General features: G+C 53.3%; 3 protein-coding genes and 1 pseudogene across 11 annotated transcripts; all 4 read left to right on the top strand.

Moving 5' to 3' along the window:
* Positions 1–3,198: 3,198 nt before the first annotated feature.
* Positions 3,199–56,081, top strand: GTF2I (general transcription factor IIi). Of its 9 annotated transcripts, none has more exons than XM_038758904.1 (34): positions 3,199–3,372; positions 20,535–20,638; positions 22,363–22,501; positions 23,051–23,185; positions 23,664–23,847; positions 24,046–24,074; positions 25,436–25,490; positions 25,915–25,955; positions 27,059–27,136; positions 30,312–30,368; positions 32,514–32,576; positions 37,365–37,463; positions 39,184–39,249; positions 42,243–42,426; positions 42,647–42,705; positions 42,991–43,062; positions 44,091–44,274; positions 46,406–46,464; positions 47,390–47,461; positions 47,926–48,109; positions 48,327–48,385; positions 48,820–48,894; positions 49,340–49,441; positions 49,929–49,994; positions 50,089–50,272; positions 50,964–51,016; positions 51,092–51,187; positions 51,286–51,369; positions 53,056–53,239; positions 53,360–53,385; positions 53,661–53,786; positions 54,069–54,110; positions 54,263–54,361; positions 54,964–56,081. In XM_038758904.1, the coding sequence occupies exons 2-33, from the start codon at positions 20,540–20,542 to the stop codon at positions 54,319–54,321; spliced, it is 3,015 nt and encodes a 1,004-aa protein (XP_038614832.1). In that variant the 5' UTR covers positions 3,199–3,372; positions 20,535–20,539; the 3' UTR covers positions 54,322–54,361; positions 54,964–56,081. The 9 variants fall into 9 exon arrangements, with proteins under 9 accessions (XP_038614832.1, XP_038614835.1, XP_038614833.1 ...); XM_038758907.1 differs by having other exon boundaries at positions 53,661–53,702; XM_038758905.1 differs by having other exon boundaries at positions 51,110–51,187.
* An 8,509-nt stretch (positions 56,082–64,590) lies between these two features.
* NCF1 (neutrophil cytosolic factor 1) lies at positions 64,591–84,699 on the top strand. The gene is made up of 11 exons (XM_038759399.1): positions 64,591–64,662; positions 65,103–65,183; positions 68,671–68,746; positions 80,647–80,812; positions 81,138–81,193; positions 81,293–81,415; positions 81,797–81,904; positions 82,085–82,202; positions 82,378–82,479; positions 83,577–83,716; positions 83,810–84,699. Exons 1-11 carry the CDS (start codon positions 64,591–64,593, stop codon positions 83,917–83,919), a joined length of 1,152 nt encoding a protein of 383 aa, XP_038615327.1. The 3' UTR covers positions 83,920–84,699.
* LOC119939853 lies at positions 74,876–75,015 on the top strand (annotated as a pseudogene).
* A 12,112-nt stretch (positions 84,700–96,811) lies between the features above and the next one.
* RCC1L (RCC1 like) lies at positions 96,812–108,286 on the top strand (the record flags this gene model as incomplete). Its single annotated transcript, XM_038759710.1, has 11 exons — positions 96,812–97,066; positions 100,711–100,840; positions 102,976–103,104; positions 103,210–103,276; positions 105,479–105,530; positions 105,675–105,759; positions 105,946–106,127; positions 106,433–106,523; positions 106,872–107,045; positions 107,144–107,229; positions 107,504–108,286. Coding segments are annotated over 11 exons (1,329 nt in total), but the record flags the coding sequence as incomplete, so codon positions are not given.
* Positions 108,287–112,533: the final 4,247 nt, after the last annotated feature.

Raw genomic sequence — 112,533 nt, forward strand, 5'->3', positions numbered from 1 at the left:
TGTTCTCTGTCTCCCCCTTTTAAACTGTGAGCCCACTGTTGGGTAGGGACTGTCTCTATTTGTGGCCAACTTGGACTTCCCAAGCGCTCTGCACACGGTAGGCGCTCAATAAATACGGTTGAATGAATGAATACCGTTAATATGTTTTGTTCTCTGTCTCCCCCTTTTAAACTGTGAGCCCACTGTTGGGTAGGGACCGTCTCTCTATGGGGCCAACCTGGACTTCCCAAGCGCTCTGCACACTGTAGGTGCTCAATAAATACGGTTGAATGAATGAATACCGTTAATATGTTTTGTTCTCTGTCTCCCCCTTCTAGACCGTGAGCCCGCTGTTGGGCAGGGACCGTCCCTATATGTTGCAAACTTGTACTTCCCAAGCGCTTAGTACAGTGCTCTGTACACAGTAAGCGCTCAATAAGTACGATTGATGATGATGATGGTAAGCGCTCAATAAATACGGCTGAATGTATGAATAGCGTTAATATGTTTTGTTCTCTGTCTCCCCCTTTTAAACTGTGGGCCCACAGTTGGGTAGGGACCGTCTCTCTATGGGGCCAACTTGGACTTCCCAAGTGCTCTGCACACGGTAGGTGCTCAATAAATACGGTTGAATGAATGAATACCTTTAGTATGTTTTGTTCTCCATCTCCCCCTTTTAAACCGTGAGCCCACTGTCGGGTAGGGACCGTCTCTATATGTTGCAAACTTGTGCTTCCCAAGCGTTTAATACAGTGCTCTGCACACAGTAAGCGCTCAATAAATACGATTGATAATGATGGTAAGCGCTCAATAAATACGGCTGAATGAATGAATAGCCTTAATACGTTTTGTTCTCTGTCTCCCCCTTCTAGACTGTGGGCCCACTGTTGGGTAGGGACCGTCTCTCCATGGGGCCAACTTGGACTTCCCAAGCGCTCTGCACACGGTAGGCGCTCAATAAATACGGTTGAATGAATGAATACCTTTAGTATGTTTTGTTCTCTGTCTCCCCCTTTTAAACCGTGAGCCCACTGTCGGGTAGGGACCGTCTCTATATGTTGCAAACTTGTGCTTCCCAAGCGTTTAATACAGTGCTCTGCACACAGTAAGCGCTCAATAAATACGATTGATGATGATGGTAAGCGCTCAATAAATACGGCTGAATGTATGAATAGCGTTAATATGTTTTGTTCTCTGTCTCCCCCTTTTAAACTGTGGGCCCACAGTTGGGTAGGGACCGTCTCTCTATGGGGCCAACTTGGACTTCCCAAGCGCTCTGCACACGGTAGGCGCTCAATAAATACGGTTGAATGAATGAATACCTTTAGTATGTTTTGTTCTCCATCTCCCCCTTTTAAACCGTGAGCCCACTGTCGGGTAGGGACCGTCTCTATATGTTGCAAACTTGTGCTTCCCAAGCGTTTAATACAGTGCTCTGCACACAGTAAGCGCTCAATAAATACGATTGATGATGATGGTAAGCGCTCAATAAATACGGCTGAATGAATGAATAGCCTTAATACGTTTTGTTCTCTGTCTCCCCCTTCTAAACTGTGGGCCCACTGTTGGGTAGGGACCGTCTCTCTATGGGGCCAACTTGGACTTCCCAAGCGCTCTGCACATGGTAGGCGCTCAATAAATACGGTTGAATGAATGAATACCGTTAATATGTTTTGTTCTCTGTCTCCCCCTTCTAGACTGTGAGCCCACTGTCGGGTAGGGACCGTCTCTATATGTTGCAAACTTGTGCTTCCCAAGCGCTTAATACAGTGCTCTGCACACAGTAAGCGCTCAATAAATACGATTGATGATGATGATGATGGTAAGCGCTCAATAAATACGGCTGAATGAATGAATAGCCTTAATATGTTTTGTTCTCTGTCTCCCCCTTCTAGACTGTGGGCCCACTGTTGGGTAGGGACCGTCTCTCTATGGGGCCAACTTGGACTTCCCAAGCGCTCTGCACACGGTAGGCGCTCAATAAATACGGTTGAATGAATGAATACCGTTAATATGTTTTGTTCTCTGTCTCCCCCTTTTAAACCGTGAGCCCACTGTCGGGTAGGGACCGTCTCTATATGTTGCAAACTTGTGCTTCCCAAGCGTTTAATACAGTGCTCTGCACACAGTAAGCGCTCAATAAATACGATTGATGATGATGATGATGGTAAGCGCTCAATAAATACGGCTGAATGAATGAATAGCCTTAATACGTTTTGTTCTCTGTCTCCCCCTTCTAGACTGTGGGCCCACTGTTGGGTAGGGACCGTCTCTCTATGGGGCCAACTTGGACTTCCCAAGCGCTCTGCACACGGTAGGCGCTCAATAAATACGGTTGAATGAATGAATACCTTTAGTATGTTTTGTTCTCTGTCTCCCCCTTTTAAACCGTGAGCCCGCTGTCGGGTAGGGACCGTCTCTATATGTTGCAAACTTGTGCTTCCCAAGCGTTTAATACAGTGCTCTGCACACAGTAAGCGCTCAATAAATACGATTGATGATGATGGTAAGCGCTCAATAAATACGGCTGAATGAATGAATAGCGTTAATATGTTTTGTTCTCTGTCTCCCCCTTCTAGACTGTGGGCCCACTGTTGGGTAGGGACCGTCTCTCTATGGGGCCAACTTGGACTTCCCAAGCGCTTAGTACAGTGCTCTGCACTCAGTAAGCGCCCAATAAATATGACTGAGTGAATGAGCAGGACGAAGGAGAATCAGCCTCTCCCTTCCTGGCGCCCTCCCGCCCTCAATCCCGTTTCCCTCATCCCAGCTCCCGTCCCCCATGAGGCCAACTCCGCTTTTCCCATGTGTGGGAAAGTTGAAGGGGCTCCCGTTTTTGGGGGTGGAAAAGGAGGCGGGAAAAAAGAGGAAGGAAAGGGCCCGGTCATGGGGGCCCCCCCCCTTCCTCCCCCGTGGCCCAGCCGGCCTCCAGCCGCGCGGCCGACCAGGCCTCAGGTGCAGCCATGTTCGGCTCCTGCTGCGGCTCCTCCATTGACAGCCCCCGCCGGGGCTCTCGCTTCGTCCTCGGCCGGCGCCTGCGCGCGCGCGCGCGGCACCCTGGGAGTCGTAGTCCGGCGCCCCGCCCCGCCCCGGCCTGCGGCCCGCTCCCGGAACTACGCTTCCCGTCGGGCGGCGCGGCGGGCGCGCGTGCGCAACAGGCGCCTCAGGAACAAAAAAAAAAAAAAAAAGGGGGGGGGGAGAGTGAGGCGGAGGAGGCTGAGAGGCTCGGAGAGCGGAGAAAGGGGCCACCGATCGAGGCGGAGAGAGCCAGGCCCTCGGGCCCGCCATGAGGCGCTGAGCGGGACGGGAAGGAGGCACGAGCTCGGCGTCTTTCTCTGCTGCCGCGACCCGCGCCCCGCCACCCCTCAACGCCCGCTCCCGTCGGACGCACCGGTGAGTCCCGGCCGCCTCATCCCTATCCCCCCCGTCCCCACACACACGGTCTCCCCCAGCCCCATCGCTCTTTTTTGGTCCCCTCAGGGGCGGGGGCGCGCCTCCGTTGGCGGGGGAGAGGAGAGAACTTCGCGCGCGGGGCGCGCGCCCCCCCCACAACGGCCGAACGGCGCGCGTGCGCGCCCGCCGCGTGCACGTGGGGCGGGCGGGGGGGTTGCGCGCGCGCGTGCGTGCGCGCCCTCGGGGCGGTCGGAGCAAGTTGGGTGAGGGGATCGTCGGGTGCGCGCGCCAGGGTGCGCGCGCAGGGGAGCCGGTTGGGGGGGGTGGGGGGGCGCTCGCGCGCGCGGCGAGGCTCAGGCTCGCTTTTCTGATTGGCTGAGGGGAGGGAGAGGGGGCGGGGCCGGAGGGGGGAAGGGGCCGGTGGGGGGGGGGGGCCTCGGTCATTCATTCATTCATTCATCATCATCAGTCGTATTTATTGAGCGCTTACTGTGTGCAGAGCACTGTGCTAAGCGCTTGGGAAGTACAAATTGGCAACATATAGAGACGGTCCCTACCCAACAGTGGGCTCGCAGTCTAGAAGGGGGAGACAAAACCAAACATACTAACAAAATAAAATAAATAGAATAGGTCATCATCATCAATCGTATTTATTGAGCGCTTGCTGTGTGCAGAGCACTGTGCTAAGCGCTTGGGAAGTACAAATTGGCAGCATCTAGAGACGGTCCCTACCCGACAGTGGGCTCACAGTCTAAAAGGGGGAGACAGAGAACAGAACCAAACATACTAACAAAATAAAATAAATAGGATAGATCATCATCATCAATCGTATTTATTGAGCGCTTGCTGTGTGCAGAGCACTGTGCTAAGCGCTTGGGAAGTACAAATTGGCAACATATAGAGACGGTCCCTACCCAGCAGTGGGCTCACAGTCTAAAAGGGGGAGACAGAGAACAGAACCAAACATACTAACAAAATAAAATAAATAGAATAGATATGTACAAGTAAAATAAATAAATAGAGTAAAAAATATGTACAAACGTGTATCCATATATACAGGTGCTGTGGGGAAGGGAAGGAGGTAAGATGGGGGGGATGGAGAGGGGGACGAGGGGGAGAGGAAGGAAGGGGCTCAGTCTGGGAAGGCCTCCTGGAGGAGGTGAGCTCTCAGCAGGGCCTTGAAGGGACCTGAGCGGCCCTCGTCCCACCCAACTCGGCCCTGGGGGGCGACGGCCAGCGAGACCGCGAGATATGTTCAAGTAAAATAAGTAGAGTAATAAATATGTACAAACATATATCCATATATACAGGTGCTGTGGGGAAGGGAAGGAGGTAAGGTGGGGGGGATGGAGAGGGGGACGAGGGGGAGAGGAAGGAAGGGGCTGAGTGTGGGAAGGCCTCCTGGAGGAGGGGAGCTCTCAGCAGGGACTTGAAGGGAGGAAGAGAGCCAGCTTGGCGGATGGGCAGAGGGATTGGGGGCATTCCAGGCCCGGGGGATGAGGTGGTCATTCACTCAGTCGTATTTATTGAGCGCTTACTATGTGCAAAGCACTGTTCTAAGCGCTGGGGGGGGGGCGGATACAGCGCTTAGAACAGTGAGCTCACTGTTGGGTAGGGACCGTCTCTAGATGTTGCCAACTTGTCCTTCCCAAGCGCTTAGTGCAGTGCTCTGCACACAGTAAGCGCTCATTAAATACGATCGATGATGATACAAGGGGATCAGGTTGTCCCACGTGGGGCCCCCAGCCTTAATCCCCATTTGTCCAGATGAGGGAACCGAGGCCCAGAGAAGTGAAGTGGCTTGCCCAAAGTCACACGGCTGACAATTGGCAGAGGCGGGATTCGAACCCATGACCTCTGACTCCAGAGCCCGGGCTCTTCCCACGGAGCCACGCCGCTTCTTTGGTCAGTCAAAGAGACTGCTTAGTTAAGCGCTTAGAGTACAGTGCTCTGCCCACAGTAAGCGCTCAATCAAGCGCTTAGTACAGTGCCTAGCACACTAAGCGCTCAGTCAAGCGCTTAGTACAGTGCTCTCCACACGGTAAGCGCTCAATAAAGACGATTGAATGAAGGGGAGGGGTTACACCCCGTGGAAAGTCAGTTGTGGGGGGTGTACTAAGGTAACGCTTAGTACAGTGCTCTGCGCATAGTAAGCGCTCAATCAAGCGCTTAGTACAGTGCCCTGCCCACGGTCAGCGCTCAATCAAGCGCTTAGTACAGTGCTCTGCCCACGGTAAGCGCTCAATCAAGCGCTTAGTACAGTGCTCTCCACACGGTAAGCGCTCAATAAAGACGATTGAATGAAGGGGAGGGGTTACACCCCGTGGAAAGTCAATTGAGGGGGGGGTGTTAGTGAGTGAGTACTAAGGTATCGCTTAGTACAGTGCTCTGCCCACGGTAAGCGCTCAGTCAAGCGCTTAGTACAGTGCTCTCCACACGGTAAGCGCTCAATAAAGACGATTGAATGAAGGGGAGGGGTTACACCCCGTGGAAAGTCAGTTGTGGGGGGTGTACTAAGGTAACGCTTAGTACAGTGCTCTGCCCACGGTAAGCGCTCAATCAAGCGCTTAGTACAGTGCCCTGCCCACGGTCAGCGCTCAATCAAGCGCTTAGTACAGTGCTCTGCCCACGGTAAGCGCTCAATCAAGCGCTTAGTACAGTGCTCTGCCCACGGTAAGCGCTCAATCAAGCGCTTAGTACAGTGCTTCCCACACGGTAAGCGCTCAATAAAGACGAGTGAATGAAGGGGAGGGGTTACACCCCGTGGAAAGTCAATTGAGGGGGGTGTGTTAGTGAGTGCTAAGGTATCGCTTTGTACAGTGCTCTGCGCATGGTAAGCGCTCAATCAAGCGCTTAGTACAGTGCTCTGCCCACGTAAGCGCTCAATCAAGCGCTTAGTACAGTGCTTCCCACACGGTAAGCGCTCAATAAAGACGATTGAATGAAAGGGAGGGGTTACACCCCGTGGAAAGTCAATTGAGGGGGGGTGTTAGTGAGTACTAAGGTATCGCTTAGTGCAGTGCTCTGCGCACGGTAAGCGCTCAATCAAGCGCTTAGTATAGTGCCTAGCACACAGTAAGCGCTCTGCCCACGGTAAGCGCTCAATCAAGCGCTTAGTACAGTGCTCTCCACACGGTAAGCGCTCAGTAAAGACGATTGAATGAAAGGGGAGGGGTTACACCCCGTGGAAAGTCAATTGAGGGGGGGTGTTAGTGAGTGCTGAGGTATCGCTTTGTACAGTGCTCTGCGCACGGTAAGCGCTCATTCAAGCGCTTAGTACAGTGCCTAGCACACAGTAAGCGCTCAATCAAGCGCTTAGTACAGTGCTCTGCCCACGGTAAGCGCTCATTAAAGACGATTGAATGAAGGGGAGGGGTTACACCCGCTGGAAATTGAGGGGTGTTGTTAGTGAGTGAGTATTAAGGTATCGCTTAGTACAGTGCTCTGCACATAGTAAGTACTCAATCAAGCGCATAGTACAGTGCCTAGCACACAGTAAGCGCTCAATCAAGTGCTCAGTACAATTGACAATTGAATGAAGGGGAGGGGTTACACCCGCTGGAAAGTCAATGGGGGGGAGGGGTCAGTGAGTGAGTGTGCTAAGTTAAGCGCGTAGTAGAGTGCTCTGCGCACAGTAAGCGCTCAAGCGCTTAGTACAGTGCCTAGCACACAGTAAGCGCTCCATAAATACGATTGAGTGAATGAATGTGTGTGTTGGGGGGCCGGAGAGCCTTTGTCAGTCAAGGAGACTGCTTGGTTAAGCGCTTAGTACAGTGCTCTGCCCACTGTAAGCGCCCAATAAAGACGATTGAATGAAAGGGAGGGGTTACACCCCGTGGAAAGTCAATTGAGGGGGGGGTGTTAGTGAGTACTAAGGTATCGCTTAGTACAGTGCTCTGCGCACAGTAAGCGCTCAATCAAGCGCTTAGTACAGTGCCTAGCACACAGTAAGCGCTCCATATATACGAATGAATGTGTGTGTGTGTGTGTGTGTGTGTGTGTTGGAGGGAGGGGAGCCTTTGTCAGTCAAGGAGACTGCTTAGTTAAGCGCTTAGTACAGTGCTCTGCCCACAGTGAGCGCCCAATAAAGGCGATTGAATGAAAGGGAGGGGTTACACCGCGTGGAAAGTCAATTGAGGGGGGGTGTTAGTGAGTGAGTACTAAGGTATCGCTTAGTACAGTGCTCTGCGCACGGTAAGCGCTCCATATATACGATTGAATGAATGTGTGTGTGTGTGTTGGGGGGGCGGGGGGCCTTTGTCCGTCAAGGAGATTGCTTAGTTAAGCGCGTAGTACAGTGCTCTGCACACGGTAAGCGCTCAATAAAGACGATTAATGAAGGGGAGGGGTTACACCCGGTGGAAAGTCAATTGAGGGGGTGTTAATGAGTGAGTGTACTAAGTTAAGCGCTTAGTGCAGTGCTCTGCCCACAGTAAGCGCTCAATCAAGCGCTTAATACAGTGCTCTGCACGCAGAAAGCGCGCAATAAAGACGATTGAATGAAGGGGAGGGGTTACACCCCGTAGAAAGTCAACTGAGGGGGGGTGTTAGTGAGTGAGTACTAAGGTATCGCTTACTACAGTGCCCAGTGCCCAGTCGGTGTTCAATCAAGCGCTCATTACAGTGCCTAGCACACAGTAAGCGCTCCATATATACGATTGAATGAACGAGTGTGTGTGTGTGTGTGTTGGGGGCGGGGAGCCTTTGTCAGTCAAGTAGGCCACTTAGTTAAGCGCGTAGTACAGTGCTCTGCACACGGTAAGCACTCAATAAAGATGATTGAATGAAGGGGAGGGGTTACACCCGGTGGAAAGTCAATTGCGGGGGTGTTAATGAGTGAGTGTACTAAGTTAAGCGCTTAGTGCAGTGCTCTGCCCACAGTAAGCGCTCAATCAAGCGCTTAATACAGTGCTCTGCACGCAGAAAGCGCGCAATAAAGACGATTGAATGAAGGGGAGGGGTTACACCCCGTGGAAAGTCAATTGAGGGGGGGTGTTAGTGAGTGAGTACTAAGGAATCGCTTACTACAGTGCTCTGCGCACAGTAGGCGCTCAATCAAGCGCTTAGTACAGTGCCTAGCACACAGTAAGCGCTCCATAAGTACGATTGAATGAATGAATGTGTGTATTGGGGGGGCGGAGAGCCTTTGTCAGTCAAGGAGACTGCTTGGTTAAGCGCCTAGTACAGTGCTCTGCACACGGTAAGCGCCCAATAAAGACGAGAGGGGTTACACCCGCTGGAAAGTCAATTCGGGGGGGGGGGGTGTTAGTGAGTGTGCTAAGTTAAGCGCGTAGTACAGTGCTCTGCGCACAGTAAGTGCTCAATCAAGCGCTTAGTACAGTGCCTAGCACACAGTAAGCGCTCCATATATACGATTGAATGAATGAGTGTGTGTGTGTGTGTTGGGGGCGGGGAGCCTTTGTCAGTCAAGGAGACTGCTTAGTTACGCGCTTAGTACAGTGCTCTGCCCACAGTAAGCGCCCAATAAAGACGATTGAATGAAAGGGAGGGGTTACACCGCGTGGAAAGTCAGTGAGGGGGGGGTGTTAGTGAGTGAGTACTAAGGTATCGCTTAGTACAGTGCTCTGCGCACAGTAAGTCTTCAATCAAGCGCTTAGTACAGTGCTCTGCACAGTCAGCGCTCCATATATACGATTGAATGAATGAATGTGTGTGTGTTGGGGGGGCGGAGAGCCTTTGTCAGTCAAGGAGACTGCTTAGCTAAGCGCGTAGTACAGTGCTCTGCACACGGTAAGCGCTCAACCAAGCGCTTAGTCCAGTGCTGTGCACACATTAAGCGCTCAGTAAAGACGATTGAATGAAGGAGAGGGGTTACACCCGGTGGAAAGACAATTGGGGGGGGGTGTTAATGAGTGAGTACTAAGTTATCGCTTAGTACAGTGCTCTGAGCACAGTAAGCGCTCAATCAAGCGCCTAGTACAGTGCTCTGCCCACAGCGCTCCATATGTACGATTGAATGAATGAATGTGTGTGTGTTGGGGGGGCGGAGAGCCTTTGTCAGTCAAGGAGACTGCTCCGTTAAGCGCCTAGTACAGTGCTCTGCACACAGTAAGCGCTCAATAAAGACGATTGAATGAAGGAGAGGGGTTACACCCGCTGGAAAGTCAAGTGGGGTGGGTGTTAGTGAGTGGGTACTAAGGTATCGCGTAGTACAGTGGTCTGCACACAGTAAGCGCTCAATCAAGCGCTTAGTACAGTGCTCTGCACACAGTAAGCACTCAATAAAGACGATTGAATGAAGGAGAGGGGTTACACCCGGTGGGAAGTCAATTGGGGGGGGTGTTAGTGAGTGAGTGTACTAAGTTAAGCGCTTAGTACAGTGCTCTGCACACAGTCAGCGCTCCATAAATACAATTGAATGAATGAATAAGTACAACTGATTGAATGAATGAATGTGTGTGTTGGGGGTGCGGGGCGCCTTTGTCAGTCAAGGAGACTGCTTAGTTAAGCGCTTAGTACAGTGCTCTGCACACAGTAAGCGCTCAATAAAGACGATTGAATGAAGGAGAGGGGTTACACCCGCTGGAAAGTGAGTGTACTAAGTTAAGCACTTAGTACAGTGCTCTGCACACAGTAAGCGCTCCATAAATACGATTGAATGAATGAATAAGTACAACTGAATGAATGTGTGTGTGTGTGTGTGTGTTGGGGGGCGGGGAGCCTTGGTCAGTCAAGGAGAGAGGTCAGACCGGGTTGAGGAATTATGGGTGAGTGATAAATTCATTCAATCGTATTTATTGAGTGCTTACTGTGTGCAGAGCACTGTACTAAGCGCTTGGGAAGTCCAAGTTGGCAACGTCTAGAGATGGTCCCTACCCAACAGCGGGCTCACAGTCTAGAAGGGGGAGACAGACAACAAAGCAAGACCTATTGACAAAATAAAATAAATAGAATAAATATGTACAAATAAAAATCAGTAAATCAATAAAAACTGGTAAATCAGTTTCGGGGGGAGATTGTGTGTGTGTGTGTTGTATATATATTTGTACGTATTTATTACTCTATTTTATTTGTACATATTTATTCTATTTTATTTTGTTAGTATGTTTGGTTTTGTTGTCTGTCTCCCCCTTCTAGACTGTGAGCCCGCTGTTGAGTAGGGACCGTCTCTATATGTTGTCAACTTGGACTTCCCAAGCGCTTAGTCCAGTGCTCCGCACACAGTAAGCGCTCAATAAATACGATTGAATGAATGAATGATCGTTTCTATACGTTGCCAACTTGCAGTTCCCAAGCGCTTAGTCCAGTGCTCTGCACACAGTAAGCGCTCAATAAATACGATTGAATGAATGAATGAATGACCGGCTCTATACGTTGTCAACTTGGACTTCCCAAGTGCTTAGTCCAGTGCTCTGCACACAGTAAGTGCCCAATAAATACGATTGAAGGAATGAATGATCGTCTCTATACGTTGCCAACTTGGACTTCCCAAGCGCTTAGTCCAGTGCTCTGCACACAGTAAGCGCTCAATAAATACGATTGAATGAATAATGACCGTCTGTATACGTTTCCAACTTGTACTTCCCAAGCGCTTAGTCCAGTGCTCTGTACACAGTAAGCGCTCAATAAATACGATTGAATGAATGAATGAATGACCGGCTGTATACGTTGCCAACTTGTACTTCCCAAGCGCTTAGTCCAGTGCTCTGCACACAGTAAGCGCTCAATAAATACGATTGAATGAATAAATGACCGTCTCTGTAGGTTGCCAACTTGGACTTCCCAAGCGCTTAGTCCAGTGCTCTGCACACAGTAAGCGCTCCATAAATACAATTGAATGAATGAATGACCGTCTCTATACGTTGCCAACTTGTACTTCCCAAGCGCTTAGTCCAGTGCTCCGCACACAGTAAGCGCTCAAAAAATACGACTGAATGAATGATCGTCTCTATACGTTGCCAACTTGTACTTCCCAAGAGCTTAGTCCAGTGCTCTGCACACAGGAAGCGCTCAATAAATACGACCGAATGAATGAACGAATGAATGGTTGGGGGGGAGGTGGGGGTGGCTTGGCCAGCCAAGGAGACGGGGATCAGATTAGGCCGAGGAATGGGCTGGGGGCGGGGAGGTTAGTAAGTGTGTGTTGGGGTGGGCAGGGCAGGGGAGAGGCTTAGGCAGTCAAGGAGAGGGATCAGACAGGCTGGGTGGAGGAGCCAGTTGCGGGGAATAAGAGAGAGAGAGAAAGAAAGAAAAGGAGGGCCCAGACCAGATAAAGGGGTCAGATTGGCCGGTTGGTCATTCATTCATTCATTCAATCGTATTTATTGAGCGGTTGGTCACGGGGTGGGTTAGAGCCAGGGCCCCCTAGGAGAGGGGGAGAAGGAGAGAGGCTTCGGCCCGGCCCACTCTATTGTTTGGGAGCCATTGCCGCCCCGGCCTGCACACCGAAGCAGCCCACAGCAGAGACCACGGGCTTGGGAGGACCCGGGTTCTAATTCCACCTCCACGAATTGCCCGCCGGGTGACCCCGGGCGAGTCACTTCCCTTCTCCGGGCCTCCGTTTCTTCGGCTGGGAGATGGACACTCAATACCCGTTCTCCCTTCCCCCATCCGCTCCGTCGCTTGGCATGAGGCCTTCCCAGACTGAGCCCCCTCCTTCCTCTCCCCCTCTCTCTTCAAAGCCCTATTGAGAGCTCACCTCCTCCAGGAGGACTTCCCAGAATGAGCCCCCTCCTTCCTCTCCCCCTCTCCCTCTCCCTTCAAAGCCCTACTGAGAGCTCACCTCCTCCAGGAGGACTTCCCAGACTGAGCCCCCTCCTTCCTCTCCCCCCTCCCTCTCCCTTCAAAGCCCTACTGAGAGCTCACCTCCTCCAGGAGGACTTCCCAGACTGAGCCCCCTCCTTCCTCTCCCCCTCTCCCTTCAAAGCCCTACTGAAAGCTCACCTCCTCCAGGAGGACTTCCCAGACTGAGCCCCCTCCTTCCTCTCTCCCTCTCCCTTCAAAGCCCTACTGAGAGCTCACCTCCTCCAGGAGGACTTCCCAGACTGGGCCCCCTCCTTCCTCTCCCCCTCCTCTCCCCCCCCCCCGCCTTACCTCCTTCCCCTCCCCACACCACCTGTATATATGTTTGTACGTATTTATTACTCTATTTTATTGGTACATATTTATTCTATTTATCTTATTTTGTTAATATGTTTTGTTTTGTTGTCTGTCTCCCCCTTCTAGACTGTGAGCCCACTGTTGGGTAGGGACCGTTTCTAGATGTGGCCAACTTGTACTTCCCAAGTGCTTAGTACGGTACTCTGTACACAGTTAGCGCTCAATAAATACGATCAAATGAATGAATTTATTTTATTTGTACATATTTATTCTATTTATTTTATTTTGTTGATATGTTTTGTTTTGTTCTGTCTCCCCCTTCTAGACTGTGAGCCCACTGTTGGGTAGGGACCATCTCTATATGTTGCCAACTTGTACTTCCCAAGTGCTTAGTACAGTGCTCTGCACACAGTAAGCGCTCAATAAATACGATTGAATTAATGAATTTATTTTATTTGTACATATTTATTCTATTTATTTTATTTTGTTAATATGTTTTGTTGTCTGTCTCCCCCTTCTAAACTGTGAGCCCGCTGTTGTGTAGGGACCGTCTCTATATGTTGCCAACTTGTACTTCCCAAGCGCTTCGTCCAGTGCTCTGCACACAGTAAGTGCTCAGTAAATACAATTGAATGAATGAATGTAGTAAGCGCTTAACGAACACCACAGTGATGATGTTGATTACTGGCCGCCCAGAGGACTTTCTCCAGGCCGCTCTCTTTGGGCCTTTTATATCCTCCGCTCTTTCGGTGTCGGATTGACTCTCTGACTGCTTCGGCCGGGGGTGGGGGGTTTGAAATAGATCTACCATCGCCCCCAGCCACGTTCAGAAGACTCTCAGAAGACCCTTTTACCTTGGCTTTTGCCGTGTTCTAAAATCTGGAGAAAGGTAATAATACTTGGAGGTAATTAGGCCGAAGACACTTAGGCCTGTTAAGACATTTGTTTAAGTGAACATCGATCACTTTTTGTAAATCATTTCGGTTAATCGGTGAGTGCCTTCTATGGGCCGAGCACTGTCGTAAGCACGATCCCCTTCCCTCTGCAGAGCATTATACTAAGCACTGGGGAGAGAAAAATCTGGAGAAGGGTAGTAATACTCGGAGATAATTCGGGCCAAGACACCTAGGCCTGTTAAGATGGCTAAATGAATGCCGATCACATTGTAAATCATTTCAATTAATCAGTGTGAGTGCTTTCTGAGCACCGTCCTAAGCATGATCCCCTGCCCTCAAGGTGCTTACGGTCTGCTCTGTGCAGAGCATCGTGTTAAGCCCCTAGGGGAGTACAAAAATGAGTAGACCTGATCCCTGCCCTTACAGATTTTATGGTCTAGCTGGGGAGATACACTTTAAAATAAAGGTAGGGAGAAGAAACACAGTATAAGGACTCATACATACGTGTTTTGCGGGGTGGGAGTGAGTACCTAAGCGCTTAGGAGGTGAGGACTCGAGTGCGAAAGTGACATAATAGGGAGGGAAAACAGGGTGGGGGGATTAGGGGAGGAAGGCTTTCAGGAAGAGATGTGATTGTAGAAGGGCAATATGAGATATATTTCTGTCTGCCCTTCTCCCCCATTAGATGGTAATCTCCTTCAGGGCAGGGAAGGGGGTGTTGGATGTACAAGCGCTTAGTACAGTGCTCTGCACACAGTAAGCGCTCAATAAATATGAACGAATGAATTTATGCTATTGGAACTCTGCCAAGCACTTAGTCTGATCAGTCATTGGATAGTATTGATTGAGTCCCTGCTGTGTTGGAAACACTTTACTCAGCATCTCGGGGAGGAGAGTTGGAAGACACAAGCTTTTTACCCTCAAGGATTTTACAATCCAGCAGGGAAGGCAGACGCAAAATAAATTACAGACAGGAGAGAAAGGCATGGAAGGAAGGATGGGGTGGATAGCGGAGTAAGTGCTTAATGGGACTCAGTTACTCAATAAATTTATCATTGATTGAGTATCAGTTGGCTTACTCCTGGGGATTTGATCCAAGGAGAAAGAGCGGGGAACTAAAAATTAAGGCTCACTTTATGCTTTTGTGCTCTGGGAAATCAATCGATGGAATTTACTGAGCGTTTACTCTCTGCAGAGCACTGTACTAAGCACCCGGGAGAGTACAGTACAACAGAGTTGGTAGATACGTCCCCTGCCCGTAAGGAGCTCACAATCTAGAGGAAAATCTAGAGGAAAATCTCCCCCTTTTAGACTGTGAGCCCACTGTTGGGTAGGGACTGTCTCTATGTGATGCCAATTTGTACTTCCCAAGCGCTTAGTACAGTGCTCTGCACATAGTAAGCGCTCAATAAATACGATTGATTGATTGATTGATTGAAAAAACAAACTTTATTATGAAGGATAAGTGGCAAACAGCATTTGTATATTTTTATTTCAATAATGAATGGATTTTTGGGGGGAGGAAGAGTTAATTAAGTTTGGTGATGGGGTGGGGGGCAGTGTGTTAGAACTGCGTATTATTACTCATCTAGAGCTGTAAATCTGTGTTCTACCAAAACATGAAACCTAGAAGGCGAGGTCCCTGCCCCAGGCTCTTATCCCATAAGGGAAGCCGTAAACAAAACCCTCCATAATGATTAAACACTTTACCTTTCACGTGTTTTTCATAATTGCAGCCACCATGCACTCTGCCACAGCTATTTATGTTAAGTAAGAAACTTCCACGCCTCATTTGCTCCCATTTCAGGAGGCCAAACAGAAATCCAAATGATGAGGCTTTCTGCGTCTATCCCGCTCTATCCCGGATGCCTTTGGGAGGGTGCTTGCCGATGGCATTTTGACCCGGGACCAGGCGTCTGTGGTGGCAACTAGTCAGAAAGAGGACTCAAGAGACTAGGATTTTGGAGGGGACAAGTCTTGTCACAGCAAGACCTGGAGGAAGAGCTGGGGAGGCAGTCCCAGCCAGGAATAACCAAGATAATAATTGTGGTTTTTGTTAAGCGCTTACTAGGTGCCAGTCACTGTACTAAGCGTCGGGGTAAATACAAAATAATCAGGTTGGACACAGTCCCTGACCCACCTAGGGCTCCCAGTGTCAATCCCCATATTACAGATGAGGTGACGAGGCACAGAGAAGTGAAGAGACTTGCCCAAAGTCACACAGCAGACAGATGGTGGAGCCGGAATTAGAACCCAGGTCCTAATGACTCTAGGCCCGGGTTCTGTCCATTAGGTCTGGCGGCTTCAACACTATAAAGATTTGTAGCTGGGTCCCTCGAGGTTCACGTGGAGGTTCTGGGAGTTGGGTTTTTTGGTTTTTTAATGGTATTTGTTTAGTGCTTACTGGGTGCCAGGAGCTCTGCTAAGCGCCGGCACAGTAACAAGGTCATCAGGTTGGGAACACAGTCCCTGTCCCACAGAGGGCTTCCAGTCTTAATCCCCATTTTGTAGATAAGGTAACTGAGGTACAGTGAAGTGACTTGCCCAAAGTCACACTGCAGACAAGCGGCAGAGACAAGAGTAGAACCCAGGTCCTCTGACGTCCAGTCTCTTTCCATTAGGCTGGGCCGCTTCTCCGAGTTCATTCTCAGAGGGGGTGGGCTTCTGATGGCAGTCCAAAATTTGTGAAATGACAGTAGTCTAGTGTAACAGTAATTGGTGACTTATTTCTCTCCAAAAGACAAGCCCTTTGAAGAAGGGAGTCTACCAACTCTGGCGTCTTGTCCTCTTCCAGGCGCTTAGTACAGCGCCCTGCACACCGTCAGTGCTCAATAAATACGACTGATTGATTATCATATCCTGCTCCTGTTGTAAACTAAAAGATATGGGTCCATTTTCCCTTTGCGGAGAAGACACTTCTTTACCGTCTGTCAGGGCTCTCCGGCTTCTCTCTCGTTTTCTTCAAAACGTGTACCTTCATCGACTGAAACTCCTCTGGCAAGGAGAAGCAGCATGGCCCAGTGGATAGAGCATGGGCCCGGGAGGCAGAAGGACCTGGGTTCTGATCCTGCCTAAGCCACTTGTCTGCTGTATGACCTTGGAAAAGTCACTTCACTTCTGTGTGCCTCCATTTCCTCTCCTGTAAAATGGGGACTAAATACCATGTTCTCCCTCCTACTTAGTTTGTGGGCACTGGGAGGGATAGGGGCTGTGTCCAACCTGATGAACCTGTAACTACAAGATCACACAGCTAATATAACAATAATAATTATTATTAAGATGAAGACGACAATGATGACGGTATTTATTAGGCACTTACTGTGTGGCCAACACTATGCGAAAGCCCTGGGGTAGATGCAAGATCATCAGGTCAGGTACCTTCTCTGACTCACCTAGGGATTACAGTCTGAGAGAGAGGGAGAGCAGGTATTTGATCCCCATTTTCCAGGAAGCTGAGGCCCAGAGAAGTCAAGTGACTTGCCCGAGGTCACACAGCAGGCAAGGGGCGGAACCCGGATCAGAAGTCAAGTCCCCTGACGCCCAGGCCCGGGCTCGTCTGTTGAAGTTGCAGTCTCAGACCTGCCTAGTTCATAGCCAGCCCAGTGGGCGAAGACCAATCCGTGGTATTTATGGAGCATTTACTGTGTGCCGAGCACTGTATTGAGCGCCTGGGAGAGACCAGAAGAGGGGAATTAAAAGCAGTATCACCCCATCTGGGATCTGCACTTTTCAGCTACTTACTAGTCTCTCCCGAAAAGTGTGGTGGACCTGAAAAATATCCTCAAGCACTCTCTTCCCTCCAGCTGGCGAGAGGTCAAACGGGTCATCACCGAGGTGGCGCGGCCACAAGTTCACCCAGCTCCAGGGCTGGTTTTTCCTGTGCCCCCAGGTAGCCCGTTGAACCGGGCGTTCTGCAAAGTTACATTTGGTCACAGCTTGGGGCCAGCTGGCAGGAGCCTATAAGATGGTGGCCAGGACTGAGCTAGCTCAGTCGATCGATCGTTGCTGTTTTATCGAGCACTTTCTGTGTGCGGAGCACTGTACTGAAGCGCTTGGGAGAGGGCGACACAACAGAGTCGGTAGACACGTAAGCTCATTGTGGGCAGGAAATGGGTCTGTTTCTTCTTATATTGAACTCTCTGAAGCGCTTAGTACAGCGTTGAGCACACAGTAAGCACGTGGTAGATACGATTGATCGAATGAATGAACGCGTGAACGTTCCCTGCCCGCAACGGGCTTCCAGTCTAGAGGAGGAGCTAGTCAACAGTCCAAGAGGGAGGGTGGCCGCTCTTTGGAGGTGGAGGTTAGGGTGGACGGTGATGGAAGTTGTCTCTCAGGTTTGTGGGGGCCCCTGCCTTGGCTCAGCTGCAGGTCTCCTCCCTCCCTACCCTTTCGCTCAGGGGACAAGGATGCTTTTGACTTTGAGATGGGTCTGCGGGACTGTTGTTCTGCAGACCTGTTTTTCTGGAGGCTTGTTCAAACCAGGGGTATTAAGGTGTCAGGAATAAATCTGTGCCTTGGGCTGTTGCTTCTGCCACCAACCCCTCTCAGGAGGCCCGGTTTAGCTCGGCTGACCCAAGCTATGACGGTACGATCTCTGTATATATCTACCGGAGGCGTTCATTGAGTGCTTACCGTGTGCAGGACATAGTAGTAAGCGCTTGGGAGAGTGTGATACAAAAGACACACGCTCCCTGCCCACGAGGAGTTCAGAATCTAGAGGGGGAGACAGGCATTAATCATTAATAGAAATCAATAAATTGCGGGGATGTGCCTAAGTGCTGGGGAGCTGAGGCCGGAGTGAATATCGAGCGCGCTTAAAGGATACAGATCCAAGCACGTAGACGATGCAGAAGGGAGAGGGAGAGGGATAATGGAGGGCTTTAGTTACGGGAGGCCTCTTCAATCAATCAGCGATATGTATTGAGTGCGTAATATGTGCAGTGCACTGTACTAAGTGATTGGGAGACAACAATACAATAGAATAAGCAGACGCGCTCTCTGCCCTGTGGAGGAGATGTGATTTTAGTAAGGTTTTGGAGGTGGGGAAGGAGTTCCTGGCCAGGCCTGCAGAAGCGTTAATGCTGTTTGGGGTCGAGCGGGGGGAAGTGTTTTGTTTACAAAAACTGTAGAAAAAAATCTGGACTTTTGCCCACGCCGCCCTCCACCTGCGCTCAAGGAAGAGCGTGTTTTCTGGAGGCTTGGTAAATTTGGGCTTCGTCTCCGCCGAGTGAAGAAAAACAGTCAGATCTTTAAGTAGCGCTTGGCATTTTCCTGACAATTGAGAAGACGGGCCGGGGCAGACCCGGGCCAGAATGTCGCGGGCTCAGGGGGCCAACAGGTACTGTGATTTGGAAGCTGAATGCTCCACCGTTCATTCATTCAGTCGTATTTATTGAGCGCTTACTGTGTGCAGAGCACTGTACTAAGTGCTTGGGAAGTACAAATTGGCAACATAGACGGTCCCTACCCAACAACGGGTTCCCAGTCTAGAAGGGGGAGACAGACAACAAAAGAAAACAAGTAGACAGGTGTCAATACCATCAGCTCTTGTCCCCCAACCTGCAGGTGAAGCGGTGGGTGAGGTGCGGGGCTCGGTTGGGATCGGATCGGACGAGGTTCCTGTTCCCTCCACCCCACTGGGCTCCCAGCAGAAGAGGGAGGGGAGAGCAAGGGGGTCTGATCCTCCCCATTTGCGCAGATGCAGAAGCTGAGACTCCAAACTCCTCTGGGTCCCACAGCAGGTCTTATCCCAGGCCCACGCTCTTTCCCCTGGGCCACACTGAAATTCCCCAAAATTTTGTTGGAATACCGGATTTTATTAGGGCCCGTTGGACTGAGCTCACTCCTGGACCGAGAGCCCTTGGGCATACACAAAGAGGGTCGAGAATGGAGACATTTCCTTTTCCCAGGATGGGGAAAGACCAGCCCAGACACTACAAGCAGGGTTTTATGTTGTTGTTGTTGTTGGTTTTTTTTTTTTTTAATAACGGTATTTGTTAAGCACTTACTATGTGCCGGGCACTGTACTAAGCACCGGGGTAGATGAAAGATAATTGGATTGGACACAGTCTCTGTCCCACGTAGATTCCCAATCTTAATCCCCATTTTACAGGTGAGGTAACTGAGGCACAGAGAAGTGAATCGACTTGCCCAAGGTCACACAGCATACAGGTGGCAGAGTCAGGATTAGAACCCATGACCTTCCGACTCCCAGGCCCGTGTTCTGTCCATTATGCCACGCTGCTTCCCAACTAGGCCAGGCCGCTTCCCTGTCGTCAGAGCCCTTCTGAGTCACACCTCCTCCAGGAGGCCTTCCTCAAGGAACCTCTCATCTCTGCACTCGTTTCCGCCAGCAGCCACTTGAGCTGCTTACTTAAGAAGGCGTTGGTTAGAGAGTTGAGAGAAGGCGGCCGAAGGAAATTTCGTAGAGTTTTGGAAAGGGCTGTCTACTACCTCAGTTTGCGGAGGGGTGTGGGGGAACTATGACAACCATCCCCTCTTTCCCCCAACCCCCGGCTACTGGGGTAGGGACGGGAACTGATATTGCCCATTGTCCAGTGGCAGTTAATTGCCTATTAGATGACAAGCCTTGTGCTAAGCCCCAGGGTATATGGACTTTAATCAGATCAGACAGCCCAGGCCTCACAATTGTAAGAGGGAAGGGAGAGCTAGGATCTATCTCATCCCCATTTACAGAGGAGGAATTGTAAATAGTTTAAATGTCAGCTTCTGGTGGGCAGAGACTGCCTATCATGCTTTGGTCATGCTATCTCAGGCGCTTAGCATAATGCAGTGCACTCGATAAATGCCATTACTGTTCCACTCTGTCCCCGAGGCCCGGAGAGGTGCGGTGATTTGCCCAAGGTCACACAGCAGCAGGCCAGGACTAGAGCCCGGCTCTGCCTCCCGAGCTTGGCAGCCATTTGAGGACCCTGGATCCCACTCATCACAATCCCCATTTACCCCAGGGGAGGCCGGGAGGAGGAGCTGGGGGTCTCTGGGGAGCTGGGACTCCCCGGAGAAAAGGCCCTGGGGGCAGGTCTGGGGGCTTTTGCCCGTCGGGACCCCAGACGAAGGCCAAGGCGCGGGAGCGGGACGGACGGCGTCGGTCCGAGCTCTCCCCTGACGGCCGGGACCGGTCCCGGGAGCCAGCGGCCGGACCTTGACCCGGAATCCCGGTCCTTCGTTGCCCTTGTGCTACAGCCAAGATGGCCCAGGTGGCGATGCCCGCCATGCCGGTCGACGACGAGGAGTCCTCGGAGAGCAGGATGGTGGTCACGTTCCTCATGTCCGCGCTGGAGTCGATGGTGAGGGGCCCGGGAGGGGCCGTCGCGCTTCCTGGTGGGGAGAGGCGGGGAGGGGCTGAGGGTGGGTGCCGGGCAGACGGGGGGAAGCCCTGGGGACCAGGGTGAGTCGGCCTTTCCGGGGGCAGAACCCCAGCTGAACTCCTCCCTGGAGGGGCTTGGGGGCCCCTGTGTTTGTCCTCCCGTGGCCCCAAACGAGGGGGCTTTTAATGGCCCTGGCCTCGGACCCCTGACTCCAGGAGGAGGAACAAGCTGGGGCTAATGTACACCCGCCCTCAATAAATAATTACTACTACTACGACGACGACTGAATGGACTTGTGGATCAGCCTCGGCTGGTCTCCCCTCCTCTAGTATCTCCTCCCTCCAGCCTTCGTTCAGTCTGCTGTCCGGGCCCTTTTTTCTAAAACGTCATTCTGGAAACGATTCCCCCCCCCACCTCCCCCCAACAAATCTCCAGCTCTCACTCGGTCTCTCTGCGACAAGCAGAAGCCCCCGGCTTTAAGGCCCTCCATCGGCTGGTTCTCCCCCCCCCCATCCTGGGAGGCAGAAGGACCTGGGTTCTAATCCCGGCTCGGCCGCTCTCTCCTCCCATCACCCTTCTGGCTCGCACCCTCCGTCCCTCCCCAAAATCACCTTCTCCCTGAGTCTCATTCTCCTCGGTCCACTTCCGACCCTAACTCCGGCCTGGAGCTCCCTCCTCCCTGAACCGAAGCACTTGGGAGAGGAGTGAGACAGAGCTGATGGACACGTTCCCTGCCCTCAAGGAACTTGCAGTCTAGCAGGGAGGCAGACAGTAAATTAAATTACTTGACTGGGCGTGAGTGCGAGGGTGGGGTGAATATCAAAGGCTTCAAGTCCCCACCAAAACTTCCAGAGCGGAGCAAGCAGGGTCGCTCTCCGATACATCACTTGGCATCTCTCGGGCCCCCTGTGCCCCCACCCCTCAACCGCCTCACGCCACCCCAGTAAATTCAACAGGTAGTTGCGAAGGTGAGGTCAAAGTCAGGTTCCATTACTAGTCGGCTCCTGCAGCCTCACGATCCCACCGATCAATCAGGGCCGAGGGAGAACAGGCCGGACGAGGAGCACTGTGTACTTAGACAGTGTGTGAGAGGACAACAGAGGTAGTAGGCTTGGTCTCTGCCCTCGAGGAGCTTGCAGTCTGTCGGGTGCAGAACACTGGACGGAGTGCTTGGGAGAGGGCGAGAGCGTTATAGTAAAAAACACAATCCTGGCCCTCCAAGAGTCTCCAGCCTACCCTGTGCAGAGCACTGTATTGGAGGCTGGGGCGGGTGCAGTAGAGTTAGTAATAAGACACGATCCCTGCCCTTGGGGAGCTTCCAGCCTAGTGTAAAATCAAGTCCCGACAGGAGGAAGAAGGGAAAGGGGCTATCGATCAATCATCGGTATTTATTGAGCACTTACTATTCGCAGAGTGCCACACTAAGCCGTGGGGAGAGTACGGTGCAACAGAGTTAGCAGGCATGTTCCTTGCCTAAAATGAGCCGACAGTCTAGAGGGTGTGGATTTAGAGTCAATAATTTAACACTGCATAAGGAAACGGATTGGAAACGGTACCTTGCGTTTTCTCTGGTTCCTGCGTTCCTTCCTCGCCTTCTGTCTGGGGGCCCCTTTGGGGGTCGCCGGCTCTCGGCTGGGGTCCAGATGTCTGCCTTCCCTCTGGAACCGGGCCGGGTCAGTGACCTCTCTCCGCTTCTCCCACAGTGTAAAGAACTGGCCAAGTCCAAGGCAGAAGTGGCCTGCATCGCGGTGTACGAAACAGACGTGTTCGTGGTTGGGACCGAGCGTGGGCGGGCCTTTGTCAACACGAGGAAAGATTTCCAGAAGGATTTTGTGAAATACTGTAAGTGCGAGCACGCTCCTTAGAGGCTCCCTTCACCTCTCCCTCAGGCCGGTGCCGGAGGCCGGAGCCACCCCCTCGTGCCCGTAGGTGCCCAGAGGTGCCCGTATTGCCAACAGCCTCTCTTACCTCTCCCCTCCCGCTCCTCCCTCCGTGTCCTCCTCCACCTTTGAAGTGTTTTGACTGACTTGACTAGCGTAAGTAAATCCCACTGGGGCTGAGATCCGGGCAGATCCATTCCATAGGTAATGACGGCACTCTAGGGTCTCAGCACACACTGTCGAGCTGGCGGGTTTAGCCTAATCCGCCCCATCGGCGGCTCCTTCATTGCCATTGTATGGTTCGGATCCCTCCGACTCAGGCCGGCAGCTCGGCCTGCCAGATGGTGCCCGACGAGTTTCGGCTGTGCCCGCCCTGGGGGTGTAATGAGAATTGGAAGGGGTTCCCGGAGCCCGAGAGTAGAACAAACCAGCTCTCACCCCACCCATGGGCCCCCAGCCGTTCGGGCCGGCCTGCTTGGTGCTGACCTTTCGGCCCCGGCTCTCCGGACAGGCGTCGCCGAAGAGGAGAAGGCGGCCGAGCTGCACAAGGGCAAGTTGCCGTCGCTGCTGACCCGCACGACGGTGGACGCCATGGAGATCGAAACGCTGCGCAAGACGGTGGAGGACTATTTCTGCTTCTGCTACGGTGAGGGGGCTGCGTCTGCCGCCGGAAAAGCCTGGCTCTGCCAGACCAGCTGGCTGCCCAAGGCAGGCTGTGACTTTCCCAGTACGGTGTTGGGCCCGGCCAGTGGGGTCAGCCGCGGGGGCGGAGGGGAGCTGGGGGAGGAAGTCGGCGCCTGGAGACGGGGCCTCTGCCCCGTGCCCTGCGTTACCAGCTGCCTTGCGTTTGAACCCCAGTGGCTACTTTATGGCGGCACCGGACCGGGGGGACCAGGGGTAACCGTGAGGAGGCAGCGGGCGGGGTGTCAGGAGATCTAGGTCCTCATCTCAGCTCCGCCAAACCTCTCTGGGCCTCGGTTTCCTCCTCTATAAGATGCGCAGCGTGTCCATGCCCCTCCCTCCCAGTGTGGCTGGGAGGTTCAGATGAGATGATCGGAGTGAAAGCACTTTGAGGAAATAATCGTACCCTCCTTCACTCGGTTTCTCCGTCTGCCACTCTGCAGGAAAAGCTTTAGGGAAGTCAACAGTCGTGCCAGTTCCATACGAAAAAATCCTTCGGGACCAATCGGCTGTCGTCGTGCAAGGTCTCCCTGAGGGAGTCACCTTCAAGCACCCGGCCAATTACGACGCTTCGACGTTGAAGTGGATTTTGGAGAACAAATCTGGGATTTCCTTCATCATCAAGAGGTGATCTGCTTTCTCTCTCTCTCGCTCTCGCTCTCGGGTGTCATGGCAGCTTTGCTGGAAAGCTGGCCCCGGGGAGCCTGTCCTATGTCTCCCCGGCAGGACGGGAAACAACAGGGCATTCAGATGTAGTTAAGCGATACATGGGCGGTGCTCGAAATACAGCTTACTGAACAGCTTTCTTTCTCTGTTTTTACACAGGCCTTTCCTCGAGCCCAAGAAGCAACTAGGTGAGTGCCCTGAAGACCCCCGTCCTCAGAAGAGCAGGTCTGCTCTTGCCTTGCCTTGGAGAACTGTAGAAGTAGTCCTCTGGAACTCCGTACTCCCTTTCCCCTACTCCGCGACCCCCGTTACCGACAGCAGAGAGGACTGGGTCGGGCCCAGGCCAGAATGAGCATGTCCGGTCTGACACCAGAGTCCGGAGCATCAGGGCTACGAGCTTGGGAGGGCGGGGAGGTGGCGTGTGCCCAGAGGATAGCAGGCGAGAATAGACCCGAAGAGAGGCAGGAAGGCCACACGGTTGGAGGCGGAGGGGAAGAGGGCGGAGAAAGCAGAGATTTTTAAGATTTTTTTTTTTAAGAAGACCACAAATTCTTGGCAAATATCAGCAGGTTATGCACAAAGCATACCTGTCTATACGCAGCCTCTGGAGCAGGGAAAGGGTCTGGAAGCCTTTTGGTCTACACGAGTTGTACACGTGGGCGGACGGAGTCCTCGAATGGGATTCGGGAGACTGGCGACGCCACGGCCTCAGTTTCACCGTCTGTTCAGTGGGAAAGTACTCCCCGCCCTCCCTCGCGTCCCCCGCCAACCCTGCCGATGATGATGCACTTCCTGGGGGCGCTAGGCGCCGGAGTGGATATGAGGTTGTGGGATGGGACACAAGTCACCCGCGTTACAGATGAGGAAACCGAGGCCGAGGGAGGCTCGGCGGCTTGCCGGAGGTCACGCGGTGATGGCCGGTGGCTGAGGTGGGACTCGAGCCCGTGTCTCCCGACTCCCCAGTCCCACGCCCTTTCCATTAGGTCACACGGATGCCCAGGGTAGTAAGTGCGGGCATGGCCCACGTCCTTTGGGGAAAGCACTCTGCACGTCCCGGGGCTCGACACCCCCCACCAAGAGCTTTGTTTTGGGGCAGGGCTCTCCCGGGGTCGAGTCTCCGGGGCTCAAGGGGGCAGGGCATCAGTCAACTGGTTGGAGCCCGATTTGGGCTGCGGCTTCCCGTGCCTCCCCCTGACCTGCGCCGCTGGGTTCGGTAATGGGAATGGGGTGCGACTCGGGCTCGCGTTACGGACTCCCGCCTTCCCCGAAGCTCCTCTCTGCTGTCTCTCCGATCCGATTTCTTCCCGAAGCTGCATTTGTGGCTGAGACCCCCTACTCCAGGGGGACCCCGCTCCCGGGGAGCCGAGCCGGTTCCCGGCGACCAGGCCGGGCCTGGAGACCTGCCGCCGCCAACCGCGAGTTCTCCGATCTCTCCGGACCCCTCTCTGATTTCCGCCTCACCCCGGGGGGTGGTCCTCCGGTGGCTCGGTAGAGCCCAGGTGGCCGGCCACGGAGCAGGCTGAGTGCTGCCACTTTGTTTCCTCCCCAGGTGGTCGTGTGACTGGGCCCGATTCCGAACGCTCAATAATCGCCCCGGGGGGAAGGTAAAGCCTCTGTGGAATCCCCGCATTGGCCACCTGAGGTGCCCAGCCTGGGCCCCGGTACCCAGCTAGCCGCCGAGGGGGGATACAGAGAGAGAACGCGCCGCGGGGCAGCGAGGGCCGCGGGCACTCTCCCTAGAATCTGAATTTCTCTGACCCCCCGCGACGAAAACCCACCTTGTCCTTCTCCTTTCTTCACGCCCGATGGGGTGGAAAGCGTGTCTCTCTCTCCCCGACCCGGGCTCCGTCGAGCTCCCCGTTAACGGCGGGGTGGGGCCAGGTCCGGCTCTGAGTCCATCAGACGAGACCTCCGCCAAATCCGTGTCAGCTCCGGGGGTCTCCGCAACCCTTTCTGCGCGGGCCGCGGGCGCTCTCTGAAACCTCTGTGTGTCCAACGGTCCTCCGTGCTTTTGCTTTTGTTGTTTAGTTGTGCGGTCAAAGTGAAAACGGAACCTGCTGAGGATTCTGGTAGGTGTGCCCTTTTTCACCGGGAAACGGCTGGGAGGAGGCGCTCTGGTCTTGCTCTGCCCCTTAGGGGACAGGGCGGCGTCTCCGACCCCGGACCGCGGCGGAGGAAGCTCTGCTTCCCCCCCCGACCGCTCTCTCTCGTCGGATGGCTTGCTTGTGCTCTGTCTTGTCGGGCGAGATGGCCCTGGGCGTCGGAAAGGAGGTCGGCGTCGGGGCCGGTCCGGGCGGACCAGGCAGACAGGTGGGCAGGCTGTTCCCGGACGGGCGGACCTGAGGTCCCCCTCCCCGGCTTCTATCCTTGGTGAGCTTGGCGACAGTGCCCCTCTCCCGTCCCTCTTCCTGCCGGGCCCAGATCCGCGTCCGAGGACCGCCCCCCTCCCGCCCTGGATCCAGAAATCCTCTCTGTGACTACCTATTGGGAGACCAGGCCCCGTCTGGTCTTGTATAGACCCCAGCTCCGAGCACCCGGTGGTGAGAGTCCCGCCCCGACGCCTCTTTTTGTCCCTTGAATTCAACGGCTGTTGTTGTTTCTGGAGGGCCTTTTCCGTTTCTGTGCCTTTCGGGGGGAAAACCTGGGTCGTCGGGACAGGGCTTCTCGGAACGACGCCATGGAGCTGTGGTTCCGGCCACCCCGGGGTACTTCCTCGGGAACGCTCTCCGGCTTGTCCAGCAGCCGTACCCCTCCCTCGAGCTCGAACACGTCGGTTGTCCTTGCGGAGAATCTGAAGGCAGAGATTTGTTGGGGGTGAAGAAGGCGTCCGTCTCCTCGCCCGTTTCGGAAATTGACCGAGCCTGGGTCGGCGGGGGTCGGGTTTGATTTTCGTTCTCGGCAGAACGGCGAACGCCGACCGTCCGCCGGGTTCGCTTTCGGTCGCCCTTGCGTCGGACACACGCCCGGGGTCCCCGTGGGTAGTCCCCCCCCGTAGCCAAGGAGGCCCCGTCAAGTCGGTTAAGAGCGAAGGAATCACGCCTGAGGGTTAGGCCGGACGAGAGGCCGCGGCGGTCAGGGGTGTGGCCGGCCACGGCTCCTCCGCGGCGGCACCCGCCTGCAGGGCCCACCTGGCCACACTCTCAGTCTGGTGGTCTCTCTCTTGCTTCGACAGGCCTTTCGCTGGAAATGGCAGCCGTGACGGTCAAGGAAGAGTCCGAAGACCCTGACTACTATCAGTACAGTATCCAAGGTAATGTCGGCAGCCCCTTCCTCATCTCTTCTGGAGCGCTAGATCCATCCGTTCGCCACGGGGCACGTTGTCCGATGGCCCCAGGTGGAGAGGAGCCGTGGACCCCTGCCCCTCGTGACCTAGATGGGTTTGGGCGGCCCTGCGCTCGCCAAGACGGTTGCCCGCGGCCTCGGGGCTTCTTGCGCATGACCTCTGAAAAACCCGCGCTCTCGGTCTCGGGCCACTGTCAAAAACTGGGCTCTCGTCTCGGTCCACCCTGAAAAGCCGAAAGCACCTGAAAAATGAGGTTCCTGTGGTGAAAGCGTCGAATTCCCCGGGAGGGATTGTCTCTTCCTTCCAGGGGCAAAGCGGGGTCGGGAAACTTTCGTTCAGCCGCATTTATTGAGTGCTTACTGCGTGCGGAGCACTGTACTGAGCGCTTGGGAAAGTACATCACAACAGTAAACAGACACATTCCCTGCCCACAGTGAGCCCACAGTCTAGAGCCGGGGGAGGCAGACGTTAACATAAATAGGTATAAATAAATGAATTACAGATATGCAAATAAATGTTCAAGGGCTGGGAGGGGAGATGAGCCCTTCTTGGGGTGCAACTCGGGATCTTCTGTGAGCCCTGCCTTCCCACAAGTTGGTTTGTGTCACTGGTGCCGAGGTGTCTCCGAGGGCGGTCGACCTAGTGGCTAGAGCGTGGGCCTGAGAGTCAGAGGACCTGGGTTCTAATCCTGGCTCTGCCACTGTCAGTTGTATCCCCTTGGGCAAGTCACTTCACTTCTCTGGGCCTCAGTTACCTCATCTGTAAAATGGGGATTAAGACTGTGAGCCCCACGTGGGACAACCTGATTACCCGGTGTCTACCCCAGCGCTTGGAAGAGTGGTTTGGCACATAGTAAGCGCATAACAAATACCATCATTATTGTTGCTATTATTATTATTCTCTTTGCCTAAGTTCCCTCATCTGTAAAATGGGGATTCAATACCTGTTCTGTTCTACTTAGACTGTGAGCCCCAGGTGGGACCTGATAATCTTGCATCTGTCCCAGCACTTAACAAATACCACAATTATTAGAGAAGCAGCTTGGCCTAGTGAAAAGAGCAAAGGCCCTGGTTTCTACTGCTGGTTCCACCACTTGTCCTCTCCGTGACCTTGGGCCAGTCACTTGACATGTCTGTGCCTTGTTTACCTCATCTGTATTTTGGGGATCAAGCCTGCGAGCTCTGTGTTGGACAGGGACTGTGTTCAACATGGTTAGCTTCCATCTACCCCAACGCTTAGTTCGGCGCCTAGCACATAGCGGCACTTAACAAATACCGTGAAAAGGGGGTGGGGGAGATTGGTGTTACCAGCCCCTCGAGGCCCTGAGCCCTGCCTCATGTTGGCCTCAGCCATGGCTAGTCTTGTGCTTCCCGGGGATGGGGGGTTTTGGTTTGGAAGGCATGGGATAGGAGGTGGGGGGACAGTTTTGTCCTTTTGATTTGCTTTGTTTTTTTTAAAATGGCATTTGTTAAGCATGTAGTCTCTGCCAGGCACAATACTAAGCACCGGAGTAGATACAAGATAATCAGGTTGGACAAAGTTCCTGTCCTACATAAGATCCCCAGTCTTAATCCTCATTTTACAGGTGAGGTAACTGAGGTACAGAGAAATTAAGGGATTTGCCCAAGGTCACCCAGCAGACAAGTGACGGAGCCCGGGATTAGAACCCAGGTCTTTTGACTCCCAAGCCCGGGCTCCGTCCACTAGGCCACACGGCTTCTCAGTCTTTGTCTCAGACTTTGAGGCTTTTCTGTTGGGGGCCTTGTTCGAAATGGGGTGACTGGCTGAAGACCCAAAATGGAGTTTTTTGCCTGCGTGTGTGTGTGTGTGTGTGTGTGTGTGTGAGAGCGAGAGAAAAACTGACAGGTGGACCTGTCTGGTGCTTTAAGGTGGAATCTAAAGTTAGTTACTTGTGTTGAATATATCAATTCTCCTTCCAAATCAGCACTTGTTAAGTTAGCACGTACCCGCTCGCGTCACGCAGAGAGGACCTGCGTGAATTAGGTCCCCGAGCACTTCTGCAAGAGCGTCCCTGGTCTGACACCATCCGACCGCCATCTCCGACCGAGTGGCCGCCCCTGAGGCTGGGAATTCCCGGGCAACTGGGCAGTGGGAGAAGCCTGGGAATCCCGAGGGCTGCCTGCCGATGGGGGATCCTAGGGGCCTGCCGGTCCCGTGGATCTTCAGGCGGGGGCTAGGCAGAGACTCCAGATCTTCCGTTCCCTCGGTCGGTCGGAAGTCGGAAGGGGGTTGGGACGGCGGGGGGACGTCTGAGGTGGGTAGATGGGGGTGAATGGAGACAACGCTGTGGCTCTCGGGTGGAAGAGTGTGGGAGCGCGCCCAATCACGGACTGTGCTCGGGGTGGGCGCCGCCCTGGGCGGGATCAGGCGGGGGGGGGGCTCCCGCCGGAGTCAGGGAAAACCGTGCTAGCTTGCGGCCTCGTCCCGGGTGCGTCCGGAGCCGTCGGAGAGGAGTCTTTAATTCTGGGTCGCCGGCTTCTCATTCTGTGTCGGGGCTTGTCGGAAGCTAGAAAAAAATGCACACGCCCAGCGAAAACGAGGGTTTTGGCTTCCATTCGGTGGAAAGCAATGGCAAGCCGAGCGGCGCCCTGAAGACACGAAACCGTTGACCCGGTGCGCCCAAAGCCCACGGCGCCACCGGCTTCGGGCGGGCAAGGTTCGAATGGAGCGGCCTTCCAGCTGCCCGTCCCCATGGTCGGGAGTGTATTTGAGGAGGAGGAGGACCCTATTGAATCAGTCAATCAATCAATCAATCAATCAGTGGTATTTATTGAGCACTTAACTGTGTGCAGATCTGCCTTGTTGGTTTTCTGAGTCCCGGTTTTACTTGGCTTCCGGCTGGCCGGCCGCGGGAATCCGGTCTTTGGGGGCAACTGGAGAGAGCTGTCTTTCTTTCCCTTTACGCCCAGCTTGTTTTCTTCTCCCACGTGAGGCAGGTACACCGGCAAACTGACCGGGGTGGGGGCACCCCCGGTTTGTGCGTCTCGGCCCCCCGTTGCCACCGGAGCAGCAGGCCCCTCCCGCCCAGCAGACGGCCCGCAGCTGGAGACCCAGCGTCCGGCTCGGGAGGCGGGCCGGGAGAGCTCAACGGGGGTGGGGGCGGTTTCTGCTTTCTTCCCAGGGAGCCGCCACCTTTCGGAGGGCAACGAAGGGACGGAGATGGAGTTACCCGTGGAAGGTGAGGAAAGCGCCATTGGATTTTCCTCCCTCCCTTTGGAGCCGGCGGCACCGGAAGGAAACTCGCCCAAGGCTTGCAGGCGAGATGCTCCCCGGTGCGGGGCCGCTCCCGGGCGTGGGGCGGCGCCGGCGTCTTCCGCGGCCCCGTCTCGTCCGTGGTTCTTTGTGCCTCAGTTTCCCTACCTCTAAAACGGGGCCGCGGCTGTGGCTATCTCCCAGGGGGTGGGGGTCCGGCGGAAAAGCGGGGGAAGGAGGAAGGCTTAGGCAAGGACCCGGTTCGAGCTCTCTGGGCGACGCTCTCTTCGCTGCCGTCACTCCTGGGCCTCCGGCGCGAGGCCGCCTCGAGCAGGCGAGACCGGCTGCCGGGGCCCCGTGGGGCCCCCGGGCCGAGAACAGAGCGGTGCCTCTGCTCAGGTGGGAGGAGGCGCACGTGATGATCGGCACCGTAGAGGTTTTCGTACTTTAGAGCAGCAATAGCAAGGCCCTTGGGGCTGCGCGAGACCTCTTCACCTTGGCGACCTCGAGGGCCCGGTGAAGGCGGGCGAGGGTGGGTGATGAGATCGGAGGAGGCGCAGCCAGCCAGAGCCCCACTGCCCGGACCAGCTGTTGGGTCCGAGGCTGGCTGGGGTCCCTGCCGCTGCCCCCGATCCCCTCCGAGCAGAGTCACTGAGGTTGCCAGAGAAGGACCTGTGGTGGCACCCAGAGGCCTCTTCCTCGAAGCCCCTCAGTCCGTCTTTCCTCGCCAGGCTCCCACACCGGGCGTCCCGGGAACCGAACTGGGAGCCTGCCTCCCGTAGACTCAGTCTCTCCTTCCTGGGGCCCCGGCACGGTTTTCCCCAGGCGTCTCCGGGAGTCTTTTCCGACTGTGAGCGGAGGGCTACCCCAGAGCTCTTGGGTTTGTCTCGGCTCTTGGGCCCAGGGGGGGACCGCTCCCAAGTTTGCCGGCTTTCCTAGGTCCCATTCAGGAGGTGATTCCCAGCCTGCCGGATGGGAAAAGTAGGGGCGGGGAATCAAAGGGGCTGGCTCAACCAAGCTGGTGGGGGCATGGTGGCACCGTGGTCTGGAGGAAGCCAGCTCGGTTCGGGTTGCCCTGGAGGTGGGTAGGCGGCAGCTGTCCGTGGGGCTTTGTAGGCAGGGCACCGGGTCCACCTCCAGTGCCCGCGGAGCGTGGAGCTACATGGGACCAGCCGGGAGGAAGAGCCATGAGAGCACAGGCCCCGGAGGCCAGGGTCGTCCGGGTGCAGAGGTTTCCCAGAAACCTCAGACTCCCTGCCTGCCCGGGACTTCTGGGAGCAGCGCCCAGGGAAGCCCCGAGGGCTTCTAGTGCCGAATGGCCGCCAAGCCGTCCCCTGGGGGACCGTCTGTCTTCTGGAGCACATCACAGCTCTTGTGCTCACCTGGGACCAGGCGGGTTCACCCTCCTCCGGTTTGGGATGGCCGGTCTTGGGCATCGGAACAGGGCCATCGCCCTGAGCCTCACCAGCCTAGGGGAAATGATGGCCAATCCCAAGGGAGAGCGCCTCGGAGTCTAGCCCGGGATATCCTACGACAGAGTCAGTGCAGACTATTATGGTCGTTGTTGTCATCGGTACTGTTATGGTCTATGGCGAGCGCTGGGGTAGGTACGAGTCAATCGGCTCGGACACGATCGCCATCCCAGAGGGGGCTCCTCAGTCTAAAGAGAAGGGAGAACAAGCAGATGAAGGGTGTTAATCCCATTGGACTGAGGGGAAGCGTTTTCAGAGTTGGTCGGTGCAGGCTGTCCCCGCCCCACCGTCGCCGGGTGGGCTCTGAGCTGGGTAGGGCCCTGGCACGGTGGCAGCCTCAATTTGGGGCTCAGTTTGTGCCCACAGCCAAGGATGTAGGAGAATCCAGTCGGACCCGGGCCCCCACGGGGCTCCCGATCTGAGAGGCAGGGAGACCGGGGTTCTCCTCCCCGTTTTACAGCTGAGCAAACTGAGGCCCAGGGAGATTCTGTGTGTCTCGTGTGCATGGGGGAGCTGGAAGGCATGAGCATGTTGCCGGGCGACTGTCCCGGACTGGCGTGAGCGTGCGCGACGAGCCGGCCGGGAGGCGGTGTACCCCGGAGGGCTGCCGGGGAGACTGCCGGATAATGAATGTCATCTTAGAAACTTTTCTTTTCAAGATTCCACTCAACATGCCCCTTCGGAAACAAGTGAGGACCCCGAAGTTGAGGTGACCATTGAAGGTTAGTCCTCTCAAAGCCTTAACTCGCCCGTCCGGCTCTGGGTCTGGCCGAGCCAGTCTGCCGCTGTTTGTGTGGAGACAGCCGCCCCTCTCCCATGCGACCACCGGTGTGGGCACCCGTGTGACCGCCTGTGTTAACCACCCATGCGAGCACCTGTGTCAGCGCTTAGTACAGTGCTCTGCACGCAGTAAGCGCTCAATAAACACGATTGATTGATTGCCCGCCCACCCGTGCCAGCAGCCGGGTCCCCCTCAGCTCGACTGAAGCGATCGATGACGATCACGGGGTGATCGGATAGTCCCTCTGTCCCCCAAGATCAGCCAGCCTCAGAGCAGAAGGAAATGTGGTTGGGTCTGAAAACACTGCCAAGAGGGGCCGGTCCCAAATGCCATAGCATGGCCCCCACCGCTCACCCCAGGTCCCGGCTGGCCCCCGGGGGCAGGGAGGGAGAGAGGCTGGTGAGTACACTCCCAGCTGCAGAAATGGGCTCGCGCGTGCATGTGTGTTTGTGTGTATGTGTGTGTTTGTGTTTGGGTGCCCTTGTACCAAGACGTGATCACTGCCACTGACTCCGTGGGAAAGCGACTGGACTCATGGGGGTTGCCCACAGTGTTAGATTTTTCGAGAATAAGCCCCATCTTGGGGAATTGCTTTACAGCCCCACTGGCAGCTTCTTGAGGGCTGGGGTCAGGGATTCCCGACTCGACTTCTGCTGGGCACCCCCAGGGCGCTCAGGTCAGCCATCTGCCCACAGTAGGCACCCCGTCAGAACTCCGGATTCGTCAGTTGAAGGGCAGTGCCCTCGAAGGCTTTGGTTGGCTCACTTGTGCAGTGCTTACCGGTTTCCACACAGATGTGGTGCTGGCGGTCGCCTTTAGGAATTTCAGTTAAAAAAGAAAAAGGCGGTCACAGGCATCCTCCTGTTGTAAGAAGTGAAAGGACAGCGGAAGTCGTTAGTCTCTTGGGTCCCGAGGTCCTATCTGGGCACCCCCGCGGCCCGACCCTGGGGCCTTTTCGGTGGACTGACGCACCCCGGAGAGGGAACAGAGTAGACACAGGACGTGAATCGGAACCGTGATCCCGTGGGGAACGGGTGGCGAGTGGTCGTGCCTGCTGTCCTGTACGAATGGGCGCCTTCAGCCCCCAGAGCTCCGCCAGGGTGGTGCTTCCGAACCACGCCACCGTGCCCATCTGAGCAGGGGAGTTGGGGCCGGCTCATGCCCGAATCCCCCTGAGGGAGTCTGGTAGCCGGTTTCTGCAGGGGGAAGCTGATTTCTTGGACCCAGTGGGGAGCCGGGTGGTTGGAAACCAGAAGCCTGTCACCCCTTGGCTTCCTTGCCGGGAATTTTTCAGTCGTCCGTGGGTTGGAGAGACCAGCAGGGAGGCCCTTGGGAGGTGTGCCTTGCCACCGCATGGGGAATGTCATCAGGCCGCCCTCGGGCCACAGCCTCGGTTGGGGACCATCATTCGACCCAGTTCCCGTGCCACAGGTGACCGCCTTAAAGCGGGCCCCAGGTGGTCCGTTATGAGCCGAACCCGTCGCCACCACACCTGATTTGGCACGCTCCCCCCACTCTGGCCAACAAGCAGTAGCAAATGGGCATTGCCTTTCTGCAGCCACCGCTGGCCCTGGGGGTGGGCAACGACAGGGCACGATTAAACGTGAATATTGTCGGGGCCCAAAGACCGACTGAAGGGCGGGACTGTTTGGGATCCGTCAGCCCGGCCCGACCACATGTCCGTGGTCCCCGCCCCTCCTCAGCAGAGAGAAGGTTATCCTGTACTCTCTCGCTACCACTGCCCACCACGGCAATTTGGAAAGGACGCTCGACCACGAGGAATGGGGACACCGGTCAGCTTGCTCCCCGCTGGGTCTGTGGGGATGGGGGAGTGGGGCCTGAATCGCGATCCCTCCCATACAGCCTCCCGCTCCCTTCAGCTGTTTGGCAGAAAAGAGGAAGTCCAACAGGAAGCCATAGTGATGTTCTGTGGGCCGGGCTTGGGTGGGGTTTAGGGGAGCCAGGCCGGCTTCCAGGACCTCAGCCTCTGGTCGCCTCTTGGGCCTCCCCTGCCATTTTGAGGCTGCAGCCGAGGCCTCGGGCCTCCCGGGCACCTCCTCCCCGGGCTCCCGGTTTGCCAACTGCTCCTTAGAATGGGTCCATCCCAAAACCAGAAGGAATGCCCATCGGGCTGGCAGAAGTGGAGGTCTCACTGGGGTCGGGGGTATAGGGGAGGGCGGTCAGTGGAGTCGGTGGCTGTATATGTGGTGGGAGGTGGCCGGGGACTCTGAGGGGAGATGCAGGGCAGTGGGGGAGGCTACAGGGAGCGGCTGTGGGAATCATCAAACTGACTTGGCTGTGCTGGCTCCAAGAGGGCCCCAAGCCGGGGGCGCCGGGGGCCACGCAGGGGACAGGATGGACCCGCCGGTTGGGGACAGGCAGAAGCATGCAGTGCCCCCGGGGTGTCCATTTCCAAAAGGGTTGGGTCGGCCAGGTCTCCCCCGTTGTCGGCGAGGTGCTAGGGCGGAGAATTGGTGAGGGAGCGCCTTCCGCCTCCCGCCTTGGCCAGATTAGGTTTTTGCTTGAAGCACCGTGTTGCCCCCTCTCCCCGCGCCACCCCAGCACAGGGCAGGAGCGGCTTTGGACTCCGCTCCCTGTTCTGTCCAAGAGCTGGGGCAGTGTGGGTGAGGCGACACCCTGGTCAGCAGCCTGGTGTGGCCCGAGGGGTCCGGGAACGACCCCCTCACTCCCGGCCATTCTGCCGGCCTCCGCCCATCTTCCGTGCCTTTGCACACGAGCTTGCAAGGACGGCAGATACGATGAAGCGCCAACTAATGAAAAGAGTGGTTATGCAGCGCAAGGCTTGGCCTCCGGGAACTTGGCTGGCAGGGGCAGGTGAGGGCGAGCTGCAGGGGAAGGGGGAACATCATTACCACGTCGTTTCACTCGTCGAAACGCTTCCAGTCCCGCCAGCTGATCGGACGCTGCTTGGCTGGTCCGGTCGTGAAGCTGAAGCAGAATCGGGCTCCTTTAGGACCCCTGGAGATCGGGAGCCCCTTCCCGCGACTTCAGCCTCGCTCTGGCTCCTCGGACTGAGCCTGCCACCACCCTGGGGCTGCCTCGCTGTCTTTGTTTTTGTGGGACATTCTGCCGGGGTCACCCGGCTGATCTCTCTGTCTCGGTGCCTCGCAGTCTTGGTCCAGGGCCCCCCAAAGTGTTTCCTCGGGTCCCCCCAACCCGGGAGCGTGGCGATGCAAGACAGAGTCTCGGGGCCCCCGATTCCCCCCCAACACCCCCCCAGAGGCCACGTGAGACGGGTAGCGTGCCCGCCCCCCTGTCTTCACTGCTTCGCACGCCGTCTTGCCCCGCGCGGTTCCGTCGTACTGCCTCGGGAACGTAACTCGGACTCTGCCGAGCCGCCTCGGAGTAAATCCTTGCCCGCCCGCGGCGATGCCCCGGCTGGCATTCGCTGGCAGAGGGGGAATCAGCGGGCACACAGGATGCCCTCGAGGAATACCCTAGCTCCGAAGCATGGGCTGCCCAGAGGCGGTGAGGGGTTGTTTGGTTGAGCTTTGTGTAGGTAGGAACTGCCTGACACCCTCAGCTGTCTCTTCTAGAAGTCATTCACTCATTCAGTCGTATTTGTTGAGCTCTCGCTGTGTGCATTCTTGAAAAAAAGCGCTCTGTCTGTCTTCCTCTCGTCATGTGCGTCCCTGCCAGTCGTCACTGGCGTCCATCTCAGTTCCACCCAGAGGGCCTACCGGGCCGACAGCCTCCTGCTCCGCGGCCACAGCCTGCACCCCCGTCTTCCCCGGCCGCCTTGCAAATGGCACCGTTGGCTTCCGGGGGCCCGGGGCCCAGCACAGACTGCCCCGCACAAACCATCGCCGCTAATCAATCAGTGGCGTTTGCTGAGCCCTGATTGCGTACCGGACTCTTGGGGCAGCCTCCACTACTGACTCTTGTACTCTCCCGAGTGCTAAGACACACTGTAAATGTTGGTTGATTGATTGATTGGTAGGTAGGGTCCTCATAGGGCTGATTTACTGGGTTTAAACAAGCACCGTTCTCTCCTCAGCGGCAGGCTCAGCGTGGGGAAGTGGGAAGCGTCGTCTTTCCACATAAAGCCCGAGCGGCGTTCCGCCTGCAGAAGGGAAGGGCGAGGAGTGACTTGGAACAGGGGGGTCTTGGGAGCAGGACGCTGGCCAGTAATCAGCCCCCTGAGAGACCAAACGAGAGGGAGTGGCGTCGACTGGATTCAGGGAGCGTTTGGCTCTTTGGGGCGGGTTGTCACTTCCGAGGAGGGCTGGCCCTGGTGCGTCAAACCGTGGGAGGTATTGAGAAAGAAAGAAAACGGTTCTCCCGCCCCCTGACCTGGATGTCGTAAGCCGTCCAGAGGCATGGAGGCAGGGGGCTGGCTCAGCAGACCTCCCCGGTTTCATTCTGTGCATCGTTTGAACAAACCCAGCCGCCAGCCCGTAGGGACTGAGTGCCTCGTCGGGTTCCGCTTCCGTCAGGGTCCCCTCCAGGGGCTCGGTCACATCAGGGACCCTTTCCCCCTCCAGGAGCCGGGAGCACGGCCTTCCTCCTCCACCCCACTGTCCCCTGCTTCGGGTCGACCCGGCCCCGGAGGGCCGGGTAGTTCTGGAGGAACGCGTGCCCACCTGGAGCGGAGGAAGCCGCCGGATCGGAGCAGGCAGGGGAGCGGCCTGGCCTCTCCCCACGCGGGGGCCGCCTCGTTGGCCACCGTTCCCCTCCCAAGTCTGACCTCCATCCTCTCTCTTTAAAGATGATGAGTACTCGCCACCCAGCAAGAGACCAAAGAGCGTGGAGCCGGTCCCCGAGGCGGCCAACGCTGGAAAGCGCAAAGTGAGGGAGTTCAACTTCGGTGAGTCCCGGGGGCTGTGAGGGGGAGGGTCCCTGCCCCTGTGATGTTGTGTGTGCCCCAGTGTGTAGCTGGGGAGCAAGGGGGAAGCACACCGTCTCCCCCAGTCCAGGGTAGAGCTGCCTGCGATTTCCCTCGGGGTCCAGAGCAAGAAAACCAAGTGCACTTTGGGCTTACCAAAGCATACTTTTTTTTGGAGAGTGAGCCGAGGCTTGGCGGGTGCCTGAGGCGGGCCGGCCGTGGCGCGTTTTTCCGGTGTGTGTTTGGGGGGGCGCCGCTGTGGGAGGGGTTGGGGAGAGCCAGCGCCGTGGCCGCGGGGCAGCTGGGCCTCGGAAGCCAGGTGGACCCAGGTGGGCAAGGGTTGGGTCACAGCCCTCTCTGAGCGAGAACCCCCGGGACCGCCTGCCGATACCTATCCCACCCTCGACCCCCTCTCCCTGCCCTTGGAAGTCTCCCCGCTGGGTATCCGCGCGTCCTCCTGCTTAGGAAACTTCCTATGTAGGGATCGACTTTTCTGCCTGCCCCTTCCACATGCCCCCGAGCGCTGAGCACAGGGCTCTGCCCGCAGCGGGAGCTCGGGGGATGGTCTAATTTGGCCCTTAAACACATGAATGGATGCCTGCGTGGACACGTGGACAGACGGACAGACGGACGGAGGCACGGGCACGTGAGGGGATTGACAGGCTCTCTGGAGAGGGATGTGCCTTTATTTAGTCTTCTGATTTACATGCCCTGGTCAGACCCTCTCTTCCCCCACCCCCTATATTCCCTTCCAAACAGCAAACGCAAAGGAATGGCTGGTGGGGTGATTTTTTCTTCCTCCTCTCCCCCCCCCCCCCCCCCCACCCATATTTTGGAGAGTTGATGGGAAGCCAGGGGAGTTTTTCAATCTGGTCCATAAATTCAGAAATCGAAATGGAGGTCCCTGAACTCGGGCTTCCCCTTCCTCGAGGCCATCCGGCTGCTGAAGTTCCCGGCCCCGCTCCTGGGACCTACTCACCGGGACAGGTCTGCATGGCAGATGGGCAGAGCTTTATGCTCCATGGCTTCTGAATCGGTTCCCTGCCAAAGCCTCGCTGGGGCCAGGGGCAGGAGAGCCTCGGTTTCTCCTGGATCTCCGGCATCCCTTAGTAACGCCCTCCCGCTTTTCCCCATTGGACATTTCATAGCCGTCCCCAACTGCTCCTCCCAGCCACCCATCCCTGCCCCTCCCAGCTACCCACAATCGCTCCTCCCAGCTGCCCGTCCCCGCCCTTCTCAGCTGCCCAGACCTGTCCCTGGTGGCAGGCTACTCCCTGGGAATGCAACTCCCTGTGTACTTCCCAAGGAAGCCTGTTTTGAATTCAGGGTTAGCTGGTTGGCCACCCACAGTGATGTAGCCCAAACACATTTTAAAGCCTGTCGAATCCATGTTTTACTAGATGTCTTAAGAATGACACTCAGTAAAAGTTTTGTTGAAAATGTGTTATTTTTAAAACCTTCTTTAGGTACTTTTTCCCCAGGGTCGGTTATCAATAGTGTCCCGGGGAAAGTGATGAGAAAGAGAGAGAGAGAGAGAGAACATGCATGAGAGCACTAGGGCGAGAGAAGAAAGCGAGCGAGCCCACACATGCACATCAGGGAATTGGACTGGCTCACCCACAGGGTGCTGGCCCCGGAGTGTCTGAGGCCAGCTGTGCTGGGAGAGTTTGAGTGACCTAACTTGAGCTTTTTCCATTTTCAGAGAAATGGAATGCTCGCATAACAGATCTACGCAAACAGGTTGAAGAATTGTTTGAAAGAAAATATGGTATGTCTGAACACACAAAGTCACCTTGTAAAACGGTTGCCCGGAACCCCGGGAGTCGGTCTCGGCCTGGTTCGAGGTCGCGGAGGCTTCACCGACTCCCTGAACCCGAGGCTGAAATTGCACTGTGGCCGACAGGTTGTTATCTTCCCGGGGCCGGAGAGCAGGAACCCGGGTCCTCGCCGGACTCTGATTCGGGTGGGCTTGGGGACGGTAACTCTAACCAGCCCTCTGCTTCCTTCCCGTGGCGGTCGAGAAGCGGGTCCAGATCAGCCAGGGGGTGATACACCGGCCCCCATCCCACCCCCGGTGAACCTCCCCAAAGGAAATAGAAACCCTTGACCACAGCTGACCCAGGAACCACCCAGAGATCCTCTCTCGCAGCTGCCCAAGAAGTGCCAAAAGACAGGCGGCCACAGTGGTCCCGAGATGTTTGAGGCCGGGTCGCAGGGAGCGGGCATTGCTGGGTACTCCTCACCCTTCCCTCCCCCCCAGCCACAGGCTCAGGTTTGGATGCCAAAGCAGACATCGGGGCCCGAGGCTCAGTCGTAGGGAGGGTCAGAGCATGAGGGGAGCTCCGTGTTCTCTCCTCATTCCACGTAGTCACTGCAGGGTCGGGGGGAGGCGCTCAGAAAACGCAGGGTGAGTGAACGGCTAGGGGACGCTCAGGAAATACCATTGAAGCAATGAATGAAAGGGTGGGAGGTGCTCAGTAGGTACCGTCGAACAGGTGGGAGGCCCTCAGTAAATGTCACTGGATGGATGAGTGAGTGGGTGGGAGCCGCTCAGTAAATGTCCACGAACGGGTGAGTGGGATAGACGAGAGGCGCTCTGTAAATAGCATGGAGTGAATGGTGAACCACAGCGGGCGCTAAGTACGCACCTTTGAATGGAGGATGGGGTTACGGTCCAGGATGATTCTGGGAGATGATCGGTAGGTGCCGTTTTTCATAGCTCCAAGAGGAGCACTCTTGGAGACGGGGTGGGTAGGCTTCCTTCCCAGGCTGAGGCTTTCCACCAAGGGCACCCAGGCCTAAACCGGGACTGAACCGACCCCCTAACCCAACTCGCTGTCCCTCCTGGGGACTCTGCCGCTCTCCCGCGCGCCAGTTGCCGTGACAACAGCAGCAGGTGTCAGAGATCATCATCATCAGTCGTATTTATTGAGCGCTTACTGTGTGCAGAGCACTGTACTAAGCGCTTGGGAAGCACAAATTGGCAACATATAGAGATAGTCCCTACCCAACAGTGGGCTCACAGTCTAAAAGGGGGAGACAAACCCAAACATACTAACAAAATAAAATAAGTAGGATATGTACAAGTAAAATAAATAGAGTAATAAATATGTACAAACAAATATACAGGTGCTGTGGGGAAGGGAAGGAGGTAAGATGGGGGAGATGGAGAGGGGGACGAGGGGGAGAGGAAGGAAGGGGCTCAGTCTGGGAAGGCCTCCTGGAGGAGGTGAGCTCTCAGTAGGGCCTCGAAGAGAGGAAGAGAGCTAGCTTGGCGGGTGGGCAGAGGGAGGGCATTCCAGGCCCGGGGGATGACGTGGGCCGGGGGTCGATGGCGGGACAGGCGAGAACGAGGTACGTTGAGGCTACTTCATGATGGGAGGTCGCACAGGCCTTCTTGCTGGCCGGGGTCGTCCAGTGTGGCCACCGTCTCCTGGAGGCTTCCCTCCTGATCACAGGCGATCACAGGTGTCTGGCGATCTGAGGCTGGCCGGGGCTGGGGCGGGGTGGGCACAGAGCCTGCTGCCATCACCCCTTTGTGGTGGGGAGTCCCAGCGTAGGACACCGAGAGCCTTTATTTGGCCTGAATGGTGTTAGGGCATGGGTTTTGGGGAGCATCTCCCCGAGCAGGGTCAGGAGGGGGAATTTGGGCTCGGTATTCCCAGCCTCGGGCAGACACCCCCCCGAGAGCCTGGCAGGACTTCTTGCGCTGGGGGCGGAGGAGGCCAAAGCTGCCCCGTGGCCTCCTGGAGTCTGATGCGCAGCTGCTGGGGGCACACAATGGTCTTACGGAAGGGAGGAGGAAGCTATGGGCGCTTAGTGGGGAAATCAGAGGGACGGGGAGATGTGCCAGCAGGGACTCGGCGTCCTCCTGAGCTGAGGCGGGAGGGTCAGAGCGCCATCTTCCCCAAACCCGGCCTTCTCCAGGAACACAGTTGCCGTGCTACTGCTGGCCCAGCTGTGCTTTGAGATCCCGTAGGACCTAAGGAAAGAACGCCAGCACCACCACGGTCGAGATGAGAGACAGCCCCAGGGGGGCGAGGGCAGGGGCGGTGTCTGACACCACACCATCGAGGGATGGAGATTATCAGGCCCCAACAGCTGACGCCATTCGGCCCGAGTTTCTCCAATGAGTTCCCCGCCCGGCTGGAAGCACCCCCCGAGGGGAGGGATTGGGCCTTCTAACTAGTAAACCCTCCCAAGCGCTCAGTCCAGTGCCCAGCTCATAGTAGGCGCTTGTCGTCACCACTGTTGATTGGACTATTCGATGAGCTCAGCCTCGGGCTTCCACTCTTGACCGCCACGTAGTCCGACCCATCCGGCCCAGTAGCCCTTGTGGGGGAGGTATACATCAACTGAGACCTCGACCTCATTGAAAAATATGCTTTCGTAAGTCCAAAAGCCGTCAGCTCATTCCTCACCGGAGCGCCCGCCCCACTGACCCCAGGATACGACGTTTCGGGTCCACAAGCGCGGCAGGATATCCCAACTCCGGATGGGGTTTGGCTCCTGGCCCGATGTTCGTGGGGGAGAGATGGCATCTGAAGGTCCTCGTTTTAGAGGGCACAGAAATCCGCTCTCTCGCCCCTGTCTTTGCCCGGCATGGGGGTCCAAATGCAGAGCAGTAAAGTCACAGCCAAGCGGAGAGGGGTCCTCGGTCCAGTCTCCTGTTCTGCTTCCTCTGTGTTCCAAGCGATGCGCGATCATCTCCGTGTGTACCCTCTCTGACGCCAGTCCCCGCTTTTCACTTTTTCGTTGAAGCCCAAGCCATCAAAGCCAAAGGCCCCGTGTCCATCCCGTATCCCCTGTTCCAGTCGCACGTGGAAGACCTGTACGTGGAGGGGCTCCCGGAGGGAATCCCCTTCCGCCGGCCGTCCACCTACGGGATCCCTCGCCTGGAGAGGATCCTGCTGGCCAAGGAGAGGATCCGCTTCGTCATCAAAAAGTGAGGGTCTTGCCGGTCTGGAGTCGGGGGCTCAGCGCTGCGTTCTCTCAGGTTCTGTCACTGGTGGCCAGAGAGGCCACAAATCATCCCCAGGACAGCCAGGGTGGGGGGGACCGATCCACCATGGCCGGCGCCGGCAGTGACCTGAGCCAGAATCCCGCCAGCCTCGACTTGTCCCGCGCTTAAGGGGGCGGTTGTTTGGTTTTCTTTATTTTTTCAGACACGAACTTCTGAATTCCGCCCGCGAGGACCTACAGTTAGACAAACCGGCTCCAGGGGGTACGTCTGCTAAGTAGTCCCGCTCCGTCAGACCGCGGCAGTGGCGGCGGGAAAGGGGTGGCCGGGGTGCCTTCCCCCCTCTGTGCCTCCGGCGCTTTGGAGGAATCATAGGCGAGGTCGGAAAACCTCCCCCGGAGGCTCTTTCCGAGATCTTCCTTGTGCCGCCACTTAAAACGTCCCATTGGAAGAGTGGGGGGAATGCTGTCGCAGCTCCCGCTTGCGGACTGCTGCCCGGCCCGGGTCACTGCTTTGACCGTTTGAGTTTGGTCTCTCTTCCCGTCACAGTGAAAGAAGAGTGGTATGCACGGATCACCAAACTGAGGAAGATGGTGGATCAGCTGTTCTGCAAAAAATTTGGTAAGGGCCTCCCTCCCCCAGCTGAGGTGCCACAGCCTTTAGGGGAGTTTTAAAACGGGGGTTGGGGAGCGCCCCGAGATAGGAAAATCATTTTCTTGATTGTGTGCATTCAGCACTTACTCTGCGCTAAGCGCTCGGTTAGGTATAAGAGAGCATCAGGTCGGACACGGTCCCCAGCCCGCACGGGACTCGCGGTCCAAGAGGAGGGAGGGCAAGGATCTGACCTCCATTTTCCAAGGGGGGAAGCTGAGGCCCAGGGAGGTGAGGTGACGGCCACAGGGCACACAGCAAGCCGGGGCAGCCTAAGCTTGGGCAGCGGTGCTGGGGTGGCATCGGTACAGCTCCGGGCCGGACGGTGGTGGCGGCCCCGAAGGTACTGCCGGGGAGGGTGGGGAAGTGGGTGCTGGCCCCCAGGTGCCTCTGGGACTCTGGAGACCTGGCCCCTCTGTCAGACCGGGCTGCCAAGGCTGAGTCCCGCTTGCTATCCCCTGGGCACTTGGTTCAGGCCACTGCTGCTGCCACTTGCTCCCCTTCTTAATTCGTTGGCAAAATAACTTGAGTTGTTTCCAAGACATGCAGTGAAGTGGGTTTCTCCCCTCCCCACCTTCCTCCTCCCCTTTGCCCCCTCTACCCTTCTCCTCCTTTCTCCACACCTCCATCTCTCCTCTTCACCTCTCCCTACTTCTTCCCTTCGCTCCCGTTTCCTCTTCTCCCCTTTCCCCCCTCCCTCCCCTTCACCCTCTCTTCTCCCCTCTCCCTTTTGCTGTTTTTCCTCCCTTCTCTCCGCCTCTCACTCACTCACTCTCCACCTTTTCTGCCTCCATCTCACCCCCATTTCCCCATTCCCCATCGTCCTTATTTTCCCTCTTCCCATCTGCTCCCCCCATTCCCCTCCTTCATCTCTCCCCCTCTTCTACGCCTCACTCCGTCTCCACCTTTCCTTTTCTTTGCCTCTTCTCTGCCTGTTCCCCTCCACCCCCGTCCTCCTCTCTCCCTCTCTGCCCCTGCATTCCCCTTCGCCTATGCAGCGGAAGCTCTGGGGAGCAGTGAGGCCAAGGCCGTGCCCTACCAGAAGTTTGAAGCCCACCCCAACGATCTCTACGTGGAGGGGCTGCCGGAAAACATTCCGTTTCGGAGTCCGTCGTGGTACGGCATCCCCAGGCTGGAGAAGATTATCCAAGTAGGCAATAGGATCAAGTTTGTGATCAAGAGGTGAGGTTACCAGGCTCCTGGGTGGGGCTGGGCAGTGGTGGGGGGCGGGGGGCAGCCTCATTCATTCATTCATTCAATCGTATTTATTGAGCGCTTACTCTTTGCAGAGCACTGGACTAAGCGCTTGGGAAGTACAAGTTGGCAACATATAGAGACAGTCCCTACCCAGCAGCGGGCTCACAGTCTAGAAGGGGGAGACAGACAACAAAACAAAGCATATTAACAAAATAAAATAAATGGAATAGTAAATATGTACAAGTAAAATAAATATGTACAAACATACATACAGGTGTTGTGGGGAGGGGAAGGAGGTAAGGCAGGGGGGATGGGGAGGGGAAGGAGGGGGCTTAGTCTGGGAAGGCCTCCTGGGGGAGGTGAGCTCTCAGTAGGGCTTTGAAGGGAGGAAGAGAGCTAGCTTGGCAGATGTGCGGAGGGAGGGCATTCCAGGCCAGGGGGAGGATGTGGGCCGGGAGTCGACGGCGGGACAGGCGAGAATGAGGCACATTGAGGAGGTTAGTGGCAGAGAAGTGGAGGGTGCGGGCAGGGCTGGAGAAGGAAAGAAGGGAGGTGAGGTAGGAGGGGGCGAGGTAATGGACAGCCTTGAAGCCCAGGGTGAGGAGTTTTAGCCTGATGCGTAGGTTGATTGGCAGCTGCTGGAGATTTTTGATGAGGGGAGTAACATGCCCAGAGCGTTTCTGCACAAAGATGATCCGGGCAGCAGCGTGAAGTATAGATTGAAGTGGGGAGAGACAGGAGGATGGGAGATCAGAGAGGAGGCTGATGCAGTAATCCAGCCAGGATAGGATGAGAGATTGAACCAGCAGGGTAGCAGTTTGGATGGAGAGGAAAGGGCAGATATTGTTGCGGAGGTGAGACTGGCAGGTTTTGGTGATGGATCGGATGTGAGGGGTGAATGAGAGAGCGGAGTCGAGGAGGACACCAAGGTTGCGGGCTCGTGAGACGGGAAGGACGGTAGGGCCGTCAACAGTGATGGGAAAGTCAGGGAGAGGGCAGGGTTTGGGAGGGAAGATAAGGAATTCAGTCTTGGACATACTGAGTTTTAGATGGCGGGCAGACATCCAGATGGAGATGTCTTGAAGGCAGGAGGAGACACGAGCCTGAAGGGAGGGAGAGAGAGCAGGGGCAGAGATGTAGATTTGGGTGTCATCAGCGGAGAGATGATAGTTGAAGCCGTGGGAGCGAATGAGGTCACCAAGGGAGTGAGTGTAGATAGAGAACAGACGGGGACCAAGAACTGACCCTTGAGGAACCCCTACAGTAAGGGGATGGGAGGGGGAGGAGGGGCCTCGGAGCCACCTTGCAGGTGAGATTCCTTCCTACAGTTCCTTTTAGGGCCTCTGTGCCCAGGGGGATCTAGGCCTCGGGAAGGTAGATCAACCCATGGGGTTCTGCGAGGAGCCGGGAAGGTCATGGGCCCCGGGGCCGGCATTGGAGTTGGAAGCGGCGCTTTGGCCTCGCTGGCCACCCTGGGTTGCTGCCTCCCCCTCACCGGGGTGTCCACCTTGGGGCATTGAGCAGAGTGAGGAGGTGGCAGGGTCCTTGTTCCGTTTCCAGGGAGGCAGTGGGGGCCTCGAAGGAGTCGGCGGTTTGATCATCATCATCATCAATCGTATTTATTGAGCACTTACTGTGTGCAGAGCACTGTACTAAGCGCTTGGGAAGTACAAGTTAGCAACATATAGAGACAGTCCCTACCCAACAGTGGGCTCACAGTCTAAAAGGGGGAGACAGAGAACAAAACCAAACATACTAACACGGAGACACGGTAGCCAGAAGACCCAGGTTCCAGTCCCAATTCTGTCCCTGACCCACCGTGGCCACGAGCGGGTGTCAGAACCTCACCTGGGTCTTGGTCTGCTTCTCTGTAAAATAGGGAGAACAGTCCCCACCGCCCCTGGGGAGGTTATGGGATCCGAAGGAGTTGGGGGTGTGAAAGTGCCCCATGCAATCCCTAGGGAGCAGGGTGAGCCGGACCTGTGGGTGGAGAGGTGTCACGCTGGCTTCCCTCCCCGCCTGGGGAAGTCCAGAACTGAATCCAGGAGCGGGCCGGCCAAAAATCCCCTCAAACCGAGGGTTAGCTTGTAATCCCCGGGCCTTGGTTCACTTTCAGGCCTGACCTGCTGACTCACGCAACCACTGAAATCACCCAGCCGAGGACCAACACCCCCGGTGAGGGCACGGGATCGCTTCCGTCCGGGCTCCCGCCTTACCCTCCCCGGCCGATGCCTGCTTTCTAATTTCCGGAGGTCCCGACCCGACACTGGGGGCCCGGTGTGGGGGCGGCGGGGGGAGGCACCGGAACCGACCACACCTGTGCCCTGAGCCCCACGGCTGCCCTTCTCCCAGGGCAGTCGTCTCTGGCAACTGGTTGTAAGCTTGTTGGTGAGAATGGGAGGAACCATGTGCTGGTTGTCCTCCTGGACATCCATCCCTGATGCTCCTCAGTGATCCAGCACAGACCATCTCGACCTCTGACTCACCCGTCTCCACCCATGACTCTCCCCAATGACCCAGCATGGACCATCCCACACCTTGACTCTCCCCTGCCCCTCACCCTTTCAACCCTGACTCTCCCCTCCCCACCCCTGCTTCTCCCCAGTGACCCAGCGTGGGCCATCCCACACTTCTGACTCTTCCCTCTCCATCCCTGACTCTCCCCATTGACCCAACACGCATTTTCTGATGCCTTGACTCTCCCCAACCCCACCTTCACCCCTACTCTCCCCTCTCCATCCCTGATTCTGCCCAGTGACCCGGCACGGACCATCCTACACCTTGACCCTCTCCACTCCCCTTCGATCCCTGACTCTCCCATTGACCCAGCATGGACCATCCCGTACCCCTGACTCCTCCCTCTCTGTCCCTGCCTCTCCCCCGAGGACAGACCATGCAACGCCCTGAACTCTCCCCTCTCCCTGTCCCCAAATTTCCTCAAAGAACATAGGAAATGTACAAGGCCACTCCCCAGAATCCAGCTTTGAAGACATGATACTTCAAAGTTCATACTGAGGAAACCCTTGTCAACCAAGGACCCAGCAGGTCCGAGGCAAAAGTAGCCAGAAAACTGGTAACGGAATCTGATTTTCCTCTCCAGTTAAGGAAGACTGGAATGTCAGAATTACCAAACTACGGAAGCAGGTGGAAGAGATTTTTAACTTGAAATTTGGTAAGTGAAGCTTCTGGGCTGCACTGAGCCGTGAATGTGATTTTTTGATTGCCAGCGGATTTCCCGAAGGTGCGGGGGCTTCTGCCTCGGCCTTCTGCCGGAGCCCGCAATGACAGCGGTCCACGAGCCCCCCTCTGATGCCCCCATGGGAGCCTGAGCCTAACTTATCTTTGCCCCTCCACGACATCATCTTGGGGCAAACCATTAGCAATAAGAAGGATAACGGTGGTGGCGGTGGTGATGCCCTTTAAGCACCGACCGTATGCTGAATGCTGGTGCAGACGGAGGCTAATTGAGTTGGATGCCACCCCATGTCCCCCTTGGGGCTCCTGGTGCCGAGGACTGGTTTGTTGGGGGTGTTCTGAGCGGGGCAGCAAGGTGCAGAGGGCAGGAGTTCTCCGGAGAGCAGCGGGGTGCTCGGCCAGCCAGCGAGAGTTGACCGTCCCGTCGTGTCTGCTCTGCAGCGCAAGCCCTCGGACTGACCGAGGCGGTCAAGGTGCCCTACCCGGTGTTTGAGTCGAACCCCGAGTTCCTGTACGTGGAGGGCCTGCCCGAAGGCATCCCGTTCCGCAGCCCCACCTGGTTTGGGATCCCACGTCTGGAGAGGATTGTCCGCGGGAGCAACAAGATCAAGTTCGTGGTGAAGAAGTGAGTGATCGGCTGGCCTGGCCGCCCCGGGGCTGGGGCTGGGGGCGGGGGGGGGGAGCGGGGCTGGGCCCAGGTCAGAGACGGTGACTAGGCGGCGGTCCACGAGAGCCAGACCGAGGGGCCAAAGCGACCCCCGCCTGACCCAGGCCGTCTATTCCGCGGTGACCGTGATGAGGTCACGGTGACGCCGGGTGACTCATTTCTGCTTGTCTCTTAGGCCGGAGCTGGTGCTTTCTTTCCTACCTGCTGGCATGGCTGCTAAAGTCAACCTTAAAGGTAAGAGACCATGCTGGGGGTTTCCCACTGCCCACCCTGGGCGCCCAGCCGGGTGGGATGCCCGCAACCCGCTGGTCAGGCATGCGCCAGGAGACTGGCTGGAGAGTCACTGAGGGCAGGGATCACACATGCCTACTCTGTTGGCCTCCCCCAGGCGCCCCGTATAGAGCTCCGTGCGGAGTAGGCGCTCAGTAAATACCATTGATTTGATGGACACCGAGGGGACGCGTCTGGGATGGGTCGGCGGTGCTTTGTTTTCCAGGATTTTTGTGGTGCTGGGGGTGGGCGCATTTCTGTGCCACTTGGGTGGCCGCTTCCTCCCAACCCACTCTGGGCCGACCTGACCACTGGCCCCCGAGGTCCTGCCGTGGCCATCAGCCGGGCGGCGGTGGGAGCAAGGGAGCCGCTGGGGTCACCTTGTTATCTGTTTGCAGCGTTGCAGGCCCTCAAGAGACCCAGGAGCCCTGGGAGTAATTCAAATATCTCCGAAATTGAGGTCACCGTGGAAGGTAGGTGGGTGGCCACGGGGGGGGCATTTCTCCCGTCGCGTTGCGGCCCGGCCCGGGCGTCTCACGGCCTCGTAAGCTTCCCGGTCCCCTGAGGACTCGGGGCCTCCCTAGAGCTGCGCTGACAGGGTGGATTCTAGGTCGTTGACCCGGCCCACCCTGGTCTCCAGCCGGAAGAGGCCGAGCAGGGTCCAGCCTGGGCCGGTGGCCCCATCCCCAAGTCGCCTCCGGCTAACCCCTCTTCCATTCTGTGGCCATCCCGGCCCTCCCCTCCAGACCGCCCGGGGACTCTGTGTTTCATGTGGTTTATGTTTCTGCCGCGGGGCCGGGCCCACCCCCGGCCTGAGTCGGACTGGTCCCCTCCCTGCCGGGGGCCCGGGCCGAGGGCCGGCGTGGAGGTGTGTCGGGGTGTGTTTCCAGGCTGGGTGTCGTGTTTTTGGTCCCTCAGGTCCCAACAGCACCAACCCGCAATCGGCGGTGGCCCGCACCCCCGCACAGACCAACGGCGCCAACGTCCCCTTCAAGCCGCGCGGCAGGGAGTTCTCCTTCGGTAAAAAACGGGAGGGAGCTGGAGCCGTGGGCGACGTGGGGTGGCACTCACCCCCCTTTCCCCTCCCAACCACCACCACCACCAGACTTGTGGTTAGACTGGAATCCGCTCCACTCCGCTGAAATGGGTGCTCAACCCCCTCGGCTCCCTGGGTGGCCTCTTCTGGGTCTGGAGCCCTCCAGCCTGTCACCAGGCCCCCCCAAACCTCGGGGTCCAGGCTCACCGTTGGCATCCGCTCACCCTTTCGGTGCCCGCTTCACGGCCAGCAGACGGCCCGGGTCCCCAAGGCCCGGCCCGCCGGTCCCGTGGGCCCAGTTCCCCCCGGCAGGTGCGTCCCCCCGACGTGGACGCCACCCGGGCTGCCGGAGCTGGGCAAGCCTGGGATTCTCATGCTCGTGGGCTGGGGTCTAGGGCTCCCCTGGGGCGTTGGCCCGCCTCTCCTCATCTCACTTTTTCTGTCCGTCCGCCCGCCTCCCTCCCCTGCCAGAGGCCTGGAACGCCAAGATCACAGACCTGAAACAGAAAGTCGAAAACCTCTTCAATGAGAAATGCGGTAGGAGGGGTTTCTGAAAGCTCCCGTTCTGGGGCCGGCGGGACCCCTAATGGGAGTCCTGGGCGAATCCTGATGGGCCGGTTCCCCTCCCCAGGGGAGGCCCTGGGCCTCCAGCATGCGGTGAAGGTGCCGTTCGCGCTGTTCGAGTCGTTCCCGGAGGATTTCTACGTGGAGGGGCTGCCCGAGGGAGTCCCGTTCCGCCGGCCGTCCACCTTCGGCATCCCCCGACTGGAGAAGATCCTCCGCAACAGATCCAAGATCAAATTCATCATCCGAAAGTAGGAGGCCGGCCGGCCCGGGGTGGGGGGCGGGAGTGAAGAGGGGCAGCCCTACCTAGCGGGCAGTCAGGAAACCTGGGGGTCCAGGCCCAACTCTGGGGCACCTTGGGCAAACGCCTGAACCTCCCTGGGCCTGGTTTCCTGGGAGAAGAATCATGGAGCGGGATCCCACCGTGGGATGCGGGCTGTTCCGGGTGCCAACCGTATGCAGTGCACTGCTGTCCTGGGCACCTTCAGGGTGCAGAGCCCGTGCAGGGGGCACCTACCATGAGCCGTGTTAAGATGGGCCCTGGACACTTAGGCTAAGATTTTAAGGCGTGGTGTGCTTCCCTCAAGGAGCTTCCAGTTGTCTGGGTGGGTGCGAGCATGTGCGCCTGTGTGGATGCACAGCTGTGGTCGTGGATTGTCGGGATGGGGCAGCTGTTGGGGTATCGGTCTGTCCGGAAGCAAGATTCCCCACGGGTCCCTTCCATCCCTTGTAGTTTAGCTCCCCGGGTGCCGCCCTCACCCCTAGGTCCACGGTGATAACCCAGCGGGGGCCCGTTGATTCCCGGCAGAGGCAGTGGCTTGTTTAGGAGAGGCCTGCGAGTTAGGGCGCTTGGGTGTTCGATTGCAGTCGAGGGTGGGACCCTTCTCGGGATCAGCAGCTGGACCCCCCCCCAAACGATCCTTCTATGCGGTTGGTTTCCAGGCCCGAGATGTTTGAGACTTCGATTAAGGAGAGCACCTCGAAAAGTCCGCCCCGTGAGTATCCCAGCGCTTAGAACGGTGCTTTGCACATAGTAAGTGCTTAGCAAATGCCATCATTATATTCCTAAGCCGCCCTTTTCTTTGAAGGGAAAATAAACTCCTGCAACGTGGCAAACACGGCAGCCGGGGTGGAAGATCTGAACATCATCCAAGTGACCATTCCGGGTAAGTCGGCCCACTGGCCCCACAGACGGGGTGTGGGGGGGCAGGTCCCTCACCCCGTGGACTAGCCACCTGAGGGCCTCCTGAAAATGTCTTCCCAGATGACGAGAGCGAGCGGCTGTCCAAAGTGGAGAAGGCCCGGCAGCTCCGGGAGCAGGTCAACGACCTCTTCAGCCGCAAGTTTGGTGGGTCCGGGGCCCGGGATTGGGCGGAGGCCGGGCGGGGAGGGAGGAGGAGTGACCAGAGGGAGCCGAGGCCCTGCTGGGCCCAGATCCCTGTGGTGGCAGGAGAGGCTCCGCCCCTCCGGCTCTTTCTCCATCCCTTGATCCAAGTCGTCGGTGAAGCTTGCTCAGTTGAGAAGCAGCGTGGCCTAATGGATAGAGCACGGGCCTAAGGAGTCAGAAGGGCCTGGGTTCCAATCTGCCACTTGTCTGGTGTGTGACCTTGGGAAGGTCATTTCACTTCTCCGTGCCTAAATTGACAATTGACATTGCCAAGATCCGCCCTTTCCTCTCCATCCACACTGCTACCCTTCTCATTCAAGCTCTCATCCTATCCCATCTGGACTACTGCATCAGCCTTCTCTCTGATCTCCCATCCTCGTGTCTCTCCCCACTTCAATCCATACTTCATGCTGCTGCCCGGATTGTCTTTGTCCAGAAACGCTCTGGGCATGTTACTCCCCTCCTCAAAAATCTCTAGTGGCTTCCAATCAATCTGCGCATCAGGCAGAAACTCCTCACCCTGGGCTTCAAGGCTCTCCATCCCCTCGCCCCCTCCTACCTCACCTCCCTTCTCTCCTTCTACAGCCCAGCCCGCAGCCTCCGCTCCTCTGCCGCTAATCTCCTCACCGTCCCTCGTTCTTGCCTGTCCCGGCATCGACCCCCGGCCCACGTCATCCCCCGGGCCTGGAATGCCCTCCCTCTGCCCATCCACCAAGCTAGCTCTCTTCCTCCCTTCAAGGCCCTACTGAGAGCTCACCTCCTCCAGGAGGCCTTCCCAGACTGAGGCCCTTCCTTCCTCTCCCCCTCGTGCCCCTCTCCATCCCCCCCATCTTACCTCCTTCCCTTCCCCACAGCACCTGCATATATGTATATATGTTTGTACATATTTGTTATTCTATTTATTTATTTTACTTGTACATATCTATTCTATTTATTTTATTTTGTTAGTATGTTTGGTTTTGTTCTCTGTCTCCCCCTTTTAGACTGTGAGCCCACTGTTGGGTTGGGACTGTCTCTATATGTTGCCAACTTGTACTTCCCAAGCGCTTAGTACAGTTCTCTGCACACAGTAAGCGCTCAATAAATACGATTGATGATGATGATGATAAATTACCTCATCTGTAAAATGTTGAGGAAGACTGTGAGCTCCATGTGGGACAGGGACTGGGTCCTACCCGATTAACTAGTATCTACCCCAGCGCTTAGAACAGTGCTTGACAAATAGTGAGCAGTTAACAAGTACCATTATTATTGTTATTATTATTTAGACTGGAAGTCCAGGTGCGGGGACAGCGTGGGGTCATGTGGGGTGGTGGATGGGGTTGGAGACCGGTCCCTGGTCTGCCGCATCAACTCAGGCGGGTCGCTTTGTTGTCTCTGGGCTCAGCCTCCCCTCGTCTCCCTGCCCCCTACGAGGTAGGGGGTGAGCGGGAGTTTTGCTGCCCCGGCCCAGCCCCCGTGCCCAGTGGTGGTATGAGTGGCAGATGAGCTCAGAGGGAAAGTGAAACAACCAGGATGTGCTGGTGTGGACTTCCCAGGCGCCGGCAGGCAGACCAGGGAATGGAGACAGGGAGGCCCGGGCAAGCGGGCCGGAAAGGCGGCCTACCGACGATCTCTCGCTCTCTCCCTCTCCGTCCTCGGGTACAGGAGAAGCCATCGGCATGGGATTCCCCGTGAAGGTGCCCTACCGGAAGATCACGGTGAACCCCGGCTGCGTGGTGGTGGACGGGATGCCCCCCGGGGTGGCCTTCAAGGCCCCCAGCTACCTGGAGATCAGCTCCATGAGGAGGATCCTGGACTCGGCCCAGTTCATCAAGTTCACTGTCATAAGGCAAGCCGGGGGTCCCTCCTGCCGGCACCACCCGTTTCCTGGGAGGGGTTGGGTCCCTGGAGGAGGTCTTCCCAACCTGGAAGGGTTGAAACAACGCCTCGTTCTCCACCTCTTTTACAGACCGTTCCCGGGGCTCGTGATCAACCGTGAGTACCGCTCAGGCAGGAGTCCGGCCCAGGCTCTGCCCGTGGCTCCGCGGACTCCGGCACGAGTGTCCGCAGAGCTGGGGCCCGACGGTGCCCGTGGGCAGCTTTGGGTCGGCTAGTCCCTCCGCGGTTTGTCGCTCCGTGGGCCCTTCCTCCCTTCCCCTCCCTCCCTTCCTTCCCTTCCCTTCCCTCCCTTCCGCCCTGGAGGCCCTGGTCAGTGTGGCGGAGCTCCACCCCTGCCGCTCGCTAACACACCACGTGCTCTGTCCTTTCAGAACTGGTCGATCCAAGTGAGGCGGAGGGTCCGTTAATACAAGGTGGGTGGAGCGACGTAAAGAAGCGCAGTCCTCCACTCTGTACCCCACGACCACTGTGCCACCTCAGTTGGGGGGACTTGCCAGGTGACGCAGCCCCTCTCCCAGATTGGATCAGTCGGTCAGCCACCCACCGCCGAGGGCCGGAGGGGAGGCCGGAGTGGGGGCTGGTGATGGGGGAGGTGATGCTTACGTTGGGGAATCGGGCAGGGGCCCAAGCCCTGGAGGTTCAAGGAGGGGGCCCTGCTGAGGAGCACCGAGGGCCCCGGGGCCGACTTGGCCCGCGTGGTCACGTGGCGGCGGGGGCCCTTCGGGCTCGGCTTCAATTCTGGCTGCGAAGGCCGAGACGGGTGTTTGCCCTTTTTGCAGAATCCCTGGATCCGTGCCAGCTGGAGGGCCCCATCCCCGACGGTAGGCCCGGCGGTCTGCGCTGGGGTCGCCGCGGGGGGAGGTCCGGGGCGGCGGGACACGTTCGCGGGTTCTCGGGACACGTTCGCGGCTCCGGCGGGTGCCCCTGGGGGCCCCCGGCGCCCCTCCGCAGCCCCCGACATCTCCCTCTCCAGAGCTGAAGGAGACGGAAGGAAGTTCTCAGATCAAGCAGGAACCAGACCCCACGTGGTAGACGGTCGCTCCCCGGCAAAGTCGTCTGCCTGCGGTGTCGGGTGAGACCGTGCGGCCTCGCGCCGGCCCGTCACCCTACCGCCGCCACCCCACTGCCCTCGCCCCCCCACCCCTCCGAGCCCCCGGGGCCCCTGGCCGACTTGGATCAGTGTGGGCTTGGGGGACCTGGTCAGGCACCCCCTCGGCTCCCGGGACCGGACCGTCACCCACGTACCCACACGGACGGACACGAGACGTGCCCCCTCCTGCTTCCCGCGGGGTCGGTGCGGGGTTCGGGGGGGGGGGGGACAGGCCCTCGGAAAAGGGGAGCGGAGCCGAGGGCGTCATCCGGTCCAGCCCCAGGCTTCCGCCTAGGGCCGCTTTGGTCTTGGCCTAAGTGGGGAGTTGGTTGGAGGGAGTCTCGGCACTGGGGAACGGTTGCAGGTGCGAAGCTGCGGCCCCTGCCCACGGGGGGCTTTCCCCTCCCTCGGGGACCCAGGCACCGAGATGCTCCCCCCGGCCCCGGGAGCCGTCGGGCAAGGGGGTGGGGCCCGCGGTCTGCCCTGGGTCGTCCTCGCCCCTTCCTCTCCACCCCCCCCAACCCGCCGGGAGTAACCAAGATTTCGTACTTCTCCCCTTCCCCACCCCCCTCCGCCCCGTCCAGCTGACAGCGCCCGTGGCCGAGACCCCGCCCCCACCGCGAGCCTCCGCCAGCCTGCGCGAGCCGCCCAGCCGTGTAATATAATTGTATAACAGAAGTCCCTTCTATACAAACCCTCTTTTGTACTTTTAGATAGAAATGTCTACTTTTTCAGCAGTTCTGTGAATTGGATTAAAGAGCAGCCGAGCGAGGGGCCGGGGCCGGGACGGGGCCTCGCTCTCGGGGTCTTGCAGCGGGGCTGAGAAAATGGACAGGGCCCAGGAGAGAAGCTGGTTTGGATGTGGCGAGGCGGCGGGCAGGCAGGCCAGGGGTCCCCCCCTCCCTCCACCCCCCTAACCTACCCCCTTCGGCCCCTCGCAGCGGGGTCTCGGGCTGGGTGGGCCGGCGGGCGGAGAGGGAGGAAATCCCGTCTTCCAGGTTTGCGGTTGTTCAGTCTTTCTGCCGGAAGACCCCTTCCCAGTTGTGGGCCCCCCACCCCGTTTCCCCTTCCCTTCCCCTCTCCCTCCACCCCACGGGGCCGGGGAAGGCCACGAGCTCTGACCGAAGTTTCTCCCTCTTCTCACTCTCACGGCTCAAAGGCCGGGGGTCCTGTCGATCTGGGGTCTTTCCGGTTTGGGGGGGTGTCTTTTATTTTATTTCTTCATCTATTAAAAACCGATCAGGTTGCCCCGGAAAGCTAGTGCAAGGTCGGTGTTTAGGGGTGGGGCATGCCAACAAACCCCCGTTCTCCCTGCTTTTTCCACACTGAGGGGGAGATCCGGGGGTGGGGGGGGTCCATCTGGCTCCTTGTGGTGGCCCCCCAACTGATTCTGCACCGCCTGACCCCTTCCTTCCTGCCCCCCCCTTTCCTCCCTCTTTCTCTCCCTCCCTCTCCGTGTAGGAGGAGTGTTCAGTGGGTTGAAATCTCACAAACGGATATGTACCATACCAGCTAGGTGGGAATAGCGAAAGCGTGATGGTATAGAGTTTTCCTTAGCTTTACCACGAGACTCCCGGAGCAGAATTGTATGACATGGTAGCCGAAATAGACCTTTTTATGTGTTGCTTCTATTTTACCTCAAATAAATTAAATTGTAGATATAGGGTAATAAATAAAATCCATCCATGCCTTTCACACACTACCTCATTTCTTTCTCTGGTGTTTTTACGGGGGTGGGGGGGCGTCGGGGGGGGGTTTCCGGGGGCGGGGCAGGCCGAGCCGATCTGAGACCCCCGGGGGTCCGCGGCAAGGGTATCGAGGTGGGGGGCGCTTCTCCCACCCACCGGGAGCCGGGTGGGTCCCCTGAGTCTTTGAATGAATGAATGAATGAGTAATGGATAGAGCCCAGGGCTGGGAGTCAGAAGGACCTGGGTTCTAATCCCGGCTCCACCGCTTGTCCGCTGCGTGACCTTGGATAAGTCACTTAATTTCTCTGCACCTCAGTGACCTCAGCTGTAAATTGGGGATGAGGGCTGTGAGCTCCGTGTGGGACAGGGACTGTGTCCAGCCCAATTATCTTGTATCTACCTCAGCGCTTAAGACAGTGCCTGGCACATAGTAAGCACTTAACAAATACTATGATTATTATTATCATTGTTAATAAGTACTGGCTGTGTGCCAGGCACCGTGCTAAGCACTGGGATGGAAACGAGCTAATGGGGTTGATCACAGTCCCTGTTCCATGTGGGGAGGGGCTCACGCTCAGTCCCCATTTTCCAGGTGAGGTAACTGAGGCCCAGAGAAGTGAAGTGACTTGTCCAAGGTCACCCAGCAGACAAATAGCAGAGCTGGGATTAGAACCCATGACCTTCTGACAACCAGGCCTGTGCTCTATCCGCTATGCTATGCTGACTTGCCCAAGGTCTCATGGCAATCAATCAGTCAATCGTATTTATTGAGCGCTTACTGTGTGCAGAGCACTGTACTAAGCGCTTGGGAAGTACAAGTTGGCAACATATAGAGATGGTCCCTGCCTAACAGTGGGCTCACAGTCTAAAAGTCCCAGACTGAGCCCCCTTCTTCCCCTCCCCATCCCCCCCCGGCCTTACCTCCTTCCCCTCCCCACACCACCTGTATATATGTATATATGTTTGCACGTATTTATTACTCGATTGATTTTATTTGTACATATTTATTCTATTTATTTTATTTTGTTAATATGTTTTGTCTTCTTGTCTGTCTCCCCCTTCTAGACTGTGAACCCACTGTTGGGTAGGGACCGTCTCTAGATGTTGCCAACTTGGACTTCCCAATCAATCAATCAATCGTATTTATTGAACGCTTACTGTGTGCAGAGCACTGGACTAAGCGCTTGGGAAGTCCAAGTTGGCAACATCTAGAGACGGTCCCTACCCAACAGTGGGCTCGCAGTCTAGAAGGGGGAGACGGAGAACAAAACCAAACATATTAACAAAATGAACTAAATAGAATAGATATGTACAAGTAAAATAAATAGAGCAATCAATCATATTCCAAAGCGCTTAGTACAGTGCTCTGCACACAGTAAGCGCTCAATAAATACGATTGAACGAATGAATGAATAAAAGGGGGACAAGTGGCGGAGCTGGGATTAGAACCCAAGTCCTGCCCCCCAGGCCTGTGGTCTATCTACTAGGCAGGGAGAGCACTGTACTAACCGCCTGGGAGAGTACAGTACAACAGAGTGAGCCCGTTGTCGGGTAGGGACTGTCTCTCTATGTTGCCGACTTGTACTTCCCAAGCGCTCAGTCCAGTGCTCTGCACACACTAAGCGCTCAATCAATCAATCAATCGTATTTATTGAGCGCTTACTGTGTGCAGAGCACTGGACTAAGCGCTTGGGAAGTCCAAGTTGGCAACATAGACAGTCCCTACCCAACAATCAATCAATCGTATTTATTGAGCGCTTACTGTGTGCAGAGCACTGGACTAAGCGCTTCGGAAGTACAAATTGGCAACACATAGAGAGAGTCCCTACCCAACAGTGGGCTCACAGTCTAAAAGGGGGAGACAGAGAACAAAACCAAACATCCTAACAAAATAAAATAAATAGAATAGATATGTACAAGTAAAATAAATAGAGTAATAAATATGTACAAACATATGTACGTGTATACAGGTGCTGTGGGGAAGCGTTTAACAGATACCGCAATTATTAATCCGATTATTAGTCCATCCACACAGACCACCACTCTTGCTACTTCCAAAGCCTTTTTAAAATCCCATCCTCAACCAAGAGGTGCTACCCAATTAAGCCTTCGTCTTCTCTCCCCCCTCCCTCTCCCTTCTGTGTCACTTACGCACTTTAAACTTTACCCTTAACTTTACCCTTAACTAAATATGATTAAATGAATGAGTCCCGGGGCCGGGAGCTGGAAACGGGGAGGGCCTGAGTGGTTTCATTTCTTCCTCTGGCTCCTCTCCACAGCAACCAGCCCGCTCACACCTGCAGTGCGGCCCCTCGGTTCCCCCCACCTCGCCTGCAGAAAGCCCCAGGGGGCTACAGTGGGGATTTCCTGGCCCCCACCACTAAGCGTAGTCAATATTGAAGTAGTGCCGGTAGTAGTGGTAACACTTATTTTACTGGTATTTGAGCTCCAACTATGCCCAGGCACTGTACTGAGTGCTGGGGCTGATAGCAGCAAAACAGGTTGGATTGGCGTCCCTGTCCCACGTGGGGCTCACGGTCTTAATAATAATAATGATAGTATTTACTAAGCGCTTACCATGTGCAAAGCACCGTTCTAAGCCCTGGGGAGGTTACAAGGTGATCAGGTTGTCCCACGGGGAGCTCACGGTCTTCACCCCCATTTTACAGATGCGCGAACTGAGGCCCAGAGGAGTGAAGTGACTTGCCCAAAGTCACCCAGCTGGCTATTGGCATAGCCAGGATTTGAACCCACCACCTCCAACTCCAAAGCCCGGGCTCTTTCCGCTGAGCCGTGCTGCTTAATCCCCATTTTACAGTTGAGACAGCGGAGGCACAGACTTGCCCAAGGTCACACAGCAGACAGGTGGCGGGGCCGGGATTAGAATCCAGGTCCTTCCGACTCCCAGGCCTTACTGTTTATTGCGGTCCTGTAGGCGAAACTCAATATGGATGGGTGTCTGTTTTCATGGACTCTCCTAATCAATCGTATTTATGAAGTGCTTACTAATTAGCAGACATGTTCCCTGCCCATACAGTCCAAAGCGCATAGTACAGTGCTCTGCACGTAGTAAGTGCTCAATAAATAGCATTGGTTGATGAGTCCCTGCTAATGAGGCCCTTGTTATCCTCCAGGAGACCTTCCCAGACTGAGCCCCTTCCTTCCTCTCCCCCTCATCCCCCTCTCCATCCCCCCCATCTTACCTCCTTCCCTTCCCCACAGCACCTGTATATATGGATATATGTTTGTACATATTTATTACTCTTGATTTATTTTACTTGTACATATCTATTCTACTTATTTTATTTTGTTAGTATGTTTGGTTTTGTTCTCTGTCTCCCCCTTTTATCATCATCATCATCATCAATCGTATTTTTTGAGCGCTTACTGTGTGCAGAGCACTGTAGTAAGCGCTTGGGAAGTACAAGTTGGTAACACATAGAGACAGTCCCTACCCAGCAGTGGGCTCACAGTCTAAAAGGGGGAGACAGAGAACAAAACCAAACATACCAACAAAATAAAATAAATAGAATAGATATGTACAAGTAAAATAAATAAATAATTTTAGACTGTGAGCCCACTGTTGGGTAGGGACTGTGTCTATATGTTGCCAACTTGTACTTCCCAAGCGCTTAGTACAGTGCTGTGCACATAGTAAGCACTCAATAAATATGGTTGATGATGATGATAATGTTGGGTAGGGACTGTGTCTATATGTTGCCAACTTGTACTTCCCAAGCGCTTAGTACAGTGCTCTGCACACAGTAAGCGCTCAATAAATACGATTGATTGATTGATTGATTAATAATAATGGTATTTGTCTCAGTTACCTCATCTGGAAAATGGGGATTAAGACTGAGCCCCACGTGGGACAGCCTGATTATCTTGCATCTACCACAGGGCTTGGCACACAGTAAGTATACCATAAATATTATTAAGCACTTACTATATGACAGGCACTGTAGTAAGCACTGGGCTGGATCATCAATCGTATTTATTGAGCGCTTACTATGTGCAGGGCACTGTACTAAGCGCTTGGAAAGTACAAATTGGCAAAATATAGAGACAGTCCCTACCCAACAGGGGGCTCACAGTCTAAAAGGGGGAGACAGAGAACAAAACCAAGCATACTAACAAAATAAAATAAATAGAATAGATATATACAAGTAAAATAAATAAATAAATAGAGTAATAAATAAATAAATAGAGTAATAAATATGTACAAACATATATACAGGTGCAGTGGGGAAGGGAAGGAGGTAAGCTGGGGGATGGATGCCTCCAGTGCTATCAAACGTACAAGTAAATACAAGTAAAGTGAGTTGGACATAGTCCCTGACCCACGAGGGGCCCACAGTCTTAATCCCTTTTTTACAGATGAGGTAAGTGAAGCCCAGAGAAGTTAAGTGACTTGACCAAGGTCACACAGCAGACGGGTGGCCGAGCTGAAATTAGAGCCCGGGTCCTTCTGACTCCCAGGACTGGGCTCTAACCACTGAGCCACGCGTGGGGATGTATAAGAGAGGTGGGAGTCCTGGTCCATCCCGCATCCTCTCCATCCTGGTCCATCTGAGCCCCCTGCCAGGCCGGGGCTACCGGGGCCTGTGGCTTGAGCCAGTGTTGACCTGGCCATTGGCCTCCTTGCTCCATTCATTCATTCACTCATTCATTCATTCAGTCGTATTTATTGAGCGCTTACTGTGTGCAGAGCACTGGACTAAGCGCTCGGGAAGTCCAAGTTGGCAACATCTAGAGACGGTCCCTACCCAACAGCGGGCTCACGGTCTAGAAGGGGGAGACAACAAAACGAAACATATTAACAAAATAAAATAAGTAGAATAAATACGTATAAGTAAAATAAATGAGTAATAAATATGTACAAACATATATACAGGACATATAAACATATATACAGGTATATGTATATATATGCATATATATATTGGTTAAGCACTTACTATGTGCCAAGCACTGTTCCAAGCGCTGCAGTTGTGCACAACTCCATCTGTAGTTGTGGGCAGGGAATCAATCAATCAATCATATTTATTGAGCGCTTACTGTGTGCAGAGCACTGGACTAAGCGCTTGGGAAGTCCAAGTCGGCAACATATAGAGACGGTCCCTACCCAACAGTGGGCTCGCAGTCTAAAAGGGGGAGACAGAGAACAAAACCAAACACACTAACAAAATAAAATAAGTAGAATAAATATGTACAAGTAAAATAGAGTAATAAATATGTACAAACATATATACAGGACATATAAACATACATACAGGTATATGTATATATATACATATATATATTGGTTAAGCACTTACTATGTGCCAAGCGCTGTTCTAAGCACTGGGGGAGATCCAAGGTAATAATAATAATGATGGCATTTATTAAAGTGCTTACTATATGCCAAGCGCTGTTCCAAGCGCTGCAGTTGGGCACAACTCCATCTGCAGTTGTGGGCAGGGAATCAATCAATCAATCGTATTTATTGAGCGCTTACTGTGTGCAGAGCACTGGACTAAGCGCTTGGGAAGTCCAAGTCGGCAACATATAGAGACGGTCAATACCCAACAGTGGGCTCACAGTCTAGAAGGGGGAGACAAGACAACAAAACAAAATAAAATAAGTAGAATAAATATGTACAAGTAAAATAGAGTAATAAATACGTACAGACATATATACAGGACATATAAACATACATACAGGTATATGTATATATATACAGATATATTGGTTAAGTGCTTACTATGTGCCAAGCGCTGTTCTAAGCGCTGGGGAAGATCCAAGGTAATAATAATAACGATGGCATTTATTAAGTGCTTACTATATGCCAAGCACTGTTCCAAGCGCTGCAATTGGGCACAACTCCATCTGCAGTTGTGGGCAGGCAATCAATCAATCAATCAATCAATCGTATTTATTGCACACTTACTGTGTGCAGAGCACTGGACTAAGCGCTTGGGAAGTACAAGTTGGCAAAATGTAGAGACGGTCCCTACCCAACAGCGGGCTCACAGTGTTTCGGTTCTCTTATTGTCCTCTCCCAAGCCCTTAGTCCAGGGCTCTGCAGAGAGTAAGCGCTCAATAAATACAAATATATAAAATTTATATATATATAAATTGACCTACTGGCTGGCCGTCCCTCAGCCCCGCACCTTCGCCCCGGCCCCCTCGGTTGCCACCCCTCCTGCCCGGGGCCGTGGTGCCCGGCTGTGATGGCCGGTGGCCCACTTTCACCCAGCCTAGCCACTGCCACTGAGGCCAGGAGGGCCACTCGTGACGGCTCTGTGGTCAATCAATCAATCAATCGTATTTATTGAGCACTTACTGTGTGCAGAGCACTGGACTAAGCGCTTGGGAAGTACAAGTCGGCAACACATAGAGACAGCCCCTACCCAACCCTGGAACTCGTGCGCGTGCAAAGCGGTGTGGCTCAGCGGAAAGAGCCCGGGCCTGGGAGTAAGGAGGTCATGGGTTCTAATCCCGGCTCCGCCACTTGTCTGCTCTGTGGCCTTGTGCAAGTCACTTCACTTCCCTGGCCCTCAGTTCCCTCATAATAATAATAATGTGGGCATTTGTTAAATGCTTACTATGTGAAAAGCATTGTTCTAAGCGCTGGGGGGGATACAAGGTGATCAGGTTGTCCCACGGGGGGCTCACAGTCTTCATCCCCATTTTCCAGATGAGGGAACTGAGGCTCAGAGAAGTTAAGTGACTTGCCCAAGGTCACACAGCAGACATGTGGTGGAGCCGGGATTCGAACCCATGACCTCCGATGGGGATGGAGACTGGGAGCCCCACGTGGGACGGGTATCTAACCCGATTGGCTTGTATCCACCCCGGCGTTTAGTACAGTGCCTGGCACATAGTAAGCGCTAGCCCGAGGCCTTCCCAGACTGAGCCCCTTCCTTCCTCTCCCCCTCGTCCCCCTCTCCATCCCCCTCATCTTACCTCCTTCCCTTCCCCACAGCACCTGTATAGATGTATATATGTTTGTACATATTTATTACTCTATTTATTTATTTATTTTACTTGTACATATCTATTCTATTTATTTTATTTTGTTAGTATGTTTGGTTTTGTTCTCTGTCTCCCCCTTTTAGACTGTGAGCCCACTGTTGGGTAGGGACTGTCTCTATATGTTGCCAACTTGTACTTCCCAAGCGCTTAGTACAGTGCTCTGCACACAGTAAGCGCTCAATAAATACGATTGATTGATTGATTGATTGATTGTATCTCTTCATTGCTGTATTAATTCATTCATTCGATCGTATTTATTGAGTGCTTACTGTGTGTGGAGCACTGGACTAAGCGCTTGGGTAGTACAAGTTGGCAACATATAGAGACGGTCCCTACCCAACAGCGGGCTCACAGTCTAGAAGGGGGAGACAGACAACAAAACAAAGCGTATTAACAAAATAAAATAAATCTAATTCATTCGTTCATTCAGTCGTATTTATTGAGTGCTTACTGTGTGCAGAGCGCTGTACTAAGCACTTGGGAAGTCCAAGTTGGCAACATATAGGGACGGTCCCTGCCCAACAGCGGGCTCACAGTCTAGACGGGGAAGACAGACAACAAAACAGAACGTATTAACAAAATGAAATAAATAGAATTCATTCATTCATTCAATCGTATTTATTGAGCTCAATAAATACGATTGATGATGATGATGATGATGATGATGATTGAGCGCTTACTGTGTGCAAAGCGCTGTATTAAGCGCTTGGGAAGTCCAAGTTGACAACATATAGGGACGGTCCCTACCCAACAGCGGGCTCACGGTCTAGAAGGGGGAGACAGACAACAAAACAAAACGTATTAAAATAAATAGAATTCATTCATTCATTCAATTGTATTGTACTTTCCAAGCACGTAGTAATAATAATAATAATAATAATAATAATAATGGCATTTATTAAGCGCTTATTATGTGCAAAGCACTGCTCTAAGCGCTGGGGAGGGTACAAGGCGATCAGGTTGTCCCACGGGGGGGCTCGCGGTCTTAATCCCCATTTTCCAGATGAGGGAACTGAGGCCCAGAGAAGTGAAGTACGGTGCTGTGCACACAGTAAGCGCTCAATAAATACGATTGGATGAACAAATGCCGTAATAATAATTATTATTATTATAAGCAAGCCCGAAAATGAGCCCCCCCCACACACACAGCGCCCACAAGGACGTGTGTCCCCTTCGTCATCATCATCATCAATCGTATTTATTGAGCGCTTACTGTGTGCAGAGCACTGTACTAAGGGCTTGGGAAGTACAAGTTGGCAACATATAGAGGCAGTCCCTACCCAACAGTGGGCTCACGTGCTGGGTGTCCATGTGCCCGCTGAGCCCAGGCCAGTGAGGCGGCCCTGCAGGGGAGGAGGAGCCGGGGACCGCAGCTGCTTGCGCCAACACTTCCTCTTTCCCGGCCGTTAAAAGGAGCCAGGCCCCTGCCAGGAGGGGCAGCCCCAGCCTCCCCGGGTCCCCTACCCCACCACCGACCGGCCCAGGCCCCCGCCGCCCCCGCGCACCATGGCAGATCAATTCATCAGGCATATTGAGCTGCTGGGCTTCGAGAAGCGCTTCGTCCCAAGTCAGCACTACGTGAGTTTCGGGCCGGGGCGGGGGACGGGCGTGGGCTCCGATATGGGGGAGGACTGACCCTCGCCATCCTCTTCTGCGCGAAAAATAGAGCGCTTACTGCCGAGAAATGCCTCTACTGCGTGACCTCTGAACCCGGGCCTCCTCTTCCATGCGCCGGCCCAGCCCTGGCACAGCGGGATGGGGAGAGGGGCCCGGTGGATGGGTCCAAGTAGCCCAACCCTTCCACCGTCACCATCAGTCGTATTTATTGAGCGCTTACTGTGTGCAGAGCACTGGACTGAGCGCTTGAAAGAGCGTGGGGACTCCGCCATGGCCGGCCTGTCCTTACCACCTTGGACCAACTGTGCCCGGGGGCTCCAGCTGAGCTCCGTAGTTGCCCCCCATCCCGCTCTCCCCAGCAGCCCCTGCCCAACTGAGGCTGCCACCCCCCCATCCCGCAGGTGTACATGTTCCTGGTGAAGTGGCAGGACCTGTCCGAGAAGGTGGTCTACCGCAGGTTCGCCGAGATTTACGATTTCCACGTGAGTGGGCGGCCTGGGCCGGGGAAGGGAGCAGGGGGACCGTCCGGGGGCAGCGGGAAGGGATCGGCAGCCCCAGCCCGTCCAGCAATCAATCACCTAATCAATCGGTCGTATTGATTGAGTGCTTACTGTGAGCCCGCTCGTTTAGACCGTGAGCCCACTGTTGGGTAGGGACTGTCTCTATATGTTGCCAACTTGGACCTCCCAAGCGCTTAGTCCAGTGCTCTGCACGCAGTAAGCGCTCAATAAATACAATTGATTGACTGTAGAGCACTAGGCTCTGTATATATGTATATATGTTTGTACATATTTATTACTCTATTTATTTTACTTGTACATATCTATTCTATTTATTTTATTTTGTTAGTATGTTTGGTTTAGTTCTCTGTCTCCCCCTTGTAGACTGTGAGCCCACTGTTGGGTAGGGACTGCCTCTATATGTTGCCAACTTGGACTGCCCAAGCGCTTAGTACAGTGTTCTGCACACAGTAAGTGCTCAATAAATACGATTGATTGACTGTAGAGCACTAGGCTGAGAGCGCGGGAGAGAACGCTGTAATGGAATTGGTAGCCATGTTCCCTCGCCCACAACGAGCTTACCGTCGGGAAGAGGAGACAGTAATATAAATGAATAAATTACAGATGTGGACGTAAGTGAGAAGCAGCGTGGCTCAGTGGAAAGAGCACGGGCTTTGGAGCCCGAGGTCATGGGTTCAAATCCCGGCTCCGCCAATTGGCAGTTGTGTGACTTTGGGCGACTCACTTCACTTCTCTGGGCCTCAGTTACCTCGTCTGTAAAATGGGGATTAAGACTGCGAGCACCCCCTGGGACAACCTGATCCCCTTGTAACCTCCCCAGAGCTTAGAACAGTGCTTTGCACGTAGTAAGCGCTTAATAAATGCCATCATCATTATTATTATTATAAGTGCTGTGGGTTTGGGAGGGAGGATGAATATTTTACTTGTGCATATTTATTACTCTATTTATTTTGTTAATGATGCACATTTATCTTTAATTCTATTTATTCTGATGACGACACCTGTCCACATGTTTTGTTTTGTCATCCGTCTCCCCCTTCTAGACTGTGAGCCCGTTGTTGGGTAAGAACCGTCTCTATATGTTGCCGACTCGTACTTCCCAAGCGCTTAGTCCAGTGCTCTGCACACAGTAAGCACTCAATAAATACGATTGAATGAATAAATACGATCGAATGAATGAATGAATAAAGGGAGCAAGTCAGGGTGATGCAGAAGGGAGTGAGAGAAGAGGAAAGGAGGGCTCAGTCAGGGAAGGCCTCCTGGAGGAGATGGGCCTGCAATAAAGCTTTGAAGCAGGGGCGGGGAAAGTGATCGTCTGTCGGATGATGAAAAAAGAGATTGTTCCAGGCCAGAGGCAATCAATCAATCAATCAATCGTATTTATTGAGCGCTTACTGTGTGCATAGCATTGTACTAAGCGCTTGGAAAGTACAAGCTGGCAACATATAGAGACAGTCCCTACCCAGCAGTGGGCTCACAGTCTAGAAGCAGCGTGGCTCAGTGGAAAGAGCCCGGGCTTTGGAGTCAGAGGTCATGGGTCATGGGTCATGTATATATGTTTGTACATATTTGTTACTCATTTATTTATTTATTTATTTATTTATTTATTTTACTTGTACATATCTATTCTATTTATTTTATTTTGTTAGTATGTTTGGTTTTGTTCTCTGTCTCCCCCTTTTAGACTGTGAGCCCACTGTTGGGGAGGGACCGTCTCTATATGTTGCCAACTTGTACTTCCCAAGCACTTAGTACAGTGCTCTGCACACAGTAAGCACTCAATAAATACGATTGATGATGATGATGATGATGGGTTCAAATCCCAGCTCCCCAAGTTGTCAGCTGTGTGACTTTGGGCGAGTCACTTCACTTCTCTGTACCTCAGTTCCCTCATCTGTAAAATGGGGATAAAGACTGTGAGCCCCTCGTGGGACAACCCTTATTACCTTGTATCCCCCCCCAGCGCTTAGAGCAGTGCTTTCCACATAGTAAGCGTTTAATAAATGCCATTATTATTATTATTATTATAGAAGCACAGTCTAGAGGCAAGGTCAGCGGCAAGTTGGTCAGAGCCAAAGAAGCGTAGCCAAACCCAACCAGTTCAGGCCCTCGGGCCCCTTCCGTGGGGTCACAGGTTTCCCCCCCCGACGCCAAGCCCCCTTGTATGAGGGGCTCCCCCCGGCTCCGGGGGGACCCACTTGTGGATGGACCCCCGAGGTGGGGCGGGGAGGGGGGAGGGATACTCTGAAGTCTATATTTTATTTATATCCATGTACGTCTCCCCCCCATCTAGACAGTAAGCTCATTCTAGACTGTGAACCCATCTTCTAGACTGTGAGCCCATTGTTGGGTAGGGACCATCTCTATATGTTGCCAACTTGGACTTCCCAAGCGCTTAGTACAGTTTCTCTGCACGTAGTAAGCGCTCAGTAAATACGATTGAATGAATGAATGAATGCTGGGCAGGGAATGGGTCTGTTTACTGTTGTAATGGACTCTCCCAAGCGCTTAGTACAGTTGCTCTGCACGTAGTAAGCTCTCAGTAAATACGATTGAATGAATGAATGAATGCTGGGCAGGGAATGGGTCTGTTTACTGTTGTAATGGACTCTCCCAAGCGCTTAGTACAGTGCTCTGTGCACAGTAAGTGCTCAGTAATAGTGGATACAGCCCCACCTGGCACAGGGACTGTGTCCAACCCAAATTGCTTGTATTATAGAGTGCCTGGCACACAGTAAGCGCTTAACAAATAGCATCATTATTAAATACCATCTTACCTCCTTCCCTTCCCCACAGCACCTGTATATATGTACATATGTTTGTACATATTTATTACTCTATATCTATTTATTTATTTATTTATTTTACTTGTACATATCTATTCTATTTTATTTTGTTAGTATGTTTGGTTTTGTCTCCCCCTTTTAGACTGTGAGCCCACTGTTGGGTAGGGACTGTCTCTATATGTTGCCAATTTGTACTTCCCAAGCGCTTAGTACAGTGCTCTGCACACAGTAAGCGCTCAATAAATACGATTGATGATGATGATGATGAAATACGATTGAATGAATGAATGACGTCCTTCCTTCCTTCCTTCCTCTCTCCCTCATCCCCCCTCCATCCCCGCCATCTTACCTCCTTCCCTTCCCCACAGCACCTGTATATATGTATATATGTTTGTACATATTTATTACTCTATTATTTATTTATTTTACTTGTACATATCTATTCTACTTATTTTATTTTGTTAGTATGTTTGGTTTTGTTCTCCGTCTCCCCCTTCTAGACTGTGAGCCCACTGTTGGGTAGGGACTGTCTCTAGATGTTGCCAACTTGGACTTCTCAAGCGCTTGCAGTGCTCTGCACACAGTAAGCGCTCAATAAATATGATTGATTGATTGATTGATTGATTGACGTCTCCCTCTCTCTCCCTTCCGTCTCCTGCTAGAAAACCCTCAAGGAAATGTTTCCGATCGAGGCTGGAGACATAAGCCCGGAGAGCCGCATCTTACCCCATCTACCGGGTAAGGCGTGGGGGGCCGAGGGTGGGGGGCAGGGGGCAAGGATTGGGGCCGGGGCACCTCCACACCCTCCCAGGAGGCCTCCTCCTGAGGTGGGAGCCGGGGGACGAAAAAGTGGCGGCGTGGGGAGGACATTCAGGCCTGGGACTCGCTTCAGGCCCAGTAAAGCCGGCCTTGGTCGCGGCTCCTACAGGGGAATCAGTCATTCAGTCAATCGTATTTATTGAGCACTAACTGTATGCAGAGCATTCATTCATTCAGTCAGTCAGTCGTATTTATTGAGTGCTTATTGTGTGCTGAGCACTGTACTAAGCACTTGGGAGAGTACAATGTAACAGTATAGCAGACACATAGCAGCATACAGTCTAGAGGGGGAGACAGGCATTAATAGAAATAAACCAATGACAGACATGGACATATTATAATAATAATAATGGTTTTTGTTAAGCGCTTACTATGTGCCAAGCACTGTTCTAAGCGCTGACATATGTGCTGTGGACATAATCAATCAGTCAATCAATCATATTTATTGAGCCCTTACTATGTGCAGAGCACTGTACTAAGCGCTTGGGAAGTACAAATTGGCAACATATAGAGACAGTCCCTACCCAACAGTGGGCTCACACTCTAAAAGGGGGAGACAGAGAACAAAACCAAACATACTAACAAAATAAAATAAATAGAATTGAAGTGCTGTGGGGTTGGGAGGGCGGATATATAAAAGGTTGATGCAGAAGGGAATGGGGGAAGAGGAAAGGAGGGCTTGGTTGGGAAAAGCCTCTTGGAGGAGATGGGCCTTCATCATCATCAATCGTATTTATTGAGCGCTTACTATGTGCAGAGCACTGTACTAAGCGCTTAGGGAAGTACAAATTGGCAACATATAGAGACAGTCCCTAACCAACAGTGGGCTCACAGTCTAAAAGGGGGAGACAGAGAACAAAACCAAACATCCTAACAAAATAAAATGAATAGAATAGATATGTACAAGTAAAATAAATAAATAAATAGAGTAATAAATACGTACAAACATATATACATATATACAGGTGCTGTGGGGAAGGGAAGGAGGTAAGAAGGGGGGATGGAGGGGGGCGAGGGGGAGAGGAAGGAAGGAAGGGAAGGAAGGGAATACTTTGCACGGGCGGGGGTCTGCTGTATCGATCAATTAATGGTATTTAATGAGCACTTAATGTGTGCAGAGCACCGTACTAAGCACTCGGGAGATTATTACTCTATCTATTTATTTATTTATTTTACTTGTACATATCTATTCTATTTATTTTATTTTGTTAGTATGTTTGGTTTTGTTCTCTGTCTCCCCCTTTTAGACTGTGAGCCCACTGTTGGGTAGGGACTGTCTCTAGATGTTGCCAACTTGTACTTCCCAAGCGCTTAGTACAGTGCTCTGCACACAGTAAGCGCTCAATAAATACAACTGATGATGATGATGATGATGTAATCTCGATATACACTCTATATACACTACAGCTGGTAGGCACGTTCCCTGCCCACAGCAAGCTTACAGTCTAGGGGGAGAGGCAGACATTAATATAAACAAGTGAGAAGCAGCTTAGCTCAACGGAAAGATCGCGGGCTTGGGAGTCATAGGTCATGGGTTCGAATCCCGGCTCTGCCACTTGTCAGCTGTGTGACTTCGGGCCAGTCACTTCACTTCTCTGTGCCTCAGTTCCCTCATCTGTAAAATGGGGATGAAGACTGTGAGCCCCCCGAGGGACAACCTGATCAGCTTGTACCCTCCCCAGCGCTTAGAACAGTGCTTTGCACATAGTAAGCGCTTAAAAAATGCCATCATTATTATTATTATTATTATAAGTAAATTACAGGTATGTGCATAAGTGCTGTACACACAGGACTCTGCAGGTTCGCAGTTTCCCCCGCGATTGTAGTCCCAGAAAAGGTTTCTTTTCCATTTCTGCTTTAGTTTCTCGTGTTGTGCTTAAGGTTTGGAAAGCTGTTAAAGTGGCACTAAAGTTTGGTCCGTGGAATCCATTATGCTATTTTTCTCACCAGGGCGACCTCTTAAACTCCATGAACCGTGGCTGGGGAGAGGGGTGGAGGAGAAGGGGTGTTTCTAGTCTTTGAGGAGGGAAAAGAGGGGAAGCAACTGTCAGTATGCACCCCGGTGAAATTGAAAAAGCATGGCCTAGTGGATGGGCCCAGGGCTGGGAATCAGAAGGTCATGGGGTCTAATTCCACCTCTGCCACTTGTCTGCTCTGTGACCTTGGGAAAGTCACTTTGCTTCTCTGGGCCTCAATTCCCTCATCTGTAAAATGGGGATTAAGACTGTGAGCCCTATGAGGGACAGGGACTGTGTCCAACGTGATTATCTTGTATCTACCCCAGCGCTTAGAACAGTGCCTGGCCCATAGTAAGTGCTTAACAAATGCCATAGTTATTATTATTAATTAACTGCTTGCCTGTATTAGAGATGCTTAATATTTTACTAGGTGCATTTAGCTTAAATATCAAAAGCTTCATCCTGGGAGTCTACCCCTGGCTCTGCTACTTGCCTACTGTGGGACTGTGGACAAGTCAATTGATTTTTCTGTGCCTCAGCTTCCTCATCCGGAAGATGGGGGAACTCAGTACCCGTTCTCCCTCGTATTTTAAAGAAGCAGCGTGGCTTAGTGGAAAGAGCCCGGGCTTTGGAGTCAGAGGTCATGAGTTCTAATCCCGGCTCCGCCACTTGTCCGCTGTGCGACTTTGGGCAAGTCACTTAGCTTCTCTGTGCCTCAGTTCCCTCATCTGTAAAATGGGGATTAAGACTGTGAACCCCACTGGGACAACCTGATAACCTTGTATCTACCCCAGCACTTTGAGCAGTTCTTGGCACATAGTAAGCGCTTAACATTGCCATCATTATTATTAGACTGTGAACCCCACTGTGAAAAAAGATTGTGTCCAACCTGATCATCTTGAATCTACCTCAGGGCTTGGTACTCTGCAAACACTTAATCAATCAATCAATCAATCGTATTTATTGAGCGCTTACTGTGTGCAGAGCACTGTACTAAGCGCTTGGGAAGTACAAGTCGGCAACATATAGAGACAGTCCCTACCCAACAGTGGGTTCACAGTCTAGAAGGGGGAGACAGAGAACAAAACAAACACACTAACAAAATAAAATAAATAGAATAGAATACCACAATTTATTAGTAGGAGGAGGAGAAGGTGTATTCAATTCAGTCGTATTTATTGAGTGCTTACTGTGTACAGTTTAACAACGAACAGACACATTCCCTGCCCACGATGAGCGGTATTTGTAATATTAGTACCTGTTCTCCCTCCAAATTCGACTGTGAGGCCCATGTGGGGACTTCATTATCTTTATTTACCCCAGAGCTTAGTAAAGTGCTTGGCCCATAGTAAGTGCTTAACAAGTAGTAGTAGTAGTAGTAGTAGTAGTAGTTGTAGTACTGTGAAGATGAAGACCGTAAGCTCGTTGTGGGCAGGGACTGTCGCTGTTTATTGTTGTAGTGGACTTTCCCAAATGCTTAGTAATAATAATAATAATGATGGCATTTATTAAGCGCTTACTATGTGCAAAGCACTGTTCTAAGCCCTGGGGAGGATACAAAGTGATTAGGTTGTCCCAAGTGGGGCTCACAGACTTAATCCCCATTTTACAGATGAGGGAACTGAGGCACAGAGAAGTCAAGTAACTTGCCCAAAGTCATACAGCTGACAAGTGGCGGAGCCGGGATTTGAACCCATGACCTCTGACTCCAAAGCCCGGGCTCTTTCCACTGAGCCACGCTGCTTCTCTTAGTACTTAGTACAGTGCTCTGCACACAGTAAGTGCTCAATAAATACGAATGAATAAAAGGCTGCAGGTCGCCCTAGCATTTGGATTTGCACCTTTCAGTCACCTCTCCTTCAGACCCACCGCGCTTATATCCATATCCATCTTTAATGTATTTATATTCTTGTCCGTCTCCCCCTCCAGACTGTACGCTTCTTGTGGGCAGGGAACGCGCCTACCAACTCTGCTCTATTGTCCTCTCCCAAGTGCTTAATACAGTGCTCTGCCTTCTTTCATTGATTCGGTCGTATTTATTGAGCGCTTACTGTGTGCAGAGCACTGGACTAAGCGCTTGGGAAGTACAAGTCGGCAGCAGATAGAGACGGTCCCTACCCAACAACGGGCTCACAGTCTAGAAGGGGGAGACAGACAACAAAACAAAACATGGAGACAGGTGTCAAAATCGTCAGAATAAATAGAATTATAGCTATATGGACAGCATTAAGAAAATAAATGGAATAGTAAATATGTACAAGTAAAATAGAGTAGTAATAATAACAATAATGATAGCATTTATTAAGCCCTTACTATGGGCAAAGCACTGTTCTAAGCACTGGGGAGGTTACAAGGTGATGAGGTTGTCCCACTGGGGGCTCACAGTCTTAATCCCCATTTTACAGATGAGGGAACTGAGGCCCAGAGAATAATAATAATAATACTAATGATGGCATTTATTAAGCGCTTACTATATGCAAAGCACTGTTCTAAGCACTGGGGGGGTTACAAGGTGATCACGTAGTCCCACGTGGGGCTCACAGTCGTAATCCCCATTTACAGATGAGGGAACTGAGGCCCAGAGAATAATAATAATAATAATAATAATAATGGCATTTATTAAGCACTTACTATGTACAAAGCACTGTTCTAAGCGCTGGGGGGGTTACAAGGTGATCAGGTAGTCCCACGTGGGGCTCACAGTCTTAATCCCCATTTTACAGATGAGGGAACTGAGGCCCAGGGAAGTTAAGTGACTTGCCCAATCAATCAATCAATCAATCGTATTTATTGAGCGCTTACTGTGTGCAGAGCACTGTACTAAGCACTTGGGAAGTACAAGTTGGCAACATATAGAGACAGTCCCTACCCAACAGTGGGCTCACAGTCTACACAGCTGACAAGTGGCGGAGTTGGGATTTGAACCCAGGACCTCTGACTCCAAAGCCCGTGCTCTTTCCACTGAGCCACTCTGCTCAGTGGAGCAGGGTAATAAATAGAGTAATAAATAAATAATAATAATAAATAATAATAAATAAATAAATAGAGTAATAAATCTGTACAAATATACACAAGTGCTGTGGGGAGGGGAAGGAGGTAGGGCGGGGCAGGGGATGGGGAGGAGGAGAGCGCTCAATAAATACCATTGATTGAACACTGACAACGTAGTGACGAAGGAAGTGCAATGCATGAAGCAGCGTGGCTCAGTGGAAAGAGCCCGGGCTTTGGAGTCAGAGGTTGTGGGTTCAAATCCCGCCTCTGTCAATAGCCAGCTGGGTGACTTTGGGCAAGTCACTTCATTTCTCTGAGCCTCAGTTACCTCATCTGTAAAATGGGGATTAAGACTGTGAGCCCCCCGTGGGACAACCTGATCACCTTGTAACCTCCCCAGCGCTTAGAACAGTGCTTTGCACATAGTAAGCGCTTAATAAATGCAATCATTATTATTATTATTATGAAAAGAGGAGGTTGGCCTATCATCATCAATCGTGTTTATTGAGCGCTTACTATGTGCAGAGCACTGTACTAAGCGCTTGGGAAGTACAAATTTGCAACATATAGAGACAGTCCCTACCCAACAGTGGGCTCACAGTCTAAAAGGGGGAGACAGAGAACAAAACCAAAGATACTAACAAAATAAAATAAATAGAATAGATATGTACAAATAAAATAAATAAATAAATAGAGTAATAAATATGTGCAAACATATATACATATATATATATGTAGATGAGGGAGTAGTGCGCATGCCGGGAAATGCTTCGGGAGTACATTCTCCCCCTTTTAGACTGTGAGCCCACTGTTGGGTAGGGACCGTCTCTATATGTTGCCAACTTGTACTTCCCAAGCACTTAGTCCAGTGCTCTGCACACAGTTAGCGCTCAATAAATACGATGGATTGATTGATTGATTGATTCTCTAGCAGATTTTCTCTTTTTTTGGAGTCAGCAGCTGTTGTCGCCTTTTAGATCCCCATCGTTCCGTTTGAGTATATTCAAAAAGTAGCGCTGATGAATTGAGTTGGGGCGTGTTGTAGTCGACGGGACTGCACAGTGATGTGCGTGGAATAGTAACGGCGGACGTGATAATCAGATTTACCTGGCAGAGGATGTGCTGTGGTTATGTAGGTGGTGTGTCCAAAATGAGGCCCATCTCAGCGGTTTTCCCAAATGTGGGAAACTCGACTGCATAATTTGTGTTACTGGGGGATTGTGTTTGCGCTGCTCTCTTCTTGCAGCTTGTTACAATAGTAGGTTTGCTTTGGGGGGGTTATTCTTTTTCTTCATCCATATTTCTGTAGGTTTTGGATTACTTAAAGGGTTGTGTTTTATAACAGTAATAGTACAGTGCTCTGCACACAGTAAGCGCTCAATAAATGCGATTGAATGAATGAATAATAATCATGATGGCATTTATTAAGCGCTTACTATATGTCAAGCGCTGTTCTAAGCGCTGGGGAGGTTACAAGGTGATCATTGGATTACTTAAAGGGTTGTGTTTTATAACAGTAATAATAATGATGGCATTTATTAAGCGCTTACTATGTGCCAAGCGCTGTTCTAAGCGCTGGGGAGGTTACAAGGTGATCATTGGATTACTCAAAGGGTTGTGTTTTATAGCAATAATGATAATGATGGCATTTATTAAGCTCTTACTATGTGCCGAGCACTGTTCTATGCGCTGGGGAGGTTACAAGGTGATCACTGGATTACTTAAAGGGTTGTGTTTTATAACAGTAATAATAATGATGGCATTTATTAAGCGCTTACTATGTGCCAGGCACTGTTCTAAGCTCTGGGGAGGTTACAAGGTGATCACTGGATTACTTAAAGGGTTGTGTTTTATAACAATAATAATAATGATGGCATTTATTAAGCGCTTACTGTGTGCCAGGCACTGTTCTAAGCGCTGGGGAGGTTACAAGGTGATCATTGGATTACTTAAAGGGTTGTGTTTTATAACAATAATAATAATGATGGCATTTATTAAGCACTTACTATGTGCCAAGCACTGTTCTAAGCGCTGGGGAGGTTACAAGGTGATCATTGGATTACTTAAAGGGTTGTGTTTTATAACAATAATAATAATGATGGCATTTATTAAGTGCTTACTATGTGCCAGGCACTGTTCTAAGCGCTGGGGAGGTTACAAGGTGATCATTGGATTACTAAAAGGGTTGTGTTTTATAACAATAATGATAATGATGGCATTTATTAAGCACTTACTATGTGCCAAGCGCTGTTCTAAGCGCTGGGGAGGTTACAAGGTGATCATTGGATAACTTAAAGGGTTGTGTTTTATAACAGTAATAATAATGATGGCATTTATTAAGCGCTTACTATGTGCCAAGCGCTGTTCTAAGCGCTGGGGAGGTTACAAGGTGATCATTGGATTACTTAAAGGGTTGTGTTTTATAACAATAATAATAATGATGGCATTTATTAAGCGCTTACTATGTGCCAAGCACTGTTCTAAGCGCTGGGGAGGTTACAAGGTGATCACTGGATTACTTAAAGGGTTGTGTTTTATAACAATAATGATAATGATGGCATTTATTAAGCGCTTACTACGTGCCAAGCACTGTTCTAAACGCTGGGGAGGTTACAAGGTGATCATTGGATTTTATAACAATAATAATGATGATGGCATTTATTAAGCACTTACTATGTGCCAGGCACTGTTCTAAGCGCTGGGGACGTTACAAGGTGATCATTGGATTACTTAAAGGGTTGTGTTTTATAACAATAATAATAATGATGGCATTTATTAAGCACTTACTATGTGCCAAGCGCTGTTCTAAGCGCTGGGGAGATTACAAGGTGATCAGGTTGCCCCAAGAAGCAGCGTGGCTCAGTGGAAAGAGCCTGGGCTTTGGAGTCAGAGGTCAAGGGTTCAAATCCCGGCTCCTCCAACTGTCAGCTGTGTGACTTTGGGCAAATCACTTCACTTCTCTGGGCCTCAGTTACCTCATCTGTAAAATGGGAATTAAGACTGTGAGCCCCACGTGGGACAACCTGATCACCTTGTATCCTCCACAGCGCTTAGAACAGTGCTTTGCACATAGTAAGTGCTTAATAAATGTCATTATTATTATTATTATTATTAATCCCCATCTTACAGATGAGATCACTGAGGCCCAGAGAAGTGAAGTGACTTGCCCAACGTCACACAGCTGACAATTGGCAGAGCTGGGATTTGAACCCATGACCTCAGACTCCAAAGCCCGGGCTCTTTCCACTGAGCCACGCTGCTTCTCTGATGAGGTCACTGAGGCCCAGAGAAGTGAAGTGACTTGCCCAGAGTCAGCCGACAAGCGGCGGAGCCGGGATTAGAACCCGCAACCTTTGATTCCCAGGCCCGGGCTTTTTCCTCAAAGCCACGCTGCTTCTCAATAGATATATAGATCCATTCATTCAATCATATTTATTGAGTGCTTCCTGTGTGCAGAGCACTGTACTAAGCGCTTGGGAAGTCCAAGTTGGCAACATAGAGAGACGGTCCCTACCCAACAGTGGGCTCACAGTCTAGAAGGGGGAGACAGGCAACAAAACAAAACATATTAACAAAATAAAATAATCATCGATAATCATAGATAATCAAGTTCATTCAGTCGTAAGTTTTGAGCGCTTACTGTGTGCGGGAGCACTATACTAAGCGCTTGGGAGAGTACAATATAGCAATAAACAGGCCCATCCCTGCCCACAATGAATTTACAGTCTTAGAGAGAGACAGACATTAGATTAAATAAATGGCGGTTATGGACATAAGTGGTGGGGAGCTGGGAGGGGAGGATGAATTCTTCTAGACTTCTAGAATTCGTCTAGACTGTGAGCCCATTGTCGAGTAGGGACCATCTCTATATGTTGCCAACGTGTAATAATAATAATAATGGCATTTATTAAGCGCTTACTATGTGCAAAGCACTGTTCTAAGCGCTGGGGAGTTTACAAGGTGATCAGGTTGTCCCACCTGGGGCTCACAGTCTTAATCCCTATTTTACAGATGAGGTAACTGAGGCCCAGTTAAGTGACTTGCCCAAAGTCACACAGCCGACAAGTGGCGGAGCCGGCATTTGAACCCATGACCTCTGACTCCAAAGCCCGGGCTCTTTCCACTGAGCCACGCTGCTTCCCTTCAGTGACCTCATCAGAGAACTTGTACTTCCCAAGCGCTTAGTACAGTGCTCTGCACACAGTAAGCGCGCAATAAATACGATTGAATGAATGAATGAATAAAGGGAGCCAGTCAGGGTGACGCAGAAGGGAGTGGGAGAAAAGTGGCCCAGTCAGGGAAGGCCTCTCAGAGGAGATGTCCCTTCAATTAAGGCTTTGAAGCAGGGGAGAGTCATTGTCCCAGTCATTGTCCGTCGGATTTGAGGAAGGAGGGCATTCCAGTTTCCACACAGAACTCAGTTTGTCCAACTTGTTTGTACTCTCCCAGGTGCTTAGTACAGTGCTTTGCACACAGTAAGTGCTCAATAAATAAGACTGAATGAATGACCCAGCATATGACGAGCTCCAGGGTATTTCTATTAATGTCTCCTCCTCCAGACTGTAAGCTCGCTGTGGGCATTCACTCATTCAATCGTATTTATTGAGCGCTTACTGTGTGCAGAGCACTGTACTAAGCACTTGGGAAGGACAAATCGGCAACATATAAAGACGGTCCCTACCCAACAACGGGCTCACGGTCTAGAAGGGGGAGACACAACAAAACAAAAGAAGTAGACAGCTGTCAATACCATCAGAAGCAACGTGGCTCAGTGGAAAGGGCACGGGCTTTGGAGTCAGAGGTCATGGGTTCAAATGCCGGCTCCTCCAACTGTCAGCTGTGTGACTTTGGGCAAGTCACTTCTCAATTTGTACTTCCCAAGCGCTTAGTACAGTGCTCTGCACATAGTAAGCGCTCAATAAATACGATTGATGATGATGATGGGCCTCAGTTCCCTCATCTGTAAAATGGGGATTAAAACAGTGAGCCCCCCGTGGGCCAACCTGATCACCTTGTAACCTCCCCAGCACTTAGAACAGTGCTTTGCACGTAGTAAGCGCTTAACAAATACCATCATTATTTATTATTATTATCGGAATAAATAGAATTATAGCTATATACACATCATTAATAGAGTAATAAATATGTACAAATAAGATAAACAGAGTAATAAATATGTATGGCTCAGTGGAAAGAGCCCGGGCTTTGGAGTCAGAGGTCATAGGTTCAAAACCCGGTTCTGCCAATTGTCAGCTGTGTGACTTTGGGCAAGTTACTTAACTTCTCTATGCCTCAGTTACCCCATCTGTAAACTGGGGACTGTGAGCCCCACATGGGACAACGTGATGACCTTGTATCTACCCCAGCGTTTAGAACAGTGCTTGGCACATAGTAAGCGCTTAACAAATACCAACATTATTTTTATTATTATTACAAATATATACAAGTGCTGTGGGGAAGGGAAAGCTGTAGGGCGGGGCGGGGGGGGATGTAACGTGTCTACCAATTCTGTTGTGTTTTGTGCTCTCCCATTATACCTACTGGACAGTTACTACTATTACTACTATCACCGCCACCATTAACTAGTGCTCCTAGGTGCAGAGCGTTGGAATGGGTCCCTACTGTGGGCAGGGCACCGTAGAGGAAGTAGCACGGCCTAGTGGATGGAGCACAGGCCCGGGGGTCAGAAGCTCACGGGTTCTAATCCTGCTCCCCTCGTCTGCCATGTGGCCTTGGGTGAGTCACTTCACTCCTCTGTGCCTCAGTTCCCTCATCTGTAAAATGGGGATGAAGACTATGAGCCCCTTGCCGGACAGGGACTGCTTCCAGCCCAATTTGTAGCCACCCCAGCGCTTAGTACAGTGCCTGGCACATAGCAAGCGCTTAACAACACGGCAGTTATTATTATTACTGAGTGCTTGGAAAGAGACAGTAAAAGCAGCAGATTGGGTTCCTGCCCTCAATTCCAATCTAACTGAGCAGATGGAAAGACACCCGGGGTTTCCAAATAATGGGAACAGCAGGAAAAGCAGGGAGCAGAGGAGGCAGACTGAGCCAGAGGACAGAGAGGGGAAACAGGTGAATACATGAAGCGGTGAAAGCAGCCCCGTGAAAAACAGATTTAGATTTCAATCCCCAGGCCAGCGTTCACACCTGGGGCCAGGTCACCGTTGGCCCCAGGTGTCCAAGGAGGGGGGAATTAATTGGGGAAGGAGGGAAGAAAGGACGACCTCCGGAAGAGGTGGGATATCAAGCATCTCCGAAGTTGGGGAGACCTGTGATCGTGGGAGATGGGGGGCTGAGGTGGGAGGGGAATTCTAGCTGGGGAGAACGGTGTTAGGGGTGGGGCGACAGGAGAGGGGAGAGTTGGGACCAGTCAGTGGGTTAGTTTGGGAGGAGGAAAGAGTGTGAGGGTGCCAGGGCCCGAGGGGAGCTGGAGGGGGCGGAGGAAGAGGCCTGGGGAGAGCAGTGGGTGGGGGAGCCCAGGAGACCCTTACACCAGGCCCAGAGTGGCTCCACTGGAGGTGACCCAGCCCACCCCACCCCTACAGCCTCCAGAGCGGGGAGAAAGGGGAAGCCGGAGGCGAGGGGGAAGAAAGGGAAGCGTTGGCCTAGTTGCAGCCTTTCCTGCCCTCGAAACCCAGTTACTGGAAGAGCCTCTGAGCCGCCGCCGCCTTTTGTGGCCACAGACCAGAGCTCCGTGGCCCCGGGCCAGAACCCGGCCAGGGGAGGGAGGGAGGGGAAGGGATGGACGGACGGACGGGGCCTTGGGGTGGACCGACCGACTCCCGCCCCGGGCCCGGGCCTCCCTCTCCCACTCTCCACCATCACCTCTCCTCCTCTCCCCCCGCCGCCCCCGCCGTGGGCCAGCCCCGCGCTGGTTCGACGGGCAGCGGTCCACTGAGAACCGGCAGGGCACGCTGAGCGAATACAGCCACATGCTCATGAATCTCCCCGTCAAGATCTCCCGCTGCCCCCACGTGCTCGAATTCTTCAAAGTCCGGCCCGAAGACCTGAAGCTCCCGGCGGAAGGACAGTGAGTTGGGGGGGCCGGGGGCACCCCCACGCTTCTGTCCAGTCCCCCCTCACCCACTGCCTCTAGGCCTCTGCCTCCATCCGGGCCCCCAACCCAATCCCCCCGTCCAGCCCTGCTCATGTGAGTTCCTGGCTTTCTCTGGGAGAGGGGATCTTCCCTCCCCCATCTAGGGGTTGCAGACCCAGGGAGAGGTCACTAAGCCCATCCCCTGGCCTCAGACCAAGGACCCCCTCCGCCCACTTGGGACCCACACAGCTGGTGGACCTGGGAGGGAGGGGACGAGTAAGACCACCTGACCACCGGGACGCTCCTTTTCGCTCTGCAGGACGAAGCAGCCTGAGACATTCCTGCTGCCCAAGGACACCAGGAGCAATGCGGCAGGTGGGGCCCACCCCGAAGGGTGGAGGCAGGGGGATGGTGCCGGTGAGCGCTCGGCCCCCACGGGGCCCTGACCGGGCCCGCCCGCCGTCTCCGCCGCAGACATCACCGGGCCCATCGTGCTCCAGACGTACCGCTCCATCGCCGACTTCGCCAAGAGCTCGACCACCGAGATGGCCCTGCAGGCCGGAGACCTGGTGGACGTGGTGGAAAAGGGCGAGAGCGGTAAGGACGCTCCCCCCCAGAGCAGGTGCCGTAGGGGGCAACCCCTGGACCACTCCGTAACCCCCCCCGGTCCTGGAATCGTGACACAAGGAGCCAAGCTAGAGCCTGAACGGGACGTGGCCAGGGTGGCGGTCCTGCAGGGCTAAGAACAAGCCCGGTTGGGTCCTGGTGTTGGGCCTGCCCGGGCGGCGGGCAGAGGGGTGATTCTGCCAGGCTAAGGCACGGGTGTAAGGCCTGATGGGGCCGCGGGCAGAAAGGTGGTCCTGCCGGGCTAAGGACAAGCAGGGTCGGGTCCCGGTGTTGGGCCTGACAAGGCCATGGGCTGGGTGGTGATCCCGCCGGGCAAAGAACAGGCATCGGGTCTGACCGGAATGTGGGCAGGGTGGTGGTTCTGCCAGGCTAAGAACAAGCGAGGCTGGGTTCCGGCGTCGTACCTGGAGCCGATGGACGGTCCAGACGAGTCCGAGGAGCAGGAGCCCAACTACGAGGGTAACCGCCCGGCCCTGAACTCCCCGCCCAACCCACCGCAGCCCCATCCCCTTCCCCATCTCCCGCACAGACCCTCACACCCACGGGGATCCGACTGAGGGAAGTCTGAGGGCCAGGGCCGCGATACCGATGAGAAAAACCGTCCCTTCCCCCCGTCCCCTTCCGCCCCCGACCCACCAGGCGAGCCATTCGTGGTGATCCGAGGCTACACGGCCGTGGAGGACGACGAGATGACCCTGCAAGAGGGCGAGGCCATCGAGGTCATCCACAAACTCCTGGACGGCTGGTGGGTCGTCAGGTGAGGTGAACGAGCCGGGGTGGTGGGGGGCGGGGGGCTCGGTCCCGCCCTCGGGCCCAGGAGACTGGGTGTGGGAGAACCTAGGAGGGCCGCCTGGGAGAGGAGGCCCAGCGAGGGGGAGGATCCGGTGGGGGGGACTTCACCACAAGCCCCCATCTCGCCCCTGCGCCCGCAGGAAAGAGGAAGCCACGGGATACTACCCATCTATGTACCTGCAGAAGTCGGGGCAGGCCCAAGCCAGGAGCCAGAGCAGAATTCGGGGGGCTCCCCCGCGGCGGTAAGACCCACCCCCTTGGGACACCCCTGAATCCAGTCTGGGGGCCGGCCCACACTCCCTGTTCTGCTGTTCACCACCACTGCCCGCCCACCCGATTTCCTTCTCCTCTGCTTGACTTCTTTTCCGGCCCACCGGATTTCTTTTCCTGCCTTGTCTGATTTCTCTTCAACTCCCCCATCTTCTTTTCCCAGACCAACTGAAGCAACATGACGTAGTGGCTAGAGCACGGGAGCCAGGAGGTCATGGGTTCTAATCCTGACTCTGCCACATGTCTGCTGTGTGACTTTGGGCATCACTTCTCTGGGCCTGTTACCTCGTTTGTAAAATGGGGATTAAGACCATGAGCCCCATGTGGAAACAGGGACTGTGTCCAACCCGATTAACATGTATTACCCCAGAGCTTAGAACAGTGCTTGACATATAGTAAGCGCTTAACAAGTACCATTATTATTATTATTAATAACCCACCAGATTTCTTTTTCCACCCTATCTGATGGCCTTTCTCACCCCACCTGCCTTCTTTTCCCCTCCCTGCCTGATTTTCTTCCTCTGTTTTTCTTTTCCTCTCAGCCTGACTTCTTTCCTCACCCCTCCGGGTTCCCAGCCGGCCCACTGGTCCCCAAGCCCCCATCCCATTCCTTCGTTCCTTCAATTGTTGTCCTTACTGAGTGCTTACTGTGTGCTGAGCACTGTACTAAGCACTTGGAAAGTACAATACAGCAATAGAGATGATCCCTGCCCACAGTGGGTTCACAGTCTGGTGGGGAAGACAGACATCAATTCAAGTAAACGGGCATCAATAGAAATAAATAGAATTATAGACTTATGCATGTATACAGAAGTGCTGCGGGGCGGGGAGAAGGGGGAAGAGCAAAGGGGGCGAGTCATCATCATCATCAACATCAATCGTATTTATTGAGCGCTTACTGTGTGCAGAGCACTGTACTAAGCGCTTGGGAAGTACAAATTGGCTTGAGGCGGAAGGGAGGGGGAGCTGAGGAAAAGTGGGGCTTAGTCTGGGAAGTGTCCCTGCCCGGGCCCCGCTCTCACGGCCCCGCTGGCGGTGCCCCCGCCGATGCCCCCCACGTGGCTGGCAGGTCCTCCATCGCCAACGCCAAGAGCATCCACAAGCAGGCCCGGAAGCGCATCAGCCAAGACACTTATCGGCGCAACAGCGTCAAGGTCACCCAGCAGCGACGCCGACGGTCACGGCCCCAGAACCCAGGCGGCCCCAGCAGTGAGTGCCCGCTCCCCGGGGGGCGAGGGGGGACGGGGGCCGGGGCTTGGGTGGGGCCGAGCTCACATTGCTCCCCTTCCCCGCCCCATGCAGAGGAAGACAGGATGAAGGCCGAGCCGGCCGTGCCCCCGCGGCCCAGCCCGGATCTGATTCTGAACCGCTGCAGCGACAGCACCAAACGGAAACTCACGGCCTCCCCCTGAGCCCGCCCGCCCTCCGACCCTGCTGGCCCCACCGACTGACCCCCTCCAGCCCGCCAGGCCCCGCTGACCCCTGTGACCCCACCGATCGACCCTGCTGGCCCCACCGATGGACCCCTCCATCCCACCAGGCCCCGCTGACCCCTGTGACCCCACCGATCGACCCCGCTGGCCCCACCGACGGACCCCTCCATCCCGGCAGGCCCCGCTGACCCCTTTGACCCCGCAAGCTACACCGATCCCTCCGACCCCCTCGGCCCCTCTGACCCCACCGGCCCTTTCGGCCTGTCGGTGGGAGGTAGGGCTCTCCCCAGCAAGGAAGGCACCATGGGGGTCCTCTCCTCCCTCCCCCCCATCTCGGGCCAGGCCTTGGCTCCCCAGCCTGAGACACCCTAAAGTGGATCCGGGGACCGACCCCCATAGCTTCTCTATCTGTAAAACGGGGATTAAAACTGTGAGCTCCCGGTGGAACAACCTGATCACCTTGTAACCTCCCCCGCGCTTAGAACAGTGCTTTGCACATAGTAAGCGCTTAACAAATACCATCATTATTATTGTTATTATAACACTGCCCCATCCTACTCCTCCGGTCCTGGGCAGGGTGCCTCCTCTGGGAAGCCCCCCCAGGTTAAACCTCTCTTCCCCACCCACCCCGGCTCTGTGGACGGACGCCTAGAGTTCCTGGGCCGCTCTTTGGCCGGACCCCTGCCCCTGGGGCACTGGTTGGGCCAGTGCGGGGGGCCGGGGCGGAAGCCACTGGGAGAGAAGCACAGTAAACCTTGGCTGCAGTGACTGACGCCTCAGACTGGTCCTGTTGGGGCGTGTGGGGGTGAGGGGCAGATCATCATCATCATCATCAATCGTATTTATTGAGCGCTTACTGTGTGCAGAGCACTGTACTAAGCGCTTGGGAAGTACAAATTGGCAACATATAGAGACAGTCCCTACCCAACAGTGGGCTCACAGTTGAAAAGGGGGAGACAGAGAACAAAACCAAACACACTAACAAAATAAAATAAATAGAATAGATATGTACAAGATCAGACTCTACACACGGTAAGCGCTCAATAAATAAATACGATTGATTGATCAGACCCCAAAGGGGGGTCGGGAGACAGTTGCCCCGGGACCTCAGCCTAGCAGGGTCCCAGGCGATGCCCTCTCCCCCCTACACTGGCCTCCCTCCCTCTGCGGGCCGAGATGTGGGGGCTGGGGGTGGCAGCGGAGGGGGGTTAGAGCTGGGATGGCAGGGAGAGGCGGCCCAACCATCCCCTCAGAGCCAAGACCACACCATCGGATTATCTGGATAATCGAGACTGGGACCACTCCCATCCTCGCAACATAATAATAATGATGGCATTTATTAAACACTTACTGTGTGCAAAGCGCTGGGGAGGTTACATGGTGATCAGGTTGTCCCACGGGGGGCTCACAGTCTTCACCCCCATTTTACAGATGAGGGAACTGAGGCACAGAGAAGTGAAGTGACTTGCCCAAAGTCGCACAGCTGGTGACTGGCGGAGCCGGGATTTGAACCCATGACCTCTGACTCCAAAGCCCGGGCTTTTTCCACTGAGCCACGCTGCTTCTCTCTTCCCACCCTCCACTAGCCCCAACCTCAAAATGCCAGCTTCGGGATCCAGGGCCAGAGGCTTTCATCGTCATCATCATCAATCGTATTTATTGAGCGCTTACTGTGTGCAGAGCACTGTACTAAGCGCTTGGGAAGTACAAGTTGGCAACACATAGAGACAGCCCCTACCCAACAGTGGGCTCACAGTCTAAAAGGGGGAGACAGAGAACAAAACCAAACATACTAACAAAATAAAATAAATAGAATAGATATGTACAAGTAAAATAAATAAATAAATAGGCTTTGTGGTTCCACTATCTGGATAACTGGTTCACGTGGACTATTCACTCACGCAGCGTGGCTCAGTGGAAAGAGCCCGGGCTTGGGAGTCAGAGGTCGTGGGTTCTAATCCCGACTCCGCCACTTGTCTGCTGGGTGACCTTGGGCAACTCACTTGACTTCTCTGGGCCTCGGTTCCCTCATCTGTAGAAGGGAGATGAAGACTGTGAGCCCCATGTGGGACAACCTGATTACTTTGTATCTACCCCGTGCTTAGAACAGTGCTTGGCACATAGTAAGTGCTTAACAAATGCCATCATTAGTATTATTATTCTTATTCAATTGTATTTATTGAGTGCTTCCTGTGTGCTGAGCACTATATTAAATGCTTGGAAGAATACAACAATAAACAGGACAAAGCTCAAGGCCAACAGGAAAAAGGTTTTATTGGGTTTTTTTTAAATGGTATTTGATAAGCACTTATTTTGCACCAGGAACAGTACCAAGTGCTGGGGTAATAATAATAATAATGATAATAATAATAATAATAATAATAATAATAGTGGTATTTGTTAAGCACATAAGTGTGTGCTAGGCCCTGTACTAAGCGCTGGGGTGGATACAAGCAGATTCATTCATTCAATTGTATTTATTGAGCGCTTACTGTGTTCAGGGCACTGTACTAAGTGCTTGGGAAGTACAAGTCGGCAACATATAGAGACAACATATAGACAGGCTCACAGTCTAGAAGGGGGAGACAGACAGCAAAACAAAACATGTAGACAGGTGTCAAAACCGTCAGAATAAATAGAATTATAGCCATGTGCACATCATTAACAAAATAAATAGAATAGTAAATATGTACAGGTAAAATAGAGTAATAAATCTGTACAAATATATACAATCAATCAGTCATATTTATTGAGTGCTTACTGTGTGCAGAGCACTGTACTAAGCACTTGGGAAGTACAAGTTGGCAACATATAGAGACGGTCCCTACCCAACAACGGGCTCACAGTCTAGAAGGGGGAGACAGACAACAAAACAAAACATGTAGACAGGTGTCAAAACCATCAGAATAAATAGAATTATAGCTATATGCACATCATTAACAAAATGAATAGTAAATATGTACAGGTAAAATAGAGTAATAAATCTGTACAAATATATACAATCAATCAATTGTATTTATTGAGCGCTTACTGTGTGCAAAGCACTGTACTAAGTGCTTGGGAAGTACAAGTTGGCAACAAATAGAGATGGTCCCTACCCAACAACGGGCTCACAGTCAAGAAGGGGGAGACAGACAACAAAACAAAACATGTAGACAGGTGTCAAAACCGTCAGAATAAATAGAATTATAACTACATGCACATCATTAACAAAATCATCATCATCATCATCAATTGTATTTATTGAGCGCTTACTGTGTGCAGAGCACTGTACTAAGTGCTTGGGAAGTACAGGTTGGCAACATCTAGAGACAGTCCCTACCCAACAGTGGGCTCACAGTCTAAAAGGGGGAGACAGAGAACAAAACCAAACATACTAACAAAATAAAATAAATAGAATAGATATGTATAAATAGAATAGTAAATATGTACAGGTAAAATAAATAGAGTAATAAATCTGTACAAATATATACAAGGTAATTGTGAGCTATGTGACTTTGGGCAAGTCACTTCACTTCTCTGGGCCTCAGTTCCCTCATCTGGAAAATGGGGTTGAAGACTGTGAGCCCCCCGTGGGCCAATCTGATCACCTTGTAACCTCCCCAGCGCTTTGCACACAGTAAGCGCTTAATAAATGCCATCATTATATACAAGTGCTGCGGGGAGGGGATGGAGTGAGGGCCGGGGTGGGGGGGATCTAGTTGGGGGGGTGCTCACATTCAATCCCCATTTTCCAGATGAGGAAACTGAGGCTTAGGGAAGTGACTTGCCCAAGGTCACACAGCAGCCAAGTGGCGGAGTCGGGATGAGAACCCAGGTCCTTCCGACTCGCAGGCCTGGGTTCGAGCCAGCGGGCCACGCTGCTTCTCTAAAAGTAGAAACCACCCACTCGACTGGAGTCTCCGCACGTCCCAAACCGGGGGGATTGCGAGATCGCGGGGTGGGGGGCGATTGCACCCACGTTGGCCAAGCGGCGTTTTGCAAAAGGCTCTGAGCTGGAAAGAGGAACCAGCCATGGCTACTGTCTGGACCCCTTGGCCCAGCAGAGCAGCGGCTGGTCTCCCTACCTGGAGCACCCCCTGCCCCCTGGGACCTCCCCCACCCTGATCTGTGGCCCCCTGAGTGGCCCCCACTGCCCCCCCCAACATTCTCAGTCTGGTGGGGGTGACTAGAAGCCCCCGGCCTATGCCAGCCTGCAGTCCAAGGTCCCTGAATAATAATAATAATAATAATGGCATTTATTAAGCACTTACTATGTGCAAAGCACTGTCCTAAGCACTGCAGAGGTTACAATAATAATAATAATAATAATAGTAATGGCATTTATAAAGTGCTTATCATCATCAATCGTATTTATTGAGCGCTTACTGTGTGCAGAGCACTGGACTAAGCGCTTGGGAAGTACAAGTTGGCAACATATAGAGACAGTCCCTACCCAACAGTGGGCTCACAGTCTAAAAGAGTGGGCTCACAGTCTAAAAGCGCTTACTACGTGCAAAGCACTGTTCTAAGCGCTGGAGCGGTTACAAGGTGAACAGGTTGTCCCACGGGGGGCTCACAGTCTTCATCCCCATTTTACAGATGAGCGAACTGAGGCCCAGAGAAGTGAAGCGACTTGCCCAAAGTCACACAGCGGACAAGTGGCGGAGTCGGGATTTGAACCCATGACCTCTGACTCCAAAGCCCGGGCCCCTTCCACTGAGCCATGCTGCTTCCACAAGAGCCGGGGCCTGAGAGGCAGATCACGGGTTCTAATCCCAGCTCCGCCCCTTGTCTGCTGGGTGACCTTGGGCAAGTCGCTTCACTTCTCTGGGCCTCAGTGACCTCATCTGGAAAACGGGGATCGAGATCGTGAGCCCCACGTGGGACAATCAATCAATCAATCAATCGTATTTATTGAGCGCTTACTGTGTGCAGAGCACTGTACCAAGCGCCTGGGAAGTCCAAGTTGGCAACATATAGAGACGGTCCCTACCCAACAGTGGGCTCACAGTCTAAAAGGGGGAGACGGAGAACAAAACCAAATCAGCAGCGTGGCTCAGTGGGAAGAGTACGGGCTCTGGAGTCAGAGGTTGTGGGTTCAGATCCCGGCTCCGCCGCGTAATAATAATAACGATGGCATTTGTTAAGCGCTTACCATGTGCAAAGCACTGTTCTAAGCGCTGGGGAGGTTACAAGGTGATCAGGTGGTCCCATGAGGGCTTGCAGTCTTTATCCCTATTTTACAGATGAGGTAGCTGAGGCACAGAGAAGTGAAGTGACTCGTCACACAGCTGGCAATTGGCGGAGTGGGGATTTGAACCCATGACCTCTGACTCCAAAACCCGGGCTCTTTCCACTGAGCCATGCTGCTTCTCTTGCCACGTGTCTGCTGTGTGACCTTGGGCAAGTCACTTCACTTCTCTGAGCCTCAATTACCTCATCTGTAAAATGGGGATTAAGACCGTGAGCCCCACGTGGGACAACCTGATCACCTTGTAACCTCCCCAGAGCTTAGAACAGTGCTTTGCACGTAGTAAGCGCTTAACAAATCATCATTATTATTATCATGTTGTCCCACGGGGGGGCTCACAGTCTTAATCCCCATTTTACAGATGAGGTAACTGAGGCACAGAGAAGTGAAGTGACTTGCCCGGAGTCACACAGCCTACAATTGGCAGAGTCGGGTTTTGAACCTGTGAATGGGACTCCTACCTTGTGCAGAACACTGTAATGGGGGCCTACTTTATGTACAGCAATGAACTCGGTGGCTACTATTTGCAAAGCGCTAAACTAAGCACTCACCAACAGAGAGAAGAAGTCAAAGACGGGATCCCTGCCCTCAGGGGCTTTACTTTCTCCTCGGGCAGATAAATGGTGGACATGAGGGAGAAGCAAAAATAAGCGCTTAATAAATACGATTGAATGAACACGGCCTAGGGGATAGAACGGGAGTCAGAGGGACCTGGGTTCTAATTCCAGCTCCACCACGTGTCTGCTGTGTGACCTGGGGCAAGTCGCTTCACTTCTCTGTGCCTCAGGGACCTCATCCGTCAAATGAGAATGACGACTGTGAGCCCCATGTAGGATGTGAACCGCGTCCAGCCCGATTAGCTTGTATCTACCCCATTGCTTAGTACAGTGCCGGGCACATCAATCAATCAATCAATCGTATTTATTGAGCGCTTACTGTGTGCAGAGCACTGGACTAAGCGCTTGGGAAGTACAAGTTGGCAACATCTAGAGATGGTCCCTACCCAACAACGGGCTCACAGTCTAGAAGGGGGAGACAGACAACAAAACAAAACATGTAGATAGGTGTCAAAACCGTCAGAATAAATAGAATTATAACTCTATGCACATCATTAACAAAAGAAATAGAATAGTAAATATGTACAGGTAGAATAAATAGAGTAATAAATCTGTACAAATATATACAAGGTAATTGTGAGCTGTGTGACTTTGGGCAAGTCACTTCACCTCTCTGTGCCTCAGTTACAGTCTAGAAGGGGGAGACAGACAACAAAACAAAACATGTAGACAGGTGTCAAAACCGTCAGAATAAATAGAATTATAACTATACGCACATCATTAACAAAATAAATAGAATAGTAAATATGTACAGGTAAAATAAATAGAGTAATAAATCTGTACATATATATACAAGGTAATTGTGAGCTGTGGGACTTTGGGCAAGTCACTTCACCTCTCTGTGCCTCAGTTACAGTCTAGAAGGGGGAGACAGACAACAAAACAAAACATGTAGACAGGTGTCAAAACCGTCAGAATAAATAGAATTATAACTATACGCACATCATTAACAAAATAAATAGAATAGTAAATACGTACAGGTAAAATAAATAGAGTAATAAATCTGTACAAATATATACAAGGTAATTGTGAGCTGTGTGACTTTGGGCAAGTCACTTCACCTCTCTGTGCCTCAGTTACCTCATCTGCAAAATGGGGATGAAGACTGCGAGCCCCCCGTGGGCCAACCTGATCATCGTAAGCGCTTAACAGATACTTTTAAGAAAAAAAAAGGGGGAGAAGCCACCCTGGCTCAGCATGAGAGAGCAAGAGGAGCGGGCAGTGGAGAGTCAGTCAGTCAATCTTATCGATTGAGAGCTTAACGTGTGCAGAGCACTGTACTAAGCGCTTGGGACCGGGCAATAGAACAATAAAAAGACTCATTTCCTGGCCACAAAGAGCTAACAGTCCAGACTGTGAGCCCACTGTTGGGTAGGGACTGTCTCTATATGTTGCCAACTTGTAATTCCCAAGCGCTTAGTACAGTGCCGGGCACATCGTAAGTGCTTAACAAATACTTTTAAGAAGAAAAAAGTGGGAGAAGCCACCCAGGCTCCGAATGAGAGAGCAAGAGGAGCGGGCAGTGGAGAGTCAGTCAGTCAATCTTATCGATTGAGAGCTTAACGTGTGCAGGGCACTGTACTAAGCGCTTGGGACCGGGCAATAGAACAATAAAAAGACTCATTTCCTGGCCACAAAGAGCTAACAGTCCAGACTGTGAGCCCACTGTTGGGTAGGGACTGTCTCTATATGTTGCCAACTTGTAATTCCCAAGCGCTTAGTACAGTGCCGGGCACATCATAAGTGCTTAACAAATACTTTTAAGAAGAAAAAAGGGGGAAGAGCCACCCAGGCTCCGAATGAGAGAGCAAGAGGAGCGGGCAGTGGAGAGTCAGTTGGTCAATCTTAACGATTGAGAGCTTAATGTGTGCAGAGCACTGTACTAAGCGCTTGGGACCGGGCAATAGAACAATAAAAAGACTCATTTCCTGGCCACAAAGAGCTAACAGTCCAGACTGTGAGCCCACTGTTGGGTAGGGACTGTCTCTGTATGTTGCCAACTTGTAATTCCCAAGCGCTTAGTACAGTGCTCTGCACACCATAAGCGCTCAATAAATACGATTGATTGATTGATTGATTGATTAGAGGGGGAGACAGATGTTAATATCAATAAACAAAGTGCAGATATGGGCAGAAGTGCTATGGGAATGGGAGGTGGGATGAAGCAAGTCAGGATGACGCAGAAGGGAGTGGGAGAAGAGGAAAGGAGGGCTTAATCAGGGAAGGCCTCTTGGAAGTGATGGACCTCCAATTAGGCTTCCAAGGAGGGGAGAATCATTGCCCGTCGGATATGAGGACCTTGGGTAAGTCACTTAACCTCTCCGTGCCTCAGTTACCTCATCTGTAAAATGGGGATTTGAAAAAAGTGCAAGTCCCGCGTGGGACAACCTGATCACCCTGTTTCTACCCCAGCGCTTAGAACATTCATTCATCCATTCAATTGTGTTTATTGAGCGCTCACTGTGTGCTAAGCGCTTGGGAAGTACAAATTGGGCACGTAGTAAGCACTTAACAGATGGCTCAGTGGAAAGAGCCCGGGCTTTGGAGTCAGAGGTCATGGGTTCAATTCTCGGCTCCGCCACTTGTCAGCTGTGTGACTTTGGGCAAGTTGCTTAAATTCTCTGGGCCTCAGTTCCCTCATCTGTAAAATGGGGATGAATAATAATAATAATGATGGCATTTATTAAGTGCTTACTATGTGCAAAAGCACTGTTCTAAGCGCTGGGGAGATTACAAAGAGATCAGGTTGTCCCATGGGGGGCTCACAGTTTTAATCCCCATTTTACAGATGAGGGAACTGAGGCCCAGAGAAGTGAAGTGGCTTGCCCAAAGTCACACAGCTGAACAGTGGTGGAGCCAGGATTTGAACCCATGATCCCTGACTCCAAAGCCCGGGCTCTTTCCACTGAGCCACACTCTTTCCACACTCTTTTAGACTGTGAGCCCACTGTTGGGTAGGGACCGTCTCTATATGTTGCCAACTTGTACTTCCCAAGCGCTTAGTCCAGTGCTCTGCACACAGTAAGCGCTCAATAAATACGATTGACTGATTGATTGATTGAGCCACGCTGCGACTGTGAGCCCCACGTGGGACAGACTGATTACCTTGTATCTGCCCCAGCGCTTAGAACAGTGCTCGGCATATAGTAAGCGCTTAACAAATACCAACATTATTATTATTATCGTTACCATAATCGGTATTCAAAGAGGGAGGGCGATCCAGGCCAGAGGCAGGACGTGGGCAAGAGGTGGAGCCGGAGACGGGGGCAGATCATCATCATCATCATCAATCGTACTTATTGAGCGCTTACTGTGTGCAGAGCACTGTACTAAGCGCTTGGGAAGTACAAGTTGGCAACATATAGAGACGGTCCCTCCCCAACAGTGGGCAGATGCTGAAAGAAACCAGCCGCAGGAGGAAGGAGGAAAAGGGGAGCAATAGATGAGGTGGCGCTTAAGTAATCGGGTGTGTGACAATGTGGACGAGGTACTAGATAAGTGCTCCTCCCCACCGCCTCTTCTCCCTCCTTCTTTGGGCCGGGAATTTCCTCCCTCCCTCTGCCCTCCCATCTCCCCCTCCCCAAAGCACTTGTGTATCATCATCATCAATCGTATTTATTGAGCGCTTACTATGTGCAGAGCACTGGACTAAGCGCTTGGGAAGTACAAATTGGCAACATCTAGAGACAGTCCCTACCCAACAGTGGGCTCACTGTCTGAAAGGGGGAGACAGAGAACAAAACCAAACATACTAACAAAATAAAATAAATGGAAAAGATATGTACAAGTAAAATAAATAAATAAATAAATAAATAGAGTAATAAATATGTACAAACATATATACATATATGCAGGAGCTGTGGGGAAGGGAAGGAGGTAAGATGGGGGGATGGAGAGGGGGACGAGGGGGAGAGGAAGGAAGGGGCTCAGTATGGGAAGGCTGAGTATATATATTGTATATCATCCTCATCATCATCATCATCATCATCAGTCGTATTTATTGAGCGCTTACTATGTGCAGAGTACTGTACTAAGCGCTTGGGAAGTACAAATGGGCAACATATAGAGACAGTCCCTACCCAACAGTGGGCTCACAGTCTAAAAGGGGGAGACAGAGAACAAAACCAAACATACTAACAAAATAAAATAAATAGAATAGGTATGTACAAATAAAATAAATAAATAAATAGAGTAATAAATCTGTACAAACATATATACATATATACAGGTGCTGTGGGGAAGGGAAGGAAGTAAGATGGGGGGATGGAGAGGGGGACGAGGGGGAGAGGAAGGAAGGAGCTCAGTATATATATATATGTATGTATGTATATAAATATATATTGTGTATATTTGTACCTATTTATTAATCTAGCGTGGCTCAGCGGAAAGAGCCCGGGCTTGGGAGTCACAGGTCGTGGGTTCTAATACCGGCTCCGTCACTTGTCAGCTGTGTGACTCTGGGCAAGTCATTTCACTTCTCTGGGCCTCAGTTCCCTCATCTGTAAAATGGGGATTAAGACTGGGAGCCCCATGTGGGGCAACCTGATTACCTTGTATCCCCCCAGCGCTTAGAACAGTGCTGGGCACATAGTAAGCGCTTAAAAAATCCCATCATTGTTATTATTATTTATTAATGATGTGTATATAGCTATCATCCTTTTAGACTGTGAGCCCACTGTTGGGTAGGGACCGTCTCTAGATGTTGCCAACTTGTACTTCCCAAGGGCTTAGTACAGTGCTGTGCACACGGTAAGCACTCAGTAAATACGATTGATTGATTGATTGATCATTCTATTTATTCTCATGGTACTGACACCTTGTTTTGCGGTCTGTCTCCCCCTTCTAGACTGTGAGCCAGTCGTTGGGTAGGGACCGTCTCTACATGTTGCCAACTTGTACTTCCCAAGCGCTGTGCCGCTTTTCAGCTGTGTGACTTTGGGCAACTCACTTCACTTCTCTGTGCCTCAGTTCCCTCATCCAGAAAATGGGGATGAAGACCCTAAGCCCCACATGGTTCAACCTGCTTCCCTTGTATCCACCCCAGCGCTTAGAACAGTGCTTGGCCCATAGTCAGCGTTTAGCAAATGCCATCATCATTTTTTAGTATTATTGGAGAAGCGGCGTGGCTCAGTGGAAGGAGCACGGGCTTTGGAGTCAGTGGCCGTGGGTTCAAATCCCGGCTCCACCCGTCAGATGTGTGACTTTGGGCAAGTCTCTTAACTTCTCTGTGCCTCAGTGACCTCATCTGTAAAATGGGGATGAAGACTGTGAGCCCCCCATGGGACAACCTGACCACTTTGTAATAATAATAATGGCATTTGTTAAGTGCTTACTACGTGCAAAGCACTGTTCTAAGTGCTGGGGAAGTTACAAGGTGATCAGGTTGTCCCACACAGGGCTCACAATCTTCATCCCCATTTTCCAGATGAGCGAACTGAGGCCCAGAGAAGTGAAGTGACTTGCCCAAAGTCACACAGCTAACGATTGGCAAAGCCAGAATTTGAACCCATGACCTCGGACTCCAAAGCCCGGGCTCTTTCCACTGAGCCACGCTGCTTCTCAATATGTACTTGCGCATAATTACTATTCTATTTATTTTATTTCGTTAATATGTTTTGTTTTGTTGTCTGTCTCCCCCTTCTAGACTGTGAGCCCCTTGTTGGGTAGGGGCCGTCTCTATAGGTTGCCAGCTTGGACTTCCCAAGCGTTTAGTACAGTGCTCTGCACACAGTAAGCGCTCAATCAAGACGTTTGAATGAATGAATGAATGAATGAATGAATTTCCCAAGCGCTTAGTACAGTGCTCTGCCCACAGTAAGCGTTCAAGACGATTGAATGAATGAGTGAATGAATGAACGAACAAATGAACTTCCCAAGCGCTTAGTACAGTGCTCTGCCCACAGTAAGCGTTCAATCAAGATGATTGAATGAATGAATGAATGAATGAATGAATGAACGAACGAATGAATGAACGAACGAACGAATGAATGAATGAACGAACGAACGCACGAACGAATGAATGAACTTCCCAAGCGCTTACTACAGGGCTCTGCCCACAGTAAGCGTTCAATCAAGACGATTGAATGAATGAATGAATGAATGAATGAACGAACGAACGAATGAATGAATGAACTTCCCAAGCGCTTAGTACAGTGCTCTGCCCGCAGTAAGCGTTCAATCAAGACGATTGAATGAATGAATGAACGAACGAACGAACGAATGAACGAACGAACGAATGAATGAACGAACGAACGAATGAACGAACGAATGAATGAACGAACGAACGAATGAATGAATGAACGAACGAACGAGTGAATGAATGAACGATGGAACGAACGAGTGAATGAACGAATGAACGAACGAATGAATGAACGATGGAACGAACGAGTGAATGAATGAATGAACGAACGAGTGAATGAATGAATGAACGAACGAACGAGTGAATGAACGAACGAACGAGTGAATGAATGAACGATGGAACGAACGAGTGAATGAATGAATGAACGAACGAACGAGTGAATGAACGAACGAACGAGTGAATGAATGAACGATGGAACGAACGAGTGAATGAATGAATGAACGAACGAACGAGTGAATGAACGAACGAACGAGTGAATGAATGAACGATGGAACGAACGAGTGAATGAATGAGTGAACGAACGAACGAAAGAACGATGGAACGAACGAGTGAATGAATGAATGAACGAACGAACGAATGAACGAACGAACGAACGAACGAACGAGTGAACGATTGAACGAACGAACGAACGGACGAGTGAATGAATGAGCGGACGAATGAATGACTGAGCGAACGGACGACCGAACGACTCCGGCCACTTGGCGGCGCCAGCCCGGCGGGCGCGGCTGCCGTTCCCAGGGCGTCCGCGGGGCGGCAGGAGCGAGGCGCGGGGGAGCCCGCCCTTTCCGGCCGCAAGATGGCGGCGCGGGGTCAGGGGTCAGGCGGCCGTCGGCGATGGCGGCCCGGGGCCTGCTGAGGCGGTGGCGGTGGCGGCGGCGGCCCAGCGGCGGGGCCCGGAGGCGCCCGGAGGAGGAGGAGGAGGCGGGGTCCCCGGTGGTGCAGTACGTCGGGGGCGGCGCCCGTCGGGCGCAGCGGCTGTTCGCCTGGGGCTTCGCCTTCTCCGGGGCGCTGGGCCTGCCCGCCTTGGCCCTGCCCCTGCCCGGACGGGCCCCGAGGCGCCTCCAGCCCCTGCCCCACCGCCTGCCCGGGCCCGGACACCCGCACCCACACGGGCACCCACACGGACACGGACCCAGGGTAAGTGCCCGGGGACCACCCCGACACTTACAATTAGCCTCACCTTTATTTATTTATTTATTATCTATCTATTTATTTATTTATTATCTATTTATCTGTGTGTCTATATCTGTTTTTTATTTATCCATTTATTCATCTATTTATCTGTTTATCTACTTATTTATCTATCTCTTTATCTATCTGTTTATTTATTCATCTATTTATTTATCCATTCACTTACCTATTCATCTGTTTATTTATTTATTTATCTATCTACTTTTCTATTAATATATTTATCTTTTATTTATTTATCTATTTATTTATATACTTATCTGTTTATTTATCTGTTTGTTTATTTATCTACTTATCTATCTACTTATCTATTAATCTATTTATTTATTTCTCTGTTTATCTACTTATCTGTTTATTCATCTATTCATTTATCCATTTATTTACCTATTTATCTGTTTATTTACCTATCTACTTTTCTATTAATATATTTATCTGTTTATTTATCTATTTATTTATATGCTTATCTGTTTATTTATTCATCTATTTATCCGTTTATTTATTTATCTACTTAACTATCTACTTATCTATTAATCTATCTGTTTATTTATTTATCTGTTTATTTATCTATTTATCTGTTTATCTGTTTGTTTATTCATTTATTTATTTATCGATTTATTCACCTATTTATCTGTTTATTTATTCATTTATCTATCTACTTTTGTATTAATATATTTGTCTGTTTATTTATTTATATACTTATCTATTTGTTTATTTATTTATCGATTTATCTGTTTGTTTATCTACTTATCTATCAATCTATTTATCCGTTTATTCATTTATCTATTTATCTGTTTATTTATTCATATATTTATTTATCTATTCATCTGTCTATCTGTTTATGTATTTATTTATATATTTATTTATCCATTCATCTGCTTATTTATCTATTTATCTGTTTATTTATTTATTTATCTATTTATTCATTTATCTATTCATCTGTTTTTATTTAGTTACCTATTTATTTATCTATCTATGTATCTATCTGCTTATTTATCCATTTATTTATCTATTTATTTATTTATCTATCGATTTATCTGTTTATGTATCCATTTATTTATCTATTTATTCCTTTACTTATTTATTTACCTATTTATTTATCTATCTATCTGTTTATTTACTTAGCGCTGGGGAGGTTACAGCAGAATCAGGTTGGCCGCCCTCGGGGGGGCCCACAGCAGCAGCATGGCTCAGTGGAAAGAGCCCGGGCTTTGGAGTCAATCAATCAATCAATTGTATTTATTGAGCGCTCACTGTGTGCAGAGCACTGGACTGAGCGCTTGGGAAGTACAAGTTGGCAACATAGAGAGACAGGCCCTACCCAACAGTGGGCTCACATCGTGGCTTCAAATTCAGTCATTCAGTCGTATTTATTGAGCGCTTACTGTGTGCTGAGCGCTGGACTAAGCGCCTGGGAAGTACAGGTCCCAACCCCACCACTTGTCAGCTGGGTGACTTTGGGCAAGTCACTTTACTTCTCTGGGCCTCGGTTCCCTCATCTGGAAAATGAGGATTCCTTCAATCGTATTTATTGAGCGCTTACTGTGTGCTGAGCGCTGGACCAAGCTCCTGGGAAGTACAAGTCCCAGCTCCGCCACTTGTCAGCTGGGTCACTTTGGGCAAGTCAGTTCACTTCTGTGGGCCTCAGTTCCCTCATCTGTCAAATGGGGATTCATTCAATCGTATTTATTGAGCGCTTACTGTGTGCTGAGCGCCGGACTAAGCGCCTGGGAAGTACAAGTCCCGGCCCTGCCACTTGTCAGCTGGGTGACTTTGGGCAAGGCACTTCACTTCTCTGGGCCTCGGTTCCCTCATCTGGAAAATGGGGATTCATTCAATCGTATTTATTGAGCGCTTATTCTGTGCTGAGGACTGGACTAAGCACCTGGGAAGTACAAATCTCGGCTCCGCCACTTGTCAGCTGGGTGATTTTGGGCAAATCACTTCACTTCTGTGGGCCTCAGTTCCCTCATCTGTCAAATGGGGATTCATTCAATCGTATTTATTGAGCGCTTACTGTGTGCTGAGCGCCGGACTAAGCGCCTGGGGAGTACAAGTCCCGGCTCCGCCACTTGTCAGCTGGGTGACTTTGAGCAAGGCACTTCACTTCTCTGGGCCTCGGTTCCCTCATCTGGAAAATGGGGATTCATTCAGTCGTATTTATTGAGCGCTTACTGTGTGCAGAGCACTGGACTAAGCGCCTGGGGAGTACAAGTCCCAGCTCTGCCACTTGTCAGCTGGGTGATTTTGGGCAAGTCACTTCACTTCTGTGGGCCTCAGTTCCCTCATCTGGAAAATGGGGATTCATTCAATCGTATTTATTGAGCACTTACTGTGTGCTGAGCACTGTACTAAGCGCTTGGGAAGTCCAAGTTGGCAACATACAGAGACGGTCCCTACCCAACAGCAGGCTCACAGTCTAGAAGATGAAGACTGTAAGCCCCCCATGGGACAACCTGATCACCTTGTATCCTCCCCAGTGATGATGATGATGGCATTTATTAAGCACTTACTGTGTGCAAGGAACTGTTCTAAGCGCTGGGGAGGTTACAAGGTGATCAGATTGTCCCACGGGGGGCTCACAGCCTTAATCCCCATTTTACAGATGAGGTAACTGAGGCTCAGAAGTGAAGTGACTTGCTCAAAGTCACACAGCTAAGTGGCAGAGCCGGGATTTGAACCCATGACCTCTGACTTCAAAGCCCGGGCTCTTTCCACAGAGCCACGCTGATTCTCCAACAGTTCCTTGCACATAGTAAGCGCTTAATAAATGCCGTCATTATTATTATTATTAATCCCTATTTTCCAGATGAGGTAACCGAGGCCCAGAGAAGTGAAATGACTTGCCCAAAGTCACACTGCAGATGAGGTGTGGAGCCGGGATTTGAACCCATGACCTCTGACTCCAAAGCCCGGGCTCTTTCCACTGAGCCACGCAGGGCGCGTACCACTTGTTAGCGCCCGTTTGATGCCAAGCTTCGTTCTAAGGAGCAGCGGGGCCCAGTTGCAAGAGCCCGGGCTTGGGAGTTAGAGGTCGTGGGTTCTAATCCCGGCTCCGCCGCTCGCAATGAATACGATTGATTGATTGATTGATTGATTGCGGTGTGACTTCTCTGGGCCTCAGTTCCCTCATCTGGAAAACGGGGATGAAGACTGTGAGCCCCACGTGGGACAATCTGATCACCTTGTATCTCCCCCAGCACATAGAACAGTGCTTTGCATGTAGTAAGCGCTTAACAAATACCACCATTGTTATCATCATCATCATCAGTCGTATTTATTGAGCGCTTACTATGTGCAGAGCACTGTACTAAGCGCTTGGGAAGTACAAATTGGCAACATCTAGAGACGGTCCCTACCCAACAGTGGGCTCACAGTCTAAAAGGGGGAGACAGAGAACAAAACCAAACATACTAACAAAATAAAATAAGTAGAATAGATATGTACAAATAAAATAAATAAATAAATAGAGTAAAAAAAAATATGTACAAACATATATACAGGTGCTGCGGGGAAGGGAAGGAGGTAAGATGGAATGGGGAAGATGACCCATCGTGCCCACCCACCCACCCCCCACCGTCTGTCTCTTCCCCCAGATTTCCTCGGTGGCCTGTGGCTACGGGTTCACGCTGCTGGCCTCCTCCACGCGCGATGTGACCAAGGTGTGGGGCATGGGGCTCAACAAGGACTCCCAGCTGGGCTTCCAGCAGAGCCGGCAGCACAAGGGTGAGCGCGGGGACCCCCGGGCGAGGCCTCCCTGCCGGGGGTGGGACAGGGAAGGAGCGGCACTCCCCTGCACAAACACGCCCGCTCCCCTCCGAAGCCACGCACACCTCTGCGCATGCGCCCGGCGTCACACTCTTCCACTCACCATCAATCGTATTTATTGAGCACTTACTATGTGCAGAGCACTGTACTAAGCGGTTGGAAAGTACAAATTGGCAACATATAGAGACAGTCCCTACCCAACAGTGGGCTCACAGTCTAAAAGGGGGAGACAGAGAACAAAACCAAACATACTAACAAAATAAAATAAATAGAATAGATATGTACAAGTAAAATAAATAGAGTAATAAATATGTACAAACATATATACATATATACAGGTGCTGTGGGGAAGTGGCGGGGGGCCTGCTTGTGCGGGAGGAAGCGTGGGGCTACTGTTTGGCACCCCCTTCCCCAGAGGCTTCAGGAGAGGGCTCCTCACAGAAGCAGAGGGGCAGGAGAGGGTGAGCCGTCGTCCAATCTGCCCATTCTTCTACCCTTGGTACTTACTGAGCACCTACGGGGAGCAGAGCTCTGTTCGAGGCAGGACCCTCTCCATTCCCTGTGTTTGGGGGGGAGGCAGATGGTATCTCTGAAGCACAACAGAGATAGGCCTTCCCAGACTGAGCCCCTTCCTTCCTCTCCCCCTCGTCCCCCTCTCCATCCCCCCGCATTTTACCTCCTTCCCTTCCCCGCTTGGGCGCCCACACATGCATGTACGCCCTCACGTGTGCACGCATCCTTTTAATAATAATAATAATAATAGCGGCATTTATTAAGCGCTTACTATGTGCAAAGCATTCATTCATTCATTCAATCGCATTTATTGAGCGCTTACTGTGTGCGGAGCCCTGTACTAAGCGCTTGGGAAGTACAAGTTGGCAACATATAGAGCCGGTCCCTACCCAACAGCGAGCTCACGGTCTAGAGGGGGAGACAGACATTAATACAAACAGATAAAACAATAAATTACAGGTATCTGCAAATAGATGCATATGTGCCGTGGGGAGGCATTCATTCAATCGTTAATTCTAAGCACTGGGGAGGTTACAAAGTGATGAGGTTGTCCCACGGGGGGGCTCACAGTCTCAATCCCCATTTTGCAGATGAGGGAACTGAGGCACAGAGAAGTGACTTGCCCAAAGTCACACAGTTGACAGTTGGCAGAGCTGGGATTTGAACCCGTGACCTCTGACTCCGAAGCCCGTGCTCTTTCCACCGAGCCACGCTGCTTCTCTTTTACACAGTCACACTGCCACACTCTTCTGCTCTCCCCCTCGTCCCCCTCTCTATCCCCCCGTCTTACCTCCTTCCCTTCCCCACAGCACCTGTATATATGTTTGTACATATTTATTACTCTATTTATTTTACTTGTACATATCTATTCTATTTATTTTATTTTGTTAGTATGTTTGGTTTTGTTCTCTGTCTCCCCCTTTTAGACTGTGAGCCCACTGTTGGGTAGGGACTGTCTCTATATGTTGCCAACTTGTACTTCCCAAGCGCTTAGTACAGTGCTCTGCACACAGTAAGCGCTCAATATATACGATTGATTGATTCTGCTCACACTCCTGCACCCACCCACACCCCCACTCCCTCCGGCCTGCACTGGAGCGAACCTGTGGCCCCCTCACGGCTCCTGGGGCCCGGTTACGATGCTGATGATGGCATCTGCTAAGCGCTTACTGTGTGCAAAGCGCTGGGGAGGATATGAGGGGATCAGGTTATCCCACAGGGGGCTCACAGCCCTAGTCCCCATTTTACAGATGAGGTCACTGAGGCACGGAGAAGTTGTGACTTGCCCAAAGTCGCCCAGCTGACAGTTGGCGGAGCCGGGATTTGAACCCGTGATCTTTGACTCGCAAGCCCGTGCTCTTTCCACTGAGCCACGCCGCTTCTCTAAGCAGCTGCGGAGTGAAGCCCCCTTCTCTTGGCCGGGGGCTGGGCCCTGAACACTGCCCGCCCTGCAACCGAGACCCCAGGGCTGAGGCCTCGGTGGCCAGCTTGGGCTGGTTCCCTGGGGGGCGGGGGCATCCGGAGGGGGCCCCCCGGGCCGGCTGGCATCCCTGACCCCTGCCCCCGGTCGGGGAGCGCAGAGCGAGGCTATGACTACGTCCTGGAGCCGAGCCCCGTGGCCTTGCCGCTGGAGCGGCCCCAGGAGAGCCGAGTGCTTCAGGTGTCCTGCGGACGGGCCCACTCCCTCGTGCTCACGGACGGCGAAGGAGGTAGGTCGCGGGGGGCCGGGGGGGGACCGTCTCCCTGGTCCGGTGGGTCCGTCGGCCCCGCCGGCCCAGCCCCGTGCCCTCTGACCCCATCTTCCTCCCTCCCAGTGTTCAGCCTGGGCAACAACAGCTACGGACAGTGCGGCCGAGAGGTCGTCGAGAACGAGGTGTACAGGTGGGCATCGGGGGTGGCGGGGGGGCCTGCTCGTGCGGGAGGAAGCGCGGGGCTACCGTTTGGCACCCCCTTCCCCGGAGGCTTCAGGAGAGGGCTCCTCACAGAAGCAGAGGGGCAGGAGAGGGTGAGCCGTCGTCCAATCTGCCCATTCTTCTACCCTTGGTGCTTACTGAGCACCTACGGGGAGCAGAGCTCTGTTCGAGGCAGGACCCCCTCCATTCTCTCTGTTTGGGGGGGAGGCAGATGGTATCTCTGAAGCACAACAGAGATAGGCCTTCCCAGACTGAGCCCCTTCCTTCCTCTCCCCCTCGTCCCCCTCTCCATCCCCCCGCATTTTACCTCCTTCCCTTCCCCACAGCACCTGTATATATGGATATATGCTTGTACATATTTATTTATTTATTTATTTTACTTGTACATATCTATTCTATTTATTTTGTTAGTATGTTTCGTTTTGTTCTCTGTCTCCCCCTTTTAGACTGTGAGCCCACTGTTGGGTAGGGACTGTCTCTCTATGTTGCCAATTTGTACTTCCCAAGCGCTTAGTACAGTGCTCTGCACATAGTAAGCACTCAATAAATACGATTGATGATGATGATGATGATTTTACCTCCTTCCCTTCCCCACAGCACCTGTATATATGTATATATGTTTGTACATATTTATTACTCTATTTATTTTACTTGTACATATCTATTCTATTTATTTTATTTTGTTAGTATGTTTGGTTTTGTTCTCTGTCTCCCCCTTTTAGACTGTGAGCCCACTGTTGGGTAGGGACTGTCTCTCTATGTTGCCAATTTGTACTTCCCAAGCGCTTAGTACAGTGCTCTGCACATAGTAAGCGCTCAATAAATACGATTGATGATGATGATGATGATGATTTTACCTCCTTCCCTTCCCCACAGCACCTGTATATATGTATATATGTTTGTACATATTACTCTATTTATTGATTTATTTTACTTGTACATATCTATCCTATTTATTTTATTTTGTTAGTATGTTTGGTTTTGTTCTCTGTCTCCCCCTTTTAGACTGTGAGCCCACTGTTGGGTAGGGACTGTCTCTATATGTTGCCAACTTGTACTTCCCAAGCGCCTAGTACAGTGCTCTGCACATAGTAAGCGCTCAATAAATACAATTGATGATGACGATGATTTTACCTCCTTCCCTTCCCCACAGCACCTGTATATATGTATATATGTTTGTACATATTTATTACTCTATTTATTGATTTATTTTACTTGTACATATCTATTCTATTTATTTTATTTTGTTAGTATGTTTGGTTTTGTTCTCTGTCTCCCCATTTTAGACTCCCCACTGTTGGGTAGGGACTGTCTCTAGATGTTGCCAATTTGTACTTCCCAAGCGCTTAGTACAGTGCTCTGCACATAGTAAGCGCTCAATAAATACAATTGATGATGATGACAACAGGAGGAGGGACCCACAGGGGGGCCAGCAGAAGCACAGGCGTGTCAGGTTGGACCACGGCCTGCCCGTGCACGTGCCCCTGAGCCACAGCGGGGGTTGGCGGCTCTTATCCCGGGAACCCCGAGGGCAGCCAGGAAACCGAGCCCCTCCCGGGGCCGCCTGAGCTAGGCCGGTGGGACCGACCTCCCGGGAGGCTGGAAGCTTCTTGAGGGCAGGGCTGTGGCTCCACCTCTGGCGCCGGCTACACGCTCTGCACAGAGTGGACACCCAGTTCAGTAAGTACTGGCTGCTCAGTACGGCGCTGTGCCCATAGTAGGTGTCTACTTTGCGCCTGAAAGGTGCCCGGTACAGCAGTCTGTGCTCAGCAGTTGCTCGGTGACCACGTCAGTTGGTCGATTGGTCGGCGGGCACAGGACGTCTATCTTGGAAGGCTCCGAGGCAGAACGACAGGAATAGCCTCCGCCTCCCTCTGGGGACTGGGGTCATCATCATCATCATCATCAATCATATTTATTGAGCGCTATGTTGGGAAGTTGGCAACATATAGAGACAGTCCCTACCCAACAGTGGGCTCACAGTCTAAAAGGGGGAGACAGAGAACAAAACCAAACTGCGGGTCCCGCCCGCTGGCAAGAGGGTGGCACGAGGGCCGTTGATGTGCCCTTAGTGTCCGCGCGAGTGTCCCGGACGGGGGTGGAGAAGGGGATGGAGACGTGGGGCCTGTTTCTCACTGGAAAACACTCCTTCCTTCACCTCCGCCCACAGCGAGAGCCACGTGGTGCACAGGATACAGGGATTGGACGAGCAGGTCGTGCAGGTGAGGGGCTGTGGACCCGGGTGGACAGACCCACTGCCCGGGTCACCGGGGAAGAGTTGGGGGTGTTGGGTGGGCCATGCTGAGTCGCTGGGGGAGACAGTAAGGATGTCTGTGCTCTGGGCGTGAGCGGGTGCTGTGTTACAGGTGGTGTGCGGACAGGATCACAGCCTGTTCCTCACGAAGTCGGGGGCGGTGTACTCCTGCGGCTGGGGGGCAGACGGGCAGACGGGTATGTGCCTCGGGCCCCCCTCCCCCTGAGGTGGGTGGGGGAGCAGGGTCCTGCGGGAATGCCCGGTCAGTCCGGGTCGGCTCTTCCTGTGGGTTGGGGAGCGGAGAGGTGGGGCGGCCCCGTCCACCCGGCGTCCGGGGCCCAAGGATGGAGAGGGTGGAGTGACGGCTCGCTCTCCCCGGCCAGGCCTGGGTCACCTACAGGTGACCAGCATCCCCAGCCGGCTGCGCGGGGACATCGCCGGCGTCCGCATCGTCCAGCTGGCCTCCTACGGCGACTCGTGCCTGGCCGTGTCCGCCGACGGCCACCTCTTCGGCTGGGGCAACTCCGAGTACCTGCAACTGGCCGCGGTCACCGAGGCCACCCAGGTAGCCGCCCGGGCCCCCGGGGCGGGAACTGGTGAGCCCCCGGGCGGGGTGGGAGCCGCCGCGGGAAGCGGGCCGGGGTTCCCGTTGCCTGCCGGGCCCCGGCCGGAACGACGACCGGGGAATTCCCACCAGGCTTCGGCCCGCTGCTCCCGCTGCAGCTGGGCCTGCCGGGTTGAGGTGGGGGATGTTGCTCGGAAGTCTAGGGCCTTTCCGGCTGTGGTCCGACATGGGGTTTTCCACCCCAGCTCCCGCGCGTCGCCCCACGGCCGAAGCCCCAAACTCCCGGCCGCTCCGTGTCTCCGCAGGTGAAGGAGCCTCGGCACCTGCCCTTCTCCGCCGTGGTCGGGAGGGTGAAGCAGGCGGCCTGTGGCGGCACCGGCAACGTTGTGCTCAACGGTCTGTCTTCCCTCCGCCTTGCTTCTGCCCACCGGGCCCCCGCAAGGGCCCGGACATCCACCCCTACCTCTGCCCCACGGGTGGGCACATGCGGGCACGCTCAGACTTGCCAGCCCTGGGATGAAGGGGGCTGGGGGCATCGGGCATTAAGGACCGCAGGCCGGCCCTTCACCAGGCTCCTGTGGCCCAGTTGCGGGGGAGCTGTGGCCAAGAAATTGGGGCATGGGGGCGGCAAGGCCCCCAGCCCCCGGCTCTGTCCCAAGGGTGGATGCCCACCCCCGCGGGCAGTGGAGTGGCGAGCCGGGCGCCCGTGTGGGTAGGAACTGATTGCAACTCTGTGTCTGGCAGACCAAGGCGACGTGTTCGTCTGGGGGTACGGGATCCTCGGGAAGGGCCCCACGCTACTGGAGACCCCCACCCCGGAGATGATCCCGCCCATCCTGTTCGGCCGGTCGGACCGCAACCCGGACGTCCGCGTGGCCAAGGTCCGCTGCGGGCTCAGCCACTTCGCCGCCATCACCAGTCAGTGACCGCCCCCCCCGGACGGACCGACCCCCGCGCCCCCCAGCCCCCTTCGGCCCCCGGTGAGCGGACCCGGCCCACCTGCTTTCTCCCCGCAGATAAAGGGCAGCTGTTTGTGTGGGGCAAGAACGTGCGAGGTTGCCTGGGCATCGGCCGCATGGAGGACCAGTACTTCCCCTGGAGGGTGAGTGCGGGTTGGGGGGCGGAGCGAGGGGCTCACCGCCGGACCAGCCCGCTCAGCATCCCACCCCCCCGAACTCCCCGGGGGTGCTTCCCCCACCCTAGGGGCAGAGTCCTCAGGCTCCTCTAACGTCTGAGCCATCCGGCCGGCGTCTCCCCAGCGGGAGGGGCCGCGGCCGGCCATTAGGGAGCCGCCGGGCCCCCACGGTCAGCCCGGACGGACCCCCCGCTCCGCCCACCTCGGGCCGGAACGGCTCACGGCGCGGCCGTCGTTTCAGGTGACCCTGGCCGGAGAGCCGGTGGACGTGGCTTGTGGAGTGGATCACATGGTCACCGTGGCCCAGTCGTTTATCTGAGGCCCCAGCGCCGCAGCTCGGGGGGGGGGGGGGACGGCCCCCAGAAGCCGCCGCTCTTCCGCCACACACCCCCCGACCCTCGCCCCCGCTAACCGGGGCAGACGCGGCTCCCCCGTCCGCGGTGCCCGGCCTCCCACCGGCCCGGCCGCGTGGGTTTCGCCAGGAGCGATGCTTTGCATTGTCGTGGTGCCGCCAGGACACCCTCCAGTTGCCTTTCCCAACTTTCCCGAGGCCGCGGGAAGGGCAAGGGCAGGGCGGGGGGGGACCCTCAGATCACCCTGGGGTGCCCGGCCCCCGGACCGCTGGGCGCCCCATCCCCTTCAGCTCGGACCGTGCCAAGTAGGCCGAGAACTGTGTGCCCTTCAGAGGCCCGGTGAGGACTTTCCATCAGCTTCCATGTTTCGGGCTCTCTTCCCTTTTCTTCCGGTCGCCCCCTCTTCCCGTGAGAGACCCCGGCCCCCGGGGGAAGTTGGTATCCCAGCTCTCAGCTTGGAGCTCACCGCATAGTGGCCCTTAGGAAATACTGGCATGAACGGCTTGGGCACGGGGGCTCTGGTGGGTCAGGCTGGTGTGAAGTAGGCGGACGGAGCCCACCCTAGAGCCGGCCGCCCCCGTCCCCGGAGCTGTGAGGAACGGCCACACGGCCTGGGGGAGCGGGCGTCACTTGAGGGGATGAACCCAAAATATTAAATGAATTGAAGAGCCCGGAAGCGAGCCTTAATTTACCTGGAATGACCTGACGTGACTCCAGTTGTCCTGAAAATGAGCCTGTTTTGTGTGAAATTGCCAGGAGGTGACCGGAAGTGAGCCTGGTTGTCGTTTTGCCTTGAATTGCTAGGAGATGACCTAAAATGACCTCAGTTACCCTTACGTGACCCCCTTAAGTTGTGAGATGGCCCCCACTTAACTTGAAATTGTGAGGTGGCCTGAAAGGACCCTGGTTGTCCCGAGGTGACGGTTTAGACTGAAATGAGGTGGAATGAGCTGACGTGACCCCAGTTGACCTGAAATTGTCATGGGATGACCCAAAATGATCCTGGCTACCTCTGAGTGACCCCAGTTTTATCTGGAAAGGTCCAGAATGACCCCAGTTGAACAGAAAGGCCAGAGGGGTCACTTGGAGAAGCAGCGTGGCTCAGTGGAAAGAGCACGGGCTTTGGGGTCAGTGGTCATGGGTTCAAATCGTGGCTCCGCCCATTCATTCATTCATTCAATCGTATTCATTGAGCGCTTACTGTGTGGAGAGCACCGTACTAAGTGCTTGGGAAGTACAAGTTGGCAACATATGGAGACGGTCCGTACCCAACAGTGGGCTCACAGTCTAGAAGGGGGATCTGTTCTCTGGGGGGAAGGGCTGGCAGTGATGATGATGATGATGGTATTCGTTAAGCGCGTACTATGTGCCAAGCACTGTTCTAAGCACTAGCAAGGCCCCTGCCTCGGTTACTTAGAACAGTGCTCCAGCGCTTCAAACAGTGCTTTGCACATAGTAAGCGCTTAACAGATGCCATTATTATTGTTATTGAGTGCCCGGGCAGACGTTCTTGCCGAGTGCCAATCCCAATTGTCAGCTGTGTGACTTAGGGCAAGTCACTTAACTTCTCTGGGCCTCAGTTCCGTAAAATGGGGATTGACTGTGAGCCCCCTGTGGGACAACCTGATCACCTTATAACCTCCCCAGCGTTTAGAACAGTGCTTTGCACATAGTAAGCGCTTAATAAATGCCATCATTATTATTGTATGCGACCCCCCCACCTACCACCTCCTGCTCCTTTCCCCGGGGCCCCAAGGCCGGGGAGTTGGAGGGATGGGGACCCGGGGTGGGGCGGGCAGTGGTCTCCTACAGGGCCCGCGACGACCCCCGCTCACTGCGCCGTCTCGCTGCCCTGTCCGCTCCCGTGGAAGATGGGCCTCCCTCTCGGCCCCGGGAAGCTGGTGGGGGGACAGGGAGAGGGACAGGGGTCTCAGACACCAGCGAGCGTGGCTTTTTTTTTCCCCCATCCGTCCGAGCAGAACAGAGCGGGCAGCATAAGGTGACCTTCTGTCCATTTTAATTAACACTTTACAAAGTACAAAATATACTGTCATTTGTCTGGAACACTGTTCTTCCTTCTCCTCCCGGTCCACGCGGCCGCCCGGGGGTTCACCGTCCAAGTCGGTGGGGGAGGCCGGGGCGGCTTCAGAGCCCCCCGCTCGGGCCCGGTCCTCATCCCACCACGGTACCTCCCGACTGGGCCTCCGAGGCGGCCGTGGCACGAGCCCCGACGGCCGGAACGGATCCGGCCGGGAGGGAGGTTGGGGATGTGAGCGGTCAGGGACGGGAATCGCCCCCCGTGAACGTGTCGGTTGTCGGGAGGGGTTGAGCTGGGGGTTGGCCGGAGGGTTTGGGCCAGCTGCAGTCTAAGTAGCAGGGAGGGGATGGGGAGACGGTTTTTAGGCCCCTTGGTTTCTCCCCTGCCTGCCCTGGAAAAAGCGTGGGCACCGTGGAACAGAAGGGCTGGGATTCTGCCCCTTCCTTCCTCTCCCCCAAAGTGGCGTCCATGGGGCCAAAGGGACGGAGGGGGGGCATGGCATGTGGCCCAGGAACAGGAGGCCGATGGAGGCCTGGGCCCCGGTGCCATCAGCACCTTGAGGCCCGCCTCCGCCCGAGCCTTCAGTCTGCAGGGAGCTCCCACCCTCAGGGGCCGGAGAGTGGGGTGGGGGCACAATGGGGGGGGGGGGGGACGAGGCTGGTTTTAGGGTAAAGGCGGGAGAGGAAAGAACCTCAAACCAACCCCCCACCACCGCCAACCAGGGGCAAGCACGCCTCTCCCCTTTCCCCCCAACCCGGGCCTGGTCTTCTGGGGCAACAGGGGCCTCACGGCAGGGTGGGTGGAGGAGCACCGGGAGACCCAGGGACCGGAGATCCCGGACCTCCAAGACCACAGCCGCTCCCCAAACTCTGGAAAACTGGGGCCCTGGGGGCTCCTGAACCCGCAGCATGCACCCGCACGGACACCTGGGCACGTGACAGCCTCCCCCCAACACACCTGTACACACTGACGTGTGGGCACGTGTATGCACACCCATACTCGCAGACACCCTTGCACCCAAGAAGGCACAAAGACATGAATACTAGTGCAGGCACACAGAGGCCCATGTGCACACCTACACGTACAAAGAACAGACACATACAAATCCCACACAGGCACACTCGGGCACATGTGCACAGACACATAATGATAGTAAAGACTGTGAGCCCACTGTTGGGTAGGAACCGTCTCTATATGTTGCCAACTTGTACTTCCCAAGCGCTTAGTACAGTGCTCTGCACACAGTAAGCGCTCAATAAATACGATTGATGATAGTGAAAATTAAAGTATTTAAGGGCTCGTGACGTGCCAAGCTCTGGGGTGGATACAAGATGGTCAGGACAGATCCTGTCCCGCAAGGGGCTCCCAGTCTAAGGGGGAGGGAAAACAGGTGGTTAATTCCCAATTTATACAACCCAGGCCCCCCTAGGTGTATGTGCATACATTCAATCAATCGTATTTATTGAGCGCTTACTGTGTGCAGAGCGCTGTACTAAGCGCTTGGGAAGTCCAAGTTGGCAACATATAGAGACGGTCCCTACCCAACAGTGGGCTCACAGTCTAAAAGGGGGAGACAGAACAAAACCAAACATACCAACAAAATAAATAGAATAGATTCCCTAAGCATCCCAAGGTGCAAGTGTTCCCAAACTGAAGAGCACCTTGATTCTTCTCGACTGTGAGCCCACTGTTGGGTAGGGACTGTCTCCCTATGTTGCCAACTTGGACTTCCCAAGCGCTTAGTCCAGTGCTCCGCACACAGTAAGCGCTCAATAAATACGATTGATTGATTGATTTGGAAGGGGAGGGACAGCAGGTTCCCTCCTACAGGTCCTCCCTGCCTCTCCCCCTACTTTTTGAAAGTTTAAAGGGGAGCGGGGAGGGTTTGAGGAAGGACCGCTCAATAAATAGGATTGAGAGTGAGTGAGTGAGTGACCAGTCAGTTGCCTGATTCTCCGCCATGGCCGGGTCGGGGTGAAGGGGAGAGGGAGGGAAAGAGGTGTGTATATATCTATAATTCTATAATATTTTGACACCTGTCTCCATGTTTTGTTTTGTTGTCTGTCTCCTCCTTCTAGACTGTGAGCCTGTTGTTGGGTAGGGGCCGCCTCTCTATGTTGCCGACTTGTACTTCCCAAGCGCTTACTCCAGTGCTCTGCACACAGTAAGCGTTCAATAAATACGATTGAATGAATGAATTCTATTTATCTATTTTGATGGCACTGACGTTTTGTCTACTTGTTTTGTCTAGTTGCTTCTAGACCGTGAGGCCGTTGTTGGGTAGGGGCCGTCTCTCTATGTTGCCGACTTGTACTTCCCAAGCACTTAGTCCAGTGCTCTGCACACGGTGAGCGCTCAATAAATGTGATTGAATGAATGAATTCTATTTATCTATTTTAATGGTACTGACATTTTGTCTACTTGTTTTGTCTAGTTGCTTCTAGACCATGAGCCCGTTGTTGGGTAGGGACCGTCTCTCTATGTTGCCGACTTGTACTTCCCAAGCGCTTAGTCCAGTGCTCTGCACACGGTAAGCGCTCCATAAATACGATTGAATGAATGAATGAATGAATTCTATTTATCTATTTTGATGGTATTGACATTTTGTCTACTTGTTTTGTCTAGTTGTCTCCCCCTTCTAGACCTTGAGCCCGTTGTTGGGTAGCGACTGTGTTGCCAAATTGTACTATCCAAGTGCTTAGTACAGTGCTCTGCACACAGTAGGTGCTCAATAAATGCAACTGACTGAGACTCCTTCTAGACCTTGAGCCCGTCGTTGGGTAGGGACTGTGTTGCCGAACTGTACTTCCCAAGCGCTTAGTACAGTGCTCTGCACACAGTAGGCGCTCAATAAATATGACTGACTCCTTCTAGACCTTG

Source organism: Tachyglossus aculeatus, chromosome 17 (assembly GCF_015852505.1).
Source record: "Tachyglossus aculeatus isolate mTacAcu1 chromosome 17, mTacAcu1.pri, whole genome shotgun sequence".
In the NCBI taxonomy this organism is placed as follows: domain Eukaryota; kingdom Metazoa; phylum Chordata; class Mammalia; order Monotremata; family Tachyglossidae; genus Tachyglossus; species Tachyglossus aculeatus.

Bases quoted from the DNA above. Each gene is read 5' to 3' on its own strand.
- GTF2I (XM_038758904.1), top strand. From the start codon at position 20,540: ATGGCCCAGGTGGCGATGCCCGCCATGCCGGTCGACGACGAGGAGTCC. The intron at 20,639-22,362 runs GTGAGGGGCCCG...CTTCTCCCACAG, and splicing joins TGTCCGCGCTGGAGTCGATG to TGTAAAGAACTGGCCAAGTC. The intron at 39,250-42,242 runs GTATGTCTGAAC...TTTTCGTTGAAG, and splicing joins ATTGTTTGAAAGAAAATATG to CCCAAGCCATCAAAGCCAAA.
- NCF1 (XM_038759399.1), top strand. From the start codon at position 64,591: ATGGCAGATCAATTCATCAGGCATATTGAGCTGCTGGGCTTCGAGAAG. The intron at 68,747-80,646 runs GTAAGGCGTGGG...GCCGTGGGCCAG, and splicing joins CATCTTACCCCATCTACCGG to CCCCGCGCTGGTTCGACGGG. The intron at 81,905-82,084 runs GTAACCGCCCGG...CCGACCCACCAG, and splicing joins GCAGGAGCCCAACTACGAGG to GCGAGCCATTCGTGGTGATC.